The 143,867-nt window shown below is 43.4% G+C and overlaps 4 protein-coding genes, 1 long non-coding RNA gene, 1 other non-coding gene and 1 pseudogene across 19 annotated transcripts; 4 read left to right on the forward strand and 3 right to left on the reverse strand.

Moving 5' to 3' along the window:
- Rpl34-ps1 (ribosomal protein L34, pseudogene 1) lies at nt 12,639-13,065 on the forward strand (annotated as a pseudogene).
- Nucleotides 14,566-40,499, forward strand: Olah (oleoyl-ACP hydrolase). 9 transcript variants are annotated; one of them, XM_087591456.1, is made up of 9 exons: nt 14,566-14,639; nt 15,584-15,746; nt 16,614-16,854; nt 20,593-20,723; nt 33,194-33,332; nt 35,578-35,677; nt 36,111-36,280; nt 39,496-39,578; nt 39,931-40,499. In XM_087591456.1, exons 3-9 carry the CDS (start codon nt 16,823-16,825, stop codon nt 40,065-40,067), a joined length of 792 nt encoding a protein of 263 aa, XP_087447582.1. In that variant the 5' UTR covers nt 14,566-14,639; nt 15,584-15,746; nt 16,614-16,822; the 3' UTR covers nt 40,068-40,499.
- A 1,412-nt stretch (nt 40,500-41,911) lies between these two features.
- Acbd7 (acyl-CoA binding domain containing 7) lies at nt 41,912-47,250 on the reverse strand. Of its 2 annotated transcripts, none has more exons than NM_001126079.1 (4): nt 47,197-47,250; nt 42,564-42,684; nt 42,398-42,460; nt 41,912-42,206 (listed from the first exon to the last, which is right to left on the reverse strand). In NM_001126079.1, exons 1-4 carry the CDS (start codon nt 47,206-47,208, stop codon nt 42,133-42,135), a joined length of 270 nt encoding a protein of 89 aa, NP_001119551.1. In that variant the 5' UTR covers nt 47,209-47,250; the 3' UTR covers nt 41,912-42,132. The 2 variants fall into 2 exon arrangements, with proteins under 2 accessions (NP_001119551.1, XP_087447308.1); XM_087591182.1 differs by having other exon boundaries at nt 41,914-42,206; nt 42,567-42,684; nt 47,197-47,245.
- A 5,073-nt stretch (nt 47,251-52,323) lies between these two features.
- Rpp38 (ribonuclease P/MRP subunit p38) lies at nt 52,324-55,880 on the forward strand. 2 transcript variants are annotated; one of them, NM_001033063.1, is given in 3 exon segments: nt 52,336-52,445; nt 52,754-52,921; nt 54,965-55,880. In NM_001033063.1, a coding segment is annotated over 1 exon segment (819 nt). In that variant the 5' UTR covers nt 52,336-52,445; nt 52,754-52,921; nt 54,965-54,974; the 3' UTR covers nt 55,794-55,880.
- A 90-nt stretch (nt 55,881-55,970) lies between these two features.
- On the reverse strand, nt 55,971-99,508 carry Nmt2 (N-myristoyltransferase 2). Of its 4 annotated transcripts, none has more exon segments than NM_207590.2 (14): nt 55,971-58,743; nt 59,520-59,657; nt 59,936-60,103; nt 61,888-62,058; nt 67,555-67,663; nt 68,470-68,640; nt 70,173-70,289; nt 70,395-70,486; nt 70,572-70,690; nt 74,315-74,459; nt 77,023-77,072; nt 78,611-78,653; nt 79,076-79,211; nt 99,314-99,508. In NM_207590.2, coding segments are annotated over 14 exon segments (1,590 nt in total). In that variant the 5' UTR covers nt 99,424-99,508; the 3' UTR covers nt 55,971-58,722.
- LOC148000293 (uncharacterized) lies at nt 81,268-82,465 on the reverse strand. The gene is made up of 2 exons (XR_015641884.1): nt 81,373-82,465; nt 81,268-81,305 (listed from the first exon to the last, which is right to left on the reverse strand). It is a non-coding gene; the product is annotated as an uncharacterized LOC148000293 (long non-coding RNA).
- LOC120098027 (U4 spliceosomal RNA) lies at nt 92,035-92,175 on the forward strand. The gene has a single exon (XR_015642050.1). It is a non-coding gene; the product is annotated as a U4 spliceosomal RNA (small nuclear RNA).
- Nucleotides 99,509-143,867: the final 44,359 nt, after the last annotated feature.

Consider the following 143,867-nt stretch of genomic DNA (forward strand, 5'->3'; position numbering starts at 1 on the left):
CCTGGCTTACGATCATTCAGAAGACCTAGTTGCACCTGGCCCCTGAGTATCTGTGAGTGACCCTGCCCAGTGATGGGCAACTTCCCTTCTACCTAAGGTATGGAACCTTGTGGGCAACGAGTTGTCCTACGACGGGTTTAATGAAGGGATGATCCTAAGACGGGGGGGTCGCCACGCTCAGCGGTGCCTTTGCCTGCTTGATTAATTAAGCAAAAAGGGGGAACTGTAGAGAGCTGCGACATGCTGCGCCTCAAAGATGGCACTGGTTTCCGCCTTCCACCCTCCCAACGGTGAGCACTCCTTGTAGTAAACAAGTCCTTATTTGGCTATGCCTGCCTGGCCTGCTAGCTTCCGCATAGTGACAGCCTATCTGCATGACCCACGTGGCTCACTGGAATTGGCCAGCGCTAGCTATTTAAGTGTGGTGCAGGGGTTCCCCAGGGTCAGAAGATTGTATCAAGGATCCTGAATAAACTGCATGAAGAAGATCTCCTCTGGTCGTGTCTTCCTTGCTGGTCGAGGTGGGGTGCGGCACCTTTAGCTCCTTCAGTCCTTCGCCTAACTTCTCCATTGGGGTCCCTGTGCTCAGGTTAGCTGTAAGCATCTGCATCTGTATTGGTCAGGCTCTGGCAAAGCCTCTCAGGAGACACCCATATCTGGCTCCAGTCATCAAACACTTCTTGGCATCAGCAATAGTGACTGGGTTTGGTGGCTGCATATGGGATGGATCCCCAGGTGGGACAGTCTCTGGATGACCTTTTCTTTAGTCCCTGCTCCACTCTTTGTCCCTGTATTTCCTTTAGACAGGAGCAATTCTGGGTTAAAAATTTGGAGATGGTTGGGTGTTCCCATCCTCAACCAGGGGGGTTCTATTTTTATTTTCTAAGAAGCCTCCATCCAGCATTTGCTTCCCCTCGGTGACAACCATTCTCAGTAAAGTAAGCATAACTTTGATTTCCATTTCCATACTGGCTAAAGATGTTGAAACATTTCCTCGTGATTTGGAACTCACAGTGGTTGCTTTTCATTGCCATGACAAAATAACTGAAATTTTCAACTGAAATAAGGAATGAAAAGTTTTATTTTTGGCTCAAAGTTGGAGGGTACAGTCCATCATGGCAGAAAAGGCAGGACACCAGAGATGTGAGGTAACAGATACATTGTATCATAGTCAGGAAACGAAGAAGGTGAATTCTAATACTCAGCTTGATTTCACTTATATCAGTCCACTTCATGGACTAATGCCACCCATAGGTAGGCTTTATCTTTCCCCTTCAATTAAACCTTCCTGGAAATGCCATTATAGACATTTCCAGAATTGTATCTCCTTGGTAATTTTGAGTCCCACCAAACTGACAGTCAAGATTAATCATCACAAGTCCATCCTTTGCCACCTTGACATCTATAGGTTCGTGGCCATCTCATAATGCAAAAATATGTCCAGCCCAACTTGAAAAGTCTCCATAGTCTTTTAATAGTTTCTCCCCCAAAACCCAAAGTCTCATTTGAGACTCATGGCAAACTCCTAGCTGGAAACCTCTATAAAATGAAAACCCATGTTATACACTACCACTGTACCAGGGCACAGAGCAAGCATTCCTATTCCAAATGGATGGGATGTGAAGATGCCAAGGTAAGATCAAACTGAAGAACACCAAAACCCAGAAGGGCAAACAACAATCCCTGAAGAGCCATGTCTGGCATTAAGGACTTACATTAGAATCACCTGGGCTTTATCAGCTGTGCACAGCTCCATGGAATGCACAAGTGAACACTGTAATGTCCACTCTGTGCTTGCAGCTTTCATGAATAGACACCCCATAGTCCTACCTTCTCCAAAATCCCAAGTCTCCATTGCAGCTCACGTTTCTCTTCACTGCTTCATACGGTGATCCCTCTGGGCTTTCTTGCAGGGCATTGAACCTTGCCCCACAGTAATAGCTTCGGTGGTCATCTAGAATCTTCATGCAAGCCTCTAGGATTCCCTCAGCCTTACCACTTCCTGAAAACCAGTATCATGTGGATGACGTTGCCAAGTTCTGCTGCCAGTCAGGATGTACCCTAGTCACTCATCCCACTCAACTGTGGGATTCTGTGCGCCTTTGAGGTGTACCCTGTGAAACACTTCTTTAAATAGTCGTTTAGAGCAGGGACTCCCTGAGGTTGAGTTCTCAGTTCAGTGTCCCCTCTCAAATAAATTTATATTGGTGTAAACTAGAGCATTTGATAGGTAGGATGTTGTCCTTGGGATGCCTCTGAATATGCTCCCATTATATAGTGAAAGATTTCTCCATAATTGTCCTTAATACTGCAGCTGCTTTTTCAGAACCCCATTGTCTACAACTTTAGACTTACAGTCTTTTCCTTTGCTAAATGACATATTCTTTTTTCTTAAAAAGATTTATTTATTTATTTATTTATTTATTTATTTATTTATTTATTATATAAGTACAACTGTAGCTGTCTTCAGACACACCAGAAGAGGGTATCTGATCTCATTACAGATGGTTGTGAGCCACCATGTGGTTACTGGGATTTGAACTCAGGACCTTTGGAAGAACAGTCAGTGCTCTTAACCACTGAGCCATCTCTCTAGTCCCCATGACATATTCTTAATATTTTCTTTCTCCTCCTCCTCCTTTCCCCACTCTCCCTCTCTCTCTCCCTCCCTCCCTCTCTCTCTCTCTCTCTCTCTCTCTCTCTCTCTCTCACACACACACACACACACACACACACACACACACACACACACACACACCGTGGCTCTGACTAAGAGCAGTAAGTACCAACTGTACCACAGCTTGGATGGTACGCTCTCTTGAAATCGCTCTGCTAGGCAACTTATTAAAAAATATTTTTAAAACATATTCCAATAAACTGAAAAACTTACAATAAGTGTAATGATTCTAGACATTTCCTTTAACTAGAAAGCAACCATTTCTCTTTGCAACTGAGACTATCGTGCAAGCTTCTGATCCTTCCATCTCAGCACTTCTTACCCCTAGAAATCACTCGCCGTCTTCTGCATGCTCAGTGTCTTTAATTGACCTCATGGTTGGTCTCCTGACAGCTCTTCTCATGTATGCTTTCTATTTCGCATTGATTGCGTAAGCTGGAGACTCTAAAATCTTTAGGACGTCACACGGCAACATCTTCTGTGCCTCTTTCCTCCTGAAATGGGTCACAGGCTTGGGGGTAAGTGACTCATGCCTGGAAGTCATTTTACAGCCTAGAGTCTAGAAGACATCACTTGATGAGGAGGTTGAGGAGTGTGGGTCCTGTAAATAGTAAGAGGATCGAGACTAGAACCCTCGAAATAGGAATAACTATGGTGTCTAAAACTCTCATCCCAAGGAAGCTTAAGTAACTTGTTTTTAGGAATAAAAGGACTATTCTATTTTATACATGCACACACACACACATACACACACACATGCACACGCACATGTGCACATACATACATGCACATGTGCTCTTGTGCACATACAGACACAAACACACAGACACACAAACACACAGACACACACAGACACAGACACACACAAACACACAGACACACACAATCACACAGACACACAGAGACATACACAGACACAGACACACACAAACACATACAGAGAGAGAGATAGAGAGAGAGAGAGAGAGAGAGAGAGAGAGAGAGAGAGAGAGAGAGAGAGAAGGAGAGAAAGGATTTGCCCTGATCTACTAATTCAGAAGCAGAATTCCTCTTGGAGCATGATCGAGTTCTTTCTGGAACAGCAGTTAACATGTCTAAAGCTCATTCATTTTAGAGGACAGTAGTTGTTTATAAGTTTACTTGTCATTGTATGCCATTGAAGGCCTTCCCATGATATCCAAGTTTTCTGCTAATCCCTAAGACAGGTTTCAACAAACCGTCAAGCAGAAGATCCTCTCTGACTTGCCTATCTTCCTGCTGATCTCAAACATTGAAAACAGAAGGTTACCCTCATGAGGTCATCGATGAAAATCTCAGGTTCCTGCAAGATGTTTTGTAATTGTATTCTAATTATGTAGGCCAGATGGAATGATAAACTTTTTAAAAAATGTATCCTCATTCTAAGGACTCTGTGTGCTTCAGTGAGTTTTCTGTGAGCTCCTCTTAGAAGGCAGCAGTATTTTCATTGGCTCCTTGAATTACCCAGCTCTAATTCTCCTGATCGAATAGACAATCTGTGATGTTGCTCTCACTGCTCTACTGGGTCCTTAAAATCCCAATCAGGTCTCATGACAGTGATACTCGTAGACCTAGAAGGATAGTCAGCACTTAATACATGCCAAAGATCTAAGAATTTTCTGTGAGTTTGTCTCTCACTCTGGGTAATGGTTTGCCAATTACTGAATTAATGTCTGTTGAGAAGAGTTCAGAGACCTGAGTTTTTTGTTAGAAAAACTCCAAGTCTCTTCTTATTTCCTTTAAGTCTAAAATGAAAATTTTCTCTGTCGATGTTCCTCCTTTTGGGTGGCCCTATGAGGAAGCATGCTTATGAAAGAATAAAGATTTTTAAACTATCCCCCACTATCCCTGCTGTGAGGGTCAGTGCACCTCACAAAAGAATAACAACACATGTTATGGGGAAGTAGACCAGCCACAGACCACCTGGCCTCGATAAGGCCTGACTTACCAGTCCTGAGGAAAAAGAGTTGGGGTCAGCTCACCCCAGAGGCAGGGTGGCCTGGAGTTGGACTGAGCCCAAGCTAGATCATGTGTACCAATGTAAACAAATAGTAAAATTGCTTTGCTTTGTGTAATTGTTGCCAACTGCCTATGTAATTTTCCCTATAAATGCCTTCCCCTAATTGGGCTTGGGGTCGACTCCTCTGTCGCCTCTGTGAGATACGTGTCGTCCCCAGAGCTCTGGTTTCTCAAATACACCTCTTGTTCATTACATCAAGACCGGTTTCTCGTGAGTTCTTGGGGGTTGCATCACCTCGAGATTTGAGTGGGGGGTCTTCCCCACCCCGCTGGTCTTTCATTTGGGGGCTCGTCCGGGATCTCGAGACCACCCACAACTCCAAAGACCTTCTTGGAGGTAAGGGGGATCCCCAATTGTGTCTGAGTGTGCGGCCACTGTCTGTCTGTCTCTGTTCTGGTTCTGGTTAGAATCTGAAAAGCGCTTTGCTTTCGAAGTTGCTTTCTGCAGCTGTAAAGCTCAGAAGCTGTGGTCGACAGACGTGTCTGGAGGACCACAAGCTGCACCCTGGGGGACGCTTCAGGGCAACAGGAGAGCCAGGGATGCCTCGTGGTCTCCTATCGGGTAGAAGAGGATAGTGTGTTCCTCTTGGAAGAGAAACTTCAAAGACCTCTTCCGTCTGAAACTGCTTTTGGCTGGTGCCTGCGGACCAGGCACGGCAGTTGTTGTCTGGATATTGTGGATATTGTGGTCTCTTTGTGTTGTCTGCTGTTTGTCTGTTTAGTGTTTTCTGGGACGATGGGACAGACAGTAACGACTCCCTTAAGCCTGACGCTAGATCATTGGACTGAAGTTAGGGACAGAGCACATAATATGTCAGTTGAAGTTAAGAAGGGAAAGTGGTAGACTTTCTGCACCTCTGAGTGGCCGACTTTCGGTGTCGGCTGCCCCCCGCACAAGGGCTCTTTCGACCTGACTATGATTCTTGACATTAAAGTTATTGTTTTTTCAGGAAAAGCCAGGAGCACACCCGTACCAGCAATCTTACATCTGGGTCTGGCAAAACCTGGTTCAAAATCCTCAGCACCCTCTGTTCCTCCTAAGATCTATCCTTAGATTGAGGAGCCTCCTGAATGGCCAGCTCCTCCCTTGTAGCCCCCATTTCCTCCCCAGCAGCCTCTAATCTCTGCTCCACAGGAAGAAGAAGCAGGGAGTGGGTGTCTGGCTACAGGTACCCGAAGCCGCCGAAGCGCAGGGCTCAGAGCCCCACAGAGCCTGACTCCACAGTAGCCATGCCTTTCTGCATTTATGGTGTACCCAACCTCCTGAATCCTCTGCCCCTCTGGAGGCAGACGCTTCTGGTCCAGCCCAGGGGATGCTAAGTCGGTGAGCACTCACCCCGACTCCTCTACTGGCCCCATTCTTGTTTTTCCCTTGTGGGCTTATCCACCTCCCCCAGGTCCGGTCAAGGTGATGCAGCCCCTTCAGTATTGGCCTTTCTCCTCCTCTGATCTTTATAACTGGAAACTTAATCATGGAACTATTTGTTTTGTTCGTCAAAGAGTTTTGCTTGGTCCTCTTGGTTCTTAACTTAAAAGTTAAAAATAATTTGCTTGAGAAAAATTGTTTTCTGCCAGGGAGTTTTATCTTTCTCTCTTGAGGCTCCTACCCAAGGAGAGATGCCCCTCCCTTTGCTCCCCTTGTCCAGTCTAACTGCTGTTAACAGTTGTGTATGAAGGACTCCAGGTTAGCGAGTGACCCTGTCTGAAACAGGCATTATCAAAACCTAAAAACTTTATCTTAGATCCTGAAGAAAAATTCTCCCTGTTGCTTAGACATTCACAGTTTCTAAGGAAGGGACAGCACAGAGTAGGGAAGTGTGGGGCTGAGGGTGGCAAGCATGCAGGCTTGCTAGCTAGCAAGCTGTAGGCTGCACGTGGGCAAGGTGCAGCTCAGGCCAAGTCGGTGTAAGAGGAGTTTCAAGGTGATGAGGCCGGCCGGGGTTGACACTTTGACAGCAAAAAGATAGTGCGGAGTTAGTGGTTGTTTTACGAGACTTTTGGCCCTGAAAAAAAAAAATTCCAGTTGCTGCCTTCAGTGGCCAGATCTTCAATACTTGCTCACAGAAGGAGAGTATTCATTAAGAGAAGTTATTTTTTTTAATTTATTTATTTATTATGTATACACATACAGCTTTCTGCCTGCATGTATGCAACTCCAGGCCAGAAGAGGGCACCAGACCTGATTATAGATGGTTGTGAGCCACCATGTGGTTGCTGGGAATTGAACTCAGGATCTCTGGAAGAGCAGTCGGTGCTCTTAACCTCTGAGCCATCTCTCCAGCACCAAGAGAAGTTCTTTAAGGGAGCCTGCCTTATCTGCTGGCCCTATTCCAAGAAAGGAGTTGATCTCTAACATTAAGTCACCTTCCCTGTTAAGTCATCATTGACATAGAGAGTGCCTTTGATCCTATCCCCTCAGCAGTCAGTTCCTGCCTCTGTGGTCAAAATGCCCTAGGTTGGGGGGCAGGGAGGCCCTAAAATAGGTTCAAAAAGAGTCTACAACAAACTGTGAAAAACTTTGCTTTGCCAGTCAAAATTTAGAATTCAGGCTTTGGCTGTGGCCAAGGTCAGGACCAATGTTTTCTTTTCCATGGCCCTCTAACCCAGTGAGACAGTTTGGTAAAGGGCTGCTACTGAGGTCCTGAAAGTCCCAGGTGAACCGGTTACAATTCTTATGTCAGCCACTTGACATCTAGATGCTTGTTAGTAACTGTTACAGGTTTTCTTTACCACCGAGGAAAGACAGAATCCTACTAGAGGCCAGAAAGAATGTTCCAGACATGGATGGAAGATCTTCACTCTTGACTGTTGACTTCAATACCCCTGAAGGTAGGGAGTGCTCCAGGTCTACTGCCAGGCTCCAAGGGTGGAAAATGCCCCACCAATCTGACTAAGGTAAGAAAAAGATATAAAGAGAAAGTTACAGAAACTTGAGGGGTTAAGGTAAGTTGCTGAGAGTTCGTATAAGTTGCAGAGAAAGTAAGGTTAAGTCTGTGCACATAAGTGGACAGCTGTAGAGGAAGGTGCAGAAGATATAACAGAGAGACTGAGGAAAGAAAGTAAAAAGAACAAGAAGCTAGGGGGAAAAGGGAGACAAAATGAAGAGGAAGCTAGAGAGCTAAAGAGAGATAAAAGACAAGAGAGGAACATATACTAGCCACAGTAGTTAGGGAACCTAGGAAGACAGTACCTGGCAACAGAAGAGAATTCCTAGCTAAAGATCAGTGTGCCTAATACAAAGAAAAAGGACACTGGGTCAGGGACTGCCCCAGGAAGAACAAGAGGGACCTCTCCAGTGGCCCTGAAGGCAAGCCTCTCGGTCCTAGAGTGCTGGCTATGCGCAAAGATAGAAGGGAAGCCCACCCAGTTGTTTTGTGAATACTGGAGGGGGGGACACTCTGTGTTCCTACACCCAAATGGGCTAGTGTCCAGCAAAAGACCTTGAGTACAGGGAACTACCAGCAACAAACAATACTCATGGACTACCAGAAGAACGGGGGACCTTGGCATGGGCCGAGTATCCTACTTGTTCCTTGTGATTCCAAACTGCCCCTACGAGTCTGAGCCCTGCAACCCTGCTCCCGGACCCCGACCTAGACTCCCTCTTCATGACTGTCAGCAGGTGCTCACTAAAGCACAGAGGTGACAAAAGATATGACTGACCAGCCACCAGAGGGGGTAGATGTCATCTGGTTCATAGAAAAAGATGGGCTGGGGCAACAGTGGTAGATGAAAACAGAGTCATATGGGCTCAGGCCCTACCAGAAGGCACCTGTGCTCAGAGGGTAGAGCTTGCTCCCCTCACCAAAGCCCTTGAGCTGAGAAAGAGACTTAACATCTATGTGGACAGCACGTATGCCTTTGCTACAGCCCATCAGCAGAGGGGCCTGCTGACATCTGAGGGCAAGGAAAAAAAAGATTCTGGCTCTGTTAAGGGCCCTCCATGACCCAGCCAGGCCGAGGAAGAGACTCTGGTACACCTCAATGGGAAAGAAGATCCTGCCACAGGCAGAGGCCATGATAAAACAAATGCATCAATGGACTCACTTAGGGGTAAGCAAACTCATCCAGACATTTTCAAAAACTAAATATTATGTCACAGGTCTCAAGTATCTCGTGGAACAGATAGTGCACTGATGTATACCATGCCAAAAGGTAACTGTTTTCAGAAAAGTTGACTGTGGTAGGAGGTTCCATGGGGAACGGCCTGGATCCTACTGAGAAGTGGACTTCACAGAGATAAAACCAGGAAAATATGGTTACAAATGTCTCCTAGTGTTTATAGATATCTTTTCAGGAATAGGTAGAAGCTTTCCCCACCAAGCAAGAGACAACCTTGGTAGTCATCATGAAGTTACTGGAAGGAATCTTCCCCCTGTTTGGAGTGCCCAAGGTAATTGGCTCAGACAATGGCCCTGCCTTCGTTGTCAAGGTAAGCCAGGGTGTAGCCAGATATTTAGAGGTCAATTAAAAATTATATTACATCTACAGACCTCAAAGTTCAGGACAGGTAGAGAGAATAAATAAAATTTTAAAAGAGACCCTGACCAAATTGACCACGGAGACTGGCGCAGACTGGGTGGTACTCCTTCCCTCTTGCTCTCTTCAGAGCAAGAAATGCCCCTTCCAGATTCAGGCTTACCTATGCCCCCGAAGAGACTACAGAGTTCAGGACAGGTAAAAAAAGATAAATAGAACTCTAAAAGAGACCTTGACAAAATTGGCCTTAGAGACCGGTGTGGGAGACTGGACTGTCCTCCTTCCTTTTGCTTTGTTCCACATACGGAACACTCCTGACCCTTTTGGCCTAACAACTTATGAGATTATGTATGGGAGCCCCACCCCACCCCGCTTCACTGAATTGGGCAGGGCCCCCTACCCTGAGGTTTTTCCTAAAACCCTGTTTGCTCATTTAAAGGCTTTAGAAACAGTCCAAAGTGGAATTTGGAGCCAAGTGAAGGACGCCTACAAGACGGGAAGTCCAGGGCGCCTCACCAGTTCCCAGCGGGAGACGCAGTCCTGGTCCAGCGACACTAGGCTGAGAGTTTAGAACCTCACTGGAAAGGACCCGATCTAGTACTGTTAATCACTCTCATTGTTGTTAAGGTAGATGGGATTGCTGCATGGATCCACACCTCCCATTTGAAGACAGCACCAGATGTTCTCAGAAATGAATGGAAGTTAGAAAAGACTGCTAATCCTCTTAAGCCTTGTCTCTGTTGTAAGTGCTTATAATCCCCATATCCCCCAGAAACTGATTTGGCAAGTTTCCTCCCAGGCAGGGGAGGTAATATGGTCCATCTCCAAGGTGGCCCCACCATACACATGGTGGCCAGCTCTCACCCCTGACTTTTGTAAATTGGTAGCTGGGCTGGACACCTGGGACATTCCTGGCAGATCCTCAGAGTATACCCCTAGAAGTCCCAAAGAGATTTTCACCTGGGGGCAAGTTCAGGTGCGGAAGTCCAGAAGCAAGGGGCCACTTGGGAAGACTGGGGTTTTACGTTTGCCCCCGAGATGTCCGAGACCAGGCTACCATCCGGCGTTGTGGGGGCTTAGAAAGTTTATACTGTTCTGCTTGGGGATGTGAGACTACTGGAGAAGCCTACTGGAAACCCAGTTCTTCTCAGGATTGGATTGTGGTACATAAAAATTATACTTCCCCAACGAGGTGTAGCCAGAGAAGTGCAGGGGCCTGTGACTCCAGCCCCACATGCTTGCCTCTGAACATTACTTTTACCACTCAAGGACAGACTGAAGATATTTCAAAATGGTTGAGGGGAAGGGCATGGGGCCTTCGATGGATTTTTCCAGATAGGCTGTTGAAACAAGATTTAAGTGCCACTTTTACAATACAACTAAAAATAGAGAGCCTTCCTGCTCAATCCCTGGGCCCCAATCAAATGTTACCTGAACAAAGGCTCCCTCCCCCAGATGCCCCAGAGTCACACCCCTCGAGGTTGTCTCTAACCCCACTCTTCCCGAGCACTGAACAAAGATTACTGAATTTGATACAAGGGACATTAACTGTGTTAAATGGGTCCAACCCTAATATGACAGAATCCTGCTGGCTTTGCCTCTCCTTGGGAACCCCAAATTATAAAGGTGTTGCGGTATCTGGGACCTTTAATAACACCACAAGCTATGATGTCTGTGCCCGGAACAGTAAGAACAGATTAACCCTTACAGAGGTCTCCGGGAAGGGTACCTGCCTAGGAAGTCCACCAGCTGCATACAGGCATCTCTGTAATGAGATCCTCAAGAGCCCTCAAACCTCTACTAATAGATTCTTAGTGCCCACGCTTGATAAATGGTAGGCGTGTGGGTCGGGACTAATCCCTTATATTTCTACTTCTGTCTTTGATGACACCAAAGACTATTGTATACTCGTACCGCTGGTAGGCGTGTGGGTCGGGACTAATCCCTTATATTTCTACTTCTGTCTTTGATGACACCAAAGACTATTGTATACTCGTACCGCTGGTAGGCGTGTGGGTCGGGACTAATCCCTTATATTTCTACTTCTGTCTTTGATGACACCAAAGACTATTGTATACTCGTACCGCTGGTCCCTCAGGTTTATTATCACCCTGCAGGCACTCTTGAAGATGAATTTGACAAACATCTGAGGCGCTTCTGCAGGGAACCCATTTCCTTGACCCTAGCAGTCATATTGGGACTCGGGGTAGCCGCAGGTGTAGGAACAGACACAGCAGCATTAATACAGACCCCTCAATATTTCCATGAATTGAGATCTGCAATAGATGAAGATCTACGAGCCATCGAACAATCCATATCTAAGTTTGACGAATCACTGACCTCCCTCTCGGAGGTGGTCCTACAAAACAGGAGAGGACTCGATTTACTGTTTCTTAAAGAGAGTGGGTTATGTGCTGCCCTAAGAGAAGAGTGTCGCTTCTATGTTGATCACTCTGGTGTCATTAGGGACTCCATGTCCAAATTACGTAGAAGATTAGCTACCAGACAAAGAGAGAGAGAAGCCAAACAAGGCTGGTTTAAAAGTTGGTTCTCTTACTCTCCTTGGCTCACTGCCTTAATTTCCACACTATTAGGGCCCTTAATTATTCTCTTGTTACTTTTAACATTTGGACCCTGCATTTTAAATAAGTTAATAGCTTTTGTTAGAGAAAGAGTTAGTGCTGTGCAGATTTTAATGCTTTGCCAACAATATCATGCTTTAAAAGACCTTAGGAAAAAAAGCGAAAGAAAAAAAGCTCTGCGTTCTAAGATTAGAACTAGTAACAAACAGAAGTGGGGAATGAAAGAATAAAGGTTTTTAAACTATCCCCCACTGTCCCTGCTGTGAGGGCCAGTGCAACTCACAAAAGAATAACATCACATGTTATGGGGAAGTAGTCCAGCCATAGACCACCTGGCCTCGATAAGGCCTAGCTCAGCACAGACCATCCGGCCTCGATAAGGCCTGACTTACCAGTCCTGAGGAAAAAGAGTTGGGGTCAGCTCGCCCCAAAGGCAGGGTGGCCTGGAGTTGGACTGAGCCCAAGCTAGATCATGTGTACCAATGTAAACAAATAGTAAAATTGCTTTGCTTTGTGTAATTGTTGCCAACTGCCTATGTAATTTTCCCTATAAATGCCTTCCCCTAATTGGGCTTGGGGCCGACTCCTCTGTCTCCTGAATGAGATATGTGTCATCCCCAGAGCTCTGGTTTTTCAAATACACCTCTTGTTCATTACATCAAGACCTGTTTCTCGTGAGTTCTTGGGGGTTGCATCGTCTCAAGATTTGAGTGGGGGTCTTCCCCACCCCGCTGGTCTTTCACTTACAAGTGGATTCCAGAATCCAGCAGAGGACTTAAGATAAGGTGGTTGGTGACTTGGGCCAGTGACTATGGATCTAGCTAGGGAGTGGGTAGAGGTGGGTAGAAAAGAGCAACTAGCCTCTTCCGGGGACGGTGCTTAGAGGCACTCAGGATGGTCCAGCGTTTGACATACCGTCGTAGGCTTTCCTACAACACAGCCTCTAACAAAACTAGGCTGTCTCGAACCCCTGGCAACAGGATCGTTTACCTTTACACCAAGAAGGTCAGGAAAGCACCTAAATCCGCATGTGGCGTGTGCCCAGGCAGACTGCGAGGGGTCCATGCTGTGAGACCCAAAGTCCTCATGAGATTGTCCAAGACAAAGAAGCACGTCAGCAGGGCCTATGGTGGCTCCATGTGCGCCCAGTGTGTCCGGGACAGGATCAAGCGGGCTTTCCTTATCGAGGAGCAGAAAATCGTTGTGAAAGTGTTGAAGGCACAAGCACAGAGTCAGAAAGCAAAATAAATGGGCAGCTTTTTTAAGTAATAAAAATCAAGACTTGGTCTAAAAAAAAAAAAGAAAGAAAGAAAAGAAAAGAGCAACTAATCCTCTACCTAACAAAACCTGAATGCCTGCCCACACCCATACACCTTACAGGACAGCAGCAGTTGGCTGTGACACTAATCTGACAACTTGAATTGTCATTTTTTTTTTCAGAGCTGGGGACCGAACCCAGGGCTTTGCGCTTGCTAGGCAAGCGCTCTACCACTGAGCTAAATCCCCAACCCCTTGAATTGTCATTATTAAGATCAAGTCTACACCCCTTAATGTTAAGGGAGGAGAATGTTAAGTGTGAGATCTGGAGAGCTTTGGATAAATCCTTACAAAATTAGTGTCAAGGAAAAACAAAAACAAAACAAAACAAAACAAAAAAACAAACCAAGTTAGCAAAGTGGAAGGAGAAATACAGAAACCCACTCACCCAAGGCCAACTATGAAGACCTCGGTGTAGATCTAAGATGCTAATGAACCATGGGATTCATGAAATGAATGCAGAAGTACTACTTGTAACAGACTTTGCACAGAAAAGAAAATCCTATGCAAAGGAGGTGAAAGTGTACACTCTACAAATAAGCCAAAAGCTTAAGCTGAGGTTAAAAGCCCTAACTTATTGTATCAGAGACATCTAAACTTACTCTCTCCCTGCCTGTCTCCTGACTGGGAAGTGAGATTTTGCCTAACGAACAGTCCTCGCTTCTGCGTAAGCATGTATCTCTACTCAGTTTCTTATTCCAGAATTCAAGACCTTGACTGACACTCATTTGATCGGGTACTTTAAATGCATATGAGATCCAATATGTGCTACAATGATACTTTGTCACACCAATGTCTCTATTGGCTCAGTTAATCCCTCAGTTGAAGGCTTTCATCACTTCCCGTATCCTTCCTGTGGGTTACTTTGTCTTCTGGCCGAAGTCTTCCACTTAGAACTTGGGGACAGTCTATGTTTTCACCCCTGTGAAAACGTTTGTCCATGGTTACTTTCTGTTTTCTTTGTTTGCTGGCTTGTTTCTCCTCTTAGGGATTTACAGCTCTCCTAGGAGTTTAGAAGAGATTGTAAAATCCTGAAAATTGACTGCAAACGTAACCAAACAGTGTTGTAGATCTTATTTTAGCTAGCAGCATTTAATGTAGATAATGCAGATACTCTTTCATGTGTTTATTTTTCCTTTATCATGAAAAGTTTCACGTATACAACGAAAGTAGGAGCATATTCTGCCTTAGCCTTCTCCAACTCTCTCCAGCATGCTCCTCTCCTGCCCTTCTTTATTGTAACCATTATTGTAACAATAATGGATTATTGTTAATGCTAGTGTTTCCATCTGTGCATGGCTGCGGGGCCATCCACCGGAGCAAGAGCCAGGGAATCCTTCCAGATGCTCCGGTTTTTTCATCCTCACTGGCTTTGAAATGTTTTTGTAGCCCAGTGCTAAAGCACACACTGAACATTTGCAAAGCCCTGGGTTTATCACACACCCATGCACACATGCGTGCGCGAGCAAACACACACACACACACACACACACACACACACACACACACACACACACACCCTGAGTGCTTCTTTCCTTTGCTTGAAAGTAAGTTCTGCTATTTTTATTTCTGTGGCTTGTCTACATCTGCCAACAGTCTAACTTCCTTGACTACGCCCTGTGTCCCCATTTGCACCTACTGGCTCCTCTGGCACTTTATCTCTCATTATTATTATTATTGCTTTTTTATTTTGTCTTTCTTGGGTTTCATTGCTACACAGCCGTGTGTAAGTTTCCGTATTGTCTATTCTTAGAATTCTGCTGGACACGTTTTTACTTTTAGCCGGTGTCATGTATCGGTTCTGATAAAAATCTGAGCCGTGCTTCCTGAATATAACTTATTTGCTCCTCTACTGCACCAGGAAACAAACCATGCCCTGTGGTTTCCCTTCAGAAGACTCCTTACTGTTTTACCTCTGGAGTCTGGCACTCTTGAGACGTGATGCGTATGTACTAGACGTTCAGAAAATATTTGTTGAGTAATACATTTGACCTATGAGTAATACTTGATCTCCCCAAACATAGCTGACCACAGGCTCTGCCAAGTAAAAAAGAAAAATTAAAAAAAGAGATGGAGAAATGCAGCCTAATTTATTGAGACTTTATAATGAACAACCTTCTGTTGTTAAAATATTTATCTGTATTCCGCCTCCGCTTGCCCATCTTCCTTGGAAGAAGTAGACATATTTTTCTGCTGTTTACGTTGTTACTTTGAGTTTTAGCTTTTATTTTGAGCTAGTCTTTCTTTCTAGCTCTGGCTAACTTCAAACTTCCAATCCTCCTGCTTCAGCGTCCAATGTGCTGGGATCGCAGGCAGGTACCCCCACTCTCAGTGGCATTTTGTATCGTTATCTAAGAAGCAAAAACTTGCTCACAGAGTCAGCGGCCACCTAGAAAATTATCAAGGTGAATCATCTGAGGGCACAGGATGGCTCCGAGCCACTGTCTGTACAGATAAAAGGCTGATTCTCCACCCTCTCTTATTTGAGCAGGCTTGCTGTGCCTCTCACTGTGGTTCGATCTCTCCTCTGGAAGGAGCATAGCTGAAAGCTGATCTTCTGGTCTCCAGAACGCTTCTGAGATTTTGCCATCGAGGTTTGTGAGTTAAACCTTGGTCTTAACATGACGGCCAGGGATTCAGGGGATTTCTAGGTGGTAAGTGGGTTTAAAATCCTTATAAGTTATGGATCATTTACACATTTATAGACAATAGCCATTTTTATTTTCTTTATTGTATCTTAGAAGCTGACAAGATTAGAAACTTGGTAACACTATCGCTAGTGGAGTCGTAAGGATAAAACCCCAGGTTTCAGCTGCCCAGACAGGTTAGGCTGTATGATTGTGACAGTTAATGGGAGGAATGATGGTGAAAGGAAGAGGAGGGAGATTCTGTTCCTGTGGACTAAAGGGGTCCGGTGACCCCATCTCCATCTATAGGGTGCCTATAAGAGTTTTGGGTTTAAACAAGGACGAACTGAGGCAGGGGAGAGACTTAAGGAGTAGTTCTGGTCGGAGCACTGTCTGTTTGATCATTGTCTCTCTTCTGGGTCTTCCAGAGACAGCTAGACATTTTTTGTGTGGTGGTAATTTTTTTTTTGGGTTTGTTTTTGTTTCTTTCTTGCTTGCTTTTTTTTTTTTTTTTTTTTTTTAGCAAGAGTGGCTGCTAATCACCTGTTCTAGTAATAAATTCTTCCCAGCTCCGTTTTGAAAATTTCCTAACTCTCCATTAATATTTAAAAGAGCCAAACTTTTAAATACCCAGAAAGCTAAGGCATCTGTTTTCAAAACGCATATCTCTGCTCTAATTTTACAGTCGGTATCAAGTGTTTTCTGTCTCTTGACCTGGGTGTTACTTAGCTGAGGGCTAGGTGCTGGAAAGGCTGCATTTCTGTCTTTAGGGACATTATCTGAAGTCCTGCTTATGTGCACAATGACAGCCATCTATAATCCGAGGCCACTACCCCCAGACACGGTATGTTGTATGTTGTCTAACCTGTTTTCGCTTTTTCTCCCCCTCCCCAGTCCATTTCCTTCTCTTCTTCCCTATCTCTTTTTCTTCACTGCCCTTTAAAAGCAGGATTCTGAGTGACAGCCATAGTCAACAGGTTAAAAAGAAAGCTGGTCCCTTGGTATACTGAAGGCTTACTGGAGATTTTTGTGCCCAGAGGGGAATTGAATTCAGCGTGGACACAGAAGGTTGAAGGAGCAACAACCCCTAATCAACTCACAGAATGGAGACAGCAGTCAATGCTAAGAGTCCCAGGTAGGCTGTGAGAACTCTTCTCACTCTCCATCTCTCAACCCCTAATTTGTTGGATTGCCTTGTTATATTTAAGGGGGCTCGCTCATCCCTGAAATTAAATTTGCTGTCCACTGCCTCTGGTGAAAGGTGTCACCAATTACTTGTATGTAAAATGCTACTGGCACAGAGTTCTAGAAATTGCATTTAATCAGCTGATTGATTAATGACTGCGTGTGTCACTGCGAACGTGTGGAGTCCCAGGATAACCTGTGGTTTTCTCCTTGGATCACATGGGTCCTGGGGATCAAATGCAAGCTGTGAGGTACCAGACTCCAGCTCCCGTAGAGTACAGAACCCAAAGAGAAGGTGTGAGCTTGGAGAAGGAAGGAGACTGACAGGATCTGAGGGCAAATCAGGATGTTTATTGAAAAAAGGTTATACCTTTTATATTCTATGTTTGCATAATAGCCTAGCCACAGGTAAATTGGGAAACTGAATGATTCCAAGATGTGTATGATCTTTTCAAAGACTGTTTTTAACCTACTTTGGCCCTAGTTTTCAATATCCATAATGAAAGAGGTAATCAACTTTATCACAGTAATTTGAAGCAAGAGCAATTAAGGTCAGCAAACATCTAAGTTGTTGTTGCTCTCTAAGGTCAGCAACCCTACTAGGCGCTCTCCTGCACTCTCTCAGCCTTCATGGGGACCCTTTGTGGTCAGGAGGTGCCAGATATTGAGTCCCAAATTGATTCCCGAGACTCAAACCATAAGAATAATTTTGCCCCGTGAGGGGCATGACGCAGTGTTTGTACCGTGAAGCATAAGCACTGAGACATTTCCTAACTTCCTTCCTATGTGCCTCGGTCTTACAATATGGACCTGTTCTTCTCAAATACTCCTCAGAGGGAAAGTCCTGATATCTTTACTCTTCTTCCAGTAGACCAGACAATCTTAATTCCTTCAGTATATGCTCCTGTATATGACTAACTTCTTACCAGAATCTGCTCCTTTGCGGGGCGTACCAGATCTTGCCATTCATCTCGTAAGTCATGTACCCAGGGAATCAAACACTATTTGTACTTATTAACTCAACTCTTGCCCTCAGCTGCCCAGGCCTGAGACTCTGGGTCCGAGCCCATTGTTTCTCCCAACTGGGTGTTTTGATCTCTGGGACTGGGTGTGAAATACCTAAGAATTCCTGGAACTGTAACTCTTTAACTTCTCTATTCTTGGTATAATTGGGGGCACAAAGTGGGGGCTCTTGTATAGGGGTAGCCTCAGGGTTTTATGTAGGGGTAGGCAGAATTATTATGTTATATGATTCCATGGTGGAGGAGATTTTTTTTTCCCCAAGAATTATTTTGTTTCAAGGGTCTGTCATTGTACACATTCACATCCGCCACCAGAGCCTATACCAAATTTCCCAGGGGGTTAGGTAACGCACAAGGAACCTCTCATAACATAGTGAGACTCATCAAAGATGACAGTAAAACGGGCTGGAGAATTGTGATTCCCCAATGTTGTGTGCTGGAACTTGGTCAAGCAGCAGTGGTCACCGTGCGATCCACACCCTTAACCTTGATGGCATGCCCTTTATGCGCGGAGACACCTTGCTAGCCCCTTGGTGGTACTTTAAAGTTAAATCTTATATCTCTGGCTTGTCTAAAATACTCACACAGTTTGGAAGAGAGCACCATTCTTGCCCCAGCCCGCTCTAATCCAAAGCATGACACATTGTCCTCTACATCCTGCCTCTTAGTGACATGGACGCTGAGACTATGAGGAAAGGGTCAATGGACAAACAGTTTTAATAACGATCTGAATTTGCACCCCGATTCTGATTTATGACTAACTGGTTTGGTGACGATGTCTCTGGGTCTCACTTTTGTCAACTGTCAAGAAAATCGTAGCAGACATAGGAGTGCCTAAAACCATGGCTAGGGTGTTTAGTGTTTTTGCTAGTGAGGAAGACCCAGGTGTTGACCTCCGTTTGCATCAAGGCCACTGAGAATGTGAACAGCCTCCCTAGTGTCCCACGGTAAGAGGTGGAGCCGGGATTTAAATTGGAGACTTTACTTTTCCTCTGCAGCCTTTATCACCACACTACAAACGGATTAAACAGTTTGTCTGGTCTCCCTCAACCCCAAAGTTATAGATGATTTGCATAAAAACATGGAGGGAAGGAAAAGAGAAGGTGTGTTTGGTTGTGGGTCTTTGGTTTCCTCTTTAGAGGGAAAGACAAGGGTGGATGTTTAGGGCACAGGTGGAATGCCAGGGGTATAGTGCCTCTGTGCTCTAGACTCCGCAACATGAGGACCTGCGGCCAGCGCTGCCTTCTCGTGAGAGCTTGCCCATGGGTTCACCATCAGTGTTAATGCCTCACCACAGTGGTGGATTCTGGAGATTGACACATATTTAAACCAATCAATGGCAGGCCCTGCCCTCACCACTCACTGAGAAGTCATGGTTTACTTTGAAAAAACTAGAGAGTCCAAAGTTTGGCTCCTAATTTTATATGAGTAAAGTTGTACTCATTTCAAGGACCCTCCCACCCCCGACGCTCCCAAATGACCTCTGCTTTAGGCACTGCAGGCTCATAGCTATGCTGCTCGTCCTAACACATTTTTTTGTCCGTTAGAATATAGATAGTTACATTGACAGACGGAATCTTGACTTTAAAAAGGTAAAACGAAGTTAAGCCGGGTGTGGAGGCGCATGCCTTTAATCCCAGCACTAGCCTAGTCTACATAATGGGTTCCAGGACAGCCAGGGCTTAAAGATAACACTTTTAAAGAAATGCTAGATTTAGCTAATTCTTCTAGAATTAGCCCCAAACAGTGAGAACCAGAAAAGCCACTCTTAGCTTGTTCTGTAGCTTTTAACTGAGTTGAGGGCTAACAGGAGGTTTCTCACCCCTGGGATCTTTCAAGGTGCCATGTGTCCAGGAAATTCTTGTTCAGGGCTCAGCTCATCTGCGAATTTGCTGCAGACTGGGTTTGAGACTGTGGATACAGCTCCAAGTCAAATGGATGCAAACTAAGTTCTTTTTTTTTTTAATTTATCTTTGATCTAACAGTTATTTGAAATGCTCAGATATTGGTCAATAAATGGTTTTGGTTGTTGTTGTTGTTGTTGTTGTTGTTTTTGCTTGGGAATATATAGCTCGAAGGTGGAGAATTTGCCTAGCATGTCTAAGGTCCAAAGTTCAATATCTGACAGTTCTTCACACACACACACACACACACACACACACACACACACACACACACACAGAGAGAGAGAGAGAGAGAGAGAGAGAGAGAGAGAGAGAGAGAGATCAGGCCAACGATGGTCCCACACCTTAAAGGTTCCTCACTTCCAACAGGATCCAGACTATAAAACTGATACTTTTTAAAAAGGCAAAACAGAATTAAAATCATTATTGTATGCTGATGGCTTCTCATTTGGAAGGCTTAGATATCTTTGTAAGAAATTTAAAGATCAATCTGGAAACTTTCCAAGAGACATTTACATTGCGGAGAAGGCAAATATATATACACAAGATGGCTGTTTATAGTAGTTGTTTTTTTTTTCTTTCTAAGATCAGTTCATTTGATGCTGGATCTTGGTATAAAATTTCTAGTGACATTACGCACAGATTCAAAGGTATTGTTTATCGAACACTTAAACGAGTAAAAATTTCATGCTGCGGAAAATTCGTAGTTGATTTCAGAAGTGTCATTACGGAATGCTGAATATATTTGAATTTTCTTTCTAGGAATGAAAAGGTTTTGAACTGTTTGTATCAAAATCCTGATGCAGTTTTCAAGCTGATCTGCTTCCCTTGGGCAGGAGGCGGCTCCATCCATTTTGCCAAGTGGGGCCAAAAGATTAACGACTCTCTGGAAGGTAGGTGAACTTTCGTCCTAAGCGAATAAAGAAGCCGCATAGAGAAACCCAAGTTCATTATGTTTCCTGAGTTTGTAGTAAGGGTTTCTAACCCTTATTAAATTAGAAGTGCTCTTCAGCCATTGTTTTTTCAATGTAATTTTTACCCCTTTTCTTCCCCCGTCACGTTTGATGTCATGGGATAGCGCACCACCGGTTGCTGACTCAGCGTCTTGAGCAGCCTCTCCACTCACTTCCGCTTCCGTTCGCAACCCTTGACTTGGCTTCTCAGCGTTCCTGTCAGTGGGCTTTATCTCGCAGCATCATGAGACAAACCCATCTCCTCAGTGACTTCCCAGTTATATTTTCTTTCCTAAGCGATAACGTCGCTTTCTTTTTAAAACCAGTCTATATTTAATTACAAAGGCACTGCAGTGGTTCCTTCCAGGCAAACAAGAGTCTTTGATCGTATCCTGTCCCTCTTCTCATGCTTTCTTAGTATTTCAGCCTTTCTCTTTTCACAGTCAATCGTTCCCTTAACTTCTGTGGGTGTTTTCTCCGCCTAAATCCTACATATTAGAGAAGACATAGGATACTTGTTTCACTTAACATAAGGGTCTCCGGCTCCATCCATTTTTCCTATAAATGACAACATTCTGGTCAGAGAGATAGTTTGGCAGGTCAGGGCACTTGCAGCCAAGTCCGACGACCTGAGTTCAATCCCTAAGACTCCCATGGTGGAAGGAGAAAACTGAGTCCTACAGGCTGTCCTCTGACCTCTGGTCTCCACCCACGCAGGCACAAAAGTACTTTCTAATGACAAATTTTCACTTTCTTTGTGAAAGAACACCCTACTCTGTATTATATACCACTTGTTGATAGGCGGCATCTGAACTGATTCCCTAATTCACCTACTGTGGCTTCAATAAACATAGGTGTGTGTGTGCTTTTGTAGAGAACTGACTGATCCCTTGGGGAACTCACCCAGAAGTGGATCAGTTGGAGGAGTAGTTTTGCTTTTAACTTCTTGAGGGGCTTCCATACTGAGTTCCACAGTAATGGATTAATTCACATCCTTACCAACGGTATCTGAGCAGCCCAACGTGTTCCCCTGTATCCTCATCAGCGCCGATTAGGTTTTGTGCTTTGCAAAGTAATCATTCTGAGCGGGATGACGTGGAATTTTCATGCATTTTGCTTTTTATTTCCCCAGAAGCTAAAACCTCTGAGCATTTCTCTTAGCTGTTTACACTTTCACAAAGTGCCTGTCCACTTCCTTAGCTTTGGTTGTATTATTTGGTCTTTGGGTATTGTCTGTGTTTTCTACATCCATTTTTTTTTTTCTGTCTGACGAGCTGCCGGCGAGGATTTTCTCCATTCTGTCGGTCACCTCTTCATCCCTGTTTCCTTTGAACTTTAGAAGCACTTCGTTTTAATGTAATCCCATTTGTCAAACTTCCTGTCAGAGACGCATTAAGAAAGTTATGTTTTGAAACTGGGCAGTAGTGGTGCAAGCCTTTAATCCCAGCACTTGGAGGCAGAGGCAGGTGAAATCTCGGAGTTCCAGGACAGGCAGGGCTACATAATAGAGAGACTAGAGGTCATGTCTCAAAGGGGGGTGGGAGAGAAGCACTATTTAAAAACAAAAAAACAAAAGATCGTTACATTGCTTAAGCCTAGGTCTTGAAATGTTTTCTACAAGATTTCCTCTCGTTTTGAAACTTCCTGTCTTGGATCATGGTCATGATTCATTTTGTCTGGAGTCCTGAGTCGATGTGCTCAAGATCAGAAGTGAGGTCTAGCCTCAGACTGTTCCCATCAGCTGACCCGGAGGTGTAGGCTCCCCTTATACCAGAGACACTCAATCACCGTGAGCGAGCACTTGGGAAATCTGAGGAGAGCATTTCCCCACCACCTTGCTTCATCCATTGCATTCGGTCTGTTTGTTTTACTGAACATTCCTGGTACTGACTTTCTTCCTCCTCCTCTGTATGGAGAACACTTCTTCTTTTTTTTTTTTTTTTTTTTCCTTTTTTCGGAGCTGGGGACCGAACCCAAGCCTTGCGCTTGCTAGGCAAGCGCTCTACCGCTGATCTAAATCCCCAACCCGATGGAGAACACTTCTAAGTACCACCTACAACCTCGGCTTAGTAGCCGCAGGCTACTTTAGTTTGCGCTTTAAAGGCCTTTGTCTTTCTGTTGATTTTAAAGAAAGATTTTGCTGGATAATATGATATTAAGTTTTGGTTGGCGTTTACTCTCAAGGCGTGATCTATACTATCCCATGCCTTTTACCCGACAGATCCAATATAATTCTGATGTACTTGCCTCTTTTTTTGTTCTGTAGTCTTAAAATTTTAAATTTACATTAAAAATTAATGATATGTATATGTGTACGTCTGCATATGGTTTTGTGCATGTGAGTATAGACCCCAAGGAGGCCCAAAGAAGGCATTGGGTCCTCTGGAACTGAGGTTACAGAAGATCATGAGCACCCTAACGTGGGTGCTGGCAGAGTCCTCTGAAGGAGCAGAAAGCATTGTTAACCACAGAGCCTGTCTCTCTAGCCCCAACTCTTAGCTCTTAAATTATAAGACGACACAAAGGGGTTCTTTTCCAGTCATGCCAATTTGGGGGTTTAAATTCCTCCTATATATGGATGCCCAAGTCTTTCCCTAGAATTGAGATAAAATGTCTGCTGTAATTTTACTGAATAGGTTTTCACGCCCTTAGTTCATACTTTTCGGCTCAGTCTTCTACGCCACGGTTTCTTGGGTGAGGTCTCCTGTTCGTGTGCGGGAGTTCTTAAACGTTCTGACCCTGACTAGTTACCTTTTATGCTTTTCAAATGAGATGATTCCTCACTCTGCAACCACTAACGTCCCCTTGCCACTTGATTTTGCTCCTTGGTGACGCTTTCCAGTGAGGGTGTCCTTTCATGCTGAATCTCTCTTCCAGTTCAGCACTCTTTTGAGCTGTCTTCCGTGCTCCATCCATCCATTTACGTGCATCCTCTTTGAGACCATTGGTCCTTTTCTGGAGGTAGACTTCGAAGCCTTTGTCTGCTATTTTAATGTAGCTTGATTTAACTGCTGTGGGGTTTTGAGCCTTCTTAAGAGTCAGATTGCCTTCCACAGTTACTCTCTTCCCCCATGGAAATGGGTCTTGTCTGGTGCCACCTTCAATTTTAGGTCTCAGTCCTCCCTGCCCTTCAGAGCAGGTGAATGTCGGTTCCCTAATGACAATTAAAAAGCAAACCAGACATCTAAAGGTGATAGAAAAATAACTGAAGTCATCAGCTACAACCCAAGGGAGAAAACAGGGAGAAGGGGCAGGGCTATTCATCAGATGAACAGGGAGTTTAAAAAATAGTAAAAAAAAGAGAAAAGTTTAAGACATTAATAGTTAAATTAGAAAAAGAAATGGAGCTGGGGGAAAGAAACAAAAAGAATTACAAACTGAGAGTGTAAGTTATGACTGTGAAGGGAAAAGACAAACAAACAAACAAAAAAAAAAACCGCCAAAAAACCCAACACAGAGCAAGAAAGTTCAATGCTATTCTTTGGCTTGGGGAGAAAACAGGATGTGGATGCTATGCCCTCACCTCCACGTCTCTTTGACACTTGCTTAGTACAAGTTAGACCCAGAGCACTGTCACAGGCTGGACTCCACCCCGTGTTACCTGCCGAGGGGCGCTGAGGAGGACAGCTGGCCTGACTTCCCTCCATCTTTATTCCAAGAGCTGTGAGGTGAGTGTAAGAGCTGCTTCAGGCTCTCATCTTTAGCCAACATGGAGGACCCATCACTCAGGTTCTAGCTGACAACATCAGCGTTTTCCCATTAGGATCTTGGGACTGGAAAATGCCCGGGATGGGTGTTGCAACCAGGAATCTCTGGGGCTCTGAGAGTTGGAAGCAGTCAAGTCGAACCAGTTTCTGCAGATAAAGCAGGGCACGGGCTCCGATGCCCCGCCACCCTGTTCTTAGATCCAGCCTTTGCTCTGTTGCTGCTCGGATAGGCTTGGTCCTCTTCCTGGAGTGGGGTCGAAGTTCCCAACTCTAAGCACACCCCACGTCCTCCCAGCTTGGCCCACACTTTCCCAAAGTAGAACAGGACCAACCACTCAGTGTCTAAGCCACATTCAGTTTCCTGATTCTTTGACTTTTGGAACTCAGAGGCTCTTACTGAAGAATTTTCCAGGAAGACTTTCTTTCTTTTCCTTCCTTTATTTATTTATTTATTTATTTATTTATTTATTTATTTATTTATTTATTCTAATTTGAGATAGGGTTTCTCTGCACAGCCTGGGCTGTCCTAGAACTCACTCAAGTCCAGGCCGTCCTCAAAGTCAGAGGTCTGCTTGCCCCTGCCTCTCAGGTGCTGGGAATAAAGGCACACACAGTCACGTCTTGGGAAAAACCTTCTTACAATGTTCCTCATTACAGTGTCAGCGGGTGAGCATGCTGGAAGCTCAGAGAGCCTTTGTAGCTTCTCCTTGATGCACAGGTCACCTCCCCAGCGGGCATCAGCAAAGAGGGCTGTGCACCCTCGAAGCTCTCCTTTTCTTGTTTGCTGGCAGCCCACGGGGGAGGAGTCTCTTCCCTCCTACCACGTTGTCTGATGTTTCTGGGTGTCATTTAGTCTGCAGTGTTTTTATTGTACACCTAAGCTATCCATGCTGCCCGCCCCTCCCTGTAGCTATGCACTTTATGTTTTTCGGTCAGATTCTTTCTGAATATTTAGAATCCGCCACTTTCCCTCTCTGTATGTCTTTTAAAAAGAGATAGATGTGTAGACAGGTGACAGACAGACAGACAGGAGTCCTATGTTACTTTGGATGGCTTCTAACGTGTGGCCCTCTTTTTCATCCCCCTGAGTGCTGGGAATTGCAGACGTGAGTCACTGTGCCTAGCTTATCTATATTTTGTTCTTTTTGTTATTGTTTTTGAGCAGGGCCTCGCCAGGCTGGCCTGGAACTCACTCTGTAGACAAGGATGACCTCAAACTCATTGAGATCCACCTGCCTCTACCATACCTGGTGTCTTAGTCAAGGTTTCTATTCCTCACAAACACCGTGACCAGGAAGCAAGTTGGGAGGAAAGAGTTTATTCAGCTCACACTTCCACATTGCTGTTCATCACCAAAGGAAGTCAGGACTGGAACTCAAGCAGGTCAAGAAGCAGGAGCTGATGCAGAGGTCATGGAGGGATGTTACTCACTGGCTTGCTACCCTTACCTCGCTCAGCTTGCTTTCTTATAGAACCCCAGACCAACAGCCCAGGGACAGCACTACCCACAATGAGCTGGGTTCTTCTCCTTGACCACTAATTGAGAAAATGCCTTACAGCTGGATCTCATGGAGGCATTTCCTCAAGGGAGGCTCCTTTCTCTGTGATAATTCCAGCTTGTGTCAAGGTGACACACAAAACCAGTCAGTACACCTGGCTATTATCTCTATATTCCTAAGATCTTGACATGTGTGGTATAGTCAACTCTCTTAAGAGACAGCTGTATGTCTTGAGAGCGAGCCATAAATTCTTGCTGCAATCTTGAACTTTCAGTCTATGACTTTTATAGTCCTCTATTGCAATCTCATACTTTTGTTCTGTGACAGTGCCAACACTTCTGGCTGTTTGTTCTACTTAAAAGTAGGACTCGGGAGTTAGGCAGACTGCTGACCTGGAGTGCTTATCTTGCAAGCAGAAGGACCTGACTATTATTCCCAAAACATACATAAAAATACCAGCTATGATAGAGCACACTGCTGATCCCAGCGCTGAGGCACAAGAACTGTGGGGACCCCTGAGGTTCACAGCACGTCTAGGCTGATTGCTCAGCTCCAGGTCAATGAGAACCTGTCTCAGAGGTGGTAAATCACACTACTGAGGATAACATCAGAAATGCTCTGGCCTGCATGCAGACACGCACACACAAATGCACGAATGCACGCACGTGCACACACACACACACAATTCTGCACTGTACTAAATCACCAACACAGCTCTAATACAGGAGGGAATTGGAAAAACTGAGTTCCTTCCTCACAGACTTCTCTTCATTCTTGGTAAGTCCTCTTGTCCTCGGCTGTTCCCCGAAGCTTGCAAACTGATCTCTGCGTGCACCTTCAAAATTCAACCTTTGCTTCTTCTTCTTTTTTTTTAAATACATGTTGATTTACTACGTACTTTTTTCTTTCTATATAATTTGTTTTTAAATTTTCATACAAATTTATTTTGTATGTCACACACATTCTCTTTTATATCCTCTACCCTCTTTTTCTGCCCCCATCAGTTCCCTTTGCCCCAGGAGACAACTTTGTTTCTGCTTTCTAGACGTACATGAATATATGATTTTATGCATCCATATAAAACAAAGACTGGCTTAATTCATTTAATGTGGTTATCTCTGGTTATATTCATTTCCCCACAAAGATCTGACTTCCTTCTTTATGGCTGAAAGCGTTTCCACCATGTGAAAAGACCACGTTGTTTCATTATCTGTTCCTAGAATCCCCATCTATTGTGATAGGGGCCAAAAACCACATTGATGCATGTGTTCTTTGATGGGTTACTTGGAACTCGTTGGGTAAATATCCTCGAGTGGAATAGCTGCAACATATTTACCCAGACGGCGGGAGGTAAGCTAGTCTTGTCAGTTCAGAAATCAGCATGGACTTGTTAGAGAGTCCTTAAGCCACAAGCAGAAGGCAGTCACAAGAAGTCATATGATAAACTATCTGGCATTTCAGATATTACATTTTGACATATTTAGACTTCTTAAATATTGACTAAGGTTTCCAATTTTTATTTCAAATGTACCTTTACAAAGAATCTTGTATTTTTTTAATGTGCATGAGTGCATGCCTGCATGTATGTGTGTACACCATGTGTGTACAGTTCTTGTGGAACCTGAAAGAGGGCATCAGATCTCTGAAACCAGAGTTACAGATTGTCAGGGGCCAGAGCCACAGCATGGGTGCTAGGAACCAAACCTGGGTCCTAAGTGCTTTTAACTGTTAAGTCATCTCTCCTGCTCCGATAAATACTTTTAGATTACAGAAACCCCGCAGAAGTAGTACAGGGTGTTCTCTTATCTCTCCAACCCAGTTCCCCCATTTCTGAATACTGTATACTGTTCCTCTATTACAACTAGCGAGCTAACAATCAAACATTACTGTTAACTAAATGCCATGGTCAGGTCAGTTCAGATATCATTGGTTTTCCCCTGTGGTGTTTTAAATGAGAAATGTCCCCCATCAGCTCAGGCATTTGAACACTTGGTGGCACTGTTTGGGGAGGATTAGGAGGCGTGGCCTTGCTGAGCGAAGTGTGCCACTGGATGCGGGTTTTGAGAGTTTAAAGCCTGGGCTTCCTTCCACTTTGCTGTCCCTGCTTCTTGCTCACAGTTAACAATGTGATCTCAGCTTTCTGCTATGCTTCCTCACCACGGTGGATTCGTACTTCTCAGGAACTGTAAGCCAAGGTAAACGCCCTCTTTCATAAGTCACTTTTCCTCATGACATTTTAGCACAGAATCAGAAGAGCAACAAATACATCCCTCCCGATGTTCTAGAATACCTCATTACTTAGCTCTCACATCTCCTTAGCCGCTATCTTTAGTCTACGTCCAACAAAAACAAGGTCTTAACAGATCTCAATAGATCGGGCTGGTTTTGAACTTAGGATTATTTTGCTTCCATTTCCCCAGGCCCTAGACAGTTTTGAACAGTTCCAGTTGAATGTTCTGTCAAATGTCTCATGTTTTGCCTCTTCTGATGTTCTTTTAATAGATGAAGACTATGGGATTTTTAGGAAGAAGGACCTGCTTATTGCCTTAGAGTAAGCATACTTGGATTGATAAGGATGTTCACAGGTAGTATAAACTTGGACACTCAGCAAGCAGGGTCTGAAAAATTATTTTCCTTCATCTTTCCATGCTCTTCAGAGAAAAAGACACTAAAGATAAGGAGTTAAATTTTAACCCTTTATTTTAACATTTTTTTAAAAAGGGGTTTTGCTATGTAGCCTAGGCCAGCCTCAAACTCAAGATCTTCCTCCTTCAGTCTCCCAAGCTTTTGGGTCATAGGCATACACTACTGTGACCATCTAAGCTCTGTAAAAAAAAAAAAAAAGAACCAATGTCCAAACATTACTGTTAATTAAATGCCATGATCAGGCATAAATAGTTATTAGCAAGATAGTCTTCCTAGGCCAGATTGGCTTCCAATTTGTGTCCTGTCTCAGATTCTTGTGTTTTGTGATCACAGGAGTTCCACCATACTTCTGAGAAAACACAAAACAAATTCATTTATAGATCCTTAATGTAGCTTTCTAATGCAGCTAGTGTCTCTTCTATCTTCTCTCTTCTGTTCTCTCTCTCTCTCTCTCTCTCTCTCTCTCTCTCTCTCTCTCTCTCTCTCCCTCTCCTTTAAGGTGTGTTATCTTCATAATCTGACCTTTTTTTCTTGGCTTAAGTTTTACAAATTAATAGGTCATAAAATGAACGGCAGATAAATTCTTTACTGTTGTAAATTCTAGCTCATCCCCAATCATAAAACTGGTTCCAACAAGCTAGAACGTCTTGGAAAATGGCATGCTGGCCCTCAATCTTCACTGTCTCAGCTGCAAGCAGGAGATGTTCGGCCCAGGTTTCTTTCCCAGGATCACCACCAGTTCCATTATTCTCCAGTTTATAGCAGCCACATAGGATGAGTTTGAAAGTCAGTTCTCTTAAACCACAGCTGTATTCTCCAAAATACACTGATCTTCATTAGAACAACTTTAAGTGGCAATGAATAAACAAACAAACAAACAAACAAAGACACCCAAACAGAGCTGGAAAGACAGCTAAGTGGCTAAGAGCCCTCTGTAGTCAACCTGAGTTTGATTCCATGAGATACAGCGCCCTCTCCTGGCCTCCACACAGACCTGCACTCATGTGCACATGCCCAGTCGTCCCCTACCCCCGACCCACAGCATTACCCAACGTTTTCCCATTCTTGTTTTTTAAAACTCTGTTCTATTTAGTCTTTCTTTTTTCATCCAACATTGAACAACTTGTTTGGAAGTGAGCAACAACGTGTTTGTTATTTTTTGTATCTGGCCAGAGGGGCTTTAGAAACATGCTGTAATCACACTGGTGATTCCCAGATCGATAGCTCTGTTCTCAGAGACTGGTGATTCTGCCTCAGATGTGTGGAATTGACTGCGACCTTCCCTTTAACCGTTATCAGTGTTCACTGATATTCTGGAACGGCTAAACATGATATGTGATTCTCTATATCAAGATGTGTATTCTCTATATCAAGTGCAAATTTGACCATTTAGCTATACGATCTACACTGTCAAGTATGTGTTTTTCTCCATTTGACGTGTGAAGTCTCTCTTAATAGTCTGCTCGTCTCTTTTTTACATCTTGCACTCACTGTCTTTCCACATTACAAAGGGGAATGTAGTGAATAGACATTTGTAACTGGAGCTGTTTATTCACTGAGAATCTTGGCAGCTTGTAACTTTACCTAGAGAGAGGTAAATAAATGTCTACTTGTTCAAGATTTGTCAGACCACTACAGAACTCCTCTCACTTAATGTGCTAGTGAGTTTGGGGTGGGGGGGGGGCAGTATTTACAAGAGCAGGAGTCAGAGGCTCCTTGCCAGAATGACTCAAAGTCGGCACATTCCCAGATGCTCATCCCAGCATAGACCGTGCCTCATGAGAGCTGCATCTCTAGAGCTCCCTGTGTGGCTTACAAGCAACTCTTCTAGTTCAAAAGTCTCTTCTCTCCAGCAATACAAAGTGTTTATATAATCTTTGGGAAGGGCCTTGTAAGTATAAGGAACTTTCTGAGACTTGTGAATTGCTGACCTCTTTAAAGTTCCATTGGCTTCCTTAGACTTAACAAGCCCCAGGATGTTCCTATCCAGGATGGAAAATTTCAGTTTAGAGGCAATTGCTATGCAGCACTCAGCCTTGAGAACCACTAAGAGTGCATTTCAATAGAATTTGTCTTCTGTCTCCAAATGGTACCTTGTCAGATATTAAATACAACCCGCGATTCTTTTCTTGTTTCCATCTATTCCAGTTTGCTTCTTGTTGCTGTGATAAACACAGTGACCAAACACAACTTGGGGAGAAAGGGGTTCGTTTTAGCATATAGGAGTCTATATAGTTGTTCACTGAGGGAAGCCAAGACAGGTACTTGAAACAGAAACATATGGAGCAAAGCTGCTCACTGGCCTGTTCCAAGACCCATGCTGCTTCTACACCACACGCTCATCCGCCTAGGAATGGTACCGCCCACAGTGGGCTGAACTGTTCTACACTAATTAGCAGTCAAGAACTTGTTTCCCTGAAATGACCACAGGGCAGTCTGATGAAAGTAATTATTCAGATAAGATTTCCTCTTTCTAGGCGTGTCAAGTTGACAACCAAAATTTGCCACCACACCCTCCATTTATATTTTGATAGAGCTTTCCCAATGTTTTGTGAATCATTTGGTGTCCGCTGAAACTCTCCTATTACAACACAGTCCTTGGTTTTGTGGTACGCCACCTTCTAAAAGACTATTCTCAAAATCATAACCTCCCCCCCCCAAATAAATAAGGCTTAGAAAAGAACAGGGGCCCCTCTTTTAGCACATGCTTAGACCAGTCCAGTCTCTGCAACGTAAAGCTGTTACATAGGTTACTGCTGTCTGTCTGTACCCTCTTGAGCTCCTAGAAAGGCTTGCTTTGGCTGCTGTCTCCCTTCAAATCTGTCAGCAAGCCAAACGCCACCCCACTAGCTCTCTCTTATAAATGATGGATTTATTTGAACTTTTACATTTTTCTATCTTTAAATTCTCAAATGTGCGCGCTCCCCCCCCCCCCCCCGTGTGTGTGTGTGTGTGTGTGTGTGTTTAGGCCAGAAGTCGACTTCTGGGTTATTCCTCAGAAACTGTCTGCCTCTTTTCTCAGGGTCCCTGGAACCCACTGATAATTCTAGGCTGACAGACAAGACAGCAAGTCCCACGGACCCTCGCTTCCTGCCTTCCTGTCACGGCATATCAAGCGCGTTGCTAACTTGACTATATTCTTAGCCCCTAGAGTCTAATGATTTAACTTAATTATCGTGAGTCAGTTTTCTCAATCACCAGAAATGTGATTTTTAGATGAGGTACGGTTATTGAAGAAGGCTCATTTTGCTTGTTTTAATTTTTAATACTGTTTGAGGGGGGAGGGGTGCCCCTGCTCCAGAGCTTAGGTAGAGGACAGAGGACACCTTTCCGGAGTCATGGAGGTCTGAAGAGGTTGTTGGACTGGAGTTACTGATGGTTCTGTGCCGTTGCATAGGTACTGGGAATTGAGTCAGCCGGTGCTCTTACCCGCTGTACTGTCTCTCCAGATCCCTTTGCAATCTTGTTTTCTTTCTTTGTTTTTCTTTTCCTAGTCATTTCCATCCTTTTTTCTAGACCCACACATACTTTGCCCCTATCTATCACAGGGAAAGGTTGAGTCTTTATTTTAATTTTGAAATAACTTTTGTGTTTGTATTCATTTTTTCCGCCAGCAATCTTTGTTTCTAGTCAGAACTTTAAATTTCCAAATTACCGTGATTACTCTTTCATTTCTTATTGGAGTTAAATCGGGGAATTGCTCCCCCGCCCCCCACACAGCTCCCTCCAAGAGATCTGTTTTGAGTATGTTCACTGGCCAGAGATGTCTAATCTACCATTTCTGCATCCTGGGCACGAGTTGCTAGTTCAATTTCTTAGTTCACAGGTGCCCTCTTGTGTTGATACAGCGGAGTGCAGTTTAGGGAAGACATAGGCACTTTGTTTCTATAGGTTGCTGGTTCTATAGTCTTCTTAATACTTTGATACTTTGCTTCTATTATTTTGCTCCAGCCATTTCTTTCTCCCAGCATTGTCCCCCTTATAAGGTGTCTTCTAGGAAGTGTCTTCCCAACTCGCCTCTGTTCCCTCAAGAATTCTAAATCCTTTACTTGGGGCTCCCCCCAGTACTTACTGCAGACCTCAAATTGTCCGTTCACTAAAAAAAAAAAAAAAAAGAAAGAAAGCCTCATGATTCATGTATGAATGGATCTTAAAGACATTATTGTTAGTGCTTTTGTTTATTTGAGTTGGAGCCTGTTTAGTTTGCTTTCTGTTTCTGTGATAAAACACCGTGACCAAAAGCAACCCCAGGAGGAAAAGGTCTGTTTGGCTTACACTTCCCGATCACAGACCGCTGTTGGAAAGTCAGAGCAGGACGTCAAACAGGAACGTAGCAGGAAATGCTCTCATAGATCTTTCAGAATCGTGTCTCTTGCTGGACCCCGGATCCAATCCAGTTGGCAACCAAGCTCCACCTCTCGAGTTTGAGCGTTGTGATTTGCTTCTTTGAAATCGGTCGCATTGTGTAAAGTGAAAGGCTTTTACTTCCCTTCGCCTGAGTTTGCCTGTTAACCGTCTTCTCGGTCTCTGTGTAAATAACCTGTCTCTTAACCCCCAGTGCATGCTGTAAGACTGGCTGGAAGAGAAACCCGACTTGGAGAACCTTTCGCAAATGACATCTACCAGATAGCTGATGAAATCGTGACCGCCCTGTTGCCCATCATTCAGGATAAAGCTTTTGCGTTTTTTGGCCACAGGTATTGCAAACAGCATGTGTGAGACCTGGGATAGGCGCTCCGATGCTAAAGCCCTAGAATGTTCCTACCACAGGTGGGCTTTGTGTTTTGTGAGACACAGCCTTTTCTATTTAAGGGGAGCATTGGATACTTATCTCCAATTGCAACTGTTACCGTTCTCCAATTCCTTAGGACCTACACCTCAAAGGAAGACCCTATTTATTTTTCTAATTAAATTAAAATCTATGGAAATAATATGTATTTCCCAAATAATATGTAATATGCAGGTCCCAAGACCTAATTTCAGGCCACTTAGAACTACATGGCCATGGTCTTGGACAAATTTCTTGGGCCTCTAAATTGACTGGAGGGAGTAGTTCTTATCTATGGAGATTAAATGACCAGTGATCACAGGGCTGGAGAGATGGTTCAGAGATTAATAGTGTGCACTGCTCTTGCTTAGGACTGGAGTTCGATCCCCACCAACCACCTGTTCACATCTGCCTATAACTCCACTCCTAGAGATCTGATGCCTCTGGCCTTCTTAGGCAGCTGCACTCCTCTGAGCATACATGTGTGTGTGTGTGTGTGTGTGTGTGTGTGTGTGTGTGTGTGTGGCATTGGATACTTATCTCCAATAGAATAATACTAACACATTACTATTATTCTAAAAATACTTTGACCTCATAGGCCATCAGATGGCGTCTTCGGGTTGCTGTTGCTAAAGCAACTTGGGGAGAAAAGGATTTATTTGGCTCACACTTCCACATCCTAGTCCATCCTTGAAGGAAACCAGGATAGAAACTCAAACAGGACAGGAACCTAGAGGCGGGAGCTGATGCAGAGGCCATGCTGCTTCCTGGCTTGCTCCCCATGGCTTGCTCAGCCTGCTCTCTTATAGAACCAGGACCAACAGTCTAGGGATGGCTCCGCCCACAGTGGGTGGGTCCATACCGTCAATCACAGTTAAGAAAGTGCTCTACAGGCCTACCTTATGGAGGCGTTTTCTTAATTGAGGTTCCCTCCCCTCCGGCGACTCTAGCTCGTGTCTAGTAGACATACTATCCAGCAAAGATCGGGTTTTGGAAATCCCTAAGTGTTCCTGGAACGTACGCTGAGAACTGTTGATATAGACCGCAAAGAACAAAGTGACATGCATCTTTAACGGAGAAAAGGAAATATGTCAGAGCAATTTTATAAGTAGCGTTTTTTTTTTTCTTCTTTATGGCAACTAGCTCCCAAAAAAATGAGACTGGGAGTATTAGATTTATTTGATAAGCTTTACGGCACAGTGGCTGAGCAGTTATTGATCCATTCTAATCCTCTGACCTAATCTAGCAATCTAGCAAAATCCCTGGGGTACTTGCATTCCAGTATTGATCTGGCTCTCTCTGCCCCAGGTGTGTTCTCATGTTGGCTCTGCGACCCTCTCCACATGGCGAACCCTCTCTTCTTCTCTCTCTCTATCCACTCCCCTTGCTGAAATTGGAAATTCAGCCCCATTCCCTGCCCTGCCCAGTCATTGGCTGATCTTCTTTTACTGACAATCAGAATAAACGAGACAATGTTTACACAACATTGAGACAGGAGATTCTTAGAATAAGCGTTACCGTGTCAGATATGGACGCAGAGAAGCTGGCATTTGAACAATAAAGGGATCGTCTTTACACAGTGTACAATGACATTATGCCAACAGAAAAATAAGTTCACTTCAAGCCGTTCCTTTTGTTAGTCAGCGTCCACTGCTGTAGCCAAATATTCTCGTTCTCCCCCTCTCCGTCCCTCTCCCCCTCCCCCTCTCTCTCCCACTCCCTCCCCCACTCTCTGTGCGCATGATGTATATGAGTGTTGGTCCTTGCTTGCCGTCTACCTTTTGTTCCAGATGGGAATCTCTCAATGGCCTAAAACTTCACCACCGAGGCCAAGCAGGACCACAATTCTTCAGGCATCCTCCTGTCTCTGTCTCTCATTTTTGCACTGTTGAGATTTCAGGCCTGGGCAGCTGAACTCGGCTTTTTACATTGGTTCTGGGGATTCGAACTCCACTCCTCACAAAGGCCAGGCAAGTGCTTCACCGACTAAGCCATCTCTTCGATCCGAAACACTTCTTACATCAACGTGCATCGTCAGTAATATGCTTTTTGCAAACCAGTTATCACCCTGTTTAGCTTCTGCCCACCCCACAGTTAGCGCTGCGTTCGTGATACTGGGTTACCGTGAGTGTTTCCCAACGCTGTCTACCATGTCTGTCTCTCCCCTGGTTTAGTTTTGGATCCTACATTGCTCTTATTACTGCTCTGCTCCTAAAGGAGAAATACAAAATGGAGCCGCTGCATATTTTTGTATCCGGTGCATCCGCCCCTCACGTAAGTTCCGGTTTTCCTGGGATGCCTCAGGGATGAAGAAGAGGGAAGTGGAGTACCATTGATTGGGCTTGGCTCTCCTTTTGTTTGGCCTGGCAGGAGGGTGTGGATCCTGTGAACTAATGATACCCCCTGAGGGGGTTTCTCTCTATCTCCCTTGATAAGGAGCCTCCGCCCTTTCCTTGACTATTGTCTTATGGTCTCTGTCCCTCTGAGGTAATGCTGCCCCTTCCTGCTTTCTGTCCCCAGCATGTGGCTTCTGCACTTCCTCTATGTAGGCTGAGACTGGCCTAGCATTTTAAATCAGGAGTGCCGTTTGGGTGTCACTATGTTACCATGACACTTTCTTTGTCCTCCTTGATGTAAGAAGATAGGCTTGAGGTTTGGGGCTCTTGAGTTTCATGATCATTCAGCCTGTGTTTGTTGGTGTTTCAAGTCAACATCCCGGCCTCAAGTTCCTGATCTTAACGAATTGACAGAAGAACAAGTCAGACATCACCTTCTGGATTTCGGAGGCACGCCCAAGCATCTCATAGAAGACCAGGATGTTCTGAGGATGTTCATTCCTTTGCTGAAGGCAGATGCTGGCGTTGTGAAAAAATTCATGTAAGTAACAGCGATGCATCGGCACACACACTGTGTGTGCGTCTCTCTGAGTGTGTATGCATGAGTATGTATGTCTGAGTGTCTCTCTGAGTGTGTGTGTGTCTCTGAGTATGTGTGTGTGAGTGTACATGTATGTCTGTATGTCTCTGTGAGTGTGTCTGTGTGTATAAGTGCATGTCTATGTGTCTCTTTGAGTATGTGTGTGCATGTCTGTTTCTGTGAGTGTGTCTGTCTGTCTCTGTGAGTGTGTGTGTCTCTGTGTGTGTGTGTCTGTCTCTGTGAGTGTGCATGTCTGTCTCTGTGAGTGTGCATGTCTGTGTGTGTATGCGTCTGTCTCTGTGTGTGTGTCTGTCTCTGTGAGTGTGCATGTCTGTCTGTCTCTGTGAGTGTGTGTGTCTGTGTGGCTCTCTGAGTATGTGTGTGAGTGTGAATGTGTGTCTCTGTGGGTGTATGTGTCTGTCTCTGTGAGTGAGTGTGTCTGTGTGCCTCTCTGAGTATGTGTGTGAGTGTGAATGTGTGTCTGTCTTTGTGAGTGTGCATGTCTGTGTGTCTCTCCAAGTGTGTGTGTTTGTATGTCTGTCTCTGTGAATGTATGTGTATGTATGTTTCTCTAAATATGTGTGTGTGAGAGTGTGTGTGTCTCTGTGAGTGTGCATGTATGTGTGTCTCTCTGAGTATGTGTGTGTGAGTGTGTGTGTCTGTCTGTCTCTGACTGTGCATGTCTGTGTGTCTCTCTGAGTGTGCATGTGTGTGAGTGTGTGTCTGTGTGTCTCTCTGAGTATGTGTGTGTGTGAGCATGCATATGTGTCTGTCATTATGAGTATGTGTGTGTGTGTGTGTCTGTCTATCTGACTGTCTCTGTGAGTGCATGTCTGTGTGTCTCTCTGAGTGTGTGTTTGTCTCTGTGAATTTGTATTTGTGTGTCTCTCTGAGTGTGTGTGTGTCTATGAGTGTGTGTGTGTACGAGTGTGTGTCTCTCTCTTTCTGAGTGTGAGTGTGTTTCTGTCTTTCTCTGTGTGAGGCTTGTTGGCAAGCATCTTTTTTTTTTTTTTTGATGTAACAGCAAGAGGTAGCTTTATTAAGGAGATCCCGGGTCTTAGCGGGATCCCGGGTCAACACGTATCTCACACAGGAGACAGAGGAATCGACCGTTGGCAAGCATCTTTGACCCTGAGGCATCTTGTTGGCCCAGAGACATAGTATCTTTAATTAATAAACAGCTTTAGAAAAGTGGATATCCATTATAAAAGAAGGAAATTGGAATTTTACTTCACACATACATTATACAATAATATATGTGTGTGTATTTATATATGTGCAAAAATCAAAATAAATTAAAAGGCCACTATAGAAACAAGATATCTGATATAATAAAACTTCTGAAAGAAAACATATAGGAAAAAATTTTATGATGCTATTTTAGGTGATGACTTTTCTTAAAAAATATGACCCTGGAGCACCACAAAGAAAATAATCAACAAAGAGGCCTATAGATTTGGAGAAAATATTTACAAATTGTGTATCTGATAACAATAAATGTGAAGTACTAACCCACGTTTGTGGAATCTATAAACATCAACACAAAGACACAGAGAGCAGAATGGAGTTTAGTATTTGACAGGGCACGGGGGAGGAACGGGGAGGTGCCAGGCAGAGCAGAGAATCCAGCTTGGAGATCCACTGGACACCATGGTGAGTGTGGTTAACAGAATAGCAGCTTTTAAATGTTCACGCCCTCAAAGGGACAAGGAGGGAGATGCTATGTAGCTTCTCTTAGTCTCTATAATCTACATAGTTATCAAAACATCACACACACAGTTATAATTGTCACCTTGAAAGCTTTGTCGATTTGGTGGTAGGAACCCAAGGCTTTGTTCAGCCTAAGCCAGCATTCTGCCCCTGAGATACTCTCTAGCCCTTGGATTTTTGAAATAGGATACCATTATGAAGGCCAGGTTCCCAGCGAGTTTGCTTGGTAGGCTAGACGGGTCTCGAACTTGCTATCCTCTGCCTCGGCATCCTGGTTCCTGGGATTCTGCTCCTGTGTTGCTATGCCCAGTCACAAAGAATATCGCTATGTAAGTTCAATGAGATGGTGTGCGCAAAAATTTGCCATAATCAAGACGTGCTCCGTGGATAAGCATGTCTCTCTAGAGTCCATCTTTTAAGATCAAGGCATTCGGGGTTGGGGATTTAGCTCAGTGGTAGAGCGCTTGCCTAGGAAGCGCAAGGCCCTGGGTTCGGTCCCCAGCTCCGAAAAAAAAGAACCAAAAAAAAAAAAAAAAAAAAAAAAAAGATCAAGGCATTCATTCTGCCTGAGCTTTTAGGAGCCATGACTCTGAGCATGTGTATTTAATAGTCTTCTGTGGTAAAATATTAGTAACACCTCCTGAGGTTGGGATGATTAAATGACGTCATGCCTAAGCCTAACCAGTTTCCTATCTGAGCGTTTTACTTTGTGTGCATGAGGGTTTTGCTTACACGTATGCATGTGCACCATATTTACAAAGTGCCTGAGGGTCCCTCCCAGCTCTCAGTGTCCTTACTGAACCCCTGTGTCGCTCTAGCGCTCTGTCTGCCACTGGATTCCACACTTGTTAACCTCTTTGCTATTGTTTACATGTGTATCTCACACCTCTCAGACCTCCCGTCTTTCCTTTGTAGGATTTCCTTGCTGAGATCACTTCTAATGACCATTTCCAAGTTCCCTGGTTCCTTCTCCAGGGAGAAAGTCTGTGTCAAGCCTACTGTGTGAAGGCTATCAAACGAGTTCCTCTATTTTTCATGTTTTTGGTTGTGAGCTTCTCCTGTAACAGCCGAGCCATCTCTCCAGCCCTCATTCCTCTATTTCTAAAAATTCCATTCAACTCTAGCACTTCGCTCATGACTGGGAAAACAGAGTGGACTGCATGAACCTCAGGTCGGTCTGTCTAATGGAGAGAGGTGGCCCCTGTGTGTGTCTTTCTTTTTGGGACTAGTGGAAGGAAGGGTCAGAAGCAAGGAGACGCCCTGTTTTCGTTTTCGGTGAAGTCAGGAAAAGGAAAGGACACTGGGATGTTAAGAGATGAAAATTCCGGGGTTGGGGATTTGGCTCAGTGGTAGAGCGCTTGCCTAGGAAGCACAAGGCCCTGGGTTCGGTCCCCAGCCCCCCCAAAAAAAAGAAAAAAGAAAAAAAAAGAGATGAAAATTCCAAACAAACTTTTTCATGTTCACAGCTTTGACAAGCCCTCCAAAGCTCTTCTCTCTCTGGACATAACGGGCTTCCTTGGATCTGAAGATACAATAAAGGACATAGAAGGTGAAACTGCTTTTATAATTTGGGGTATTTTATTGAAAAATGCGTTGGACCGTTCTGAGCAAATGCTATAGTAGTCCCGGAAACGGATGGGAAATCAGCCCAAGTTTTACTGGAAAGGAACAGAGAGATGCTGGTCCCCTGTAAAATGAGGATCCAGGTCACATCCACTGAATACTGATAGGTCTCCAAGTGATTAAAAATACAGAACACACAGAACCCGAGACCCTGGATGTAAAGCGATCACGGAGAGTCAGCTTTTAGCGACCTCCTTCACCAGGTGCTATTACCAGGTTTTCTGTTGTCTTTGGGCCGGTCCTGTTAATTGCTGAATAAAATTCTGTGTACTTCTCAGGCTGGCAAGACCTAACCAGTGGGAAGTTTGATGTCCACATGCTGCCAGGCGACCACTTTTATCTGATGAAGCCCGACAACGAGAACTTTATCAAGAACTACATAGCCAAGTGCTTGGAACTCTCGTCACTCACTTGACTACTTTTAGATGAGCTTTCTTTGGGGCTGTGGATATGCAGACGGTTCAAAAGCTGCTCCTCTGGGTCCAGCTTTTAGTTCTTAGAGGTTGGAAAGGTGCATATTAATGAATTTCTTCGTGGAGCATTTATCTCTCTGGGGAAAGGACACGGCTGAAGAGGCGCACAGGCACTATTGGGAGCTAACAGAGGGGAGAGGGGGGTGGTTTTCTTTGGGGGGATGTTGCCCTCAGTAGGTACCCATGCTCCAGTAAATGACACTACACCCTTGTGGCACATGCAGGCAGCTCTAATCAGACTCAGTGGGAAGTTGGGAGGCATACATGTTGGGGGACATCTGTCACGGGGCTTGGAAAGACAAGTGAGGGTCTGATCAAAACCTGCTGTTTACATTTTCAAAGAATAAATAAAAAATATTGCTAAAGGAAGAAAACCTCTAGTAGAATCCTTTGTTTTTTTTTTCATTAGAATCGAGTTTGATTGCCGTTTAGACAAAGTTTTATCAGCAAAGCGTCTCTAGAGTTCTACCTGCAGCCTCTTGTACAATTTTAGTGGCAGGAGTGATTGGCAGAGGGAAATCATTACTTCTCCAACACTAGACTGTGGCTCCAAGTTTTTTTTTTTTTTTTTTTTTTGGTTCTTTTTTTTCGGAGCTGGGGACCGAACCCAGGGCCTTGCGCTTCCTAGGTAAGCGCTCTACCACTGAGCTAAATCCCCAGCCCCGTGGCTCCAAGTTTAATCCTTAGAAATATACATTAAGGGACTGGAGAGATGGCTCAGCAGTTAAGAGCACCAGCTGCTCTTCCAGAGGTCCTGAGTTCAATTCCCAGCAACCACATGGTGGCTCACAACCATCTGTAAAGAGATCCAATGCCCTCTGCTGGTGTATCTGAAGACAGCTACAGTGTACTTATATATAATAAATGAATACATCTTAAGAAAATAAAAAGAGGGTTGGGGATTTAGCTCAGTGGTAGAGCGCTTGCCTAGGAAGCGCAAGGCCCTGGGTTCGGTCCCCAGCTCCGAAAAAAAAAAAAAAAGAACCAAAAAAAGAAAATAAAAAGAAATATACATTAAACCTATTCCGTCAGAAGGAGTAATTGCTAGTTTATCAAAGCACAGCCCTTAGCAGTTACTGTTCACTGTGATAGGAAGACCTCAGTGATTGGCTGGAATTCACAGCCCTTCCATGAGCAGCCACGCCACAGCCTGGTTAGGTCGCTTGCCCGTATCAACTAGTAAGTCAAGAAGTAGTTGGAGCCATAATGCCCATGTATGTAGGAGCCTGAGGCTACATGGTGTGGCAAAGGAACCAACTGTTCTTCTGTTTATCCGATCTCTGCACCTTTCCCTTCAGTTTTAGGGTTTTCTGTATATTTGAGATAGGGTCTCACCATGTAGCCCAGGCTGCCTTAACTCGTGACCCTTCCAACTCCCTTTTCTGAAGCTCTGGGAAAGAGTCTGGCTGCTGTTAATTCTGAACAAACTCTACTGATTGGCCCAATAGATAAAGTCAAGAAAACAAGCGCTGGGTCTGTGGAGATAGCTCAGTCAGTAAAGAGCTTGTCTTGTAAGCAATGAAGACTTGGGTTCAAGCCCCAGGTCCCACATGCCATGCCTGGAAGGCTGGGTAATCTGAAATCTCAGTGCTGAAGAGGAAGAGATAAGAGGACACCTGGGCTAGTTAGTCTGGTTGAGCTCCAAGCCAATGAGAGACCTCGCCTCACAGGAAGTAAACAGCATACCTGGAAAAAAAATACCCCAGGCTGGCCTCTAGCCTCCGTATGCATGCATATGCATACACAACACAACACAGACACACACATGTCCAAACGCACAGACATAAATGCCAAAAAGAAACAGATATTTATTAACGCGTGTATGCATACTACAAAACTATTTTTGAAAAGGAACTTTTTAAAGTCACCTTGCTCAAGCAAGTAAAACCAGGAACTATGTTGTCATAGTCCTAAGTATTATGATTCATCTAATAGAAAAAAAACACATGGTTTTATTTAGAGCGTTGCTAATGGAGGCTTCCAGAGATCTGTCCCCGCCATCACATTCTAAATTCCGTATTTCTCAATCAGCTCTCTGGCTTTAGAAATGTAGGCACCCATGGCGTCTTCCTTCGACAACCCTAGAGAGACACAGACACGTCATCTCCCAGACCGGTGTGGTGGGTGGCAAAGTAGGTTTGTTTTAACCTCGTTTAAGAGTCACAAACCGGGTTGGGGATTTTAGCTCAGTGGTAGAGCGCTTGCCTAGCAAGCACAAGGCCCTGGGTTCGGTCCTCAGCTCCGGAAAAAAAAAAAAAAAAGAGTCACAAACCTTTTTGGAGGTTCCAAGCTTCCCATTTGGCCTTGCCCTTTAAGTCCAGCATTGCTGGACATGCTGCCAAGAGAAGGAGAGAGCCCCAGCATTACTTTTCACCGTGCACTTCTACAAATAGCTTACGAGTAAGAACATCTGTTTGTTTGAAGCAAAGATCGGGTACCACCAATGTTGATGTCTCCGATGACAGACTGTTTGTAGAGCCCGTAGAGTTCCTTGAGCTCTTCATCTTCCGGTCTGCTTTTCAGCTTCCTCACATCTTGTGCGGCCTGGTCAAAATCAGCCTAGAGCAGAAGATGGCAAGGACATGCAAAAGGCACACGTGTGGTGCATATACATTACCTGCAAGCAAGGTACTCACATAAAATCTAATTCTTAAAGAAAAATTTAAGGTCTCACGTCAACTGATTTCCAGGAAAACAAAGTCGTTTATCTTCGGGTTGATTAGCAAACGTGTATTGTAAATAAAAAATTTTTGGTAATTTTTCCTCCCCTCCCCTCTTCTTTCTCCTCCCTTCCTCTACCCTCCCCTTCCTTTATAACAAATGGGGGAGAGAAATCACTTTACAGAGACAGAGTAGGCGAGCAGCCACTGTCCTGACAACAGAAGTGGGAGTGGCTACAGGAAAGGTGTCAGAAGGAACCTGTCTCAGAAGCCGGGCTTGCAAAGCATCTTGGGTAAAGGGTACGTAGATATCCAGTGTGGAGACATAGACTGGGGAAGCTCCGGACAATCTGGACAGAATTCACTAGGACTGAACATAAAGGCTGGGTGGGATGACACCGTGTATTCCCCAGGATTCCCAGAATAAAGGCCAGGCATAACTTAATCTATGTTAACACCTTACATTCACCCTTGTATCTGCCGTCAAGGCCTTGTCTACCGATCCATGGCAGGAGCCAAGTCAGAGACCATTAGGGTATATCCTTGGTGAGTGGATCAGGAAGTTACCACAGTTGGAACATCTTTACATGTACGGCAGTTGACAGTGGCTTCCAAAGCATTCTGGGCCAAAGGATGCCACCTTCCCTCTATTCCTGGGAATATTCTGGGAGCTGGGTTCCTATGGCAGGCGATTCTGTTTTTGGCTGAGTAAGATGACATCATCCTTGTTGGACGTGATCTTTCTCTGCCCTGTGAACACTGTCCTCTCACGTTCATGAGTATGCTTAAAGGCCCTCCTGTCCCCATCCTTCCTGTATCAGGGATGACACTCACAATGGACACAGGACACCGTATCTAAGTACCACATGGGGCCTCTGGACACTTCCGATCAAATGTCTCCCCTCTGAAGACAGCCTCTGAAGGTGACTCACAGAGTACTTACGTCACCCTCTGTAGAACGTGAGCAGAAAAGTCAGCCCAAATAAAGCCCTTCATAAAGCCCTTTAAGCAACCCTCCTTGTTGAAGAACAACTGGACTAGGAAGATAAATTATACTCAGTCAAGTTATTTGAATCACACACATTGTGTGTGTGTGTGTGTGTGTGTGTGTGTGTGTGTGTGTGTTCTGATTATAAAATCACCTCCCCCTGACACACACCCCACTGTTCTTGTTTGGTTGACTGGGTTGGTTTTTCAAGGCAGGGTTTCTCTGTTTAGCCCTAGCTATCCCGGAACTCGATCTATAGACCAGACTGGCCTTGAACTCAGAGCTCTTAATACCTCTGCTTCCCAAATGCTGGAATTAAAGTCATGTTCCCTATCCCCCTTCTGTGGTGTTTGGGGTCAAGGCCAGGGTTTCCTGCAAACATTTTACCACTGCCGCCTCTCCAGACCGGAACGGACACATCCCGGCCCAGGTGTTTTAGCTTCATCACCCAGGGAGCAAACGCTTCTAAGTAAAATGACCGTCGGCCCAGGTGGGATCCTAACACTAGAGAAGCTGAGGTAGTAGGATCAGCTGAAGTTGGAGGCTAGCCTGGGCTACATAGCAAGATTCTTTTTTGAAAAATTACCCCTCTCAAACCCCCCCCCAAAGACCTTTATTATACTTTATAAATAAAGTCAGAAGATTGTAACTAAAGATGGAATTCCAGCTATGCCTTCATTTCCAGAACAATCTGCCAACATTTTGACCAGTATTTTAAATAGTAGGCAACACACACACGCCTTCACTCCACCAGAGAGCCATTAGCAACACCCACATAATGTCCGTCCTAACACCACTTCTGTTCTGAAGAGAGAAGATATTTGGATATCCTAGCCAGATATATATATCTTTTATTACAATTTTAAACTTCAATTTTTAAAATCATTTTAGATCCAGGAACAAGTTATAAAAATACTACATCTTCAGTATCTACTGGGTTCCCCTGGTTATGTTTTTTATGTCAAGTACTTATTAGTTCTCTCAATGTGTAAACGAACTGCCGGTATAGTGTGTGTGTGTGTGTGTGTGTGTGTGTGTGTGTGTGTGTGTGTGTGTTAGGGTTTGCCTATGTTGTCTTGCCTATCCTGGAACATCGCACTTAAATGATCCCACTGCTTCAGTTTTTCTGTTGGAGGCAAGTGAACCCAGGGGCTCCCGAATGCTAAGTAAGCTACAGAGTGATACACACATGCCTCATCCGTTCTCTTCAACGGGTTTTTAACATGCCTTTATCCTTCTCTTCTGCCTGAAGCACTTTGTGTTTTCCTGAAACAGGGTCTCAGGTAGCACGGTGCTGCTTTGAGTCTGCCACCTACCTAAGAACGGCCTTGGACGCCTGGTTCTCCAGTCTCCAAGCTCCGAGCGCTGGGATTACAGGGTACTGCCACACCTGGCTCGAACTAACACCCCCACTTCGAGAATATACTGTATTTTTTGTTATATTATTACATTGGTAAGAATTACAAATTGAAATAGCATATGTCTTAAGAACTTTTTATTTGTAACAATTTATTCTTTAAGCATAAACAGTCACAGTGACTGCAATTCCAGCTTTCTTTGTATCAAGCAAGTATGTGGTTTTTTTTTTTTTTTTTGGTTCTTTTTTTTTCCGGAGCTGGGGACCGAACCCAGGGCCTTGCGCTTCCTAGGTAAGCGCTCTACCACTGAGCTAAATCCCCAGCCCCAAGTATGTGGTTTTTAAAACTAGAATCATATTTTACTGAAGTGAAAGAAAGCTTTCATTACAGCAGTAATAGAATTAATGCACTCAACACTGACAGTAATAGAAACCCACACCCCGTGTCCATTTTAATTATTGAACTAAGGCTAACCTTCAATGCTGCCCTATTGTCAGGGTGGTTTTTCACATGCCTCATGCTTGTCCCCTCATGATGTTCTGTAACCTTTAAATCCTAAAGACCCCCTTCCCCAGTGCTGCTTTAAACGCTGCCCATGGAGGCCCCTCTCCTCTTTCATTTACTCCATGTTTACTACAGCATGTATGTGGGTGCACACATACCATGGCATGCATGTGGAGGTCAGGGAACAATTACAAGAGTCAGTTGTCTCTACCTCGTGGGTTCTGAAGGTTCAGATCAACAGGCTTGCCAGCAGGCAAGAACATGCGTGGACACTCATACACACACGTACTCACACACACTCACACCTCACACACACTCACACACTCTCACACACTCTCACACACACATACACTCACAGACACACTCACACATACACACTCATACACACATACACACACACATATTAAGTAAACATATCCAGACTAAGAGGGAGATAGGGTTTGTCTATGATAACATCTTGCCTGAAGAAATAAAGTTTGCTATACTTGTAATAAAAAATGTTATGCATTAGAAATGTGTATCTTAAGCCTGGTGGTGGTGACATACACCTTAAGTCCAACCACTCTAGGGGCTAGAGAGATGGCTCAGTGGTTAAGAACATGGCTGCTCTTCCAGAGGTCCTGAGTTCAATTCTCATCAACCACATGGGGACTCACAACCATCTGTAATGGGATCCCTCTTCTGATGTGTCTTAAGACAGCAATAGTGTGCTCATATATATTAAATAAATAAATTTTTAAAACAAACAAACAAAATGTACAACCACTCTAGAGACAGAATCAGGCAGATCTCTGGGAATTCAAGGGCAGCCTAGTCTACAGAGTGAGTTCCAGGACAGCCAGGAGGACACAGAGAGAGGGAGGGAGGGATAGGGGCAGCGGGGGGAGGTAGGGGCAGCGGCAGGGGAGGAGGAGGGTTGGGGTGGGGGAAGAGCGAGCAAAAATGTCCCTTGATTAATGAGAACATGCTAATAAAACTGTTGTATACAGAAACATGCCACAGGTGTATTGTGTGTGCATACTTTTCATTAAACACATGGAAAAAGAACATATATATGGAAGCAAGCTATAAGTGCTTATCTGAGAAAAGGGCTTCCTGGTTTTTAATTCATATTTATTCTCTTTCCACTCCTATCCACAAAACGGTAAAGTCAGAACTTCATAGACTAGCCCTGCTATTCAACAAATCACATCTATGTGGACCTCCCGAGGTCCCCAAGAGCAAGGGGACATGGGGACCCCAATGGATGTCACCTGCTTCCCTAAGTTGTTAAGAGACGAAGAAGCCCACCCTCCCCTACCCCTCAGGAGCTCATCAATTTTTCAGATCCCTGAGGGCCAAACAGGTTGCTATGGAGATCCTGGGTCCTTGTCAACAGATGGTGAGGTGCCATAAAGAGGCGCTTAGGTAGGTGTGGGAGTGACTGCGGGGTCGCAGCAGAAGGTTCCTGGGGGTAGCCTGCCCCTGCCCTGCCCCAGGGCTACCACACCTCCTCTCTCCCCATCAGAGCTCTTCTTTCTCAGAGCATTGCTCTTGCACGGCCTTTCGAGATCTGGCTTACCTGCAAGGACATAATGATGAGACACGGAACGCTGTGGCTCTCCTGGCTCAGAGTAAGTCCCGGGGGCTTGGCTGCTTAAAGAGCAGTGCTCCTCCTCCGGTCTCTCCTATAGGTTGCTCTCTGGGCACGGACGATTCTCTAATTGGTCACGGGGGCCGGAGCGCGTATCTGGGCGGTGTCTTGTACCTGCGCACTGTCTAACCGCCCTCTCTCTTTTTTTCACTCTACTTTTACTAAGGCAGGGATGCGGGTGTACGCAGAGCTCCGCTGCTTCTCCTCACTTGAGGCTGTGGCTGTTCCCTTCCCCTTTCTTTGCATCCTCATTCTACCACTGGGTGTAGCGGGCTCCAGTGTGAACTGTAGCACCGGATGCTGAAGTTCTTCCTTAACTGTAGCACCGGATGCTGAAGTTGGTTCCTTAACCCAGAGAGAACACACACGACACCTGTTACCTCACCTCAGGGATGGCGGATATCGTCCCCGGGGAATGGGACGTGCGGGAAAGCGACCTCCTGTTGGCTTTGTGCTTGCACGAGTGTAAATAAATGTTCCGAGCCTTACCAGGTGCCTTTTCTCTTTACGGGCCTGATCTATGGAAAGGTGGCACTGCTGCCCACGGTTGCCTGGGACGGCCCTAGTGCTCAAGGCACCTCCCATTCATGTTGCTGCGGTGGACACAGATGCTCCTCCAGAAGAGCCCCCTGCAGCCCAGACCTGAAGCCTGCGCTTTGATCTGGCAGCTCGTCACTAAAGTCCATGCCCAGCCATCTGACTTCTAAATGCAGGGAAAGCCATAACGAAGTGAGTATTTTGGACAATTACTACTAAAACTAAAACTAAAATAAATCTTCGTTGTGACCAGCGCTGCTGTGCCAGAGCCGCGAGGAGACCGGACGCGTGACTTCCCCCCTTCGCTGGCCGCCCTGTCCTCGGATTTGCTCCAACAGTCAGTTAAAACACGGTGGATTATTGTGAAGTGCTGGGCGTGCAGAGACAGGCCTTACCCGAGGACATTAAAAAGGCGTATCGAAAACAGGCACTCAAATGGCACCCGGACAGAAATCCTGAAAATAAAGAAGTGGAGTGGAAATTCAAACAAGTGGCTGAGGCATGTGAAGTGTTATCGGATGCTCAAAAGCGGACATCAGTGACAAATATGGCAAAGAAGGATTGAGTGGTGCTGGTGGAGGTGGGAGTCATTGTGGGAGTCACACTCCGGAACCCAGATGGTGTTTTCAGGGGATTTTTTGGTGGGAGGGACCCATTTTCATCTGACTTCTTTGAAGGCCCATTTGATGACTTTTTTGGAAACCGAAGGGGTCCTCGAGGAAGTAGAAGCCGAGGTGCTGGCTCCTTTTCCTCGGCCTTCAGTGGATTTTGGAAGCGGATATCCTGCCTTCCCCCCGGAGCTGGGGACCGAACCCAGGGCCTTGCGCTTGCTAGGCAAGCGCTCTACCACTGAGCTAAATCCTCAACCCCGATTTCCTGCTTTTGATACAGGCTTTACTCCACTCGGGTCATGGGGGTCTCACTTCATTCTCTTCAGTGTCATTTGGCGGCAGTGGAATGGGCAACTTCAAATCAATATCAACTTCAACTAAACTAGTTAATGGCCAAAAAAAAAAAAAAACAACCAAAAAACAAAAAAACAAAAACAAAAAACCAAAAAAACAAAACAAAACAAAACATTACAAAGAGAATTATGGAGAACGGTCAGGAAAGAGTAGAAGTTGAAGAAGATGGACAGTTAAAGTCCCTGACGATAAATGGTAAGGAGCCCCCACTATGCTTGGATAACAAGTAATTCAACGCAGGCATGTAACAGAAATGCTATAACAAGCACCATTTGAGGAATCACAGGAACTTTTTTTCTGAAGATTTCAAACGAACTCGACTTTCTGTATAACTGTACCTAATCTAAAGTATTTATAATACAACTCATCGGAGCCCCCGTTTGTCAGAATTTTGAGTTTGTTTGTTGGGACCACAAAATAGGACCTTTCTTTTTCTTTTTTCTTTTCTTTTCTTTTTTGTCTTTAAAATTGTTGTGATCTCTGTACGCACTTTGCTTTAAACAGAACGTGATCTGAGGTGAGCCCTGTGACTGCTGAGTAGTGCTGGGACGAGATTGTCTTTTAACAGCAGCATGGATCTGCTTCCCACTGTGTTGAATTGTGAGCAGTGTCAGCCTGCTGTGAAGTTACCATTGCCAGATGAATGTCTACAGAAATATTTCAACTTTATTTTCAGTATTTAGTGATGTAAGCTATTACTGCATCAATGGTAATACATTTCTGCTTTAGTGTAAATTAAGGATGTTTTCTAGTTGTGCACGGATGCTGGCAACCTCGTCAGTTTGACTATTGTTTAAATATGTAATGTTAAGCTTAGGTTTAAAAAAAATCTGGTAATTTGGGTTTTTGTTATTTGTTTTAAAAAATAAATGTGAATGTGTTTGGTTCATTCTTTCATGAAAAAAAAAACTTTGTTATTCATAGTATGATTCCACGAAATCACAAGAGCATACAGTGCTGAGCAAAGCTCAGATTCCATGAAAGACAAGGAGAGTCTTGTGTTCAATTCTTGCACGTTTTCATTGACAAACATTATTGTCAACTCTAATGCTATGATTTCTGACCCAGATTCGTAAGCTAATGTTATATTGTTGTATCCTTTAAACCTAGCAATTCAAAAGTTAATACAAAGAGAACACTTTCACAAACCTTCTAAGTTATTAAACTACTTTGAGATATTCATAAACTTGACTATTTTCTTTTTTTCCGTTTTTTCTTTATTAACTTGAGTATTTCTTATTTACATTTCGAATGTTAATCCCTTTCCCGGTTTCCAGGCCAACATCCCCCTAAACCATCCCCCTCCCCATCCTCCCCCCATTACTTCCCTCCCCCCAACAATCACATTCACTGGGGGTTCAGTCTTGGCAGGACCAAGGGCTTCCCCTTCCACTAGTGCTCTTACTAGGCTATTCATTGCTACCTATGAGGTCAGAGTCCAGGGTCAGTCCATGTATAGTCTTTGGGACTTGACTATTTTCATAAGCAGTATATTCATAAGCTGTGTATTTGCAAACATAACTTGTTTTCAATGTAAAATAAAAGCTATCATTGAAAGGTAAATCGATCACTCGGTGTATATATAGACTACTAAATGCATGGCAATTAAGGGGACTATGGGAAGCAAATGTTTGTAGAAAAAAATCTGAACATAAACCGAATTGATATTGCTGGGGTTTAGCACACACCTATGTGAAATAAATTAGATTACTCTGAACAAAATGCACGGAGGTGACTGCATCTTCACAAAGGATTAAAAAAACTTTAAAATATTTTTTGTTGCTGTAAAGTTTGGGCTACACAAATGGAAAGAAATTACCTGTGAGAAATATTCTTTTGGGTAAAATTCTTGTGGAAATATGGCTAAGTTTTCAAATAGAAAGCAAGGACCAAAATAGTAGAGGCTATATATAATTTTTATTAACTTAATTCTGCCACAACTGTCACTGGGTCATCGCGGTTCCATAGTTAGTCAGACACTTACTATGCGGCAGGCATCATGGTAAGCATCTTACACAGAACTCTTTTCTAATCCTCAGAATAGGGGCTATTTTTATCATTTCACAGAAGGCTAATTAACTTGCCCGAGGCGTAGGTACACTAGTTAGTGGTAAGGTTAAGGTTTGAACATAGCAGTCTGGCTACCTTTTTACTCTTTTTCTTTTTTCTTTTTTTTTCTTTTTTTTTTTTTTTTACCGGAGCTGGGGACCGAACCCAGGGCCTTGCGCTCGCTAGACAAGCACTCTACCACTGAGCTAAATCCCCAACCCATTTTTACTCTTTTTCTCGCTCCTTCTTTCTGCTTTTTTTATGGTGTGTAGGTTCCTGCCCCAGTCTCCCACGCGCCAGGATTTCATGTGAACCTTTAGTATTTCAATTCTACCACCGCGATTTGTCTTCAGCGCACCAGGACTGCGGGTTATAGTAAAGAACGCTTTATGAGACAAAAACCTGTTGGCACACTCAAAACTCGTCCTGACTTCGTTCTTCTTAATCAACTTTTGGTAGAAACCATAGCACACGTTCCCTGTAAAAACTTCAACAATCCTTGACCAAAAGCAACCGCTTTTGTTTTGTTTAAATGTCCAATAAGTGGCGAATGATGAAAATGCAGAAGCTAGACTATAAACGTTAGTTTAAAACGAGCAATGAAGACACCTAGAAGGAAAATAAAGAGAAGGACCCGAATCTCCATCGCCCAGCCTCAATACCAGGATCAAAGGTGAGCCTTTCAGTTCTGGATTGCAGTTCATTCCAGATATAGTCAAGCGGACAACCAGGAATAGCCACTACACCTCCCAACGTCCTGAGAGGACAGAAAGGAACAACAGCAAAAAATCCTGTCAAGTGTAGCCAACAGAATTTTAATCTTTAGCACGCTATTCCACTGTTTTACTAGTTGTCTGTAACTTTCCAGTGATTTTGTTTCATAAAACACACACACACACACACACACACACACACACACACACACACACACACACACACACACAGTCTCCATTAGTCAGGAGGCACAACAGATATTGCCGGCATATTCTGGAGTACTGCTGTGGAACTGAACGCAGCCCTTATTCTCCTTTCAGAGGGCCCAAGATTCTCCACATAAATTGTAATTACACGCAACCCTGTTAGCCCTACTACTTATTTGATTTTCGTGGTGGCGCGGCGACGTGGGCAGGGGAATGAATGGGTGGCCATAAGGGCTGGAGCTTTGCGTCCCTAGAACGAAAAGAGACGGCAGGCCAGAGTTCCCAGGCAGAACCAACTTGGCTAAAAACAGCGAGCGGAAAGGAGAGATCCACCTCTCACAAAACCAGACTCCGGGAGCTGCTTGGTACATCAGCATCCTTAGACAACCTGACAGAAGCGCAGAGGCTGGTTACTACAGCAACCACAGACTCTCGCGAGACAGACCGTACGCCTGCGCAGTGCTGCTCCAGAGCTCGGTCCCAGGCTGAGGGATTTTACGCAGGGACCACTCTCGGTAGCCAAACTACGGCTGACGTTCCTTACTAGGAGTGACGTAATGCAGAGCGGCAGGTAGGCGGAGCTCGTGTTCTGCGCACGCGCGCAGCAGGCGCACGTGGAGCGGGCGCCGTGGTCCCCGGTGGTGGCGGAGTTGCCGCCGCAGTGAATCGATCTGTCACGTGGTCTCCGCGGGGCGCTTCTGCACAGGTGCATGCGAGTCCGTGGTCCGAGTCCCAGCCCGTGGGCACCCGGGTCATCGCGGCGTGGGGTTCATCCAGTGCCCGGTCTCCCTGAGGTTCTTTCCGGCTGGCCTCAGGCGATCCCGGCCTCCTTCCGTCGCGTGGCGTGACGTGGGACATCATTCCCCCGAGACTACGGGAGCATCTCTGCTGCTGACGGCCTATCCAGGGTCTCTTTCCCCAAATCAAGGTCTCTCTGTGACCCATTTCTAATAGCGCCACCCTTCTGAAAGTCTCTCTAGAGTCACCACCATCTTGTCCTTACTCCAACTCCAGCATCTCTGTCCCGAGCGATACTGAACTTTAATACTCTTCTGGGATACCTCGCAGCCCGCTTCCTTCGGAAGGAATTCTTTTAGAAAGCGGTTGTTACGGTCATTTCCTCCAGAGAGACTTCTTTTCCTGACCCTCTCAACTAAGGTCGCTAACTGTCTGTTCCTCAAGGTATGTTCCTCAAGGTACTTCACTACTTTGGCTTTAGAGTGAGCCGTTTTTATTAGTCGCAGAAGCTGTTTGCTCTGCCCCACGCCTAATAACCGGGAGCAAGGATAAGTCCCAAGAATTTGATGGAAAACAAAACATCTGGTGTGTGAGTGCTATACCAGGCACAGTGTACGCTTAATAAGGACATGAGAAACTAAATGTTCAGAACCTGTAATATGGGTGGTGGGTGAAAGCAGAAAGGTTTGAGATGGGTGAGTAAAAAGGTAAACATTTTGAGTTTGCAGTTAGTCCTGTAGGCAGTGGCAGCTTGCAGACATAGTTGGCAAGGCGCTTGAGCAAGAGCAAGCTTTGTGAACCCGTTACCGTTCAGCATTTTAAAAATTCATATTGCATGGCAGTCGCCTTATGTAGACTTGGCTTTTTTCCACCTCCCCTTCTAGGTTCTTGTAAATCAGAGTACATCCCAATCTTGCAGTCCCCTTGGTTGCAGAGCATCTGTGAGTGTGTCCCTCTTACACTGACGGGCTAGGCAACACAGTAACTGACTTGTAGTTTGGCAAGAGCTGCGGTGGGGCTGTTTGTCTTGCTTCCTGGTCATTTCACCTACTGCTAGATGCCAGCTGCTGGTAGTCACCTCACTAGATCTAGATGACCTGTTCTTGAGTCTGAACTTGTGGGAAGTATGCAGCTGTTGGGGCATTGATTGGAGCAGTGCAGTGCGTTGTGAGAAGGAAGCCGCTATTAGCCAATGTCTGTGGCAGTGGGGTAGCATTGACAGAATCAAGATTGCAGCTTTTAGTGGGAGGAATTCTGACTTTATGTGGACGGGGACTAGAAGGATCAGGAGAGGAGTGAGTCTGCAACACCACTTCCTACAGCTGTCCAGTTTGGAAATGCCACCTGTCCCACACCAACCTCCAAACGTTGGGCATCTTTCTACCAGTACCTCTGGTGAAGCTGTACTCCCAGAAATCCCAGCTCAGTAAAGCCATCTGACTGTTCTTAAAAGCCAATCACAGGTTATTTCTAAGATGGAATCATGATTAAAAGTCTTCAGAAAAACTAGCTGTGAGTTGTACAGTGAATCTGCTTCCTAATCCACACTGGCAAACTCTTGTGTTTTAGGACTGGATGTGTGGAGAAAGCGCCCTGAGTTAGAGGAACCTTAATCAGAGGGGACTTATTTTGTCAACTGGGTCTTTATAGTTCTCAGATGAACTCTAGGAAGGAGACAACAACCGAGAGGAGTACACATGCATATTATTTATGTATACATATATATTATATATAATATCTACCTACATACTTAGTTGCCTTTGGGAAGAATAAACAGGATCTAAATGAATGGATGCCTGACAAGGAGCAGTTGAGAACATCCTAACTTGTTTGTGAGGTTAATATGATATAGTCACTAGGAAGAACAAATAGGCCAGTGGGTTTGTGGGGTTTTTTTTGTTTTGTTTTGTTTTTTTGTTTTTTCTTTTAGGAGCTCAGCCCATTTATTTCTCCCTAATGAGTTACTCTCTGAATTTCACCACAAATTTCTCCTATTTTTCATGAAATTGTCAGCCAAAGCAGGAATTTTATGATCACATGAGAGGGGAAATAAACCTGTATGTTTAAAATGTTTTAGGAACTTGGGGATCATGAGAGGAGGGAGACTTACAAAGTTTTAGCCATGGAGATAGATCATTACTATTTTGGTTCTTAAAATCCGACCTAGTTCTTTATGAACTTGAGAGAGTCCAGAAGAGAAGTTCTGTGTGAGCAGTTGCAGGGAATTCAGAGCCCACCAGCAGCTGTGTCTGGAACACCATCTGCCCACTGCAGTAAACGTGCTTATAAATGAATGAATGGGGGGTTGGGGATTTAGCTCAGTGGTAGAGCGCTTGCCTAGGAAGCGCAAGGCCCTGGGTTCGGTCCCCAGCTCCGAAAAAAAGAACCAAAAAAAAAAAAAAAAAAAAAAAAGACGAGAATATACCCAAAATATTCTCAAAAATGCACTGCCAACATGACTTTTATCATTTTTGCTTCTTTCCAAAGGGTTTTCAAGATGGCTGCAGCTCCTCAGGCACCAAAGAGGGGATCTATTCGGAAGACTAGACCTCTGGTTGTAAAGACATCACTGAACAACCCCTATGTCATTTCCTGGAGCAGCTTGGAGAGAGAAGACATGCACTTTATCCTACAGACGCTGGAGGACAAGTTTAAGTCGATCGGACTTCAGAAAATTGAAGATAAGAAGAAAAGGAAAGCAAAGCAGAGAGGCGGGCTTGTTGGGACCAGTGAGGAGCCGCAAGAGCCCCATGGGGGTGTGCGGGTGTCAGGGTGGACCCCTGTGCACACCAGGAAGCAGCTGGCCATCGGGGTTAATGAGGTCACCCGGGCTCTGGAGAGGAATGAACTGCTCCTGGTTCTAGTGTGTAAGTCAGTCAAGCCCGCCATCATCACCTCACACTTGATTCAGCTGAGTTTAAGCAGAACCGTTCCTGCCTGTCAGGTACCTCAGCTCAGCGAGAGAATTGCTCCAGTCATTGGCTTAAAATGTGTGCTAGCCTTGGGCTTCAGAAAGAACACCATGGACTTTGCTGATGAAGTAGAAGCCATCATTCCCAGGGTGCCCAGCTTAAATGTGCCCTGGCTTCCAGACGGAACCCAAGGTCTCACAGACAGTTTGGAGACGGAGTCTTTGGAAAGCCAGGACAAAGAGGTTTTGGACACTTCATTTGATGACCTTACAAGACTTAAGAGGAAGCTTGCTGAAGGTGGACAAGCTCCAGCTGCAACACTACAACCCCTGAAAATAAAGAGACTCGTTCCTAACCCGAGTAAGATAAGGAAACCACCCAAGAGTAAAAACCCCTCAAAGTAGTTCTGTGTGACCCTGCCACTTCGTGCAAGTATGTGGTCTAAATAAGCGTTGACACAAATAAAGCCAGGTGTGCTGCATATGCTCTTAGGATCCTGCATGGAGGGGTTTTTCTCTTTGGGTGGGGCAGATAGGATGATACTTAAAACCATGAAGTACAGAAAACACTCAAAACAATGATTAACAAAACCAAAGTTTATTAAGCCTAATGTCCATGCACATATAAATTTGCTGCTTTAAAGGCTGCTACAATGCTTGCTTGCAAGAACATCAGTTTCCTACAGCACTTAACAGATCTCTACCAAACTTGGAAAATGAGCCACAGACATGGTCTAGCAAGGTGGGTGAACAGCTGAGGAAGGCTCTCAGCTACAAGGGAGAGACACTAAATGCTAAGCGGTACACTGTCCTCAGGAGCGCCATGTCATTTTTACTCTGGTAATTTGGCTTTCTCTGTAGGTAAGCACTGATGCACACAGGCTTGGCAGAAAGGCTTGACTGACAGAGAAAAGAAGCCTGATAGGTTGTCTGGATGAGAATTCCCTCCCTGCACACCATTAGCTTCCTTGTAACAGGTAACATCTATCAAAAGTACATCAGGGCACAGCTCTATGGCAGAATATGTGCTTACCAGCACATATAATCCCTGGCTTGATCCCTAGCACCAAAACCAAACAAAAAGCAAAGCCAACAAACTACAAACAGCAACAAAACCTAAGCCAGACTTAGCTACAGTAGTAACCTAGATGGCACCCAGATGGGGAGAGGACAGACATTGATGGGTCTTTCAGGCGGGGAGTGGGGCTGTCGGTGCTTTACAAATCCACTCTGAAAATCATTCTGTAGTTTAGGAGGTAAGAGGGTATTGTTAAAACTTTTTCATCCCAAGTTTTGGGTGAACTTACAGGCTGTCCCACTTTGTTCCTCTTGGTGACAAATTTCCTGTTTTGAAGGGAAGAAACCTTACAGCACAATTTGGATATGGAGTACAGGGCAGTGTAACTTCACTTGAGACTTCCTTTTACATTTGGTTTTAATAGCTATTTATACTCAAGCAGTTGCCCTGGTTACGGATTCTCTAAAATACCAACTGCTCATGTGCTTAAATTATGAAGACACCACCGTTAACTATTAGTGTATTTAAAGTAACAGTTCTACAATAACAATCTCTAAAGGAATGGTTAACAGTTTCTTCATGAGGTAAATAATAAATAAGCCCACGACAAAATTCCTGATTGGAAATTCTGACCTGAAAATTCAATTTGTATTAGACATAAAAATGAGTGTACTAATTCCCAAAGAGTTGTAAATCTAGATCGACAAACTCACTGACTTTCTAAATAGTGCTGCAATGAATAGGTAGTTTCATTTCCTGAAGGTGTTCGGTTAAAAATTCGACACAGTTGGGCATGGTATAAAGTGAGAAATCTGTCATGTGTCTAGAAACAGTACTGGTCCCACTTCTGCACCACTTGTGGGGCCCAGGTGCCCCCTCTAGTGGTGTTATCAGGGATGGCACAATTTGTGGCCTATTTAGGACCTGTCCACAGGAGGCCAGAGAGCAAACATTCGAACTTTGTAGGCAATGTACAGCCCAGTCTGTGACAACTACTTGATTTCCCTTTGTAGCATGAGGCAACCATAGGTAGGACATAATGAAGGTGTGGCTGTAATCTGATACAATGTTTGGATTTCCTAAGATTTGCATGCTACAAAACGTCATTCTTTGGACTATTTCCCCCAACCATTAAAAAAAAAAAAAAAGCCAAAAGCTCTCAGTTTGTGAGCTGTAAAGAGCAGCCAACAGGGGGGACAGCCTACAGGTCACATTTGGTGACTCCTTTCTAGTAGGGAAGGGAATGCCATGTCTGGACTGGAGCGGAGGCACTGCAGTAAAGGCAGGAAGAAGATCTACTTTGTGGCATCTGACTCAAAGGCCCAGTCTATACAATGGCCGTGTCGAGTAGTTTATTTTCCCTTGGATTAGTGGCAGCATATACACACATATATACACTGTGAAACTTGGTTTTTAAGTTCTAGGTAAAAACAACTTCAGTAACAAAATTATGAATACTTATTTACAAGTAAGACATTTTCCATTAGCATGACAATTTTCATGATAAATTAAAGTCAGCATAAAGGAACATGTGCAATTTTGCATAATAAAAACATTCAGACCATCTGTGTGCTGACAGCACTACTCCACCGCTGGGTCTTTGATCTGACCTTAGAGCTTTGACTTCCTTTCCCTCACACATCCTTGACATTGCTGAGAAATGAGATTGCACAGCAGCCCCAAGGTCTGATCCGTCAGCTGTGTACCCTTTAGTGAGCATACTGAACAAATGCCCCAAACTCTGCTTTTGAAACAATCCACTGGCTGAAGAGCAAAAGACAAAGCTGTGTATGACTGGTTTGGCTACTATGCTTATGGGATAGTAAGTGTGCTAAGTCACTGGTACATTTTCATATTGCTCCTTAAGTAAGTATCTACCACATGTCAACTCTATAAACATTCCCAGTAGCATCATGTCGGGTGATACACATGGATCCTTGTCTGTTTTACAAGTATATCACCATTTAACACACAGAAAGCAGCAGTGGCTCTCCCAACAGCAGAGGCCATAACATGATGCTGCCACTTGTTTGGTTCACAGAGACAGAACCATTTCTAGAGTAGACAGACAACATCCTCTCTCTACCGTGAGAGCTCTCAGACACCTTTAATCCCTCCCACGTTAGCCAACAGTGGAGACTGGCTCCCAATACCCTAACTAGAAATGTGTACAACTGGCCATCTGTTCTGATTGTTAGCAACTACTCCAGTTTCACTCAACTTGTGCTTTTATTCTTCTTTGGAATGACAGTTCCAGGCATCACTAGATAGAACACTAACAAACGAGAATGTCAGCCTTCTAGGAATAACATCCATCTACTGTAGAACAAGTCCAACCTAGAGAAAGGAAAATGCCACAGTAAGACCAAACACAAGAGGAGATCCAATTACAACACTGTGAAATATATGGGGTTTTAAAAAGTCTCTTTGAGGGTTGGGGATTTAGCTCAGTGGTAGAGCGCTTGCCTAGCAAGCGCAAGGCCCTGGGTTTGGTCCCCAGCTCTGAAAAAAAGAAAAAAAGAAAAAAAAAAAAGTCTCTTTGAGGTAAGAGCCACATGGTGGCTCACAACTGTAACTCCTGTCCCAGGAGCTCCACCTCCTTCACACATGCAGGCAAAACACTAATGTTCATAAAATAAAGATAAATATTAAAAAAAAAAGTCCCCCGGACCTTCCAAACTGGCTAAAAAGGGCAAAGGCACTTGTCACACAAAGCTGATGACATGTGTTGAGTCCCTGGAGGCCTGGCAGTCCTCTGGTCTCTATATATGTTGTGACATGTATGTATCCACCGCTCACACTCTCTCTCTCTCTCTCTCTCTCTCTCTCTCTCTCTCTCTCTCTCACACACACACACACACACACATACACACACACACACACACACACACACACACACACACACACACCAACAAGCAGAAATAAAAAGCCCCCTTCTTCCCAGGGGGTGTCTGTATGTGACTGTCTGAGTTAACGGAGTCCATTTACACACTCTCTCTCCTCTCTCTCCCTCTGACCCCCAACATCTCTCACACATGCACAGAAATTAAAAACAGTAAAAATAAAGTCCCTTTATCCTGAAGGAAGCCAGTATGGACTAATGTACCACTCACCTTTTCAGAGTCTGTCCCTGGACACCTCCAGTTGTACAAATAATACTGTAAGTTGCCGTCTCCTATACCAAACTTGAGCTTTTCCAAGAAGGTCTTATTTTCCATCAAATCTAGTGCATTGAACACATCAAATCCTTTCTGCCGATATAAAAAGTTTAAAAGCTGATTATACCAAGGGCTTAATGTGTATAACCTTCAATTCCTCTATAGTAGTTTAAATAGGTACTTATATAAGTAGCTGCAATATAAACCGCAGACTGAGAGCCATCTGAGAAGACTATTATACAGTCAGCTGGGGAGAGAGCTGGAGGGATGGCTCCATGGATAAGAGTTATACACTGCTCTTGCACGGAACCTCTCTGTAGGTTGTTTGCTTAAGGAAATCCAGGTAGTACAAAAAGTGGCACCACACTCACCAATTTGGCTATAATGAGCGCGTCGTTCATGAGGTCCAGCAGGGGCGTCTCTGTGTGAATGTTGTAGAAGGAATAGGCAGCCTTGAGGCTCTTGTGAGCGGGGTGGTGCATAACCGTGGAGGGGAGTGTGTAGAAGCTCAGGAAGTCGGTCAGCTTCCCACTGGGGCTCTGGGGGACAGGAGGAAGCGACAGTGGTGAGTGTCTCCTTGAGTAAGCATTTGGCCAGCCGATACAGGAGGACACAGGGCTGTACACAGGGCTGGCTACCTAGTGTGAACAGAGCTTATTTCAAAGAACATGGCCACACAGTCTTGGTATCTTAGAAGTGAGTAATGAGAGCTAGTTACTTCAAGAAAAAAAAAGAGACAAGATTTGTTTGCCAATAATGAGCTTTAGCTCAACAGAAAACTGATAAAACTTCAGAGAACAGCATTTATAATTATCTGAAAAGAATTGTGTGTGGTGGTGCACAGTAATTCCAACTCTCAGGAGGATCTTGAGATTTAAAGTCAGAGGCTGGAGGGATGACCCAGTACCTAAAAGCACTAGCTGCTCTTCCAGAGGGCCCAGGTTAGACTCCTAACCCCCACACAGATGCTCTCAAACTGTCTATAACTCTAGCTCCAGGGGTCTGAGTTCTTCTGGCCTTTGAGGACACAGACATACATACAGATAGAATACCCATTCACAAAAACCAAAACAAAAACCAAACACCCTAGAAGCCAGTCTGAGCAGCGTGGCAGGCCTGAACATACCCTGAGCTACATATGGAAACCCCATCTCAAAAGAGAAAAAAAGCCAAACAATTGTCTGAAAAATTATGCACAAATTTTCAAATCTTCAATATTTCATGGGAAATATCTTCTTCATATACTTCAATCAAGGCAGTATGTCACAATTAATAGAAAGCAAAACCAAGGAAAGGACCCAAAATTTTAAAAAAACGTGAAATTATTCAGTCACTAATTTTTGGGAGAAAAATTAAGTTTTCATATACGGGATGTTTTTATGTAACATGCAATGGGTTTACTTTTGTTATAACATGGGGACAAATGCCAAGCTCTTACTACATTTTGAGCACTGTAGATAGCTACTGGCCTAGTCTGCCCAGAGTAGAAGCTCTCTGGGGTTCTGAATAACTCTTCAGAGTGGATAACTCACAAGTCTCTGGAGACACACAGGTACGTAAAGACTTGTGTGCAAAGAGATTTTAGAGGTACAAACTGAGACTGCCCGCTCACTTGTCATCAGAATATCTCGTGAATCATCCTTATCCTGGGTCAGTCTCTCCGTAATTGCCCTAACCATTGGTCCTTTGGTCACACGGCCAACAATGCCTGACAGTGCTCAGTAACAGTTGTGTGCACAAGTGGTGCACGCAAATCCCCAGAGTCACTTCTAACTGGCCCTTTCCTGTCTGCCATTGCTTGCCAAGGCTAACTCCACTTTCGCCGTTCAACCTTACTTCAACTCACCGAGCCTTCAAGTGACACAACATCTGAACAAACAACTCAAAGATTTGTAAAACAAAGTTGGACAAAACCATGTCAAAGTCATCTAAGCAAGCACTGGTCAGAGTACTAACTAGCTCCTGTCCCTCCCTCCCTTGAACAGAAGTTAAGTGGCTGAACCGGGCTTGTCATCTAGATTTAATGGCAGGTCACATCCAGCCAGTTACACAAAGGCGAAAATAATACTAAGCGCTGGAACATAGCTGTCTGAGGTGACTAATTATTAGCTTTTCATCCTGAAAGGTGCAAATGCACAAGGCACAACAGAAATGCAGCCTAGCTTCCCTTTACTAAGTAGTGAGGGTGCTCTAATCCAGGACTGTTGCAGCCGTGGGAGGGCTACCAGAAGCAGGGAGCTTTGGAGGAAAGCTACGGCATACGATGATGCTCCTCAAAGAAGCTTTACCCTTCTCAGGACTAGCTTACCAGCCGTGTCCTTACCTCCACCACAAAGGTGTCAATGATGTGCTCCCTGGGGAGGAACCAGTGGGCCACTTCTTCGTCTCCCATCACTGGAGCTAGATGAAACTGCTTCAAGTAGACGTTGATTAGCTCTCGGACTGCTCTGATATCTTTTGGTTCCATCGGTCTCAGACCTGAAGTCTTTGTAACCTTGTTGGAGGGAGTACAAAACAAAGCCACAAGTAAACACAAGAGGAGTAAATGAAATTCCCTTGCGCTCAAAGCGTGGCCCACAGCCCTGCTGAGGGAAACTTGTTACAACTAGAGGCTCTTGGCTCTAGACTTGCTTTAGTCGGTCAGAAACATGATTCCATTAAAGCCTGAAGCTGGCTCTAGCGGCCCAGCCTCCAGAATCCCAGCTATTAGAGAGGATAAGGCATGGGAATTAACTGCAAGGTCAAGGCCTTACCAGGATACAGAGAGTTCAAGGCCAGTCTGAGCAACTTACAGAAACGGACTCTCAGAATGAAAAGGAAGATGAGGAGGGCTGCTGAGGCTGTTCTGGGTTAAGGAAGCCCACTGCCAAGTCTGAGCACCTGAGTTCCATCCCCAGCATCCACAGGGTGGAAGGAGGAAGCAACTCTTAGGCTGTCCTCCAATCTCCACTCACGCACCTGGCACATGTGTGACATTCACTCTCACAAAGAATGTCACTAAGCAATGTGTCCCACCTCCTTACCCAAACAAATCAAATGGAACATTACGTGCGGATTTATATACCAATAATTTAATAGATATGAGGAAGGTCATCAAATTTTATGCTTTTGTCCCTTGGAGAAATACTGGATTATTTTAGAAGTACTGCAGATATTGCTAATATACTTTTTTGTTCTCAATTCCTTGTAAATATCTCTAAGTTAAAAATCCCTAGAGCCTAGGGAAAGACTCAGCAAACAAGCACTTGCCACACGAGCCTGACAACCTGGACTTGATCTTCAGAGCCCACATTTTATAAAAGCCAGACGCTGTGATGTGCATCTGTAACCAACTCTACCGAGCTGTCCTCTGACCTCCACACACGCACCATGCATGTGCACGCTAAAACCCCAGACAACACTCCTGAAGTCAGATCATTATAACTGAAGGACCCCACACAGATGTCCAGGAAGGAAGACCAGTTTCATCTTCAGTGGCAGCTGTGACCAACTATTACCTAGGGATTTCCAAGGTTCTGTGACCAACGGTATTGACTGACTGCTGATTAGCGTCAGGATGACAGGAAAGCCCGAAATGCTCAGGAAGTCTTGGGTGAGCTTTCACAAGCTCTTCAAGGACTGGGTAGTAGTCTTTATAGAGATACAGGACCTCAACTGACGTACCACTCAATTATCTACAGTCGAGAACTAAGTCCCTGGCACTGCATGTGCAGCTCACGCTCTTACTAATCTTGTTGTGGCTCTCAAAAGATTAGAAACACCCACTCCTACTCAGGATGTAGTTCAGTCGTAACGTGCCTGCCCAGTGTGCACAAGTCCCTGCATCAAATCCTAGTACGGCAAAAAGAAATGTCCAGTCCCACCTGGAAAAACGTAAAATAAAAATGTATTTCTGAATGCTATTAAAGACCAAAACTATCTAAAACGTGTCTCTATACCCAAGTCACATACAAAGTACTTTTTCTTGGGCTGGGTTACATAGCTCAGTGTAGGACGTTTGAACACCAGTGGCACAAAAGACAAGATTACTTTCAGCTATGAAGCTCTATAGCTCAAACAATTATGACTGTCTTCAAGAATAAGCGGGAAGACCTAAACTGAAGTAAAAATAGGATGCTTTTGCAGAACTGAGTAAAACAGTCATTTTTCTGAGGGTTCAAAATAAAGCAAAGAAACTTTCCTAGTTAATGGGAGGGAGCATGCTACATTTCCTAAGTAAATTCTGTCTTGGATTTAAGACTGCAGGGAGTCCAGAATGGAGCTGGGAGCAGTAGTTAAGAGGGGAGTTTGTAAACACTAGGATCATCAATGTCACTAAACAGACTATGCACATACTTTCATGTGTCCTATCCCTTTAACAGCATGAAGCGCACGGATGCATGTTGACCGACCCTGCTTTTTATGGAATTCAAATTCCTTTACTTTTAAGGTCCCTCCCTCCAACTTTGATTGAATACATTTAATGTCAAATAAACGTTGAAGGGTAGGTGGGGAGATATAGAAGTATTTCCTGGGGAAGCCTAGTCTTGGGGGAGTATCAGCCATGGTGAGTGTCCTACAAAGCAGACTCCACATGCCAAGTGTGTGTTTCCATGTCAACTCTGTGACAGAGTGATTATAGCCTGTCTGCCATCTTGACTGCTCAGTCTAGTGCATGAGAGTATAAATGTTTACTCTCTAGCACAATATTAGCCTAATAAATGTTAGCAGCCACATTCAGAGTCTGCGCCAGAGACACAAAATCAAGAACTGTACTACAACAACAACAACAACTACAACAACTACAACAACAACTACAACAACAACAACTACAACAACTACAACAACTACAACAACTACAACTACAACAACTACAACTACAACTAAAACAACAACAACAACAACACAACAACACAACAACAACAACTACAACAACAACTACAACAACAACAACAACAACAACTACAACAACTACAACAACAACAACAACAGCAGCAGACAGTAATGATGGCCCAGAAAGATGAGACAGAGCCATGGACAAATGCTTTATCCTAGAAGGCTCCTTTTATGCTGAGTGGCACAAAAACATTCCTAACCTTGACTGTTAGCAGCTGCACCATCTATCTTTGACCCAGAGGTACCATGGCAACGCTGTTGGCATCTGTACTTTTATCTCTTTTATTCTCTTCTCTCTTTTTCCAACCAACTACTATGCTAATTAATTTATATGGTAACCATAACACAACCTGGAGAGACCTGGAAGAGGAAACCAAGGGATTGCCCCGACCACACTGGCCTGCACCTATCACTGTTTGGATCATCTTGATTACTCACTGATGTGGGAGGGACCAGACCACATGGGCAGCACCATCCCTGGTAGGCTGGCCTGGGCTGCCTAAGAAAACTAAGTGTGCATGAGACAGAGAGTGAGTCAGTAACAGAGTTCCTGTTATTCTTGCCTCAACAATTCCTTCTTTAAGTTCTAGCCCTGACTTTCCCAAGGATGGACTGAGACTCAAAAGTGGAAGTAAATCAAGACCTTTCCCTCCAAAGCTGATTAGTCAGAGGGGTGTTTGTTTTTGCAGCAACAGAATTAAACTAGACTACTCTTCATTCCTCTTTCTTATACCTGAAAAAGAAGACACCTAGAACATGCCTGGACCTTGCTAACTATCTTCTATTCTCGATTGTACAGTAATAACCACACAGTAGGACACTGTGGTGGTCTGAATGTACCTTTCCAGGGAGTGGCATTATTAGGAGGTGTGCCCTTGTTGGAGGAGGTATGGCCTTGTTAGAGGAAGTGTGTCATTGTGGGCTTTGAGATCCTCCTCCTAGCTGCTTGCAAGACAGTCTTCTCCTGTTTGCCTTCTGGACAGGATGCAGAACTCTCAGCTGCTCCAGTGCTATGCCTGCCTAGATGCTGCCATGATTCCTGCCACGATGATAATGGACTGTAAGCCTCTGAACCTGTAAGCTGTCCTTTACAAGACTTGCCTTAGTCATGGTGTCTCTTCAGTGATGGAAACCATAACTAAGACACAAGCTGGTCCCAGGTACTGGGGTACTGAAAGGATGTGGATCTGGAAAGCAGTGGACACTTAAAGTTGGGTTTAATAGGCCATCCTCGTGGGAATATAGAAGACTTTGTTGCTGAGAGTGATTGGAACTATGGAAGGCTGGCTCTAGAGGTTTCAGAGGAGAATTTTAGTGTGTGGCTGAGAGACTGTTCTTGTGATATTCTGGTAAGAATGTGGCTGCTTTGCCCTTGTCCAGCGACTGCCTGAGGTTAAGTGGAGAGAGTCAGATTAGATGCATTGACAAGGAGGTCTCAAATCCAGTTTAGACTCTGCCGCGGTTTAGTAAAGAGCAGGTTGTGGGTGAAGCAAGCTTAAAAGGAAAAATACAAAATGTGTGCTTCAAGTAGTAAAAGGGCAATGGGAAGTACAATGGAGCTAAATCCTGGTTCTAGGAGACAAACACATTGAGGGAGTAGTGACAAGATCCCACAACCTAAGCTTATTGCTTATGTGTTTGCCACTGAACAAGGAATGGTTTTATCTAGGTGTTTAACCTCGTTACTGCTTTCATTTGGACTTTTAATCTGGAATGGACTACAATCCAGAAATGGAGGACACAGGCTTTTGATCTGGATCTTGAGGATAGTGGCCATGAAAATCTTAGGCCCAGGCACGGTAGTTCAGACCTTTAATGCCAAGAGACAGAAGTAAGTAGATCATTGAGTTCAAGGGCAGCCTGGTACAGAGCAAGTTCTAAGGAGAGAAAAGCTTAGGTCCAGACAAGGTAGTACACGGCCTTTAATCCCAGCATTCAGGAAACAGAGCCATGAAGATCTCCAAGTTCAAGGTAAATCTATAGAGCAAGCTCCAGGACAGCCAAGCTTAGGCAGTGAAGAAGTTGGAAAACAGAAAGCTGGCTACAAGGGGTTGGGGATTTAGCTCAGTGGTAGAGCGCTTGCCTATGAAGTGCAAGGCCCTGGGTTCGGTTCCCAGCTCCGAAAAAAAGACCCCCCCCCCAAAAAAAACAAAAAACAAACAAACAAAAAAAAAAAAAAAAAAAAAAAAAAAGAAAGCTGGCTACAATGTAATAGAACAAGGTGAGTGTGTGTGGGTTGTTCCAGCCCCACCAAGCAGCAGAACTGGACAGCTTCAGCCATATAGCTCTGGCCTTAGAGTCAAGGACAGGAGGAGACTACGATGATAGTAAATGCTGGTTAGCCTGAGCTAAGAAATTAGCGGAGATTAAGAAGAAGAGATTAAGAAGAGAGCAGCGTCACTGAGGTGAAATCTGGGAAGTCCTTTCTGAGCTGATGGCACAGGACTGAAGGGCTCATGTAAAGTTTAGGCTTGGAACGATGAACACAGCCTATGAGAGGCTACGGGTGAAGCACAGTTCCCTGTCTATTGGAGATGCCAGTCCCACGGGATGAGCACCAAGCACAGCAGCAGCAGTGGGGTGGAGTCAGCCAAGCCTGGAGTGCTGCAGAGGGCAGAGCTGGAGAAGGGCCCCAAGCCCTTCCGAGGAGCCCAGAAGGTCACAGCTGAGGTGTGGACCCCAGACATTGAAGTTGTAACACTGAGGTTGCCCTGACATCTCCTACATCTTAGGTCTCCAAGGCAACTTCAGGTAACAACTCAATGTAACATTATTTCCACCTCCCAGCCTTTTCTTTAAATGCAAACCCTGAGTTCGATGGTGTTAGGACGTCAGAGGCAGCTTGAACTCTGCTTCCTCATTATTTAAGTAGCAATACTCAAAAAGGCAAAACTCCCTAGATTTGCATTTAATCACATACAATGCTAAACCTACGAAGGCAAAAGACTCTGAAATCCCCACTTTCCTAGCTCTCGAGTCCCACAGTGTCCATCCCTGCCACAGCAGCCTCCTTTCCTCACACAAGCAGAGCTTCGGTCTGAGGTTAGTACTGCTCTTCTGCATCAAAAGCGTCAGTGGGCGCCGACTCAGAAAGTCACAAGTGCCCCTTACTTACATCTGGAAGTCTGTAAAGCTTCATCGTTCTCTGTAAGGTCATGTTTCTACTCAGATGAGAAAATTTCACTTCCACCAGTTTCCTGGGGTTTAGGGATCGGTGCCAATACCTGGAAGACAACCAAGGTTCCACTTTGTCTTGCTGTTCCAGAAGCATCTACTTGATACTTATGCTGTACCAGGTGCTGACCCCCTTCCTATGCATTGATTTGTTTGAAGATTAACAAACGAAACAAAACTGACTCACAATTTACTTGCATCTCGTCCCCTAGAGAATATTACATTTTTAATATTTTGCAAATTATTAAATAAAGATTTTGTGTCAGGTGAACCAGTAAATTTTAAGATCATGAAAATATTCCTGAAACATAAAACAGTATTATAGGAGATCCTCGCTGAAGAAAACTAATTCTGAAGAAGTCCTTTAACTTATATGACTAGTTATGATATAGAACACATTTGCACTGAATATACCTGTGATGCCCATTTTTCTTATTTACTAATGAGAGGCTGGCTAGCTGTGGAGTAACTTAGAGAGGCTGGGTAGCTGTGGAGTCAGACAAGGCAGCTCAAGCCTTCTTTCAACAGGCACGTCTGCACTCTGAACTGCTACGATACTGTAAGGTTCCCATACAGTTCACACAGCGCTGCCATAGTTTTCTCCACGCACACAAGGTGCTCACGTCCAATGAAGTAGAAATAGAAACATAAATTTACCCAGCTTTGCTGGGTAAAGTTTACTTTTAACACCCAAAGGCCTACATAATATACTGAATATTGGATTCAATGGTTCTAGTTCTGTCTCCTTCTCAGCTACCAAAAACCTACTATCCCCAGCAAGCCCAAGTTCCTGTGGATTACATGGGAAGAGAACAAGGTAAGGCCCAGCACACCTGATGTCTGCTGACACTATTACCTGCATGTGGCCACAGGCTTAGGGAGAACCACTCCTGCAGTATACACAGCCTGAAAGATGCCTTCCAGGTTCACTCTTCTAGTTATTTCCCGGATTAACACAGGGGCTACCCGTTTGGATCTCAGTTTCTTATGCACACAAAGAAAGTTGATTTCCACCATCCTCTTCACACTGGCAAACAGATGGGACAATCAGACCACACTTAAAAAAAAAAGGCAAGGTAATACTTTCATAAAGTTCCAAAGAAGAAGACCATGAAAGACATTCTTTAACATAATAGTCAAGAAAAATACTGTGCTGTGTAGGCTCTTCACAGACTCAGACTGGACACTATTTTCTATATCCATTGCCAAAACGATCAACTCTAGGTTAGGGAGACTTGGCCTCCAAGATCTCAATCAGAATGTAAAACTTTGGTCTATTTTAGATGGTCTAATTTTAGATGTTGGATCAGATATGACTCAGAAGGTTCCTACATTTTTCCTGCAACATATATAAATTCAGGAAAAAAAAAAACACAACTAAATACATGCCCACATGCCCCCCCATCCAGGCCCCTAGGCCCCCAGGCTCATCCAGTGTAGAAATGGCAAGGTATTGTGTCAGAACATAACAGATTCCCCAAGACCAGAGAAGGGCCACGATCAGACAGAGCTGACACTTTTCCAAGACACCATAAGCCTCCCAGGGCTTCAAAGCTCAGTCCTGACTTTGGGGATACATGCATTTTATTTAAATTGCAGTGTTCTTAAGAGCACATGCTCAAATCAACCAGCTGGGCAGCTCACTATGGTAAACAGACAGATTAGCTATCAGACCTCTGGTTTTCACCACTGGACATCTGATTTTCAGGGTTGGCAATCCAAAGCCAAACTGTAAGACACTTATCATCTGGACAGAGTTTATAATTCCCTCTAAAATTGCTTATTTTTTCAGAAATACTTATTGATAGCTTTGTTTATTCTATGTAACACATACATACATACATACATACATACATACATACATACATACATACATACATACATACAGTGTATATGTATGAGATTGAAAGACAGAAAGTGAAGGAAAAGAAAAAAAGACAGGAGTGGAGTAAGGTACAGTAGGACAATGGAAGGACAGACAGACTGCACTGTTCTCTCATCTCTTGTCCAACTGTTAAAAGAGTTTAAAGTTTACAGCACCAATGTACAAAGTACTCCTAAACTCTCCTGAGCAACCCTACTACCACAGCCATTCTGAGCCGTCTGTCATTGACTTACCTCACTTGGGTGCTGGAAACCCAAAGCCTCAAGCATTTAGGCAGGCACTCTACACTGAGCTACATTACATCTCCTGTTCTTTGGTCTCCTGAGTCAGAATTCTACTACACAGCACAAGCTGGCAACACCGAAGGCCAGTATCTAGTATCTTCCACAACAGCTCGCCACAACCTTACCTTTGAGATAGGGTGGGACACTGAACCTGGAGCTTACTGACACCCCAAACCCTCCTGTCTGTGCTCCTCCAACTCCAGGATTATAAGCGTGCATCATGGCACCTGGCTTTCAATAGGGGTGCCGGGGGACCCAAACTCAGGCCCCCGTGCTTGCACACGCACACGTTTTGCTAAGCCCTGTCTAGCTCTGGACCGTGCAGTTTTTAAAAACCTGGTTTAATTATAATTGGAGGACACATAAACACACACAGGCTGTAACACATACCTGTCATAAATTCGGATGTTTGCTGGGATGGCACTTATGAAGCCTACTAACTTTTTATTGGAAGACACTCGGACCCCACAGTGCCACTGCAGAAGCCATCCTGGGGGACGCAGAGCCCTGAGGTAGGGAAGAGAAACACAGCAGTTAGCATCTAAGAACACAGAACAAGCAAGACCTCCCGACTCAACAATCCATCAGTGGCCCACGACCAGCCAGGCATACCACAAGAGAAACTCAGGTGAGTAGTCAAAGCGGAACATATTGTCATCGTCTTCCACATAATTCTCGTTCAGCAACGTGTACAACTCCTTGAGCTACAAGACAAAGCAAGTGTCCTATTTTAAGGCGCTCTGCACCTTAGCCAACGTGTTTGAGTGCAGGTGTCGAATTAGATCTTACCACTTCAGCATTACTCAAGTCTAATGTGTCCCACATGAAACCTTGTGGCAAAGAATACGGTTCCTGGCGGATATTGTCTTTGTCTGGTTCAATTGCACCATGAGATGTTATGACTTCATCTGGAGAAACAGAAAAAAAGAGGATATTACATTTCTCAGTAGTCTGTTAATCCCAAACAGTCAGCAAGAGAAGTGAAAGAATACTTTCAGATTTAGGACACTTGGGCTCAGAATAATCCAATGAAGAATAGCAATATTAATAGCAGCTGTATTAGTAATGCATTACAACAATGGTATTAATTAATAACATTAACCATATATAGTAATGATGGACAATCATTGTGGACTTCTTTGGAATACTATCTTATCAGTTAAAGTAAAGGAGGAACTGTATGTCACTTGATGACATTATAAAAGTGGTAATGACTTCTTAGTCTCAGCCCTTGCTGCACTGTCACCACTATAGTGACAGACTTGATGATAGACAGTCTTGGGAATCACTATAGTGACAGACTTGATGATAGACAGTCTCGGGAATCACTATAGTGACAGACTTGATGATAGACAGTCTTGGGAATCACTATAGTGACAGACTTGATAGACAGTCTTGGGAATCACTATAGTGACAGACTTGATGATAGACAGTCTCGGGAATGCTCTCTCATTCTATCTTTACAGATCCAGGGTGCAGAGGCCACAGTGATGTCTGGCCTCTCCCAGCAGCAAACCCTAGAACAGCTCTTAACTGTCACTCCTGCGCACCTTACTGCTAGTCTGTACTATAGCCCATCTTTAGTAACTTCTGGGTTCCCCTGCTCGTCTTTCTGGGGGAGCTGTGTCCTGTGTGTGCCAGGCTGGCCTTGAACTTGTTATGTAGCCCTCGATGATCTTCAACTTCCGACCCTGTCTCTACTTCTTGAGTGCTAGGATTACACATGTACCACATGACTGATGAGAGGGTGAGGACAAACCCAAGACTTGGTGTAGAGTAGGCCAGCACTCTAGAAACTAAGCACTGACCGAGCCCTCGATTTCCCTTCTGCAATTCACTCTCAACATTAAAGGTCTTGTCACTGGGATAAAATACAGATGTTTCTTTGTGGTTCCAGCCGGCCTTAGTATCTCCTCATACCCTCTACATTCCTCATTCCCAGTATTCTAGCATCTGACCTTAAGCGTTTGCCATGGCTCAGGGCATTCCTTTTTTTCCTGAGCCTTGTCCTCTGGTCATCAAGGTATCAGTCCCTGGAAATTTCTCAAGCTCACAAGTCATTTCCTCTCAGCATCTTTCAACAACTAAAGCTTTTCCTGGAAAAGATATCTAAGCTGCTCTGCATGGCCACCTGATCTACCCTTCTGCCTTTGTCCATCTCCCATCAACATTTCTTGACCTGTGCCCCATGCTGTGTCTGCCATTCACCATCTGCTGAGTAAGCACCCTCAGGCCTAGTCCTCAGGGTCACAGAATCCTATGAGAAGTGCACGACTCGTATCAGTTCCTCAGGTATCCTCAGGAAAGTTCATGTGGCCCAACCCCCGGCAGGGTCCCCATGAAGTCTAAGGCTTGGCTCTTACTGTGCAACCCTCAGACAGATAGAACTAGTGATGACTCTACATGTGCTTGTCTGCAGGCCTCCCTTGCCCTAACAACAAGGTTCTATTACTAGATATTGCCTCTGGTTGAACTGAAGTGCACCAAGAGCTCCAGCATTCCAAGAACCTTGAAGAATTGGGGCAAGAGGAAAAGCAGGATGAGTCCCAGGCAATCCTTCCTGAAAGAAGGCCTGAGGGTTAAGCACCTTCTCCTCTGGAGGGCAGAAGGCATCTTGATGAACCGCATCCAGGTAAACGTAGTTCACCAAAACCATTAAATCTAGATCCTTCAGCTAATACTCATAATTCAGCATCTAATTAAAGACTCTGTAACTTATTCTAAAAAATATTCCTTCATTAGCAGACACATTTCTAGAAGTTGAAAGAAAAAAAGCGTACTGTCCCCTCTGGTGCAAGGGATGACTCTGGGGCTTCACCCGCTCTGAGCCACTGCTTTACACTGAACCCTATGCTCCCAGCCCTCCACTCTTCCTCCTCCCTCTCCTACATCGTCTTACTCTTTACACTGAAGCATATGCTCCCAGCCCTCCACTCTTCCTCCTCCCTCTCCTACATCGTCTTACTCTTTACACTGAAGCATATGCTCCCAGCCCTCCACTCTTCCTCCTCCCTCTCCTACATCGTCTTACTCTTTTCAAGCTGGGGGGCAGCTATGCGTGGGAAAGGATTGGGACGCATATAACTGATCCGTCAACGCTCAGAAAAACATGACTCCCTGACTTACAATGACAAAATGATTATCCGCATGCTACTAGGCGCTTCAGAGTTTTAGGTGGCAAGTGACCCTCTATGCTGTTTGGAATCTAAATAACCCAATCGTGAATAGGCACAGAACTGAGTCGAAGCAGGGCGTGTACCGTCATGCAACTGGAACACTTTCACGACAGCTGCATCACCTATGCACAGTGGGAATGAAACAGTTATGTCTGTAGGAAGTTAACTGGGAGAAGTCTTAAGTGGAATGTGTTGGAGTAGGTCCTAGGAAAAAGACCCTTTCACAGATCTTTACATGAGCAGAGTCCAAAAGAGCCTTCACTTTCAAAGGGGACTCTGACTCCCATATAATTGGGGTAACTCCCATATAATGTGACATAATTGATACGTCACTAGAGTGTGTTCAGAATCCTGATGAGTATGCAATTATCCACTTAGTGGACTATTATAGGAAAGTTCTTTTCTGAATTGTTTAGAATACCTGAGGCATGGAAAATGCTAAAAAATAATGTAGTGGGAGGTGGTGTGTGTGTGTGTGTGTGTGTGTGTGTGTGTGTGTGTGTGTGTGCGCGCGTGCGCACGCGCGCGCGTGCACGAGCAAAGGCTCAGTGGTTAAAAACACTTACTGCTCTAGCAGAGGAACAAGTTTGGTTCTTAGCATCAACATGGTACTTTAAAACTTTAAAAAAAATGTATCTGCATGTATGTCTGCATGCCACAAGAGGGCATCAGATCCCATCACAGATGACTGTGAGCCACCATGTGGTTGCTGGGAATTAAACTCAGGACCTCTGGAAGAGAGTCAGTGCTTAACAGCTCAAGCCATCTCTCCAGCCCCCTCAAAAATTTTAACTATAGTTTCAGGGAATCCTCTGACTTCTTCAGGCTTCTGTGGACATCAAGCATACAATATATTCATGCAAGCAAAAAGTCATTTGCATTTAATGAAAATACAAAAATCTTAAAAATACAACATATAGGGGAAAAAAACCCAAAACCCCAACTTCATGAAGCTCAGAAGCAAAGAATAAGAATGAAGAGAAAAAAAACTCATTTCTCTTCTGTTTAGTATATATATGCTGTATATCATGTATAGCATATTCTTTACTATATAATGTGTTACATATTATACTACACACATACACAGGAATGTTTAATAGGAAATTGTAATATATATAAATATGTATATATAAATAAATATAAACATATAATACACATCTCAAGTATGGGAAAACTGGATAATGTATCAGAAACAGCAATTAGGCTACAATCAATGGTATTGAAAATCAATGTCCCTACCTACTATATATACGTATTTTAAGAAGACAGATACTAGCTTTTGTGTGAATTTTGCGTGTCTGACACAAGACTGAAGCTTCTTCACCCTGACTTGTAGAAACACACACATGAGCTTACTCAATTTGGGCACTGGCTGTGTGTCCCAGAACTGGTATCTGCGTTTTGTGGCCTCATCAATGTTCCTGGCTGGGCCTTGGCATGCAGAGAGCAGCTCCATTGCTCTCTGGATGTCCTGTAGCTTCTGAATAGGGATGGTGGGATTCTAGAAGAGCAGAAACAAAGAGACACATGACATGAGGAAGCTTCTACCCTTTGAACTCAGGGCAACTGTGTGCACTGGCCTCAAACACTGCCCCACCTCCTGGAGGCCTGCTAAAGGCTATCTGTGGGCATCCTGAGGTGTTGACAACCGCACTGCTGCAGTTACCAGTGGGCTGCAGCGTCAATGGGGCTCTGCCGGCTTGGGCATGCTAAGTACACAGAGGCACCCTCTCTTCAGGATCCCGCCCATCTGTGCTGCTCCCACTGCTCCTTTGGGAAAAGAAGGCAAAGAGTGACATGCAGGGCATGCATTACTGTCACACAGCAGCCAGGCAGCCAGGAGCCTCGGTTGTGCTGTTAGCGTTAATGCTCTGCGGCAGCAATGGAGGGCAGAGGAAACAAGTTCTAGAACAGAAACTAGACAGACAAGAGATGATTAGAAGGGAAGGAAGGGAAGAGAAAGAAGAGAACCTTGGGGCTATGCTGGGAAGGAAATGGTTAAGAAGAAATCACTAAGCCCTGCTGCTGCTCCCTCCTGGACCACACCCAGACTTTCTCCCACTGGAGGAGCCTGAGACAGAAGGCAGAAGAGAAGCTTCTCTGTGAATCCTCATCCTCAGCACCCACCGCTGGCTCTCCCAGCACACGTGTGGAAGTCGAGCCTCATTCTTAGGGAAACAGGTTCTTACTGATAAAGTGGGCAATACTTTTAAATTGCAAAAAGTCCCTTCTCAAAGCCAGTATTTGTCTTTTTCCTTATAGATTCCCCACCTACTGAATTTCTTCAAATGTAATAAATAATACACAGAAACTGAAACTACATTCAAAATGAAACACTGCACATGAGCCTGGATGTAGAAATCAGTGGCTTTTCCCAATTAAATAAGCGAGTTTAAGGATTTTGATACTGCTCAAGTAGTTCCTTCCATTGTGACTTACTTGGAAGCAGTTGGAAGACATTTCAGCACTGTGAATGTGAAGCACAGCGACAGTGGACCCTCCATGGTTTATAAGCAGCTACTTTGGATTTCTGCCCTATTCTGAGTTTAAAGTCTGTGCTCTAGGTAAATTCATCATAACCTGAAAAGCTTCTCATCTGAAGTGCACGCTAGCCTGCGGCTACCCTCATTTACTAGGTTTCTTTAGGTTCCTGACACTGAAATTCTCTAGCAGACAAAGCCACGGTGTCTAAAAGCAGCAGGCACTGCCTCCATTCATAAGCACAGAAGCACAGCTCTACAGCCGTGAGTCTAGAAGCTGTTTTCCTACACACTAGTCAAGACAAAACCCAGAGAGCCACATCTCAATGACGTACGGATTAAACACAGTATTTTCTTGTACTAAACACTGCACCGCTTTCTCTCTCTTCCTCTTTCCGTCCTCTCACTTTTGGGAGTGGTATTAGGAATTAAATCCAGAGCCACATACATGTTAGAAGAGCAATGCTCTACCGCTGAGCTATATCTCTCAGCCTTTTAAGAAGTTAAGTTGAGACACAGCGTCACTACGTTGCCCAGGTCGGCCTTGAATTTGAGATCCGCCCGTGCTGGCCTCTCCCATAGGAACCGTCACAGGCATGAGCAACAGCACTTGGCTCTGTATGTTTTTAGCCACATTATTCATTTCATTGAGCACAGATATTTAACTGTCATGTGATTCACTTACAACAAAATAGTTTGCATCTAGCTACTTTTAGCTCATGTATGTAAATTGTTTTAATTCCAGTTGTTCTTTTGGCCTGTTGATTTCATATCCATAATCTCATGTGAAGTGTTTAATTAAAAAAATTTTTTTTTAGAAATCTTGGGTCTGTTTCATTCTTCAACACTTTAAGTAACTGAGTGATTAATAAACTCCTGCAGTTCTAGCACAGTCTACTATGAGGTAGGAGCCAAGCTGTACAACACAGTCCAAACCAACAACGCTTGAAGATACATTTAACTCTGGCTTGAAAATGCAAAGTAGAATCTTGGCTTAGAAAAAAATATACCTGGTTCTGTAACTAGTTTGTTACAGTAATTTTTCTTTTCTGATAGTTGAGTTTAATCTTCCAAGACACGGTAAAAGCAAATTCCTTTGCAGTAATCATGAAACAGTATCTTGGTACTAGAAGAGCGAATACCCCAGCTCCAGGAAGACCCTCGAGTAAGTAGTTTGTAGTTTTACCCACTCAGTATCACCAGGCTGTGCTACAAGTAACAGCCACTTGGGACACATTTATATCCCAGTGCTCACTATTTAAATCCTTTCTGAAAATAGGTGCAAATAAGTACAATTTCCAAACCTACAATGTCAAATTAAGGAAATTCAGTTCATCTTTAGTTCATCTTTTATTTTTTAAAGTTTGTGATTATTTCTGAGGTGCTGGGGATTAAATGCAAACCTTGCACATCATGCTTGGCAAATGTTCAACCACTGGGTCAGAGCCCCAGACTTAAGATTAATTTTTTTTTTCTTTTTTGAGACAAGGTCTCCCTATATAGCTCAGACTGTCCTCGAACTCACAATCGCCCTGCCTAGGCCTCCTGGGTGCTGGGATTATAGGCGGGCGCCACCACGCTCACCTTATGATACATTCTTAAATCTATCCATTCACCTTCCATAGTATCACCACCTGGGGAGAAAGGCGAGAATGTGCATTAGCCCCCAGTTAACTGCCCACTGCTATATTCTTACCGAAGCGGCAGGAATTCCTTCTAGTTATAGCTGTTTCCTAAAGAATGCTAAAGACCAACTTCATCCTGTGCCCATTACGTTCTAAACTGAATACCTTAGGAAAAATTTGTCCAAGTCTTCTGCCACTAAAAAGTCTGTAAGAAAGGGTTGGGGTTATGGGTCAGGCAGGTAAAGTGCTTGCCTGGCATGCATAAGGCCCTGGGTTCAAGCCTCAGCACCATGTATACCAATCTGTTAAGAATCAAGACAAATATGATTTTATTTTTAATCCTTGAATATAAACGAGATTATTATCTAAATGTAGTCCACTATAATAGTAAGGCATTATCTTCAGCTGCCATAAATTTATGAGGGGGGAGGATACTCCAGTTTAAAAAAAAAAATACGAATAAAAGCCCACATCAAAACACTGTTGGCTAGCTTCTAATTAACAAAACCAAACCAACCAACCAACCAAAACCCCTCTCTACCATAATGCTAACAGAAGTTCCTCCCACTCAGTCGGCTGCTGCTTCTTATCAGTGTCAGAGTGGAAGGGAAGTGCTTAGAATCCCTGAGGGTAAAGGGATGGGTGAAGCCAATGGCATGGTAGAAGCAAAGAGCCGCCCACACTGCAGGTAAGTGATGCGTTTATCTGCTGAAGCAACACCAAGAGTGAGGAAACTATTTGCAAGCTGATGGCGATTTCCCAGTGTACCTTGGAAGTTATGTCTAGTGGAGCACTGATCACGTGAGGCCAAGAGGGAAGCTAGGGAGGAAAGCTCGACTTTGTTCTCTCCCTCACAGTCACTCGGGGCTAAACCCCCAGTAAATATACTTCTCTGGTTCTTTCACATAAAGCAGGTAGACTGGTTGATTTATATGACATAATATAAACTTCCTATGAAAAACCCTGAAGCCCACAAAATTTGCAGGTGCTGCCTTCTGCGGAATGCACTGGACTTTAGGACAAAAACCAACCTTCAGCAAGAACAGCATCATTTCAGCTTCATGACAGCCTTACAGACTCGGGGAAGGAAGAGGGCTTTCCAGGATAAGGAAGTCAGTTCAAAGAGACACAGTACACTGTAATGGAGCCAGGGCCAAGTGCCAGGTCCCCGGGTTACCCTGACCAGAAAGACGTTCTAGAAACTGTAACCATCAAAGTCTTTTTTTTTTTTTTTTTTTTTTGTTATGTTCTAACTCAGCTCCTTTGGCTCTGGTTTCCCGCCCCACCAGGCCTGTGTTGTCCTGTGTGATAGGAAGGAGGGGTCTCCACAAATAGGTGACTGCCATCCGAATCACCAGACCCACATACAGCACAACTAGCCCTCTGTTCAGCAGGCTACCTGCCAACATAGGACCAGAAGGACAACTAGTTTGGTCTAAAATAGGGTATCCTAAGGGAGAAGAACATGAGGTGTTTCCCACCCTTGGCAACGGCATGAGGGATGGCCACTGCAGACCAGGCTGATTCAAAGTCAACGGAAGACTTACCCATGGCTGCTCCTGCTGAAATCTGCTGCCAGATGGCGTTGTGCTATGCAGGTAATTAGACAGACACCCAGAAAAATTAAAATGTGAATATCTTCTGAACCAAAAGTAATCACAGATTAAGTGTAACTTCAAAACAACAAACACAAAGACAAAACAAAACAACAACAAAACAAACCTCCTACCAGGCTCCCAGAGACTTTTATGACTATGATCTATGCACTACTACAAAGAGAAGGAGAAATGAGGTGCCACACACAGGAACATACACACACATGCATGCCCGCCCAGTATGCACCTCTTGGTTATGTGGGTGCCCATGAGCTTCGGAGAGGCTGGAAACATCCTCCACTTACTCCTGCATTCAACACACAGCCAAAGAAGCACTAGCTACACATCCACTCCACCCAGACCCAGCTCTTCAGCGTTGGGAAGAGAGACAGCTGTGGCAAGGAAACAGGCTCTCACTTTAGAAGACTGCTGAATCTTAATCTCCTGGGAGTCAGATGCGGAGTCGGACTTGGTACCCCCAGAGTTTGGCTTCTCCTTTTTTCTCTTCTGTTTCTTCTTTTTCTTTTTTGCTCCCAAATCCCCTCCAGGGCTTCTGTAGGAAATTAAAGATAAAAGAAACAAAAGGGAAAACATCATTATATAAAATTGAGTTGCAAAAAACTATTACTTAGAAAAACATGTGACCTGCACAGTGCAGGACAACTACGTTAGGATGTGTGGCTATGACAGTGTCAGAGTAAGTTATACACAAGCAAACACTGGTTCTTGCTCTGTCCTATGGAAGCTGCTCAGGTGTCTTCTAAGCATAAAAAACTGTAGCTACAAGCCACATTCATAACTGAAGCCAAAGAACACTCAGTTACTCCTTCTCTACAACTACTCACTTTTTACTCAGCCCCTAAACAAAGACCTAGGGCTAGAGATGGTTCAGAGGTCAAGCACACTGGCTGCTCCTGCAGAGAAAATGGGCTTGGTTCCAATCATCTGCATGACACTCAGAACTAAATGCAACGGCAGTTCCAGAGGCTCCAATATCCTCTTCTGGCTAGTAAGGACATCAGGCATGCATATGGTATACATACATACATACATACATACATACATACATACATACATACATACAAACAAACATGCCACTCATGGGCATTAAGATATATTTTAAAAAAGACTTATTGTATTAAAAGTATCTATTATACATGCCTCTTCGGGATGACACTATTCATCTTTTTTCATTTATTTGGCTTTGAACATACTAGACAAGCACTCTACATGCTAGTGATTTATGTCACTAGCCCATCAAAATACTTATCCTGAAATCAAAACAAAAGAGACTTTTCCCACATAAGGAAATTTCTTTTGATTACAATTCTTTACCTCAACCAATAAAATCCTCTAGGGTTCGTTGTCTTAGAAGGTAACGGCATGTCAATAAGCCTGACTGACTGAGTTCAAACCCTAGGGATTTGGGGCCCATAGGGTAGAAGACAGAACTGATTCCCTCAAGCTTTCCTGACCCACAGGTATATTATGTATGGGTGTATGTGCTGACATACACATACACACATGCAAACACGTAAAATATAACAATTTAAAAAAAATCCTAAGCATAAAAAACGTTATTGGGTAAGTTCTTTTCTTTCTTCCTCTTCTTTTTTTTTTTTTCTGGAGCTGAGGACCCAGGGCCTTGCGCTTGCTAGGCAAGTGCTCTACCACTGAGCTAAATCCCCAACCAGTTATTTTCATTTGGAACCCTTTCCACTGCTGTATTCTGGAAAACAAAAAAGAATACAAAAGGACACAAGATTAAAAATTTTCACTTACTGAGGTTTACTCTGCCAACAATTTTCTAGAAGGTAAATTAAAATTTAACATCAGAGATTAGCATTCCATTTTCGCTTATGTAGAGAAAGTAATGAAAACAACTGGCTCTGCTCCACTGTTGTAAATCAATCTGTCCTTGCTTATTTTCTTTCCTGATTTACACTTAATTAGCATATATACTCCAATCCTCCACCAAGACTCAGATCTCATTAATGTATACTCAAGGCCTTATAATTCTGCCTCTCAAAGACAATAGGTCTTCTGGTTATTTGCTTACAAAGTGTTTTCACCAATCATATATTTTCATTTTTATAACATTTTCTAACAAAAACACAGTTGGAAACTTAAAATTGTCAAACCTGCTCTATCCCATCCTTCTACTGCCAGCGTTTCCTAGGATTCTAAGCTGCCTCACTGCTCACCAGCTGCAGGTCCTCTACCATGGAGACCAGGCAGTTTTGCTGAAACACTGCTATACAAGAAAGGCTGTCGGTGCAGTAGTGTTTCAGCATCTCTATCTTCCTACTCTCAGGCTGGCTTGTCTGCACGTAGCAATGCTAGGCCAAAGAGTACGGGTGAGTAATGAGGACTCTCCTCTAAATAACGCACTGATCTCCATTCTCACCAGCAGGAGAAGGAGATTATCAATATCCTCCACCGTCAGCAGTAATGTACTTGCATCATTTTTTTTCCTCACCTGAAATAATCTTATAGATGGAGCTGAGGAAAATTCACCACAGACTCATTTATTTAAACATTTAATCAAGACTTGGGTAGACATTTTTCCTATTGGCTTTGTCGTTTCAAGAATTGTTCCTCTATGTCTCCCCCCCCTTTTTTTTTGTTCTTTTTTTTTTTTTTGGAGCTGGGGACTGAACCCAGGGCCTTGCGCTTCCTAGGCAAGCGCTCTACCACTGAGCTAAATCCCCAACCCCTCTATGTCCCCTTTCTATTAGCCATCCCTAACAATAATTTATAGGTATTATTTATGAAAAAGCATTGACATCTATCATTTATTTGGCACTCTGAACACATGTTCTCATTTCCCTCAAGTATATGTGTGTGGTATGTACACATGTGTATGCATGCATACATGTACATAGGTGCATATTTGTCAGGCCAAAGCTGATACTGGATGTCTTCCCTGATTGCTTTCCTCTTTGCTCTCCCTGAACCTAGCAGTCACTCATTTTACCTCGTCTAGGTAGTCTGCTTACTCAGGGCATCCCCCAGTCTGCCTCCAGAGTGCTGGAATTACAGCTGATATCCACGCCTGCTTGGTTTTTATGTAAGTTCTAGAGTATCCTTATATTTCTATGACAAGTGCCTTATCCACTGGTCTATCTCTCCAGCTGCACTTAATCTTATTTAAGCCTCATAAAAGCCCAGAGCCAGACTTTTATCATTTAGCTTCTGTCAGTTGTTTAGATCATAAATACTTTACTCAGTCTGTTTAAAATTTCACTTGATGGTATCTTTTTAGAAAGTATTATGTAATCTAAAGTATAAATGCTTTCCCCTGTGATTGCTTTTAAATTTTGCTTACATATTGTGTCAAGATGACACAAATATTCTACGTTTCCACCCTGTCTTTTCTATGGCTTTTGAGATGTTTGCTTTCTAATCCATTTGGGACCAAATGTACATGTATGAAATACTGAGTCTTTAACGTTCCAAAAATACACACAGGGAGCTGAGGCAAGAAGATGGCAAGTTGGAGACCTGCCTGAGCATAGCCTAAGTTCAAGGCCAACAGAGGCAAGTCAGTGAGAACCCATATCATAAGAAAATACAAAATGTATCGCAATGTACAGTACCCATCTAACATGCACATAGCCACAGGTTTAAAGTCTAGTGCTCCAGGCAGGGAAAAGGTATAAACACAAGAGGCCCTCATATAATAGAACGTTAGTCAGGGACCAAATTGTAATATCCAAAGACTATTAACAGAGGGACAAAGAACCTAGACACTCATTCACACCTTGCACAACTCCACAGTGAGGTCCATGTGTTCCTACATGCTGCGCAGCTGTGAACAGATTTAGAGCAAGTGCACAAATTCTTTGACATTATCCTTCATGGAGAACTGGAGCCTATTCTTCCTTCCCTTGGATCTAGGTGGCCTCTGACTTGCTCTGACACACTGTCCACAGTGAAAGTGACACTATGTGACTTCCAGGTCATAAAAGGTCAAGCTCCCCTACTTTTCTTATAACATTTTCATAAACCTGGCTCCCTTAAGAATCTGTCTTATGGGGGTTGGGGATTTAGCTCAGTGGTAGAGCGCTTGCCTAGGAAGCGCAAGGCCCTGGGTTCGGTCCCCAGCTCCGAAAAAAAGAACCAAAAAAAAAAAAAAAAAAGAATCTGTCTTATGAGGCCAATGTGGCCTCCTGGTTGAGATGGAAACTGAGCTCCTGGCTCAGATCCAACATCAATTACCAGCCACATAAGCGAATCACATAAATCCAGCTCAGGGAGCCCCAAAGTTGTGACTCCAACTGTGACTCCATAGTAGTTACTTTTGTGGTACTGTGACAAAAACAGCATAAGGGTCAACATAAAAGAGTAAATATTTGATTGTGCTTATGGTGGCACCACGCCAGTCTGCAGAACAGCATGGTGATGGAAATGTCTGGGGGACACTATAATGGTCCACCAGGAGACACAGGAAGGGGCCAGAGCAAGGCATTAGCCACAAAACCAACTTCCTCCTACCAAGTCCCAGCACTACCTTTCAGCACATCTCAATAAAGGCATCATCATCTATGAAGCCAGGGCTCGATCGTTAGGCAGAGCCTTGAGTGTACTCTACCTTCCTGCTTTGTTTTTGTTTCAAAGATAAGCTCTCAGTATCTAGGTTGGGGCTGACCTCAAATTTGCTATGTATCCCAGGCTGGCTTTCCAGCTTGTGCCTTCCTAGCCAACAGAGCTATGCACTGTCTTTTGGCTGTTCTGACTTTTCATGGCTGTTCATGACTTTTCCTGTCTTGGAGCCAGGGTCTGGATGAATTAGAGGCTCTGCCTCTGTACAGGACAGAGAGATGTACACCTTCACTGGCTTAACCTACAGAACTGTGGGGTTGTCCACCTCTTCACGTGCCCTGAAACAAAGCCCTGATCTTTATGCCCAACAACAAGGTTATAGAGGGATTCCTTCCTTTATCAGTTCTTCATGTATTACATTTAAAATGGATAATTTATTCTTCCAAAAGTCTAAAATACAAAAACACAGGCAGCTGTAAACTCACATTTCCCTGTTTCTAACCCTAACATAGAAAGTGGTGCTTACTGCTGAAGATCAGAAACCTTGTCAAGTGGTACCCCAGCGGCCCGAAAATAGCAATGCATTCCCACCCCAAAATTAGCAGTTTATTTTCATCGATAGAATCAACTGTACAATCACCATGTTTATATTTAACATCATCTGGCAACTAAGGGTGCCCCATAAATATCTGACTGACAACTAGGCAGAGACAAGTGTATCACAGCCAGGCACTGGAACTAGAAACATAGGTGGACGTACCTTGTTTGGGGAATTCTGATTGGGAGCATCCTCCTAGATGTGTTCAAGCTGGCACCTTATGAAGTGACAAATGCTGTACTGATGTGGTCACGAGCAGATGCATGTGCGAATGCATCTGATTCAAAAATCAGTTCACACTGGCACCCTAAAGGTCTCTAGTACCTCTCACTGAAAGATACTGTAATAATAAACACCTTCTGAATGAGTGACTGGTGTATTATTCTGGCTTTTGAGGTAGCTCCAGTTGTGTATTGCCAGAAAGCAAAACACCTCTGAAAAGCAACAATTTTCCCTACCTTCATGGTAAAGATTATTGAACTTAGTCCAAATGTTCTCTCAAGATTTACTTATACCGTGTTAGGCACTGTGTTGGGTTCATAGAGGCTGAAGTCAAAAGGCAGCACCTCTCTCCTGCCAAAACCCTTTTCTAGAAATCACTAGCTCTCCTTTAATCCCAGCACTCAGGAGGCAGAGTCAGGTGGATCTATGAGTTTGAGGCTAGTCTGGTCTACACAATGAATTCCAGGACAGCCAGGGCTACACAGAGAAACTTCAAACAAACAATATCCCCTCCCCCAATAAATAAATAAATAATCCCCAAACAAAACCAACAAACAACAACCACAACATCCCAGAAAGTCAGTTCAAACAGATTCCTAAAGCAATTTCTTACAGCAGGATGGTGGACGAGCAGCTATGACTGGTGTGCAGGCTTGGAACCACATGAAATTGTCTTCAGTATAAAATCCAGAATCATTAAAAGCACCAGACTATCTCACCAACATTCTTTAAATAACATTATACCACCTACAGCATAAACCAGGACAGCTATGAGATGAAATTTTTATTAATTAAATTCTGAGTTAATTACTACTACTATATTAATAAACTATATTGCTGAAATAGTAATAACTATAATCATAACTATTATTATTAAAAAGACAAGGTCTCCATTATATAGCACTGGCTGGCCAGAACCTCATGAAGTAGACCAAACTGGCCTCAAACTTACAGAGACACATATGCCTTGGTTACCATACTCATCCTGAGTGCTGAGGTCTAAAGGAATGTGCTACCATGCCCAGCTTAAAATTGTACTTTGAAATTTGGTATCATGAACACTATATAATGAAGAATATATACTCAACTTTTATTATGCCTAGTTTATAAATTTTCCCTTCTCTTGCTTATCTGAAAACCAGAAATTGGCAAGGAACTACAAAAACTGGCACCAAATTCATTATCTTTTCTTCCAAATTTGCACAAATATTCCAACCTTTCCAACCCTTTAGTGAGGATAAGCTACTTCTCCATTCTCAGAAGCCTTAAAGAAACTAGGATGGGGAAGTAAGAGATGCCATGGTACATCCTCATAATACTAGGACAACCACAATTAAAAAAAAAATACAGAGACAAGGCAGAAAAATTTCAAATTTGAGGCTCGCTTGCTCCCCAAAATATGACTACTGCAGTACCGGTAAGTAGAAGACAGAGCAGTACGGAAGAGCTCCTGTGGAAGACCCAGGTTTGGGTCCTAGCATCCTTACTGAGCAGCTCACGGCCTTCTCTAAGCCTAGTTCCAGGTATTATGACACCCCTTTCTGGCCCCATGAATGCAGTGTACCTAAAGACAGGCAGGCACACACATGTACATCAATAACAGTAATTAATAAAATACAAAGATAAACCCAACTGCAGAGAATTCAAAACAATAAAGCTATTTTGGGATTTGTAACTTTCTCAGAACCGATTTATCTGTGTTGAGTGTGCGTCCACATGTTCATGACTGTGTGCTCTTGTCTAAACAAGCAGTGGCCAGAAGAGCGTGTCAAGTGTCCTTCTTTATCATTCTCTGCCCATTCCTCTCAGGCTAGGGTCACTCCCTATCCCTGGGACACACATTTTCTACTCTAAGCTATAAGCCAGCAAAGCCCCAATCATCCCTGTTCTGCTCCCTACGGACCCGTGGTTAAAGCTATGTATGCCTGGTACACCTGGATTTTTCTGTGGCCACTCAGCAGCAGGCACTCTTAACCACAGAGCCATCTCTAGCCTCTCCTCAGAATTGAACAATAATTTCTAATGTAATTCAGCAATTATACTCTCAGGTTTCTTTTTTTTTTTTTTTTTTGGTTCTTTTTTTCGGAGCTGGGGATCGAACCCAGGGCCTTGCGCTTCCTAGGTAAGCGCTCTACCACTGAGCTAAATCCCCAGCCCCTACTCTCAGGTTTCTAAACAAATAAAAATAAGAGCATATCTATACAGAAATTAGCATGTGAACATTCATAGCAATCTTATTCCTAACAGCTCTCAAATGGAAACAACCCAAATGCCTGTCAACTGATGGATGGATACAGAAAATGTGGAATATCCATATAAAGACTAGTATTCAATTTTTTTTTAAAGTTTCACTTCTATATAAGCAGGATAAATTCAGTGTAAAGAGGCAGGTATTGTAAAGCCTACATATTATATGGTTCAATTTGTATAAAATATCCAAACAACCAGACCAAAGAGAGTCAAGAGAGATTTGTGGTTGTTAGGAGCTGAGCAGAAGGAAGGTAGGGTGTTTATTACTGACCGTCACCTTGACACAGTCTAGGAGCATCAAAGACACAAGCTTCTGAGCCTTTCTGGGAAGGACTATGCAAGTGAGGCTATATGAGGTAGGAAAGAACACTGGAGGCAAAGCAGACTGAGTACCCTCCACCTGCTCCTACTGCCTTCCCTTCCTCACTACCACAGACTGTATTCCCACTGTAAAAAGAAGCGCTGTCTTGACTTGCTTCCGTTCCATATTTTGTCATGAGGAGAAGAGTGACTGACTAGTAGAGAGCGCGTAGGGAACAGACTGCTTAGGGATGTGGGTTTCACTCTGGGATGATGATAATCCCCTCTAAACAGACTGTGGTGATGGCTATACAACTCTGTGGATGTTATAAAGGCCACTAAATCATATAGCATATAAATTGTATGTCAATAAAACGTTTTAAAATTATTAACTAGTGACCTCCTATGCCGGGGGTGGCAGGATGAGAGAGGCCCAGAACCAACCCAGAACCCTAAGAGCAGCTTAGCTGAATGCTTCCTACAGAAATTCACAGGCTCTGAAAGAACATGTATGGTAGAAAGAGCTGTCACAAACCTGAGGAGGCAGGATGCTGAATCGAAAAGTTTTTTAGAAAAGTCTTCCATGTGGAATTCAGTGAATTCTGATTCAGACTTCTGTTTGAGGCAGATCACCACATCCAGAAATTCAACTAGGAAAACCATGTTGCCGCTTTATAAAATCCTATCCAACTTTATAAGAGTTCCATGTCCTTCTCCCGAGATTTTATGCATGAGAGATCTAAACAATTTGTGAATTTTGTTATTTTGAGCTGGAAATGTGGGGCAGGGATGAGATTATGGACCTTGTTCAATCGGGCCACTAGAGCCAGTTCACACCATCTCTGCCACGGAAAGGTCAAATACTGAACTTGCTGCAACAGCAGACTGTCAGAGTCCGTGAAATCTACAGGCAGGACTTACTAGAAGAGCTTCAGGACAGAGCTTCAGAAATGTTTCCGTGAGTTCTGGAGAATGCCCACAAAAGCCCACCCTGCTTCTCTCTGAGTCCAGCTTGTTCCCAGTCCCTGGCAGCCAGATATGACCACTGACTAAGTTCTAGTCAAAGGAACATGAGTGGAAATGATGTCTGCCTCTTCCCACTGCTGCCGACCCTCCCATGTGCATGGTCTTCCTTTCCCAGGGCTTAGGAGAGGTAGATGTAGGATTAGACAACAGAAAACGGCAGAGCCACACACTGGGGGGATCCACAGCCCTTAAATGACAGAGGAAAAAGAGCCCTCTGAACACCAGCCTAGGATAAGGTATTAGGGCCTATCACAGTGGCTCAACTAAATCCTAACTAGTGTAGAAGCAGGAGGACCAGGAGGTCAAGGTCATCATCAGCTACATAGCAAGTTCAAGGCCAGTCTGGGTTGTATGTCTCAAACACAAACAAAACAAAAACAGGCACCTAAAACTACAAATTGTAAGGGAAAAGGTAGTAACTTTGGCAATATCAAAGTTAAGTATTTCATAGAAAAGTTATTACAAATAAAAGGTTTAAATATATGAGGCAAAATACAACACACATGAAAAAGTATTAGTAGCCAGAATATGTATGAAGCTCTTCTTTTTCTCCCCACCACAGCTTCTGTCTAGCCTCACACACAAGGCAAAATAATATTCTGGCAGACACTGTAGGCATTATCTGGGACTGGGTTTGAACCCTGAATCCTAACCTTACAACTGTATTGGTTATATTATTTAACTTCTCTGTGCCTCAGTTTATACATCTGCAAAACGACATTTTCAATAAACAGTATTGGGAAAATCCTAAGGAACAAGTGAATTATGCAGAGAACTTAAGTCAGCTGCAGGTCAGAAGCCACTCGGCATCTGGTTAGCTATCCCTGGGATGGCCTGCTCTTGTTCACGCAGCACAGTGCTGGCTCAAAGTGTGCGGCCGCCCTCCACAGAACACAAAACCCTTAAACACAGTTTCCATTTTATTTCCAGCACCTAAAATAGTATCTAGCATACAAAAGAGTCTCAGTAAGTGTTTTCTGGATGAATGAAAACTCAATTTTAAAAATCACTAAGAAAAAGACAAAAGTCTGACAGAATCATGGGCTGAGGGTATGAATAAGCACTTCACCAAGAAAAGGCCCTGGCAGCTAATAGTCTTGAAAAAACATGCTCTACTTGGTCCACTGATCTGGCAAGTATTTTTAAGTCTAAGAACATCTGAAGTATGCCATGAAAGACAACCCTCACATACCTTTGGTAAATGTAAACTGGCACAGCCACAAAAGAAAAATCTGGCAACTGTCATTGTGACCATCACCAGCACCACATCAGCACTGTTATCACCACACCATCACCATTACCACTGTCATTGACTTTAAAGTAACTTGATAAAATGTAGTAACTATCACTATTACCACTATCACACATCTTTACCACAACCAAAATTATTGTTACCATCATAGCACATGACCACCACCCACATCATCATTACAACCCCCAGCATCACACCTCCACATCACTATCTGCAATTATTACCACTACCACCATCCATTTTTCCACTACCATTATACCAACAACAGCCACCTGTTTCTGTCACCTTAGCTAACAATTTACAGAGCATAATGCATAGTAGACACTGTACTGAGCACCTTGGATCTGACTTTATAAACTGTCATAACAACACATTATTTCCAAATATGGTTAAAGCCTCACCATCTGTGGACCAAGCAGCAAGCACTGATCAGCCCTAATTCTAGAAGGCTACCCGTGCACAGCTGCCCATATCCATTATGTACCTACGCAAACATTTTCCAAACCGAATAGATCCGTCATTTGGGGTTAATAACAGACGGGAAGGCTGTGGGAAATGGTGGTTCCCAGTGAAGCCTGGCAACCTCAGAATTCACATAAATACACAGGTGTCTACTGACTTCTGTACACAAGCTATTGCACATAGACCTCTCCTCCCCCATCACACATATTCATCCACTCATTCTCTTTCACACACATAAATTTGTTTTTTAATAAATCCACTGAACTCCAGTCAACAGATTTTTATTAAGCTTTTGATGTATATGATGTACCAGATAGTCTAAGACTTAAAGACGCAAAGTGCTATCTTCATGCTCACAATCTGCCTATGACTCCACAGGCAGATGTATGTTCATGTTTTGTACATATCTAGCGTTTCTTAGTCACCTTGGCTGCTACTATATCAAGACTTATCAGTACATTGCTTAAACAGCATATTATTTCTCATAGTTTTAGGAGCTGAAGTCCATGATCAGGACAGACCAGGGTACCAGCATAGTCAGGTTCCAGTAGACAGTTCTTTTTGTCTTCATCATTAATCCTGCAGAGAAAGCTCCCCTCCTCATTGCTTAATTGCTATCCAAAGGCCAGCCTTACCATCACTATGGCAACAGAGATTTAGGATTCCATAGTTTATTTTGGAGGACATAAACTGGTCCACAGCTAGTTGTCAGTCTTTCTCCTATCACTCTAAAAACTACCTCTGACTACTACAGCAGTCAGCTTTTCACTGCCACAACAACAACAACAACAACAGCAACAACAACAACAACAACAACAACAACAACAACAACAACAGCACCTCATAAAACTAGCTGTTCAAGAGGAAAGGATTATTTTAGCTCATATTGTTGGAAATGAAGCTCATGACCAAGTAACCTAGCTGCTTTGAGCCTGTGGTTAACATAACAGGCACGTGAGCAAGACTGCTTAGATCACAAGCCAAGGAACAAAAGGGAGCGAGGAGGGGAGCCTGGTTGCCCAATCCTCTTTACAAGACCCAAAGGTCTTCCTGTAGGCTTCTAAAGTTTCTACAACTTTCCAGTAGTATCGGCCCAAGTGTCACCAGTGCTTTAACACATGGGCCTCGGCTTGTTCATGATTTCAATTATACTATGCATAGATCTCACCAAAGGTGCTTCTGAACAGCCATGCTATGTCACACAACAATCCCCTCTCCCATCATCTGCCCATTCTCCACCACAGCTGACCAACTGAGCCTGAATAAACCTTCCTGTTGCCCGGAAACCAGTTAAGGGTTTTCTAGAGAATCTGAGCTAAGAAACACTCTTTGGACAGTGTAGACTTAATTGAGGAGGCAGAAGAGAAGAAAAACAATAGACCTCAGGTCCTCGATTCTAATCAAGACTAGCCCTACTCTCAGATCACACATTGCTGTTTAAATAAAATTCTCTCTTACTTCAGTTAGTTTATATATGTGTTTTAGACACATAGTAAAAGAACTATGTTCCTTACTTAGCAGCTCTGTGACCCTAGACAAGTCACAGATCTTTAGGAGCTATGACTACCTTGGCAGTAAAACAAGGGTCTGGCTGTGGAGACTACTGGGGAGATGCCAGCAAGGAAGAGAATGCTGGACAGGTAACGTAGGAAGGCCAAATCCTGTAAGGGCTCCAAGGCCTTGACAGGGATCATCACCTGAGGTCACCATGATCATGGAAATCTTCACGAAACACATAAATTTGCAATGACTGAACCTGGAGAAGTAAACAAACACAGGAGTTCATTCTCCAAAGGAGACAATGTGGAGAGGAGCTGTAATGAAGGCTTACGGGGAGTCACAGACACAGAGAAATTCCTTTGGCTTAGCAATAATATCCGGCAGTGAATCTGGGAGTTGTGCATAAGACCTTCAGTAATGCTGTGCACAGGAACCAATATTAGGGTATCCTTGATGGGAAAAATGAAAAGAACAGTTTTACATAGAGTTTTACGCTGATTATACTGAAATCACTAGGATCCTATCAGAGGGAACGATGGTAGCAGCCTGGACAGACTTGAGACTTGACAGACTATGCAAACCTTTCAGCTATAGTATAAGGAAAAGATCCTACAAGGTTCCAGGCTAAAAACAAGTTAAAGAAAGAATGATAATAGGGGTTCCACAAAATTAAAAGGAGATGGCACACAAAACATCTACACCACCGAATAGAGGAAGCTAAAAATGGTGCTTTAGGCGTTGGGGATTTAGCTCAGTGGTAGAGCGCTTGCCTAGCAAGTGCAAGGCCCTGGGTTTGATCCCCAGCTCTGAAAAAAAGAAAAAAACAAACAAACAAACAAACAAACAAAAAACAAAAACAAAAACAAAAAAAAGGTGCTTTAGAGTTTCAAGGAGATCAACTGTAGTCCAATCACATGTACATCTCAATTACAGGTGATGGGGCTAGCAAGATGGCTCAGTGGGCTAAGGGTGCTTGCTGCCAAGCGTGACAAGCTGAGTTCAATCCCAGGAGTCCTCCATGGTAGAAGGAGGTAAAATCTGAAAATAGTTCTCTGACCTCCACGTGAGCATCATAGCACTTTCTTCCCCCACCACGCACGCATAAATAAATGTAAAAAAATTATAGTTATGTTTGAGGGCAAGACTCATCAGATATTCAAGAAACTAGAAAATGATATCATTCACACACTATAAAAAATATGAAATAAGAAAGTAATTGAAAACTTTGCCCAGTGGCCGTATTGTAGCCAATGAGGTTTACCTGAGGTGCGATTATTGCTAATTGAAAACTTTTTCCAAAACCCTGCCATGAGGACTTGCCATATAGTCGGCATTGGCAATTTATGACAGTCTCTAAGGAGACTGAATAGCCATGGTTCAAAAGAAAACTATCTTTGCCTTTTAATGGCTAACCTTTCCTTATTGTCTAGTTGGTGTTTACAAGTTCTCAAGCCTATGCTTACTTTCTCCACTCTTCCTTTTCCTTCTAATAAACTTGCTTTTTAGAGAAAAAAAAATAAGAGGCTTCCCCCCAAGGCTTCTCTTCTTGTTGGGGGGAGGGGATAACTGAAGAGAAAAAAGAAAGGATCTATTTTCTAAAACACACCAGGAGACAAAGGCAGTAAGTGGGATGTTCCTGAGAGCATAGATGTCAAACGCGGTGTTCAGATAAACGTTTTTAGGGATACAGAGCAAAACTGAAAGCAAATGAAACTTATAAGACCCCAGCTATTTCAAAGCCTACACATTTTTTTTGTCTTGTGAAATTGTAGAACGTTTTGGACAGTGGTAATTATTTTGTTTTTGTTTTTCTAAGCAAGGTTTCGTGGAGCTCAGGCTGACCTCCAACCTTCATTGGAAAGGGTGGTCTTTAATTCCCCATCCTTCTGCCTCCATTTACCAAGTGGTGAGATTGCAGGCATGTGTCACTATGCTTAGCAGGCAGTGGTGAAAAATTTGGCACTGATAGAGAAATTTGTTTAAAATATGCTTGTTCAAAATTTAAAGGCAATTCCTCGAAGAAGGAAAAAAAATGGAAGCCCTGTATTCTACAAAAGACAGGAAAATAAATGTTTAAGTATGCTGTGAGAATTTTGGTTTATTTGAAAAAAAAAAAAAAAGAATAGGTTTTCCTTTTAATCCCAGGTGTGGGATACAGGGCTGCTTCATTTTATCCCTAGCAAGTGACTATGATTTGCCCCGTGCTCTAGCAGAGACAGTGTTTTGCCAGCTGCAGACAGCTTCTGTGAATGTGTAACGTTTGAAACTCTGGGAACTTTTCAGAGGATATGTAAATGCCAGGGTCCCAAGAGATGGGTTGGTCATTGTGGGTCATTTGGAAAGGTTGGCTGCTGTTTGAAAGTAGTCCTGGTCAAAAAAGAAACAACGACAACAACAACAAAATTAGATTCAGGGATCTCTTTCTCTCCTACCTAGTGCTAGCTAGGCTGTTGAACCGGTGGACTAAGGGCAGATGATAAGGGTGGAAGAAAGAACCCACAAGAGTAGCAAAAGTCTGGCAACCTATGTATATAGAAACAGAAAATTCAAAGGCACATATTATCTGAGTTGTTTAGAATGACAGTTACCATCTGTGAAAGGCTTTTTTAGTGAGTTAATTTAAATAAAATTAAATTGAAATTGTAGTTCCTCAATGACTCTAGCCACACTCAAGAGCCCAACAGCTCCATGTGAATATTGCCTAGGGGCTAGCCAATGGTCATGGTGAAAACACACGGCTGCCAATGAACCATGAAATATAATTCTATTTATGCTGATTGGGCACATACTAAACTGTGAATCAGTTACACTGTTAATTAAGCGAGGATATAAAGAAACAGAATAGCCAAGGAATTTCGATCTATCTATACTTTATTCTGCACGTTTCACTCATAGAAACAGTAAAAGTGATAAAACTATTTTCAACTGGAATGATGACAAACCATTGGTCCTCTTTTTTGAATGTTTTGAGCTTTACCCTGCTAAGTGGTGGTGAGTAACAAAGATGACAGAGTGTGTATTTTGTCCTTAGAAACTCTGGATTTCAGCCAGTCTCTGGGGAAAGTCTGGGCCAAAGGTGATGTCACCATCTCCGAGGTGAGTCTCAATTGGTATCTGATCACTGATTTAAGTATTTTAAGTATTTCTTGAATGAGGGGAAGCCCTAGGGCTGTTAAAACATCTTTCCATTTAGATTTATATAATTGGGGGGCTGGAGAGATGGCTCAGTGGTTAGAGCACCGACTGCTCTTCCTGAGGTCCTGAGTTCAAATCCCAGCAACCACATGGTGGCTCACAACCATCCGTAATAAGATCTGATGCCCTCTTCTGGTGTGTCTGAAGACAGCTACATTGTACTCATATACAGTAAAATAAAATATTTAAAAAAAATATAGATTTATATAATTGACAGCAGATCAAATTTCAGAAAGAGGGGTTGGGGATTTAGCTCAGTGGTAGAGTGCTTGCCTAGGAAGTGCAAGGCCCTGGGTTCGGTCCCCAGCTCTGGGGAAAAAAAAAAAAAAAAAAAAAAAAAGAACCAAAAAAAAAAAAATTTCAGAAAGAGCAGCTTTGAGTTATCCTTTTAATTTTGTATGAGAATTCAATTATTGTAAGTTTCTTCATTTTCTTTTTGATTCTATGCAGCCGACTAAAGGAAGCGGTCAGAGTCAATTCCAACGATAGATAGATAGATAGATAGATAGATAGATAGATAGATAGATAAACAAACTGCATTTTCTTCACATCTTTTCCCTTAGTTGATGGTAGTGCAGGAAGGGTTTTATTATTTTTGTTTCTTAGTTCTCACACCTGTGATCCTAGCAGAGGAAAGACAGAGAAAGGGAGTGCAGTCCAGGCCACACAGCGAGTTCAGGTTAGACTGGCCTGAATTGAGATTGAGACTGTCTCAAAAACAACACAACACAAACATCAAAAGAGCATCTAAGGGTTGCTTTTTGTGACATATTGGTTCTTTTTGTTTTTCTAAAAATTCTTAACGAGTATTTCCAAGAGTGATCTATAGGCTAAATGCAATTACTGTCAAAATTCCAATATTTTTCATAGAAAAAAAAAACCAAAAATCCAAAAATCCACATGGAGGCACAAAAAATACTGAAGAGTCAATGAAAGTCTGAGCGAAAGGAACAATGCTGGAGGCACCTCCTTTCACAATGCACTACAGGCCATAACAAAACAGAATGGTACTGGCACAAAACCCGACTTGTAGATCAGTGGAGTGGATAGGGGTACGGAATAAACCCCACAGTGACAGCCACCTGACTTTTAACAAAGAGGCCAAAAGCCTATTTTGAAGAAAAGCCAGCCTCGTCAACAAATGGTGCTAGCAAAACTGGATATCCACATGGAAAGGAACAAAACTAGATGCGCGCCTCTCACTTTAGGAAAACAAGATCAATGCGAATCTAAATATGAGCCTGAAACTTTGAAATTGCTTCAGGCAAGCACAAGGAAAGCACTTAAAGATACAGCAAAGATACTTTCCAGAGCTAACAGACATGTTAGCAAGAGTTGGCAAGTGGGGCTGATAGAATTAAAAGGCTTCTGCACAAGTGAAACGACAGCTTATGGTGGGAGAAAACTCTCTGCTAGCTATACATTTGTGAGAAGTATCTAGACTCCATAAAGACCACCAAGGAACCAAACAATCCTGTCAGTAAAGGGTCAAAGAAAATGAACAGGCAGCTGTCAAGAAATGAAAATACAAACAGCTAATAAATATTCAAATAATACAGTTCAGCATTCTTGGCCATTAGGAAACAAAAATTCAAACATTGAAATTCCATCTCGTTCCCCAGTCTGAGAGATTATCATTAAGTTAAGCAGACACAACAAATGGTAGCTAGGATGGTGGGGGAAAGGCAGCCGTTGTATGTTACTGGCCGAAATGTAAACTAGTCTAACCAGTAAGGAAATCAGTATAGAGGTTTAATTATAACAATGATAACAATAACTCTAAATCAATATAAAACCTTCAATTATTTTGTCTCAAGCTTTTTTTTTTTTTTTTGTGGAGACAATGTCTGGCTATGACTTAACTCAAGGTTTTCCTCAGCTTCCAAAGGCAAGGATTACAGGCGTGTGCCACCACACTTAAAGTTTTTGTGGTATCAGGGATTAAACAGAGTGGGCAACTCCTCTACCAGGAAAGTATATTCCTGTACCACCCCACCCCCACCAATTCCTGATTGCCACAAGGTGATCAAGTCACTCTACGATGGGCTTCTGAACTACCACAGTCCCAAAACTGAACTAACAGACCTCAGCCAGAAAGCAGGGAAATTGAGTCAAAATCAATCTTCCATTCTCTAAAACTGTTTCTCCCACATATTTGCCGTGGCGATTAAAAAGCTAATTTTCATAGGATGAAGCTAAGGGATCCTCTAGAATGTAGTTTACAAATGGAGAAAACACTCCTTAATGGGGGTAAGAAGACCTTGGGTTTTAGTGGATTTAACATTGTGCCCATCTCCCAATAGTTTTACCAAATCCCTTCAGAAACTGAGAAGGCAGAACAAATCAAGAATGAGCAGAATCTTCCAATATTAAAAGACCCTGGATGACCTCTGCAGCCTCACACCCGGGTTTTCAAATTCCTAGCAGAATCATCTTGCAGACAATCTCTTCCCATTGTCACCCAGACAGGAATGAAACCTTCAGTCACCTGGACTCTTCATATGCCTCAAAGTTTTCAAGTTTCCTCAAGCTCTTTACTGAGACCCACAAATCAGGCAGAAAAGCAAGTCACTGAAGGGATCTTTTTAGATAATCCTCAATTCTCTTACTTCTGCTTTTCCATATTTTATTTGAAAATAATAAAACTACACTGTTTGAGATTATCCTCTCACTACCTAAAAACGACAATCTTTCCCTTCGTTAATGTTTTGAGAATGCGTGTAACTTTTAGAGTGGTATACTGCTCTACCATATTTGGGTGGACCAAACAATTGAAGTACACACTTCCCATGAAAATGACAACACTCAAGTGTTTTATAATACTTAAACTATTGCTTTAACTCAAACATAAAACCTCATGTTTTGTTTACTGGCTTTCAATATTACCCATAAAATAAACTATATGGTTAATAAAGCTCTACAGAAACAAAAGCATAGTGATATCTCATTGGATAGTTTTCCTTTATTTGAATCCACACAGTAAGCTAAAACAACTCCTAGACGCATTATACTGAATGTTGGGCATACATTAATCCTTTCGGGCCCCAAGGGAGCTATTGAACACATTACTGCTCTGTGCACTGACCACAGCCTACCAGCTCAGAAGTAATACTTTGCTTATTAGAGGTAAAGCATTATCTATTCATTCTCCAAAGGCTCTTCATTTGTTGTTTATTTAAACTGACTGAGAATGAAGAGGCCGAGGAAGGGAGGAAAAGTTTTCCCTATTTTAACGCCCACAAACTTGGGCTACTTAAAGAAAACTTGGTGTCTATGGAGCACTATCAATTCATGAGCCAAATAAAACAGAACGACTTCCTTAAATTGTACTAAACTGAAATCAAAAGAGGAGAGCAGTTCAACAGAGCAGAACAGTTACTTCAGTTCTACTGATCTCTCTACACTTTAACAACAATTAATCCATTAGATTAGTTTAGCAAACTACAAGTTATCACGTTGCCTATTCCTGGTTAAAACAACCCAATCCACTGGGCAGCTCTAAATTTTGATTAAGCACCCTAATATATAACTAACGTGCTGATGTATAAATCTGGAAACCTCTCAGTGGGGCCCCCAAATGCCTGTGGACTCTCTTCTGGGAGCTTCAGACAGCCTATAGCAAGGCATCACACAGTTCCAGATCAGAGGTTGCAGTGAAGAGTAAGTCTTTGTACCAAGGGTATCCTCAACTTTGTAAGCAAGGAAGTTTTCATTAAACCCCCGCCCTAGAATATCAATCACACAGAACAATAAAACTGGGAGAGAAATGAGTCCAGGGTCTCCCCAGAAAGATATCCTATGGGTGCTGAAGTTATTGAGTTACCTATCCACTGCCTTACATCTGGACCCATTTGTGGCAAGAAGGCTAGTGTTTCAAAAATACACTCCTATTTAGTTATCACAGGCAAATTTCTATTACTCATAAACAGAACTCAGGCTCAAATCTGTAGAATTTCCTCTCCTGGCTTAAAAAAAAAATCTAGACTTGAATGATAATATTCAGGACTTGCAGCTGCCACTGAACTGTTCACTGAAAACATTAAAAAAGCAACTTGCCAAAGGGAGACAGATATATGTAGTCAGCTTTTCTTTTTCTTCATTTGTTATTTAATATTTGATAACGTATTCAAGATCAATAAAGCCTCCTTTCTTAAAGCTTAAAGTAAACGCTGTACAAAATACAAATACTTGAAAGACTCTCCATGAATTGAATAAATAAGCCATCTGTGACTCAGGCTTCCCTTTCGTGTTTTTAGGCTGACCCACTTCTCCAGTCACCATGGTTCGCAGAATCTCACTTCTAAGGGGCAGCAGTCACAGCTCTGTGCCAGACCATAGTTTGAATCCAACAGGGTAAAAGGCTGAGGCAAACAGCACCTACAAAAGGACGCCGGTCTTTATTTAAAATGATCCTCCAGTCTCCGCCTCTAAAACAGAACTTCAATACCAGCCTCAACCAGAAGAGAAGCATTCTCTCCAACGGAAGGGAAAAAAAAATCAAGTCTGCAGGGGAGAAAAGAGCGCAGGCACAGATTGAGAAACCGATCAAATGTTGAGGTACTTGGTACATTTATTTGGCTTTGGAGATCAGACACCCGTTTTGCAGGAGGGGTAAGGTCGGGGCCAAGGGAAGTCGGCTCACTGGTCAGCTCTGCTCCAGAAAGCTCTGCGGGCACGCTCAGAGGCCGCAAAGCTGAATGTCCTCCGGCGTCCGCTGAGACCTGTATCCCTCCCCCGCTCCCCTCCCGGCGCCCCTTTCCGGGCCTGGGAGGCAGAACTTTGCGCAGTTCCTCGGCAGCAGCCGAGACCGCCAGGGGCGCATCCCTATCCCACCCCCACCCCCCACCGGCTCTGCGGGTTTCGTCCCTACAGGGGGTTAGTGGCGGCTGGGGTGGGGGGGCGGTGCGAAAGTACTAGAAGGATGCCAAGGCGCAAGTGGAACGACTTGCATCTCCCTCGCCCCGGCGGTCCAAGACGCCGCCACCACAAAGGGAAGGGCCTTGCGCCCTTGCAGAGTTCCCACCCGAACCACTCGCCGTGGCTGGGTGAGGCCAAGCCAGCGGGGGCGCGCGGCAGGTGACTGTCGCGTCGCGGGTCCCCGGGCCCCAGTCGCAGTCTCCCCGCCCACCTCGGGCCTCGCCCACCACTGCGCGCTCTCCGAGAGCCGGGAGACCTGCACCTCACAATGGTCTCAGGACGAGGCCACCGCCAAACCGAGTGGTCGAGGGGCTCCCGCACGAGCGGGCGCCGGAGCCCTGAGGTGCGCGCGGTCCCCGCCCCGCCGCACCCGCGCGCCACCTCCTACCCTTTGGCGTGTTCCGTCTCCTCCTCATTGTCTCCGTCTATTCCGCACGTGTCCTGGTCGTCCAGCTCTAGGCTCTGCTGGCTGGCCGCAGACTCGCTGTCCTCCGCCATCGCGGCGGCTCCGAGCGGCTGGGGAGGCGGCGCTCCGAGCAGCAAGCAAGGCGCGACAGGGCGGGCGCGGCCGCAGCTCCCTCTAGTGCCGCCCACCCTCGGGCACCGAGTCTGGTGTCTGCCGTCCCGCCCACCCCGCCGGTCACGCCCCTCACAGCCGGCTAGGCCCCGCCCACTCCCTTGCGGCTCCCGCCTGTCTATTCTGTTCCGCCCGCCTCAGTCAGGGCGGGCCCCGCCCACATTGCGTGCCCACTCCCTCCCACCTCATCAGTTCTCCCACTTCGGCAGCCGAGGCCCCGCCTACTTCGCCTTCCCACTTCCGCCTGTTTTAGCGGGTGAAGAAGACCCGCTCCTCTCGTGGTCCCGTTTCCGCCTGGGCTAGGGAGGCTCCGCCCACCTCACCTCTGGCTTCGGCTCAACTCGGCCCGCACTGCCCCGCCCACCTCGCTGGTCCGCTCTGGGCTCTTCCGCGGGCGCGACACCGCCCACCTCAGCCAGCCCGAGGGCGAAAACGAGGCTCGTCCTTCTTCCTCAGTCTAAAGACCTGAGGTGGGGAGTTGGGGGAAGTGTGGATCCTGAGCGGGAGCCCCAGGCAGAGGCCGTAGAGGGTGGGGCGTGGCCTGCTTTGGGATGCGTTTGTGGCTCCAAAGCTGCAGCCAGTCACTGCAGGTTGAATTTCAGAGCGGCGCGTGAGCGTTTGCGAGCATTGGCTATGTGATTCTATAATCTGTGTGCCTCAGTGCTCTCGATTTCTGCAGGGATTTTTTTTTTCCACTCAGGCCTGCGACTCCCTAAAGCTCTCCCTGCCTCCTCTCCCACATGTTCTTCAAAATTTTCCATTTCGTGCGTTAGTTTCTAATGCTTATCAAGCCAAAGCTCCAACCTCCCCACCTCCCCGCTGCAAGCCTCCTCAGAGTCCGCAACAGAAAATTCCTGGAGTTGTTTTTTTTGTTTGTTTGGTTGGTTTTGTTGTTGTTGTTTGCTTGTTTGTTTTTGTCTATAGAAGGGTTAGGCTGAGAATAGAATGAACATTTTGTAAGGCATGGTGAAGATATCCAAATTGGGAGATTGGGTAGTTTCAGGCAAGTCATTGGGCTTACTTCTAGTGAAGGTCATGACCTAGACCTTCAAGCAAACCTGTATGGATGGTATTGAAATCGTCCACCATCAGGAAACAGGAAAGGAAGGAAGCTAAGTATGGTGTCTGATGCCTGTTATCCCAGCAATCCCAGAGGTAAAAATTAGTTCTTTGAGGCCAGCATCCATTGCATGCAGAGTTCAAGGACATCTTGAGCTGCAAGAGACTCCTCTCAGGGAAAATAAAGGGCTGGGAGAGAGGAAGGAGACCCTCCTGTGTGCACCAGATAACACTCAGGTGAAATCTATACTGCTGTTAAATGCTTCCCACACCAGCCCTTAGCTTTCCAGAGATAGGAAGTGTTCAAAGATCCTGCCAGACCACCGGAAGACTGTGAGACAGTTTTACAGAAGCAGTGGCTGAGAAAGTTACCCAAACTTTGTAATAATGACGCAAAAAGTCTTTAAAAGCCACCTGAAATTTTTAGTGTAATGCGAATCTCCCCCTCCCCCCCCCCCCCCCCAACGAGACTATGTGGTTAACATGCAGTGAGCTCAGATGACCTAGAGACAAAACTTGCAGAGCAATTTCGAAGTCCAACATTTATTTGTTTGACGTCCTTGGAGAAAGGACCCAAACATGGAGAAAATGCAGTTTTGTGCTTAACAGTTGTAACTATTTCTCAGACAAGGTCAAACGTGGCCTCTAGATTCAGACCTTAGGATAGACTGGGGTTGCTGACCCTCATCTTTATGAACATAAATAACTGAATAACTAACCTGTCAACAGAGACCTAACTAGGAGGGATAGACCGGCCATTTTACCCTGTCAGAGGGCTTGTGGCAAGACAATAGAGACTGGAGAGATCAACACCAAGACTTCTGTTCCTTATGGCCTTGGGCCCCTTCCCCAGCCCACTAGCCCACTCTAATTTTCAGGAGTGCCATTTCTTTTTTAGTAAAATATTTCTAACCATGTGTCCCCAGTGCAATTTCTTATCCCCAGACACAGGAGCCAGGCGTTCTCTGAACTCAGACCCATGTCTGTAACAGGTTCAAGCATTTTTTTTTCAAACTTCCAAGGCAAAGAAAATACAGCATACAGTTGTTCATTTTAACTTTCAAGAAACATTACCTAAGAAACTTAAAAGAAAAAAAAGACCAAGAAGGCAAATCATTCTGGAGAAATGAAGTAAACGTCAGGAAATAATGACCAGCAGGGAACATTATTCTGCAGAAGGGAAGGGAGCAGGGCCAGGCGTTTGCACAGCGCTAGACTGAAGCCTTATATAACCCAAGTGTTTCTCAGCAGAATATTAATCTTTCACAGGAGAGGGAAGTTTGTGGCCAGCCCTGGGGCAGTCCTAAATTCTATTGTCATGAACAGAAACTCACCGAGTCTCCAAGGGGCTTCTCTCTCTGGCTTCATCCAGGAGTCAGAGCCAAGTGGCAGCTTCTGGAAGGTGAAATCCAAGTTGAGAGGAAACCAGTTGTGTAGAGTGTTTGCCAGTGTGTTAAAAATGGCCCTTGGGACTTTCTCCTTCTGCTTGGCTTATCTTATGGAATACAAGACCAAGATTGTGTAGTTGGTCTTGTTCGACTTGTTTTTAAGTGTCAAAAAATATGCAATGTAGAAGTTACTGTCAAACACTTTAAGTATATAGGTTGGTTTCATTTCATACTACTTATACCTTGAACATTTCCTCTGGTTGAACTTCACCCCTAATCCCAGTAAGCATCTCCCCGGTTATGTCTTCTCGTCAGACTGTGGAACTACCAGTCTACTTTTGTGTATGTAAATTTGATTACTGTAGAAAAGTCATTTAAGCTCTTCACCTGTTTTTAGACTGATTTATTTCACATAATATAATGGTCTCAACATCCTTTATGTTAAAGCATGTGTTAATTTCCTTCCCTTTGAAAGCTAAATACTATCCCATCGTTGCCTGTATGTTTTATGAGTCCATTCATTAGTGGACATTGAGTTTCTTCCATTCTTTGGGTACTGTGAAAGCAAGGCCTTGCTTTCAGTTCTGTTGGACAATACAGAGGTAAAGTTGCTGAATCATATGGTATTTAAATTGAGGAACAGGCAGTGGGGTTTGCACAGATGGTCTACTGCAAGAATACACAAGGGTTCTTGATTGGCCGTATCTCCTCTGATGCTTGTCCTTCTTGCTACACTTCTTTCTTTTGTCCAACAGCAGAAGTCCTCCTGGGTATGGATGACATAACTCAATATAACCATGGACACATAACATGTCTAGATATAAAGTATATTTAAAAGCCAATAATAAATATGTTGGTATGTTCATGTTTGGGTATGCAGATGCACATACAGGCATGCCTGTGTGTTTGGAGGCCAGAGAACAACCTTGGGTCTCCTTCTTCAGGTACCAGCCACCATTTTTGTTTTGTTTTGTCTTGTTTGATACTGGCTTGAAATTCAACCAAGTAGGCAAGGCTGGATGACCCGGAAGCCCCAGGATCCTGTAATCTTCGCTTCTCTAGCACTGCGGTTATAAAATTGTGCTCCTTTTTTTTTTTTTTAAATATAGCTTTGGAGGATCACACTGATGCTTGGAAGGTGTCTTAGTTAGGGGTTCACCCCTGTGAACAGACACCCTGGCCAAGGCAACTCTTACAAAGAAAAACATTTAATTGGGGCTGGCTTACAGATTCTGAGGTTCAGTCCATTATCATCGAGGTGGGAACATGGCAGCATCCAGGCAGGTATGGTGCAGGAGGAACTGAGAGTTCTACATCTTCATCTGAAGGCTGCTAGCAGAATACTCCCTTCCACTAGGATGAGTGTTCTTAAAGCCCACACCCACAGTGCCACACCTACTTCAAAAAGGCCACACCTAGTTGAACAGGGCCACGCCTTCTAATAGTGTCACTCCCTGGGCTGACCATATACAAACCATCACAAAGGCAAGCATTTTTTTCTACCCTGCTCACTAGTCAATTTTTTTTTTTTTTTGCTTCTTTTTTTCGGAGCTGGGGACCGAACCCAGGGCCTTGCGCTTCCTAGGCAAGCACTCTTCCACTGAGCTAAATCCCCAACCCCTCACTAGTCAAATTTTTGAAGCTACATAATTCAGTTATCTGTAGCAGAATATTCTATAAGAAATGTACAAATGACTTTAATTACGATGAGAAAAAGTTATACAAGTGAATCTATCAGTGGGAGAATAGTACATATTAGCCATAATGGTATGTGGTCCTGGACCTCAAAAATACATCTGAGTATCCTCTCCTTTTTCCCTTCTGAAACTATAATGTGAACAGAGTTGGGGGCGATCTAGGGTTACAGAGAATCAATTAAGAGATATGACAGTAAGATTCCAAAGGAAATACCTAATTAAAACTAGAGATGTAAAGATTCATCTTGAGCCTACATGTTTACAAAACTAGCTTGTTTCTCCAGAGGAGAGAAAATATTAAAACACCTGAGGAGAGGTTTAAGGAGCCAGGGAACAGAGTATAAATAAATGGTCCAGGATTCAGATGAGAGAAATAAGAAGATGGAAATTTCCTAATTAAGACATTGGTTTCCTGAGGCCTGGCATGTTTCTCCTCGGTCCCTCGGAGTACTTCCCTATCATGACCACAAGCTTGGCTTAGGGAGATCTGGTCTCCTGTTCTTGGTTAGTCCACCAGATGACCACAGGTATATGATGGAAACCAACAGAAGTCGACATCACGTCCCATATCCCTTCAGACTTGAGAGAGCTCATACAAAGTCACGGCTTTAAGATGCCAAATCTCAGAGTATCTTATTACATAGCAGTACCTACTGTCTCAAAGCAAAGACTGAGAGAAAAATCTCTCTCTTTTTTTAAAAAGACTCATTTCTTATTGCTAGATGTGATTACTCTCTGTGTCCCTGAGTATATCTGAAAATACTCATTCCAACCAACATCGTGCACTGATTTCTTTTCTTGCTAAATGCTAGAAAACCCTATCCAGAAAAGAAAAATAAATGAAGAAAGAAAAAATAAAAGAGCCATACATCTGAAATACATTTTCAGAGCACCTCAGAGTCTTTCACCCCCTATTGCTTATTTTATATATACATATAATTAATATATATAATATATATAATTCTTAGTGTGCAAATTAGTAAGGAAGTGCCACAGCATTATATATGAATATATTTATTATATAATATGTAATATAATAAAACCCCAATGCAGTGAGTCTCTCTGGGCTGAACAGGACAACTTGAAGCCTAAGTATAACCTCACTGAAAATACTGGAAGACGCAGAGATGCTGCCATGGAGAAAGGAGCATGATTTCCTTTTAGAACTGAGAGGCTCCATCCTTCTGCAAAGAAGGCCATTTTGAAACAGCGCTGCCTTCTGAACTCAGAAGGTACAGGTATTGTCCACCAGCACGCCCCTCAATACTGGGCTTCCCAAGTTCATTGTTTCAAAATAAATACGGATGGAATATATCCTGAGGCATGTTGTTACGGCTTCTTGCTAGAACTACCAGGAAGCCAGTGAATGGGTCAGCTCAAGGTAAAAGTGCTGGGAGAGAGAGATGCAGTCTGACTCATCTCTTCTAGAAATAGAGATTTCTCCCAGGAATTACATGTGAGCACCCTGTCCTCCCGCCTAGTCCTCCAAGAGCCAGAAGAGATGGGAGGAGTGGAAGGAGCTTGTCTGAGAAGCCACAAAGGAGAAGTCATAGAGGCAAAGACCTTTAATTGATGTGTAACAGTGCCATCTTGGTAGCTCTGAAGCAAACAATGAGGAAGATTTATTCCCAGGGAAGAAGACTCAGTAAGGCATCTACTTGAGTTACTCTGAATAATTAGGACTCTCAGCCATCCCCAAAAGGTTGTCTTAAAGGTAAAGATACCGTGAAGGAAGGAGGCAGCATGGAAGACACTTAGATACCTTCATTTGAGATACTACCGTCAGTAAAACCAAGAGTGCTTAAAGGGAGCCATGGCGCCCCTCAGTTGTAAAGCATTTTTCTAGCTTGTTTAGGGCCAGGCTCTGGCCCCTCTCCCTCCTCAAGAAAGGAGTAAGGACATAAAAAAGGACACGAATTTTATGGTGACTCACACAAAGCTCAGATACATCAGTCTCTTCCCAACTGTGGGCTCAGTGATGTGGTTCGTTTGCTTGATATTGACAACCTACATGACCGAAATCAACTGTTGCCACAGATCAAGGCTCTCATCCAATGGAAGCCAGATTTTCATCATTTAACAGCACATTGCTTCTTTTGTGCTTTAAAATCTACTGATCCTGGATAAATGAGGAGCGGGGACAGCTGTAACAAAGCAAACAGAGCCAAAATGTTTCTTGCAGAATGTTATGTGTGGATATATAGGGAAGCTCATTGCACAAAGCAGTTAATTTCCCTAATTTGGAACTTTTCCCTAATAAAGTGCTTCTAAGAGCATAAAAGACAGCTAATCAAATCCCGAAGGAATAAACAATGTCCTTTGTCTGAACTTAGCAAATCAGGTTACATGCTCACTGGTACCGACTCCAGAACCAGACTTTACATCGTCCAGCTTCCAGGAAATAAGCAAGAAGAAGCTCTCCCATTTGGATCTTTGGGCCAAACTTCACTGTGATCTAGAAGTCAGGACAGTCGTTTACAGACCCTGCAACAAGCTTCGGGCTCCTGGTGTGTCAGTTTCTAACAGAACCCTTGCAAAAGAAGTTGTTTGCTAACTTCGACCTTGCTTTCTATTGAAAGATAAGTAAACCAAAAAGAAACAAAACAAAACCCTCTCTTTGTGGTTGTTTTGTCCCTGAGACAGAATCTCTCATATCCCAGACTGGCCTTGACGTTTGCTTTGTAGCCAAGGATGACTAACTCTGAGCCTCCACCCATCTAATGATTACATGCGTGTACCTCCTAAGCAGGTTCTGTGCCGTGCCGGGGATAAATCCAGGGCATTGTGCATACAAGCAAACACTTCACTGATTCAGCGACATCCTCAGCCCATAAACCAAAATTTAGCAATAACATCTAACTACTGTTCACTTTTAAAGTCCCCGATGATTCAGGCATGTATTTTGTACTTGTTACTATTTTAATTCTTAATTTGTGACAAGAGCAACACAAGATTGCCCACTTAATCAGTCTTTAAGTACCCAATAAGGTACCATTAACTGTAAGGACAGTGTTGTATAACATACCCTCTAGAACTTCCTCTAAACGTGTTGGAGAATATGTTTCACATTTATTTTGCGTGCACTATTTTCCAATGCGAAAATGGAGAGTAAGAGAAGCTAAAAGAACACACTCGAGTACAAACCTGTATGGCCATTATAGAAATCAGTAAGGCCGCTCCTCACAAAGATGGGAATCAATCTATACTACTTCTAGGCATATACCCAAAGGCCACTTCATCTAAAGAGACACTTACTCAACCATGGTCATTGCTACTCTATTCACAATAGAAATTGGAAACTGTCTAGATGTCCCCCCAAAGAAGTATAGATAAAGGAAATTTATGGTTGAACTGGGGGTAGGGGGTAGGGACTACTAGAATAGGAGGATGAGGGAGGGGAGAGAATGCAGGGAGAGACAGAATTGAGTGGAATTTGACAGGGGTATGGAAACAGTGTAGTGGAAATAGATGAAGGAAATCATAACAAAGTCTCCAATCCAAAACAGAGTCCCCAAACTGGCCATCTCTTGTCACCAAACGAACCTTCCAGTATTGGGACTATATACTGGATTCATCCAATTGAGTTGTTGGCCAGAGGGGTCCCATGGAAATCCCCAAACAACACGGACTACTCTCAAGACTGTAGGTTGCTTTCCACAAACTGACAGCAAGGCCCCATTGCTGCAGACAATACCCACATAACTCACTGACTATGGAGCAGTTGAGCTGGTACTCCTGGGTCTAGTGTCCTTGATACAGGCAGATACTTGGAAGGTTACCAAAAGAGAAACATATACACCAACTCATCGAGCAAGACCTGTGATCGACAGTGCTGTTCTGCCTGCAAAATACGCGATGGTGCACAAAGCTTGTGGGAGTAACTAACCAATGTCTGACTTCAGTGAAACTCATACCTGCTGCTGCTGCTTGGGTGACCAAGAACCAGAAACTGGAGAGCCCAGAGACCTAGGGTAAGACCAAATACTACTGGCCTTCTTTTAAAAAGGTAACGATGAAGTGACTCCGAATGTTATTCTGCTATACTCCAAGATCAGTGCCTTAGTCAGCCATTACCAGAGATGCTTCCTCTTGTAGCAGATGGGGACGAAGACAAAACCACAGCCAGATATTATGCAGAAAGGAAGGGAGGGAGGAGAGAGGCAGGAGACAGAGACAGAGACAGAGAGAGGCAGGAGACAGAGACAGAGAGAGACAGAGAGACAAAGGGAGAAAGGAGAGAGACAGAGAGGGAGGGAGGAAGGAGAGAGACAGACAGAGAGGGAGGGAGGAAGGAGAGAGACAGAGAGACAGAGACAGACAGAGAGACAGAGACAGAGAGAGACAGAGAGATAGAGACACAGAGAGTCAGGGAGGGAGGAAGGAGAGAGACACAGAGAGAGAGACACAGAGACTCAGGGAGGGAGGAAGGAGAGAGACAGAGAGAGGAGGGAGGAGAGAGAGCGAGAGAGCGAGAGAGCGAGAGAGAGAGAGAGAGAGAGAGGGAGAGAGAGAGAGAGAGAGAGAGAGAGAGACACCTTGGAACACATAGCTCTATATGGAATGTCTCCTTCAGATTCCTCACTTCATGGGAAACCCTGAGGAAGAGGAGGCAGAGTGTGAGAGTCAGTAGGGATAACTGACCCAGGAGAGCAAGGCCCTCCAAATCAACTGTGAACTCTCAGAGACTGAAGCAGCATGCACAGGGCCTGCACATGTTGCACCATGTCCTCTGCATATATATTATGGCTTCAGTTTAGTATCTTTATGAGATTCCTGAGTGGGTCTCTGATTCTTGTTGGGCTCTCTTCCTTCTGTGGCTTTGCCTTGTGCAACTTTGATGTGATGGCTTCTGTTTTATCTTATTATATTCTGTTTTGATATCTCTTAGAAGCCTGTTCTGTTCTAATGAGGGACAGAAAGGGAGTGCATCTATCTGCATGGGAGGAGAGGTTGAAGAGGAACTGGGAGGAGTAGGGGGGGACTGTAATCAGAATATATTGTACGAGAAAAGAATCTATTTCAATGAAAGGGGAAGAACTTTGATTTGAAAATTAAAAATAAATTACCCACACTCAAGATGGGCATGAAGCAGGATTTAAAGCCGTGTCTGTTTATCCCTAAAGCCTTACCATCTTCTCTCTGCTCATGCCTAGAGGACGTTCTCTTCAATGTTGTTAAGCAGAACTCTTCCAATAAGAGTCTTATATTCTGTTCTATGTATAATTATTGTATCCTGATAACATATTATGTTAATATACATTATTACATAATAAAGTATGAATAAAGTATGTCTATACAATTATTACTTTGGTAATGAAATGATATGTAATTATGATGTCACCCTCTATCGTGATCATATATCACCACTGTGCTTTTTTTTTCCCTCCAAAGCACTTCCGCTCTCTTCATTTTATTTCTACAACCCCTCTTTTTATAGCTCACATGGTTATTAGCATTTCCCATAATAGGTGACAAATGAAACTAGGGGAAATAACATCCCTGTTTAAGATAAAAATAGACCCACCATTGGTAAAAGCAGATATAGACTTTGAACCTGACGTCAGGGCCACATTCTATCTACTTTATCGTCATTATGTCTCTGTGTTCATTTGTTTGAGACAGGCTCTCTCGGTGCATCCTTGGCTACTCTGGAACTCACTCTGTAGACCAGGTTGGCCTTGAACTCACAGACATCTGCCTCCTGAGTGCTGGGATTAAAGGCTTATGCCAACACAGTGGCTGTCATTGTATTTTTTAGTGACCATACAAGATAATAGTTTTCGTTGTAATGTTTTTCACACATGCATATCACTGTGCTTTGCTCATACCTCCCCCCATCACCCTTCCATTATTCCCCTTGTCCTTTCTGCGGGTTTTTATTTCTTTCTTTCACTATTCCCTTCTTCTAGAACAATTAGGGACCTGCAGCTTTAGCTCTTTAGCCTTTCAACTAAGCAGAGCTCTGGGCCATGGTTAAAGCTGAAGAATGGGCAGCTGGGGCTGGTGAGCATGTAGGGAAAAGAATGGGTTTCCGCACTGCTGGCCAACGTAGAAATTAGTACAGCCTCTCTGAAGAAGTCAGCCCTCTGAACTGAGGGTTCTACATCTGTGAATTAAATCATCTAAAGGTGGAAAATATTTATCATGATCAAGTCTGTACTGATCATGAACAGACTTTCTTCTTCTTCTTCTTCTTCTTCTTCTTCTTCTTCTTCTTCTACTACTACTACTACTACTACTACTACTACTACTACTACTACTACTACGTGGCAACTAGTTACATTGTATTGGGCATTATGAGTCATATAGAAATGACTTAAAGTATAGGTGTGGATGTGCATGGGTTATACACAAATACTACATCACTTCACGTAAGGCTGTGGTTCTCAGCATGTGGGTCACACCCCTTTGGGTGTCACAGATATCCTCATTTGCATTATGATTCATAACAGTAGAAAAGTTACAGATACGAAATAGTAATGAAATAACTTTATGGCTGGGGGTCACCACAACATAAGGAGGATCATAGCACTGGGAAGTTTGCAAATCAATGATATACAGGATTTTAGCACCCATGGATTTTATTTCTGCAGAGATCAGGATGCTGTCCCAGGATCAGTGTCCCTTACTGAGAGGGGCAATGCTCTGAAAGAGCTGCAGAGACATGCACTGTGACATTATTTGAAGGGCAAGATATTAATGAAATTTGAGGCTGCACGCCCAAAGCTGAGCAAGACCAGTGACTGTAAAAGGTGACAGGACCAGTCCAGAGACCGATAGTCACTTCTCTCATCTAGCTTAGAGTACCAAAACCCATTAGAAGACCATTAAGGTTGGAGGTAAGAGTTATCCCTTCCTTCCTTGGAGCCCCCATGAGTGGGGCTTTAAGAGCACCAGGGATGAGGGAGATGGTGCAGTGGGGAAGTGCTTTCTGCAAGCATGAAGACCTGAGTTCAGTTCCCCAGAACCCATGTAAAAATCTACTTGTGATCACATGTGCCTGTAACCCTAGCACAAGGGGGTGGAAACAGGTGGATCCCAGGGGGTCCGTGGCTAGCCAACCGAAATGAAGCAATGAGTTCGACTCAGTGAAGAAAACTTGTCTCAAAAGAAAAAAAGATAGAAAACCATTGGGGAAGAAATTTGACATATATGCACACATCACACACATGTGCACACATACATCCCACACACATCCCACCTACATATGCACATACACTCACACCCTTACTTACACACACATTCACATTCACACACAGGAGGACTTCAGAGACCAATAAGCCTGAAAGAAGAAAGGCAAACCTCTCATTTCTGAGAGAGCAGCTTGCGAAATATAGAATCTCATTCATGAATATGGCCCCAGAATCTGTCCAAAATTTAACTAAGGGTAAGGTCAGAGAGACCTGAGAGATCATGATTAAAATCAGTGGCTCAAAATATATAGCCATTTAACTTAGTTATCTAATTAGTTAATTCTGAGAAAAGGTCTTGGTACCTCGCCTAGGCTGGCCTGAAATTTGGATTTTTCTGTATCAGTTTCCAAGTACTGAGAGCATAGGTCTATTCCACTATGTCCGACTTAGCCGTTCTATTTTATTAAATCAGATAGCAAAGAAAACTGGGCTATTTTATTTATTTATAAATAGAATCTACCTGCCAAAATACTACTATGGATTTTTAAAATTATTTATTCTTATTTTATTTTATTTTATTTGTATTATACCCTGCATGTCTGCCTGTGTGAGGATGTCAGATCCCCTGAGGGAACTGGAGTAGCAGACCATTGTGAGCTGCCATGGGGGTGCTGGGAATCGAACCCATGCCCTCTGGAAGAGCAGTCAGTGCTCTTAACCACTTAAACAAAGCAAAGCGATCTGAGGAGAGAGGACTCAGTAGGTAGAAGCACTTGCCATGGGGGAGCCAGACTGAGTTGGTTCCCCAGGTCTTGTAGTAGGAGAGAACTGACTACAGCTTGACTTCAACTTCAACTTCCCCAAGCCTTCAACTTCTCCTAGAATTTTATTGTAAAAAAGTCTCCCATGCGTACACTCCTATATGAAAACTGGGTGGAAATTAGTCTTGTTAAATTTATAAGACTACTAAGTTGAACATTTTCAAGAAACTATGAATGGGGATTCGTTTTCTATGATTTTCTTATTAAACACATTAATTTATCCAGTCTTTTTTCTTTTCTTTTTCTTCCTTCCTCCTTTCCTTCCTTCCTTCCCCTTCTTTCGTCTTCTTTGTCTTCTCCTCCTTCTCCTTCTCCTTCTTTTCTTTTCTTTCCTCCTTTCTTTTTCTCTCTCTTTTTTCTTTCTCTCTCTTTCCTTCCTTCCTTCCTTCTCTCTCTCTCTTTCTTTCTTTCTCCCTCTCTCTCTTTCTTCCTTCCTTTCTTTCTTTCTTTCTTTCTTCCTTTCTTTCTTTCTTTCTCTCTTTCTTTCTTTCTCTCTTTCTGTGAGACATTGTTTCTCTGTGTAGCCCTGGCTGTCCTGGAACACACTCTGTAGACCAGGCTGGCCCTGAACTCAGACATCCTCCTGCTTCTGCCTCCTGAATGCCAGAATTAAAGGCCCGTGCTGCCACCCCTCAGCCACAGCCATTTCTTAATGCCATATTTCTCTTTTCTTTCTTTTGCAGTACAGGGGATTGAACCCGGGGCCCCGTGCATGCTATGCCTGTGATTCCTGACTGAGCTCTATAGGAAGCCCCAGCCCACCCCGAATCCACACTGGAGCCCAAACGGGCCCTTAACTCATGTTCTTCCGCTTGTGAGTAGCTGGGACTACAGCCCTGTGCCAACCCTATAGCGGAAGGTAATCTGAAGTGGGCATGGATTGGGGCTGTCTCACCCCCACTTCACACCCTCAGTCGGGCTTTTCCTCCTTCCTGTAACTGGAAGCTTGCCTTGTTGAATACTTATGGACACCATTCTTGATCCTAGAGATAGGCTAATCCACAATGAACTGTTTCATCCCCATAGTCTAATGTAGTCATGAGGAGTATGTATGCATGGAGGTCATCCATCTCCATAACGACGTTGTTTGTACACTCCTGTCCATCTTCTTTACTCATACTGGGATCCGGTGAGCTCCATTTTCGGTTGGCAGTCTTTATCAGAACGGGGAAATTTTATGAGACTCGAGTTTGGTCGCTATATCAAAGCACACGGGCAAGGGCATGTTCTTTCTTTTCCATTTTTCTTTCTCTTTTTGCATGGGGCTGCCCAATCTGTATACAAGACTAGATAGGTTTGTCCCCGACACTCACTGTACTGACAGAGTCCATCAGTAGCAAACAGATCTTTCAATAGCAAAAGACCAGCTAGCCAGCGAGACAGAAAGAACCCAAGTGAGCAAGGCTGTTTGAAGATCACCTAAGGAAGATGATTAGGGAGCCTCTGATTGGCCTTGGATGTTTGGGCTTAAAGAGTCATCGTAATGGTGATAAAATATGGCTTCTTAAAATTCTTTTGGGCGTGCGTTCCAATGCGCATACCGGCGACATGTGCGGAATCCAGAGGGGGATGTCAGGGTCTTCTCTACCACTCCCTACCTTATTCTTCTGAGACCAGGTCTCTCACTGAAACTGGCAGCTAACAAGTCACAGCAATCCTCCTGTCTCCACTCCCACAGTTCCAGGGTTACTAGGCACATCCATGAGCATGTCCAGTTTTTCATATGGGTGTTGGGGATTTGAACTCTGTTCTTCATGTTTGCACAGCAAATTCTCTTGTCTGCTGAGCCATCTCACAACACCCTTAATAATTTTAAAGAGTAGAGCAAATGACATTAGGAATATACGCAGCGTATTGTTACCACCCATCTTTAGAACTCTCTTCATGGTGCAGAACCAAAACTACGTTAATTGGCAGTTAACTACAGTTAACACAGTTAATAACTTTACACTGACCCTGCCCCCTCCTTTTACTGACAACCACCAGTCTGTCAGTTGGACTACTGTGCACTTTGTGTGCGTCCTGTGAGAGGATGGTACAGGGTTTGTCCTGTCGTGCTGGACGGATTTCTCTTAGCGCAATATTATTAAGTTCCAATTAAATGGTAACATGTCAGAAGCTCATTTCTTTTCCATGTTGAATGAATTCTAGTGTCTGTAGTTAAACAGCAGTTCTATTTATCCACATACACTTTTAGTGGGCACTTGGGTGGCCTTACAGACCTCGTGGCCATTGCTAACTCTGAAAGTCGTCGAGTAAATATTTCTTTAGAGCCCATTTCGGTTCCTTTAGATGGAATCGCTGGGTTCTACGGTAATGGTATATTTAAATTCTCAAAGGCTCACCACATTGTTTTTCGAAATGACTGTACCATCTTATATCCCCATAGCAAGGCAGATGTTATCTGGACCAAATCTTTACAAGGGGATTTGAGCACTACTTTGGAAGGAGACACTCTCTATTTTCTAAATATCAATGAGGAGGTAAAAAAAAAAAAAGCCAAATACAAAAAGCTATGACCCAGAACAAAGGGACACAGATTTGCTTCCAGAACACATAAAATTATGAACTTCTGAGACGGGGGATTCGCTGGCAGAGGTCAGTGAATAGGGACGGACCTCTGTGTGTTGAATCCTCTTCTGACCCCAACTGGGGGCTCTCTGCTTCTCATATGTGGCCACGATGTGGGGAGCTCCGTGACTCACTCTAGCCACCAGGCGTTCTCCACCATGATCGGCCACTGTCTGAAACAGTGAGCCAGGAAAATCTTTCCTACGTTGTTTATGTCAGGGATTCAGTCAAAGCAGTGAAAGAAAGGATAACTAGTGTACCGTTCAAGCTCTATCATTTTATGGCCAACGGTCGTCAGGTTATACCATTTCTAAAATCGTCATCGTCATCATTATCATCACTAGCAAGCAGAAAGAAGAGTGACGTTCCCCCATCCCCCTCCCTCTGTGTGTGTGTGTGTGTGTGTGTTTGTGTATGTGTGTGTGCGCGCGCGTTTGAATATTGAGTTGAGGTAGTGCCCTGGGGGTGCCCTGAGTCCAGTGATAGGCCTTAAAAGAGTTAAACCAGGTTAGACAGATGAAGAAGAGCCACAGACACACAGGGGGGAAGGTGTGAGAAGACGGGAGTCTGGAGGGGGCACAGCAGTTGGATTTATACACCAACCCACATTGAGAGGCCAGGAGAGAGTCGCAGGCTCTTCAGAAGGTGCGCAGACCCACGGCACTCTACTCTGGGATTTCCAGTCTCCAGAACTAAGGGAATGAGAGTTTACCATTTAAAGCCACCAAGTTTATGCCAATAAACGTGAGTCCCAGAACAAGATGCATATGATCCTTTACACAGTACTATCCTGCACACAAGTGGGAGTGCAAATCACCACAGTGGCCTCTGCAGAAAAGAAAACAAATACTATTAATACTATTCACTCTCTCTTAGCTGGTGAGCGTTATGAGAAAAGGCATCAACACCTCCAGTGACACAAAGACTGGCAGACATTTTTTAGAACTGCACACACATTGCATGGGCAGGCAAGGCGTGCGCACACACGCACACACACACACACACACACACACACACACACACACAGCACTGTAGTCTAGACTTCACAGCAAGCATGAAGATTCTAGCTCATTGAAAAGAGTCTTTTACTGTCTGTTCGTTTTCAGCCTTGTTCAAGACCAAACATTCATCTGGTCTTTTTTTTTTTTATGAATCAGACACACATTCACACCCCGCTGTCTCGAGTTTCCTGAAGGAGGTGGGCTCTGAGAGAGATTTTGAATCACAGGAAGAATTCTTGGCTCTTGGGTAGACAGCAGGTGCCTGTGACGGCAAGTTGCAGGAGGGAGAAGGAAACGGAAAGGTCTTTTGCATAATTGGCAGGGAAAGGATCCATAAACGGAGCTGGAATGTGATATATTCAGGGATAATCTGATAGAGGTTTTTTATAATCAGATGTGAATAAGTTGAGCCCATTACAGAAACACTCACCAAGTTATCTTGTCAAAGGTGCAGGTGTGAGAAGTGCATCTTAAACTGTTTTGGACCATTTGGACAAAGATCTGCCTGGAGGCAAAATTGGAGTTGATGTGTTCTGTTTCAAATGAAAAATAACTCTAACTATTGTTCGTGGGGCTCTGCAGCGGGAGGCTTGGGAAGGGTGCACAGAGCAGGATTCGTCACTGTTCTAGCTAGGAAGGGAAGGTTGTTCCACAGTGCCCAGCCCCGTGGTGGCTAATGATGGCTGAATCGGATAGATCAGGAGGAGGACGTGCTGACGTGCAGTTGTGAGCTTCTTGCTAAGTTCAATGAAATAGGATTGCATTATAAAGAAATTCCTATCACACCTGCCTTTAAAGTTCCCCATGTTTACTTTTACTTTGTCTGTCAAATTGACATCCTAATTCTTTTTACGAACAGCAAAAATCAAAAGGATAATATTCCACGTAAACAATGTTGAAGGTTGCTGCTTATTTATTATGCACCGAGGAGTCAGAGGTGGTGAGAAGAAAGCAATCACTGTGCTATATATACTTATTATTATATATTATATAGCATATATATTATATAACACATATAAGATTCATATGATATATATGTTATATATTATATATATCTATAAGTGGACTCTCCCAGCTCTTCCAAATATATGATGTATAACATATGATATTATATATTATATGACATTATAATGTTATATATCTATTATATATCAAGTACAAGCTGAATTTTAAAGTATATTTTTATTAATCATATAATCAAATATTAGTTATATAATCAGTAATATATTATATATAATAAATAATATGTTCTATTATATTTTTAGTATAATTTATATTAGATTATAATAGTTTATATATATGTTAAAGCCAAGCTTTAAAATGTATTATTTAATATCAATAGTGTGACGGCTTGGTGCTGTAAATATCTCGAGTCTTTACTTTCCTTTTTAGGAACCTGAGCCTCGAAGAGGTCATGTGACTTATCCAAAGCCCTGCCTTAGCAAATGACTGTACCCTTTTCCGTGGTGTACTGCAGTTGTCTATTAGGGCAGGGACTTGCCTACACCATGTGCCATCTCCACCTTGTCATTAGAGCCCATTTCCCCCTAGTGACACTGCGAAAGCTAGTTTGCTCACTCTCCCCACCTCCCCTGCAGCTGGAAGTGGGACTGTGACTCACTTTGTTGTGGATTCAGAATGGTAACCTCCAGGCAGCATCTGGAGAAGTTTTAATGGTGTGTTCTTCCAATTGCTACACCCGCTGTCCAGAAATTAGGCACAGACAAAATATGTCCCTGGAGGGTGACAGAGCCATTGAGATGTAAGACCGTCTACCTTCAGATTTCTCATTCTCTAAGAAAGTGAGTGTTTGGTTTAGGTCCATTATGTGTTGCGTTTTGTCACACACAGCTGGGAACACTCTGCTTGTAGGTGGCAGGGTGGTGGCTTAGTCAGCCTAGTTTCTTACCACCCTCTTGGATGGACAGGGCCACCTCATGTGTCACTTTTAGGAGAGCAGGGAGAGATTCTCTATAAGTTCACGCTATCATGTAGTCCTGAAAGAAATCAGGGCACCAAGGAGTGTTTGAAAGGACGCGATAGATTCTCTTCGAAAGCTGAGGATATCATGCAGGCTGGTTGTTCATTTTCCCGAGGAAGAAAATAGAAACAGAGGCTGAGAGAAAAGCAGAGCCAATGGGGTTTGGGGATTTAGCTCAGTGGTAGAGCGCTTGCCTAGCGAGCGCAAGGCCCTGGGTTCGGTCCCCAGCCCCGAAAAAAAAAAAAAAAAAAAAAAAAAGAAAAAGAAAAAGAAGAAAAAAAAAAAAAAAAAGCAGAGCCAAAAGGTGTGAGACCCCAGTGAAGAGGCCAGAGGTCACTGAGCAGAGTGTCTTGGTCGGCCTTGTTCACTCCCTCAACTGGAAGCGTGATGCACAGAGGACCGTCTGAGGCATCGACACCTGAATTGTAGGTAATGATCTACTCTTCTGAAATCTATTCATCTGTTTTCTCTGGCTTGCCTGGAACTCAGCGTGCAGCCTGGGATGGTCTCCCTCTCCAGCACAGTGCTTCTGCTTCTGCCTAGTGCTGGGATTACAGAAATGAGCCAGTTGGGCCAGCTCTGAACTTTATTTTTAGTTTCTTGGGAGCCTGGCTGAGAGAGAGGGAGCTGAGATCACACGCTGAGATCTCTGCAGGGATACATGTGTTTCTCCGTGAGCTCCTTCATGTTGAAGAGCTACGCCTCGCAGAACTGGCTTACCTACTGGAAGTCACAGCTGCTCCCCTAATAAGAAACGAGAGGAGAAATGAGATGTTGCCTTCCCTCTGTGAGCATGATTATAGTGGCAGGATACAGAACGGAAACGCATTGTGTTTTGAAGCATCGTATCGCGGTGTATGGGGCAGCAAAGGGATACATAAGAGGTGTGAGAAGAAACGGCACATGAGCCTTAAGTAGCCGGAGGTTTCTCGAGGGGGGAGGGTGTCGTTGGGGGAGAAGTATGGGGAGAGAAGTGTGCCGCAGCCAGAAAATGTCAGCATTTGAGATTTAACACTGAGCTTCCAGAATTAGAATGTTTCGGTTTCATTTCTGCTTCATGGATAAAAATAACTCCACAAAAAGCAACTTACAGGGAAAGGATTTATTTTAGCTCATCATTCCCGATTATAGTTTACTGCTGTGGGGGAAACTAAGGTAATTTGCTATATCATCCACAGACACACGGAGAGCGATAGCAATGCATGCATACGTGCTTGCTTGATTGTGCTCAACTTGAATTCTCTGCTCTTATCCAGTTCAGGACGTCCTGAGTTGGGAATGGAGTCTCTCACAGTGGGCTGTGTCTTTCTGCACCAATTAGCTTAATTAAGACCCGGCCCCCCGTATCGACAGATCAACACAACATAGAAAATCCCTTACAGAAGGTCTCTTCCCAGGTTCCTAGGTTGTCAAGTTGGCAAAGCTAACTATCACAGTGATTTGGGGTGGAATGAGGAGACTGATAGGTTCAGGACTGGAGACATGGAACAGGAATAAAAGAATTAGTGGGCAAAGGAACCACACAGCAGGATGCACTTCTTACACACTCAGCAAAATCTTAACTGGAGGACATAGAAAGCAACTCTCTGGGCTGGAGAGATGGCTCAGTGGTTAAGAGCACTGGCTGCTCTTCTAGAGGTCCTGAGTTCAAATCCCAGCAACCACATGGTGGCTCACAACCATCTGTAATGAGATCTGATGCCCTCTTCTGGTGTGTCTGAAGACAGCGACAGGATACTCACATATAAATAAATAAATAAATAAATAAATAAATAAATAAATAAATAAAAAAGCAACTTTCTTATTGGTCAATAGTGCTGGCCTTTTAACCAGCTATTTAAGACAGACAGGAAAATCTGGACATAGTTTTACACACCTACAAGCACAGCCCTTTGTGGGGCTGAGATAGAAAACTGAGATGTCATATATATATATACATATATATGTATATATATATATGTATGTGTATATATGTGTATGTATGGCATATACACATATACACATACTTCATATATATACACTTCACATATATACATAAACACATATGTTTCATATGTATACATATGTATGTATATGTATATATATATATATATATATATATATGAAGACCTTGATTTTAAAACACAGAGAATAATTTATTAACTAGTATGAAAAAGAAAGATTTCTAGAGGTGGGGGATGAACAACAGAGTCATTTTCTTCAGAGGTTTTTTTATGGAAGATGGCTAACAACTTGGGAAGTGTTTTTAGCACTATAGAATATGGATGTGGCCATGCAGAAATTTAGGATGGTATTCTGTATCCACAATGACATTTTAAATGAATTGTTTATAATTGTTTATACAACTAAATGTCTTTTTTCATCCCTTGTATTGGATTGCATAAACACCTATAGTTATGGCTTATGATTCAACTTGTACTTAATTTTCCTTGAATTATTTATTGTTTGGAAAAGCCAAGTATCTTTTAGAAATCAAACAGGCCTCCAAAATTCCATATATATGTGTATATATATATGTGTGTGTGTGTATATATATATGGAATTCCATATATATGGGTGCATATGTGTATGTTTATATGCATACATATACACATATATATGAAAAACTCTAATAATGTTATATTTCTTTGACAAAACAAATCAAAAAACGAATATCATGAAGGAGTCACTGTTCTATCCCATGTACTCCTTAGCAAAGCTATGAAAACCAGACCCCCTCTTGGGAAAATATTCAGACAGTATGATAAAATGTGATGCTCTCTAAATGTTAAGAAATTCAAACCTTAAAGGCTGCTGCCCTTCCTTCCCTCGCTATCTGCCACATACCATAACATTCAGCAATCCGACATCCCCTTTTGGGTCTGCTCATGGAAACAGTGGTGTTAGAAAACGATTGCTGAGACATTTAGAATTTTTATAGAAATTCCAGTGAGGCAGAGATTTAGGGAGTACAGGCACTGGAGAAGGCCATTCTCCACCCCCCTTTTACTGAAATAGATTCTTTTCTCATACAATACATCCTGATTACAGTTTCCCTCCTCTCCTCCTAGTTCCTCCCCAGCATCTCCTCCCATGCAGATCCACTCCCTTTCTGTCCCTCATTAGAACAGAACAGGCTTCTAAGAGATAACAACAAAACAAAACAAAACAAAATATAAGAAGACAAAGCCATCACATCGAATTTGGACAAGGGAAAGACACAGAAGGAAAAGAGCACAGCAAGAATCAGAGACCCACTCATTTACACACTCAGGAATCCCATAAAAACACTATATATATGCAAATATATATATAGTATATATATATATATATAAATTGGAGCGGGGGGGCTGTCTCTGTCTGTCTGTCTCTCTAAATATATACTGCATACCTGTTCAGGCCCTATATATGCAACCTCAATTTCATATCTCTCTCTCTTTCTCTCTCTGATCATTTTATTGGTTCTTTGAACATTTATTTTTTATTTTTTAAATTTTAATTTTCTTGGATATTTTATGTATTTACATTTCAAATGTTATCCCCCTCCACATACCCCATCCTCCCTCCCTCTTTTTCTATGAGGATGCTCCCATTCCCATCTACCCACTCCAACCTCAATAACTTGGTATTACCCTATACTGGGGAAATGAGCCTTCACAGGACCAAGGGCTTTTCCTCCTATTGATGCCAGACAATTTCATCCTCTGCTACATAGGTGGCTGGAGCGATGGGTCCCTCCATGTGTACTCATTGCTTGGTGGTTTAGTCCCTGGGAGCTCTGGTGGGATTTGGTTGGTTGATATTGTTGTTCTTCTTATAAGGTTGCAAACCCCTTCAGCTCCTTCAGTCGTTTCTCTAACTCCTCCATTGGGGTCCCCTTGTTCAGTCCAATGGTGAGCTGCAACCATCCTCATCTGTATAAGTAAGGCTCTGGCAGAGCCTCTCAGGAGACATCCATATCTGGCTCCTGTCAGCAAGCACTTCTTGGCATCAGTAATAGTGACTGGGTTTGGTGGCTGCATATGGGATGGATCTCCAGGTGGGGCAGTCTCTGGATGATCTTTTCTTCAATCCCTGCTCCACTCTTTGTCCCTCCCGTGAGTATTTTGTTCTCCCTTCTAAGAAGGAATGAAACATCCCACATTTTGATCTTCTTCTTGAGCTTCATATGATCTGTGAATTTTTTCTTACATATTCCAAGCTTTTGGGCTAATATCCACTTATCAGTGAGTATATACCATTTGTATTCTTTTGTGACTGGGTTACCTCACTCAGGTTGATATTTTCTAGTTCCATCCATTTGCCTATGAATTTCATGTAGTCATTGTTTTTAATAGCTGAGTAGTACTCATTGTGTAAATGTACCACATTTTTTGTATCCATTCCTCTGTTGAAGGACATCTGGGTTATGGCTATCATAAATAAGGCTGCTATGAACATAGTGGAACATATGTCCTTGTTTTATGTTGGAGCATCTTTTGGGTATATGCTCAGGAGTGGTATAGTTGAATCCTCAGGTAGTACTATGTCTATTTTTCTGAGGAACCTCCAGACTTATTTCCAGAGTGGTTGTACCAGCTTGCAATCCCAGTGGAGGAGTGTTCCTCTTTCTCCATATCTTCAACAGCATCTCTTGTCACCTGAGTTTTTGATCTTAGCCATTCTGACTGGTGTGAGGTGGAATCTCAGGGTTGTTTTGATTTACATTTTCTTCATGACTAAGGATGTTGATCATTTCTTTAGGTGATTCTCAGCCATTCGGCATTCCTCAGTTGAGAATTCTTTGGTTAGCTCAGTACCCCAGTTTTTCAATAGGGTTATTTGGCTCTCTGGTGTCTAACTTCTTGAGTTCTTTGAATATATTGGATATTAGCCCTCTATTGGATGTAGGATTGGGAAAGAACTTTTCCCAATCTGTTGGTTGCCATTTTGTCAAATTGACAGTGTTCTTTGCTTTAGAGAAGCTTTGCAATTTTATGAGGTTCCATTTGTTGATTCTTAATCTTAGAGCAGAAGCCATTGGTGTTCTGTTCAGGAAAATTCCCCCTGTGCCCATGTGTTCCAGGATCTTCCCAACTTTCTCTTCTACTAGTTTCAGTGGATCTGGTTTTATCTGGAGGTCTTTGATCCACTTGGACTTAAGCTTAGTACAAGGAGATAAGAATGGGTCAATTTGCATTCTACATTTTGACCTCCAGTTCAACAAACACCATTCGTTGAAAATGTTGTCTTTTTTCCGTTGGATAGTTTTAGTTCCTTGTCAAAGATCAAGTGACCAGAGGTGTGTGAGTCACTTCTGGGTGTTCAATTTCGACCTGCCAGTCTCTGTACCAATACCATGCAGTTTTTATCACGATTGCTCTGTAATACACTTGAAGTCAGAGATGGTGCTTCCCCCAGAGGCTCTTTTATTGTTGAGAAGAGCTTTTGCTATCCTTGGTTCTTTGCTTTTCTAAGTGAGCCTGCAAATTGCTCTGTCTAATTCTATAAAGAATTGAGTTGGAATTTTGACGGAGATTGCATTGAATCTGTAGATTCCTTTCAGCAAAATGGCCATTTGTACTAAATTAATCCTGCCAATCCATGAGCATGGGAGGTTTTTCCATCTTCTGAGATCTTCTTCAATTTCTTTCTTCAGGGACTTGAAGTTCTTTCGTACAGATCTTTCACTTGCTTGGTTAGAGTCACACAAAGGTACTTTATATCATTTGTGGCTATTGTGAAGGGTGTCATTTTCCTAATTTCTTTCTCAGCCTGTTTATCCTTTGAGGAGAGGAAGGCTACTGATTTGTTTGAATTAATTTTATATCCAACCACTTTGTTGAAGTTGTTTTTATCAGCTGTAGGCATTCTCTGGTGGAACTTTTTGGGTCACTTAAGTATACTATCATATCATCTGGAAACAGTGATATTTTGACTTCTTCCTTTCCAATTTGTTCCCTTTGACCTCCTTTCACTGTCTGATTGCTCTGGCTAGGACTTCGAGAACTATATTGAATAAGTAGGGAGAGAGTGGGCAGCCTTGTCTAGTCCCTGATTTTAGTGGGATTGTTTCAAGTTTCTCTCCTTTTAGTTTGATGTTGGCTACTGGTTTGCTGTATATGGCTTTTACTATGTTTAGGTCTGGGCCTTGAATTCCTGATCTTTCCAAGACTTTTATCATGAAGGGGTGTTGAATCTTGTCAAATGCTTTCTCAGCATCTAATGAAATAATCATGTGGTTCTTTTTCCTTTGAGTTTGTTTATATAGTGGATTACATTGATGGATTTTCATATATATTAAACCATCCCTGCATCCCTGGAATGAAGCCTACTTGATCATGATGGATGATTGTCTTGATGTGTTCTTGGATTCGGTTTGCAAGAATTTTATTGAGTATCTTTGAATTATTGAATATCTTTGATATTGAATATCCCTTATCAATATTCATAAGGGAAATTGGTCTGAAGTTCTCTTTCTTTGTTGGGTCTTTGTGTGGTTTCGGTATAAGAGTAATTGTAGCTTCATAGAAGGAATTTGCTAGTGTTCCTTTTGTTTCTATTTTGTGGAAGAGTTTGGACAGTATTGGTATTAGGTCTTCTATGAAGGTCTGATAGAATTCTGCACTAAACCCATCTTGTCCTGGGCTTCTCTTGGTTGGGAGACTTTTAATGATGGCTTCTATTTCTTTAAGGGGCTGTTTAGATGGTTTGTCTGATCCCGATTTAACTTTGGTACCTGGTATCTGTCTAGAAAATTGTCCATTTCATCCAGATTTTCCAGTTTTGTTGAGTATAGGCTTTTGTAGTAGGATCTGATAATTATTTTGAATTTCTTCAGTTTCTGTTTTGTCTCCCTTTTCATTTCTGAGTTTGTTATTTTGGATACTATCTCTGTGCCCTCTGATTAGTCTGGCAAAGGGTTTATCTATCGTGTTGATTTTTTCAAAGAACCTGCTCCTGGTTTCGTAGAGTCTTTGTATAGTTCTTTTTGTTTCTACTTGGTTGATTTCAGCTCCACATTTGATTATTTTCTGGTGTTTAGTTCTCTTAGGTAAATTTGCTTCTTTTCGTTCTAGAGTTTTCAGGTGGGCTGTCAAGCTGTTAGTGTATGCTCTCTCCAATTTCTTTTTGGAGGCACTCAGAGCTATGAGTTTTCCTCTTAGCACTGCTTTCATTGCATCCTATAAGTTTGGGTATGATGTGCCTTCATTTTCATTAAATTCTAAAAAGTCTTTAATTTCTTTTTTTATTTCTTCCTTGACCAAGTTGTCATTTGGTAGACATTGTTCGGTTTCCACGTGTATGTGCGCTTTCTGTAGTTTTTGTTGTTATTGAAGACCAGCCTTAGTCCATGGTGATCTGATAGAATACATAGGATTATTTCAACCTCCTGGTATCTATTGATCCTGTTTTGTGATCAATTATATGGTTAATTTTTGAGAAGGTACCATGAGGTGCTGAGAAGAAGGCATATTCTTTGTTTTAGGATGAAATGTTGTCTTTTTTTTTTTTTTTTTTTTGTATAGAACAGAGTTTATTGAGCGCATGGGGAGGGGAGTTAAGAGGGTGGTAGGGCAGAGAGAAAGAAGTAGAGAAGTAAAGGAGTAGCGTAGAGGCGGGCCATGAGCACATGGAGAGAAGAGGGGAAGGGAATGGGAAGAGAGGAGACAAAGGGGGAAGAGGGTAAGAAGGAGGATGAAATGTTCTATAGATGTCTGTTAAATCCATTTGGTTCATAACTTCTGTTAGTTTCACTGTGTCTCTATTTAGTTTCTGTTTCCATGATCTGCTCATTGATGAGATTGGTGTGTTGGAGTCTCCTACTATTATTCTGTGTGAGGTGCAATGTGTGCTTTGAGCTTTAGTAAAGTTTCTCTTATCAATGTGGATACTCTTGCACATTCCGAATTGAGAGTTCATCTTGGTAAATTTTTCCTTTAATGAGTATAAAGTGTCTTTCCTTACCTTTTTTGATGACTTTTGGTTGAAAGTTGATTTTATTTGATACTAGAATGGCTACTCCAGCTTGTTTCTTGGGACCATTTGCTTGGAATTTTTTCTCCAGCCTTTTACTCTTAGGTAGTGTCTGACTTTGTCACTGAGGTGTATTTCCTGTATGCAGCAAAATGCTGGGTCCTGTTTATGTATCCAGTATGTTAATCTATATCTTTTCATTGGGGAATTGAGTTCATTGACATTAAGAGATATTAAGGAACAGTGATTGTTTCCTATTATTTTTGTGGTTAGAGGTGGGATTATGTTTGTGTGGCTCTCTTCTTTTGGGTTTGTTGTAAGAAGATAACTTTTTTGCTTTTTCTAGGGTGTAGTTTCCCTCCTTGTTGGAGTTTTCCCCTCTATTATCCTTTGTAGGGTTGGATTTGTAGAAAGACATTGTGCAAATTTTGTTTTGTCATGATATATCTTGGTTTCTCCATCAATGTCAATTGAGAGTTTTGATGGCTACAGTAACCTGGGCTGGCATTTGTGTTCTCTTAGAGTCTGAATGACATCTGCCCAGATCTTCTGGCTTTCATAGTCTCTGGTGAGAAGTCTAGTGTAATTCTTACAGGTCTGCCTTTATATGTTACTTGACCTTTTCCCCTTACTGTTTTTAATATTCTTTCATTGTTTTGTGCATTTGGTGTTTTGACTATTATGTGACTGGAGGAATTTCTTTTCTGGTCCAGTCTATTTGGAGTTCTGTAGGCTTCTTGTATGTTCACAGACATCTCTTTCTTTTTTTTTTTTCCGGAGCTGGGGACCGAACCCAGGGCCTTGCGCTTGCTAGGCAAGCGCTCTACCACTGAGCTAAATCCCCAACCCCGACATCTCTTTCTTTAGGTTAGGGAAGTTTTCTTCTATAATTTTGTTGAATATGTTTACTGGCCCTTTAAGTTTGAAATCTTCGTTCTCTTCTATACGTATTATTCTTAGGGTTGGTCTTCTTATTGTGTTCTGGATTTCCTGGATGTTTTGGATTAAGAGCTTTTTGGCATTTTGCATTTTCTTTCACTATTGTGTCAGTGTTTTCTATGGTATCTTCTGCCTCTGAGATTCTCTCTTCAATCTCTTGTATTCTGTTGGTGATGCTTGAGCCTATGACTTCTGATCTTTTTCCTGGGTTTTCTTTCTCCAGGGTTGTCTCCCTTTGTGCTTTTTCTCTCTCTTTTTTTTCTATTTCTGTTTTTAGATCCTAGATGGTTTCATTCAATTCTTTCACCTGTTTGGTTGTGTTTTCCTGATATTCTTTAAGGGATTTTTGTGTTTCCTCTTTAAAGGCTTCTACTTGTTTACCTGTGTTGTCCTGTATTTCTTTAAGGGAGTTATTTATGTCCTTTTTAAAGTCCTCTATCATCATCATGAGATGTGATTTTAATCCAAATTTGCTTTCCGATCTGTTGGGATGTCCAGTATTTGCTATGGTGGGAGAACTGGGTTTTGATCATGCCAAGTAGTCTTGGTTTCTATTGCTTAGGTTCTCGTGCTTGCCTCTTGCCATCTGGTTATCTCTGAGGTTAGTTGGTCTTGCTGTGTCTGACTACAGCTTGTCTCTCCTGTGAGCTATGAGCCTATGAGCCTGTGATCTTTGGAATGAGAGGGCCCTGGCAGACCACTTCTCTGCAGGCAGGTTTTTTGTCTGAGGGCTGTGAGATATCCTAGCTCTGGGGGCAGATGCAGACCCTAAGGGCTCTGTCCCAGGCTGCCCTGTGGCTCCTGGGCCCTGTGATCTCCCAGTGTGTTTCTTCTTAGACAGTCAATGGGGTACCCACCTGTGGACTGTGGGCTTAGAAATGAGAGTGCTCCTGGCAGACCAGTTCTCTTAGGGCAGGTCTTGGGTCTGAGAGCTGTGGAACAGTCATGACTCTGGGCACAGATGGAAACTATGAGCATTTCATATAGTTTGTTTTTTCCCATAATTTGTTTCTTTTATTTACATTATCATCCCAATCACAGCCACCAGTACAAATCTCTCCCCTTATTACACCTTCCCCTCCCCTCAGAGAAAGGGGAGTCCCCCCTCCTCCGAGTACAATCCCATCCTGGGACATCTAATCCCAGCAGGTCTAGACATGTCCTCTTCCACTGAGGCCCAACAAGGTAGGGAAGGGATCCAATGGCAGGTAACAGAGTCAGAGAGCCCTCATTCCAATTGTTAGCAAACCCACATGAAGTCCAAACTGTACAAGTGTGGAGGATGGCTAGGTCCAGTCCAAGAATGCTTTTTTATTGGTGACTCTGTCTCTGTGAGCCCCCATGGTCCTAGTTAGTTGACTCTGTAGGTCTTTTTTGATGTCCTTGAGCCCTCTGACTAGCTCAATTCTATCTCCCACTCTTCTACACAATTCCCCAAGCTCCATCTGATGTTTGGCTATGACTCTTTGCATCTGTTTCCATCTGCTGCTGGATGAAGCCTCTTAGGAGACAGCATAGCGTAGCAGAGTATGATTAATAGTGTCAGGGGTTGGCTCTCTTGGTTGACTGATCATTCCTGTTCCCTCAGTCTTTATCCTTGCACAGGGGATATTTTGGGTTGAAGTTTTTGTGGGTGGGTTGATATCCCTCTCCTTCCACTGGAAGTCATGCCTGGCTATCAGAGGTGGCCACTTCAGTCTCTCTAACCCTGCTGGTAGAAATCTCAGCTTAGGGCCACCCCCATAGCCTCCCATGTCCTAGGTCTCCAGTTTGTCCCAGTTGCCTCTCACCTTCTGTACTCACCCCCAGCCCTCTCCTGCTCCTCTCCCACACCTGATCTCCATCCCCATACTTGTCCTCAAAAATTAAAGGGATAGCACATGCTGGAGAGGATGTGAAGCAAGGGGAACACTCCTCCATTGCTGGTCGGAGTGTAAACTTGTATAACCACTTTGGAAATCAATTTGGCAGGTTCTCAAAAGATTGGAAATAGTTCTACCTTCAAACCCAGCTATACCACTCCTAGGAATATACCCAATAGATGTCCCACTATACCTCAGGGATGCTTGTTCAACTATGTTCATAGCAGCTTTATTTGTAATAGCTAGAAACTGGAAACAACCTAGATGTCCCTCAACTGGAAAATGGATATAGAAAATGTGGTTCATCTCTACAATGGAATGCTATTTGGCTATTAAAAACAAAGACATTATGAATCTTGCAGGCAAATGGATGGAACTTGAGAATGTCATTCTGAGTGAGGTAACTGAGACTCAGAGAGACATGCACTGTATGTACTCATTTAAAATTGGACATTAGCCATAAAGTGCAGGGTAACCATGCTACAGTCCATAGACCCAAGGAAACTGGTCAAGATGTAGGGCCCAAGGGAGGATGTGTAAATCTCACTCACAAAGGGAAACAAAATAGTCATCAGAGATGGATAGAGAGAGGGAACTGGGTTGGAGAGTGGCTGCTTCAGTTTCTGTGAGTTTATATGAACTTGGTTCAATTGATTCGAAGGGTCTTATTTTCTTGGTGTTTCTCACTCCTTCTGACTATTACCCTCTTTCTGCAGCCTCTTCCTCAGGGCCCTCTGAACTGGGAGGGGAGGAACTTCAAGGAAACATACAGTTTAGAACTGTGTGTTTTAAAGTTCCTCTCTCTCTCTCTCTCTCTCTCTCTCTCTCTCTCTGTGTGTGTGTGTGTGTGTGTGTGTGTGTGTGTGTGTGTGTGTGTGTGTGCATAATGCTGGCTCTGGGTCTCTGTACTGGTTCCCATCTACTATAGGAGGAAGCCTCTCTGATGTTGGCTAATGAAGGCCATCTATGAGTATGGTAGAATATCATTAGAAGCCATTTTATCATTACATTTTAATTTTATTTTTAAGGCCCAAATTATTTGGTTTTATCCTAGGTCTGTAGGCTCTCTCATCTCTGGTTCTTCATCACCTAAGAAGCTGCAGATATGAGTTCCTTCCATCTAGTAGATAGTTTTTTTTTTCACTACTTTATTGAGTTCTTATATCTATCATTCTTCCAACCCTTATTCTACCCTAATCCCTTCCAACCCCCCAACAGTAGGTAGGAAAGAAGGTTAGAGGGTAAAGGGGCGTAGACCTCTTCAGACTACTTCCTGCTGATTGGGGTGAAATGTTCCTTGAAGGCAAGTCCAATCTTCATCGTCAGGATATTTCCAATTTCTTCTTCTCATCTCTTTACTTGTGACTACCCGACAAGCTGCGGCAGCTAGACCCAGCATCAGCCTCCTCAGAGTGCCTGCGCTTGGTCCCTCTAGGGGCTCTGGCATTCATAACCTCTGAAAAGTTCCCAGAATTCCAAACACAAAGTATCTGCAGCTGGGCAAGAATCATGCCATCCTAGTGCGAGAGACAATTAAATCATAGTCACCTGCTGTGAAGGGGCCTCTTATCCCACACCCGTGATTAAAACAAAAACATAGTCACGTAACATAACAGGGTTTTTGAAGAAACCAACAATTCTCTTAAGTGAGTCTTACGTCAAATCAGACGTTCCACTGTTGGGTGGAATCTCCCACAAGTCTTTGCCACTGTTGCCCTAGTATATTCTGCAGGTAGGACGGCAGTGTAGAGCACGGGTTTTTGTTTTGTTTTGTTTTGTTTTGTTTTGTTTTGTTTTTGACTGGGTTAGTGTATATGTTTCTCTTTTGGTAGCTTGCATGGTACCCGCCTGTATCAAAGACACAAGAACATAGGGGCGAAGGAATCTATGTAGGCACCAGCTTGCCCTCTCCGTGCTCAATGGGTTGTATGGGTGTTGTTTTCAGCACTGGGGCCTTGCTGTCAGTTTGTGGCATGTAACCTGTAATCTTTGCAACAGCCTGCGTTGCCTGGGTACTTCCTTTCTTTTCTTTTCTTTTCTTTTTTCTTTTCTTCAGAGCTGGGGACCGAACCCAGGGCCTTGCGCTTGCTAGGCAAGCGCTCTACCACTGAGCTAAATCCCCAACCCCTCACTGTCTTATTTACATAAATTCAAAACTTTGTAAGGAGTTACTTTAATTTCAGTAGTTTGTCATTTTTTCTTCTTTTTTTCTTTTTCTTTTTTTTTTTTTTTTTTTTTTTGGTTCTTTTCTTTCGGAGCTGGGGACCGAACCCAGGACCTTGGGCTTCCTAGGCAAGCGCTCTACCACTGAGCCACATCCCCAGCCCCGCCTGAGTACTTCCATGTGCCCCCTTTTGCCAACAGCTCAATTGGATGCAACCTCTCCTGCTACTAGAAGATTCATTTTGAGACAAGAGGTGGCTGGTTTGGGGACTCTGTCCCCACCCAACCGAACCCAGGCACTGATTTGATACCTCGGATGTGGACTGTAAAGTTGTAGTCATTTGATTCCTGGCTCTAAACTCTCACTTCTTAGTTTCCTCCCCTCTGTTAGCTTGCGTCTGGCTTTCATCCTAGACTTCAGGAACTCGATACCGATTCTTTCCTTCTGCTTTCTAGCCTCAACTTTTTGCCTTTGCTGTTCTGGACTCTTGGCCTTGACCAGGTCTGAGATACACAATGCAAGTATGTGCATCCTTGGGGCGCTGGGCCACTGACTACTGGACGTCAGCCAAGTGGGAGTAATTAGTCTCAGAGTATCTTGTCCCCTCAGCTCCTTCAAGTAACTCACCCCATGAACATCTGTACTTGGCCAGAGGGTGTACAAGGTTGCAAATAAGCATGCAGTGTGGCACTCAAAGATCCGGCATTGTCTGGAAATGACTGGGTAGAAAGAATAAAATTGACCAGAGGCCTATTGCTTGTCTCTGACATCGGTCTGTGAACACCATCTGTTGCGGCCGGAGTGTGAAATGTCCCCCACAGGCTCGTGTATTTGGACAGTTGGTCCTCAGCTGGTGGTGCATTTTGGGGAGAGCATTTTGGACGTTAGAACTACCGGGTAAATGCAAGGCTGTAAAATCGATGCTTATGGGTCGTGGCTCAAGCTCTGGATCCAGCCTGACCTCTCTGCTTTTGACCCACTTAGGTATGAGTAAGCTATTCTGTGAGCTTCTGTCACCGTGGACGGGGTTGCTTCTGCCTTTCTTGCCACAAGCCAAAATGGATGTCTCTTCCCGTAAGCTGCTCGCTATCTGGGATTTGGTCACAGCAACATGCTAAGTAACGATCTCGCCATCTTTCCGTTTCCATGTTTGTATGAAGAGTCTTGAGCATGACCCTCCCTTCGTGTGCTGCTCCTTGCACATGTCGCTCCTTGCACATGTCGCTCCTTGCGTGTGCTGCTCCAGGCTGTACGCAAAGAAGGGAAAGGCTTCTTCCTGCTCTGAATTTCCACCTGTGGGTTCCCTTGAGGCGGCGGCATAGCATCTCTACCTCCCAAGCCATTCAAGACTTTCATTTTGACTCAGCTTTACAAAATGCAGCCCCTGCACTTCCACAGTGCTCCAGAGGTCAGCCCCTACTTCTCAGGAGGTGAGAGGCAGGAACAAGACTGACCTGCCCCTCTCAGCCCTGACAGCAGACCTTGGCAGTTGCCTGCCTGTCTTCACCATGTAGCCAAGACGGCTCAGACAAGGAAACTAGTGCATGTGTCAACACCTCCTGGACATCTGGACCTTTAGCTCGGACATCTGTGTTCCCCAGGGCAGAAACCCGGTGTCACACCTGCCTCGGGCAACTTCTTTACGATTCTTGTCCACCTGAAAGAGGTGTACCTGGGACTGCCTCACACAGCCTCTTCCTGAGCTGTTCTTCCTGCAGAAGCCTCACTGTTTTACTGGGAGAGTCATTCCTATCTGTCTTTGCCCTTTGTCTCAGTGCAGGGGACCTACAACCGGATAATACATTTAAATAGGAAACGTTCTCCTATAACAGATCATGTGTTTGAACGCTTGGTTTCCAGATGGTGGCACTGTTTTAGAAGGTTCTAGAAACTTTCAGAGGTGAGGACTAGATAGAGGACATGTGTCACTGAGGGCATGCTCTTGAAGGACTACTCCCTCAGGCCTGACTTCGTTTCTTATCTACCATGGGTGATCTTTCCTCTGCCACATACTCCTACACCCATGATGCTCTGCCTGTGTGACGAAAGCAAGTGGCTGTGGGCGGATCCTTCTTGCGTGAAATAACGTCTTTGAAATTATTCACTCCCTTATCTTGGTCACAGCCGCGTGAAAGCGATGCTTTGGATTCATTTCTTTCAGTACTTACTATTATGATGTTCATTGGCAGTTCAAGGATCTTATTCCTTTTCTTTTATTGGATTTTTTTATTTACATTTCAAATGTTATTCCCTTTCCCCGTTTCCCGGACATAAACCCCCAATCCCATCCCCCTCCCCTTCTTTTAGAAGGGTGTTCTCCTCCCCATCCATCCCCCACCCCAGACAATCCCCTAAAGTCGGGGTCCAACCTTGGCAGAACAACCAAGGGCTTCTCCATCCATTGGTGCCCAACAAGGCTGTCCTCTGCTACATGTGCAGCTGGAGCCCTGGGTCAGTCCCATGGGTAGTGGTTTAGTCCCTGGGAGCTCCGGTTGGTTGGCATTGTTGTTCTTATGGGGTTCCAAGCCCCTTCAGCTCTTTCAGTCTTTTCTTTAATTCCTCCAACAGGGGACCCCATTCTCAGTTCAGTGGTTGGCTGCTAGCATTTGCCTCTGTATTTGACATGCTCTGGGAGCATGACATGCTGTGTCTCTTGGGAGACATCTATATCCGGTTCCTGTCAGCATGCACTTCTTAGCTTCATCCATCTTAACTAGTTTTGGCGGTTGTATATATATATAGGGGCCACATGTGGGGCGGGCTCTGAATGGCCGTTCCTTCAGTCTCTGCTCCAAACGTTGCTTCCATATTCTCTCCTATGAATATTTTTGTTCCCCCTTTTAAGAAGGAGTAAAGCATCCTCACTGTGTTTATCCTTCTTGAGCTTTCTATATTCTGTGGATTGTATCTTGGGTAATTCTAGCTTTTTGGGCTAATATCCACTTATCAGTGAGTGCATACCATGTGTGTTTTCCTGTAATTGGGTTACCTCACTCAGGATATTTTCCAGTTTCACTCATTTGCCTATGAATTTCATGAAGTCATTGTTTTTAATAGCCGAGGAGTACTCCATTGTATAGATGTATCACATTTTCTGTATCCATTCCTCTGTTGAAGGGCATCTGGGTTCTTCCCAGCTTCTGGCTATTATAAATAAGGCTGCTATGAACATAGTGGAGCACTGTCTTTATTCTATGTTGGAGCATCTTTTGGGTATATGCCCAGGAGTAGTATAGCTGGGTCCTCAGGTAGTACAATGTCCAATTTTTTGAGGAACCTTCAGACTGATTTCCCGAGTGGTTGTACCAGTTTGCAATCCCACCAACAATGGAGGAGTGTTTCTCTTTCTTCACATCCTCGCCAGCATCTGCTGTCACCTGAGATTTTGATCTTAGCCATTCTGACAGGTTTGAGGTGGAATCTCAGGGTTGTTTTGATTTACATTTCCCCTGATGACTAAGGATGTTTAGCATTTCTTTAGGTACTTCTCGACCATTCCATAATCCTCAGCTGAGAATTCTTTGTTCAGCTCTGTACCCCATTTTTAAATAAGGTTATTTGGCTCTCTGGAGTCTAACTTCTTCAGTTCTTTGTATATTTTGGATATTGGCCCTCTATCAGATGTAGGATTAGTAAAGATCTTTTCCCAATCTGTTGGTTGCTGTTTTGTCCTAACCACAGTGTCCTTTGCCTTACAGAAGCTTTGCAGTTTTATGAATTCACATTTGTTGATTCTTGATCTTAGAGCATAAGCCATTGGTGTTTTGTTCAGGAAATTTTCCCCAGTGCCCATGTGTTCGAGACTCTTCCCCACTTTTTCTTCTATTAGTTTGAGTGTATCTGGTTTAATGTGGAGGTCCTTGATCTACGTGGACTGAAACTTTGTACAAGGTGGTAAAAATAGATCAATTCGCATTCTTCTACATGCTGACATCCAGTTGAACCAGCACCATTTGTTGAAAATGGTATCTTTTTTTTTCCTATTGGATGGTTTTAGCTTCTTTGTCAAAGATCAAGTGACCAGAGGTGTGTGGGTTCATTTCTGGGTCTTTAATTCTACTCCACTGATCTACCTGCCTGCCTCTGTACCAACACCATACAGTTTTTATAACTATTGCTCTGTAATACTGCTTGAGGTCAGGGATGGTGATTCCCTCAGAAGTTCTTTTATTGTTGAGCATAGATTTTGCTATCCTGGGTTTTTTGTTATTCTAAATGAACTTGCAAATTGCTCTTTCTAACTCTATGAAGAATTGAGTTGCAATTTTGATGGGGATTGCATTAAATCTGTAGATTGCTATTGGCAAAATGGCCATTTCTACTATATTAATCCTACCAATCCATGAGCATGGGAGATCTTTCCATCTTCTGAGATCTTCAATTTCTTTCTTCAGAGACTTGAAGTTCTTGTCATATAGATCTTTCACTTGCTTGGTTAGAGTCACACAAGGGTATTTTATATTATTTGTGGCTATTGTGAAGGGTGTCAGTTCCCTAATTTCTTTCTCATTCTGTTTATCCTTTGAGTAGAGGAAGGCTACTGATTTTTTGAGTTAATTTTATACCCAGTCACTTTACTGAAGTTGTTTGTCAGGCTTAGCAGCTCTCTGGTGGAACTTTTGGGGTCATTTAAGTATACTATCATATCATCTGGAAATAGTGATATTTTGACTTCTTCCTTTCCAATTTGTTCCCTTTGACCTCCTTTTGTTGTATGACTGCTCTGGCTAGGACTTCGAGTACTATATTGAGTAAGTAGGAAGAGAGCGGGCAGCCTTGTCTAGTCCCTGATTTTAGTGGATTGCTTCAGGTTTCTCTCCATTTAGTTTGATGTTGGCTACTGGTTTGCTGTATATGGCTTTCACTATGCTTAGGTATGGCTTGCTTGAATTCTTCATCTTTCCAGGACTTTTATCATGAAGGGGTGTTGAATTTTGTCAAATGCTTTCTCAGCATCTAATAAAATGATCATGTGGTTCTTTTTCCTTTGAGTTTGTTTATATAGTGGGTCAAATTGGTGGATTTCTGTGTATTGAACCATTCCTGCATCCCTGGGATGAAGTTTACATGATCATGATAGATGATCATTTTGATGTGTTCTTGGATTCTGTTTGTGAGAATTTTATTGAGTATTTCTGTGTCAATATTTATAAGGGAAATTGATCTGAAGCTCTCTTTCTATGTTGGGTCTTTGTGTGGTTTAGGTATAAGCATAATTGTGACTTCATAGAAGGAATTCGGTAGCACTCTATCTTTTTCAATTTTGTGGAAGAGTTTGGACAGTATTGGTATGAGGTCTTCTATGAAAGTCTGACAGAATTCTGCACTAAACCCATCTGGTCCCGGGCTGTTTTTGGTTGGGAGACTTTTAATATCTGCTTCTGTTTCTTTAGGAGTTATGGGGTTGTTTAGATGGTTTATCTGTTCCTGATTTTGGTATTTGGTACCTATATCTGCCTGGAAAAGTGTCGATTTCCTCCAGATTTTCCAGTTTTGTTGAATATAGGCTTTTGTAGTAAGATCTGACGATGTTTTGAATTTCCTCAGATTCTTTTGTTATGTCTTCCTTTCATTTCTGATTTTGTTAATTTGGATTCTGTGTCTGTGCCCTCTGTTTAGTCTGGCTAAGGGTTGATCTATCATCTTGATTTTCTTAAAGAACCAGCTCCTGGTTTTGTTGATTCTTTGTATAGTTCTTTTTGTTTCTACTTATTTGATTTCAGCCATGAGTTTGATCATTTCCTGCCTTCTACTCCTCTTGGGTGTATTTGCTTCTTTTTGTTCTAGAGGTTTTAGGTGTGCTATCAAGCTGCTGATATATGCTCTCTGTAGTTTCTTTTTGGAGGCACTCAGAGCTATGAGTTTTCCTCATTGTGTCCCATAAGTTTGGGTACATTGTGCCTTCATTTTCATTAAATTCTACAAAGTCTTTAATTTCTTTCTTTATTTCTTTTTTGACCAAGTTATCATTGAATAGGGTTGTTCAACTTTCAGTTATATGTGGGCTGTCATTTTGTTGTTGTTTTTGTTATTGAAGACCAGCCTTAGTCCATGGTGATCTGAGAGGATGCATGGGATTATTTCTATCTTCCTGTATCTGTTGAGGCCTGTTTTGTGGCCAATTATATGGTCAATTTTGGAGAAGGTACTATGAGTTTCTGAGAAGAAGGTATATCCTTTTTTTTTTTTTGGATGAAATGTTCTATAAATATCTGTTAAATCCATTTGGTTCATAAATTCTCTTAGTTTCTCTATATCTCTGTTTAATTTCTGTTTCCATTGATGAGAGTGGGGTGTTGAAATCTCCTACTATTACTGTGTGAGGTGCAATGTGTGCTTTGAGCTTTAGTAAAGTTTCTTTTATGAATGTGGATACCCTTGCATGTTCCGAATTGAGAGTTCATCTTGGTAAATTTTTCCTTTAATGAGTATAAAGTGTCTTTCCTTACCTTTTTTTGATGACTTTTGGTTGAAAGTTGATTTTATTTGATACTAGAATGGCTACTCCAGCTTGTTTCTTGGGACCATTTGCTTGGAATTTTTTCTCCAGCCTTTTACTCTTAGGTAGTGTCTGACTTTGTCACTGAGGTGTGTTTCCTGTATGCAGCAAAATGCTGGGTCCTGTTTATGTATCCAGTATGTTAATCTATGTCTTTTCATTGGGGAATTGAGTCCATCAACGTTAAGAGTTATTAAGGAATAGTGATTGTTGCTTCCTGTTATTTTTGGTGTTAGAGGTGGAATTATGTTTGTGGGTCTCTCTTCTTTCGGTTTCATTGTAAGGAGATTACTTTCTTGCTTTTTCTAGGGTGTAGTTTCCCTCCTTGTGTTTGACTTTTCCCTCTATTATCCTTTGTAGGTCTGGATTTGTAGAAAGATATTGTGTAAATTTGGTTTGTCATGGAATATCTTGGTTTCTCCATCTACATTAATTGAGAGTTTTGCTGGATATACTAGCCTGGGCTGACATTCATGTTCTCTTAGGATTTGTATGACATCTGCCCAGGATCTTCTGACTTTCATAGTCTCTGGTGAGAAGTCTGGTGGTCTGCCTTTATATATTACTCGACCTTTCCCCCTTACTGCTTTTAATATTCTTTCTTTGTTTTGTGCATTTGGTGTTTTGACTATTATGTGATTGGAGGAATTTCTTTTCTCCAGTCTATTTGGAGTTCTGTAGGCTTCTTGTATGTTTATGGGCATCTCTTTCTTTAGGTTAGGGAAGTTTTCTTCTATAATTTTGTTGAATATATTTTCTGTCCCTTTAAGTTGGGAGTCTTCACTCTCTTCTATACCTATTTTCCTTAGGTTTGGTCTTCTCATTGTGTCCTGGATTTCCTGTATGTTTTGGTCTAGGAGCTTTTTGCATTTTACATTATCTTTGATGGATGTTTTGATGTTTTCTATGGTATCTTCTGTACCTGAGATTCTCTCTTCAATCTCTTGTATTCTGTTGGTAATGTTTGCATCTATGTAGTCTTGATATTTTCCCTAGGTTTTCTATCTTCAGGGTTGCCTCCCTTTGTGCTTTCTTTATTGTTTCTAATTCCATTTTAAAATCTTGGACAGTTTTGTTCAATTCCTTCACCTGTTTGGTTGTTTTCCTATAATTGTTTAAGGAATTTTTGTGTTTCCTCTTTAAAGACTACTACTTGTTCATTTACATTGTCCTGTATTTCTTCAATGGAGTTAGGTCCTTCTTAAAGTCCTCCATCGTTATTATAAAATGTGATTTTAAGTCTAAATCTTGCTTTTCCTGTGTGTTTGTATATCCAGTATTTCCTTTGGTGGGAGAACTGCGTTCCTATGATGCCAAGTAGTCTTGGTTTCTGTTGCTTAGGTTCCTGGGCTTGCCTCCTACCATCAGGTTATCTCTGGTGTTAGCTTGTCTTGCTGCCTCTGACAGTGTCTTAACCTTCCTGTAGGCCTGTGTGTCAGCACTCCTGTAGACCTGTTTTTCTGTTTTCTTTCAGCCAGATCTTGGAACAGAGTACTCTGCTCTCAGATGTGTAGGCACTCTTGGTGACTGGCTTTCAGCTGTTGGCTCAGGCAGAAACCTAAGGGTCCTGCCCCTAACTGCTCCTAGGTCCCTGTGCCCAGGGGGCACAGATGGCACTAGTCAATTTCCTCTTGGGTCAGGAATCTGGACAGAAAGTAGTTGTCTGCTCTGAGTTCTCAGGAGTGTCTGCACTTCTGAGGGTCCAGCTCTCTCCCACCTGGGATTTGGGTTCAGGGAGCTGTGTGACCGGTTCAGTTCAGTTCCAGGCACAGGCAGAAACCAGCAGGTTCCTGCCACTGACTGCTCCTATATTCCTGTATCCAGAGGCACTATGTAGTTTCCTCTTGGGCCAGGGGTGTGAGCAGTAGAGGGCAGAAGTGGTGGTCTATCCTGCAGTCTCAGGGTTGTCCGCACTTCTGGGAGTTCAGCTCTCTCTCCCACGGGCTTTTCAAGGATCTCTTACTCCCTTTTGCTACATGGTTGTTTTTTTCTTTTTTTTTTTTTTTCTTTTCTTTTTTTTGGAGCTGGGGACCGAAACCAGGGCCTTGTGCTTGCTAGGCAAGCGCTCTACCACTGAGCTAAATCCCCAACCCCGGTTGTTTTGTTCTTAAAGATGTATTTTTATTTTATGTATATGTGTGAGTGCCTGCATGTGTGTATATGCATGATGTATGCATAGGAGCCTGAAGAGGCCCAAAGAAAACATTAGATGCCCCTGGAACTGGAGTTACAGAAGGTCGTAAGCTACCATGTAGTTGCTGGGGACTAACTGAACCCAAGTCCTCTGCAAGAGCAAGTGCTCCTAACCACTGAGCCATCTCCCCAGCCTCAATGTTATACCTTGGTTGTTTAGTTAACAGATAGCTCTAGACCAGTGGGTCTCAACCTTCCTGATGATGTGACCCCTAACCATAAAATTATTTTCATTGTCACTTTATAGCTGTAAATTTGCTGCTGTTATGAATTGTAGTGTAAATACTATGTTTTCCGATGATTGTAGATGATGCCTGCTCTGGATGTGGGTTTCTACTCAAACAAACCTAAGGACTCCAAAGACCACTCTCTAATAAGACTTTCTTTTCCAAGTCAAAGGTCAGAGTCCTCGTAGATTTTTCTCCCAGCCTGGTACTTGCTCATGTGACACACACATACCATAAATGATTCTTCCAAGAATTAAAATGACTTGACCTGTCTCATCCTCTTAACTTTACGCAGAAGAATCATCTTTATTCACATCAGACTTTGATGCTTTTCTCTGTAGATCTCTGTTGGCCAGTGTATTCCATACCTAACATTCATGCAACATGGATGATATTTTATTTATTTAGTTTTAACATTTTTATTTTCCAAGACTGAGTTTCTCTGTGTAGCTGTGCTGGCTGTCCTGGAACTTGCTTTATAGACCAGGGTGGCCTTGAGCTCAGAGATCCATCTGCCTCTGCATCCTGGGTGCTGCACCACCATGCCTGGTAGCAGGGATGATTCTTAAAAAAATTAAAGAAGGTTTGGCCAGGCACATCTCCAACTCCAGTCATTACAGAGAAGTAGATAAGAGTGTTTACCTTTATAAACACCTGTGCTCAGGGCAACAGGTACCTCTGCAGGTCTGTGCACTGTCCTTCTCTCTGTTGATGACCAGAGAAAGGAGATTCAAGTCTCACAGCAGCCACTGTGAACTCTGTAGCCCTGCATTATTTTCTTTTACATGTAAATTGTTGTTTATAGCTAGCTGTGAGTCGAATAAACTATTCCTGCTGTTTGTAATTAGAGATGAGAAATGCTTTACTCTCATCAAAAAAATTCTGAGCAGACGGTTATCCCGTCACTGTTTTATTGCTGGGAAGAGAGACCATGACCAAAAGGCAACTATTATAAAAGAAAGCTTTTTACTGGGGGCTTGCTTACAATTTCAGAGGGTCAGTGAATAATCATGGCGGGAGGCAGACAGGCATGGAGCTGGAGAAGAGAGCCCACTGGGCCTGGTGTGGTCTTTTGAAACTTCAAAGCGTACCCCAACAACACACCTCCTCCAGCAAAGACGTGGCTACTCTAACAAGGCCACACCTCTTAGAGCTTCCAAACTGATCATCAGTTGGGAACCAAGCATTGATATTTATTAGCCTATGGGGGTCATTATCATTTTGACCCCCATACCTATTTTACTGATAGCAAGGTTCTTCTGTAAAGCCCAACTAACTCTAGTTTTGAAGAAACCCCATTTTGTGTGAGACCAGGGGGCTAAACTCCAATTCCAGGAAGAAAATTACAAAGTCCACCTGAGCAAACATTCTATGGCCACCCACCCCCCCTTAGCAGCAGCCAATCAGGCTACAACAGTAGGACCAAGGTACACAGAGATAAGCTAAGACAGCCTGCAGAAAAGAGATAACCTGACCATCCCGTTTGTCAGGTGGTTCTGCCCTCGTGTTTGGTTCCTGCAGATTACGCCAGAAATGCAGTTTTAAAAATATTAACTTGCTGACCTGAATGGAAATTCCCCAACTTTGTCATAACTACAAAAAATCCCTGAACCCCTAGACTCAGGGCTCTCGCTCTGACCTGCTGCTACAGGGACGGTGGGAGACCTTGCTCTAGAGCTTGTAATGAAGACCCTCATGTGTTGGAATGGGCTCCTTGGTGGTCTTTGGGTATCCGCAACTTGGGCATAACAGTTACATCTCATTTTCTTCTTTAGGAATCATTGCAGCACAGTCAACAGCCAGCCACACACTTCTGTTGTGACATTCCTCAGAGGTGACTGAGGGCGTGTGTGTGTGTGTGTGTGTGTGTGTGTGTGTGTGTGTGTGTGTGTGTAATCATTTTGACATTCTCTTGTGCATCTAAAGTAGTTGAGTCCAGAGCAGTATTGTTGTAACAAGTATTTAATCTCAATGGGGGGTTTCTATCCCACTTTTGATCATTCAGTTCTCAGATAAGAGATAAAACTTTTATATTTATAATAATCCTTAATCAGCACTAGAGCTGGGCAGACATTTACCCTGTAAGCTATCAGTATCTTCTTCCCTAGGAATAACCCTGAGTTATTATCTTGCCTTGTTCCTTCTGGACAGCTCTTAACTCCAATTGGCCAACCTCATAGCTATGTTTTACCCCATGTCTTTTCCTCTCTCTACCTTCCCTCATGGTCTCCTACCTCAGACTCCCAAGCCTAGGAACTGAAACTCTCTCCTGCCACGCTTTTTTGACCAATCAGGGATAACTTGAGGGGCAAGGTTACATAGCACTACTTGGTCTACATGAGGATTCTTTCCTCTCTGAGGAACCCAGGGCCAGCATTTAGCATCACAATATAGAGCAACAAACGAAATTTCCACAAAGTGCTATTAAACAGCGACCTTCAGAAAATTAGAAAGTATTCATTGGGCACACTAACAACACAACAACAACAAAAGGTAAGTCACAAATGAAAGAGGAATGTGGCTCAGTTTGCTAGTTCAGTAGTTTTTTTTTTTTTTTTTTTTTTGGTTCTTTTTTTCGGAGCTGGGGACCGAACCCAGGGCCTTGCGCTTCCTAGGTAAGCGCTCTACCACTGAGCTAAATCCCCAGCCCCGAATGTTTTTCTAGCATGCATGAAACACTTGTTTCAACCCACAGCGCTGCGTTGACTGGCCATGGTGGCACAGACTTGCCATGCCAGCCCCTGGGAGACAGGCAGGTACATACTGAGTTGCCTGAGGTACCAAGGACTCTAACACCCACCAGCTGCAGTTTTATAGGCTTTGTCTTCCTAGAAAGGATCCCAGGGAGAAAGATACAACAGTGCTAAAGACTTCCCTAAACCAGGGCCTGTCTCGGTTGCTTTTTCATGTTTTATGGGAGGTGAAGAATGGCCAAGCTGGATCTTCAGATGTCATTGGAAGGAACCAGATGTTGGCCACAGAGTTCCCACTGATGCTCAGCCCTAATCCGTAGCTCTATTCCCACACTGTGTCCTTCAGAAACCCCAGCTGGCCCTTCTCTCTTAAAGATGTCACAGCAGCAGAAACGGCTTGTTTCGTATCACCTTATTCATTTTCGCTGAAGAGTATAATCTCTATTTATATTAGACAATAATGCAGTCATTTCTCTGGATATCTGTTGACTGGTACAATCCACAGAACACTCTTCTTTCTGCCTCCCCCCTCTCCTCTCATTTCCCTTGTTGAGACAGGGACTCTAGTTCTCAGGTTGGCCCCATGCTCTTAGGCCTAACTGCTTCTCATCTTAGCTTTCCAAGTAGCTAGGGCCACGGGTATGTGCACACCACCTAGCCAGAATATTTAAGAAGTTTCCTAATGGGACCCTGAAGGTCAACAGGGCCATAACATTAGACCACACGAAAGGCCCAGCAGCAAACTGTTTACTCTTTCATTATTCTAACAAGGAAAGGCCATCACAGGCAGACCTGAAAGCTATGTATTACCCTTGACACAGTGGCTGCCAGCATGAGGGAACAGAGCCTCATTGAGCTCTGTGTAACCAAGGCTTGGCGCTTATCACATAGCTGGTACTTTAAAAAATGACAGTGAAGCAGCGAATGATATTGGATGAATTAAAGGAGCATGTACTATTATTAGATGATGTATCCTCTCCCATTTCAGCCTTCAAAGAACTAGATAGGAATAAGGTGGGTCATTAGAAAAACTGGAAAGATAAAGACACATGAATTAACCCTTACTTAACAGAAACGTATGGCTTAACAGAATTCACCCACCTTCTCCCATTGAGAGGCAATCGGGGAATAGTTAATGCAAATGCAGATTAAAAATAGCAATGGATAATTTATGCATGGATATTTTTCAGCCACGGATCCTATCAAATAGCTTCAGTATTGAGCGCTTTGGATAGACGATGCCAGGGATTTCAAATGTAGGGCAAAAAGCACAGAGGGGGAGAAAGAACCAGGGACATCATGCTCCTGAAGCATTACCTTTGAAGGTCCCAAAATAATTCTTTTTATGGTCGAATACCCATTTTGAAATGACTCAGGTTGGGGTAGGCAACACTCCATCAGCAGATGTGGGTCACCCATATATAGACAGCAAACCCAACACCTTTGAAACCTTTTCTTATGTCTGCAAATGAGACTGGGCCAGGTGACCTTGGAGGGGCTTTTGACTGTTCTGTGACAGTATCATAACATGAGACTCATATCTAAAGCAGTGGTTCTTAACCTTCCTAATGCTGCGATCCCCTAATATACTTCCTTGTGTTGTGGTGAACACCCCCCCCCACCATACAATTATTTTTGTTGCTAATTCATTACTGTAATTTTGCTACAGTTATGAATTGTTATGTAAATATCTGGTATGCAGATGGTCTTAGGTAACCCCTTTGAAAGGGCAGTTTGACACACCTTCCCACAAAAAGGAAATCAAAACCTTGAATTCCTTGGTTGAAAAATGCTAGTCTAGATAGCAGAGATATTCTCTCTGTGTGTGTCTCTCTCTTTCTTTCTCTCTCTCTCTTTCTCTGTCTCTCTTTGTCTGTCTGTCTCTGTCTCTCTGTCTCTTTGTCTCTCTGTCTGTCTCTGTCTCTGTCTCTCTCTCTCTTTCTCTCAAACCAAACCACCAAAACCAACCAAACAAACAAAAACAACCAAACAAACAAATCCCTAAATTGAACAAGTATCTAAAAACAAGAGCAGTTTGTCACCGTCTAGGGAAATAGTTTTCAAGTGCTATTTGAACAACAGAAATATTTTTGAGATATAAATTACACATGGTTCTGAGCATAAAAATTATAAAGAATGGCAGAAGTTGGGGGACAGACAGAGAAAAATCCAGCCTGGACTATCTAAACAGACAGGCAGACA

This window comes from Rattus norvegicus, chromosome 17, assembly GCF_021556685.1.
Source record: "Rattus norvegicus strain SHRSP/BbbUtx chromosome 17, alternate assembly SHRSP_T2T, whole genome shotgun sequence".
In the NCBI taxonomy this organism is placed as follows: domain Eukaryota; kingdom Metazoa; phylum Chordata; class Mammalia; order Rodentia; family Muridae; genus Rattus; species Rattus norvegicus.

Bases quoted from the DNA above. Each gene is read 5' to 3' on its own strand.
- Olah (XM_087591456.1), top strand. From the start codon at position 16,823: ATGGAGACAGCAGTCAATGCTAAGAGTCCCAG. The intron at 33,333-35,577 runs GTATTGCAAACA...CCCCTGGTTTAG, and splicing joins TTTGCGTTTTTTGGCCACAG to TTTTGGATCCTACATTGCTC. The intron at 35,678-36,110 runs GTAAGTTCCGGT...TGGTGTTTCAAG, and splicing joins CCGGTGCATCCGCCCCTCAC to TCAACATCCCGGCCTCAAGT.
- Acbd7 (NM_001126079.1), bottom strand. The intron at 42,461-42,563 runs GTACCCGATCTT...TTCTCTTGGCAG, and splicing joins CGGAGACATCAACATTGGTG to CATGTCCAGCAATGCTGGAC. The intron at 42,207-42,397 runs GTTTGTGACTCT...GTGTCTCTCTAG, and splicing joins AGCTTGGAACCTCCAAAAAG to GGTTGTCGAAGGAAGACGCC.
- Rpp38 (XM_087590252.1), top strand. From the start codon at position 54,975: ATGGCTGCAGCTCCTCAGGCACCAAAGAGGGGATCTATTCGGAAGACT.
- Nmt2 (XM_087590253.1), bottom strand. From the start codon at position 99,341: ATGAGGAGGAGACGGAACACGCCAAAGG. The intron at 67,664-68,469 runs GTAATAGTGTCA...GTTGTCTTCCAG, and splicing joins AAGCCTGTGGCCACATGCAG to GTATTGGCACCGATCCCTAA. The intron at 58,744-59,519 runs GTGAGTGGTACA...TCCTTTCTCTAG, and splicing joins CAGGGACAGACTCTGAAAAG to GTTGGACTTGTTCTACAGTA.